This window comes from Myxocyprinus asiaticus, chromosome 3 (genome assembly GCF_019703515.2).
Source record: "Myxocyprinus asiaticus isolate MX2 ecotype Aquarium Trade chromosome 3, UBuf_Myxa_2, whole genome shotgun sequence".
Taxonomy (NCBI): domain Eukaryota; kingdom Metazoa; phylum Chordata; class Actinopteri; order Cypriniformes; family Catostomidae; genus Myxocyprinus; species Myxocyprinus asiaticus.
Genome location: NC_059346.1, coordinates 3964621 through 4108799, shown reverse-complemented (window position 1 = coordinate 4108799; position 144179 = coordinate 3964621). Strand labels below are relative to the sequence as shown.

At 37.5% G+C, this 144179-nt stretch overlaps 3 protein-coding genes across 6 annotated transcripts in view; all 3 read left to right on the top strand.

The window, feature by feature from the left end:
• LOC127423457 (pre-B-cell leukemia transcription factor 3-like) overlaps positions 1-29472 on the top strand; it is a 75837-nt gene extending 46365 nt beyond the window's left edge. Inside the window, exons 4-11 of one of the 2 annotated variants that reach the window (XM_051667773.1) lie at positions 99-289; positions 7618-7753; positions 10761-10790; positions 15190-15355; positions 15851-15928; positions 16029-16141; positions 17772-17861; positions 26523-29472. In XM_051667773.1, coding sequence (XP_051523733.1) covers positions 99-289; positions 7618-7753; positions 10761-10790; positions 15190-15355; positions 15851-15928; positions 16029-16141; positions 17772-17861; positions 26523-26615 — 897 coding nt within the window. In that variant the 3' untranslated portion in view covers positions 26616-29472. The remainder of the gene's footprint in view (positions 1-98; positions 290-7617; positions 7754-10760; positions 10791-15189; positions 15356-15850; positions 15929-16028; positions 16142-17771; positions 17862-26522) is intronic. The other variant, XM_051667781.1, reaches the window with a different exon arrangement.
• A 35557-nt stretch (positions 29473-65029) lies between these two features.
• Positions 65030-101542, top strand: LOC127423548 (multivesicular body subunit 12B-like). Of its 3 annotated transcripts, none has more exons than XM_051667981.1 (10): positions 65030-65241; positions 72594-72716; positions 85691-85798; positions 87566-87662; positions 89763-89892; positions 92283-92447; positions 94443-94534; positions 95087-95142; positions 95934-95993; positions 98502-101542. In XM_051667981.1, exons 2-10 carry the CDS (start codon positions 72603-72605, stop codon positions 98586-98588), a joined length of 909 nt encoding a protein of 302 aa, XP_051523941.1. In that variant the 5' UTR covers positions 65030-65241; positions 72594-72602; the 3' UTR covers positions 98589-101542. The 3 variants fall into 3 exon arrangements, with proteins under 3 accessions (XP_051523941.1, XP_051523933.1, XP_051523948.1); XM_051667973.1 differs by lacking the exon at positions 65030-65241 and adding an exon at positions 65248-65458; XM_051667988.1 differs by lacking the exon at positions 65030-65241 and adding an exon at positions 65466-65603.
• Positions 101543-115400: 13858 nt separating this feature from the next.
• Positions 115401-144179, top strand: part of LOC127423502 (LIM/homeobox protein LMX-1.2-like) — a 62649-nt gene continuing 33870 nt past the window's right edge. The window contains exons 1-2 of the mRNA XM_051667860.1: positions 115401-115937; positions 116920-117106. Coding sequence (XP_051523820.1) covers positions 115871-115937; positions 116920-117106 — 254 coding nt within the window. The 5' untranslated portion in view covers positions 115401-115870. The remainder of the gene's footprint in view (positions 115938-116919; positions 117107-144179) is intronic.

Genomic DNA, 144179 nt, shown 5'->3' with positions numbered 1-144179 from the left:
GGAAGAATATTAGTGAAATACATTAAATATTCAGATCATGAATATTAACACCCGTCACATATGCATAATCAGTTATGAGTCATTTGATTGGTTGACAGGCATGCAACGAGTTTACCACCCATGTGATGAACCTGTTGAGGGAGCAGTCTCGCACACGACCCATCTCACCCAAAGAGATCGAGCGCATGGTGAACATCATCCATCGCAAGTTCAGCTCCATCCAGATGCAGCTCAAGCAGAGCACCTGTGAAGCCGTCATGATCCTCAGGTCTCGCTTCCTTGACGCCAGGTCAGACCATCTGTTTTTGTGTTGATTATTGCAGGAGATGAGGTAGTTTCACAGAACGAGACTTTCGGTTACAGCTTATTTTGGCCAAAAACCACCTACTTAGACAGGAAGAGAACGTCTGATGACAAGTAAGGCTTGTTTTTACTTGCAGTTTAGGGGTGGGTAAATCTGAAATCAGTAATACCACAATATTAGACCAGTGTGGATGTCGATGATTACTCATCATATTGTTTCATAGGACTTGGAATATAGTGCACGTGTCACAGTCTGTCTCTGTCATGTTTCCTTAGGACTCTTATTTTGAAGTTTTCTCTAGGACTACATCTCCCATAGTGCACTGCCCTCATCAGTTCCATTTGTTCCTCATCATCCTCACCTGTCTTCTATTCCCTCATTAGTTTCTTTCGTATATATACCCTCCAGTTTTGTTCATTCCTTGGTCAGTTCTCGTCTGTGTACCACTTGTGTTAGGATGAAGTTTATGTGGTTCTTTGTTTTCCACGTTGTTTGCATTCTTCTTCATCACCTTTATTAAAAAGCCTGCAATTTGATCCATCGCCTCTCGCCTCCATCATCATCATCACCACCACCATACATACCTGACAGAAGAACTGACCCACAAAGATGGATCTAGCGGCTGTAAGAATCCTCCTCCAATAGTGCACTAAAGGAGCTAATGCCTCTGGCGGATCCTCACTGGATGCTGCTCGAGTTCGTGGAGGTGGCTCTACAAGTTAATGGCTCACCTTTCACTGTGGTTGTGGAGGATGAGGACTTTAAATCTCCTCCCACAGTGGACGCCCCCCAGCCTTCCACGGCTCCTCCCTCCAAGCCTGCCACGGCTCCTCCCTCCAAGCCTGCCATGGTTAACGAGCCAGAGCCAGTGCCTGTAGCCTCGACCGTCCCAGAGCCAGTGCCTGTAGCCTCGCTCATCCCAGAGCTAGTGCCAGTAGCCCCATCTGTCCCAGAGCCAGCTCTCCCAGAGCTTATAGCTCTTGAATTGATTCCCATCCTGACTACCCTTCATCCTCCGCTGGTTCCGTCCAGCATCATGGACTCGCTGGTTCCTTCCAGCACCTTAGCCCTTCCTCATCCGCTGGTTTCATCCAGCACCCTAGCCCTTTCTCCTCCACTGGCTCCACCTCATCACCTCGGCCCTATGTCCCTTCTTCTCCACTGTGGTCCGTCAGCCTATCGGCGTCACCGGGGTCCCTCGTCCCTCCAGCTCCGCCTTGGTTCATTGGTCACCTGGCTATGCCTTCGGCTCTACCAGGGACCTCCTTCCCTCCGGCTACGCCTTGGTCCTCAGTCCCACTGGCTCCGCCTCTGTCCTCCGATCCCCCAGCTCTGCCATGGTCCTCCGAGCCTTCGGCGCTACCTTGCTCCACCCTGGCCCTTCCAGCTGTCAGCTACTCTCCAGGCACCAAGTTCCCTGGCTCCGCCCCTCAAGTCTCTCACAGCTCTGCCTTCTACAGCTCTTTGTTCTCCACGTTGTTTGCATTCTTCATCACCTTCATTAAAAAGCCTGCAGTTTGATCCATCGCCTCTCGCCTCCATCATCCTCACCACCATACATACCTGACAGCACGAGACATATCGACAGTTTTTTACTGTGCCTTTGTTTGTTTTGTTTTTTGTTATTGTCATTTTTGGACTTTGACAGCCTTGAGTTTCACTTATTATATTAGTAAAGTCATATTTTTGTTTTTCTACTCTCATTCTGACCCTCCGTCAGAAACGCTCTGTTTTGGTGCTGCTTCTCCTTTAAGACTTGACAGTAAATGCCCACTGTTCTGATTGGCTCTTTGCTCTTGACTGACCTACTCTCTCTACTTGCCATCTTACTGCTCACAACTGCTGGGTGGGGCTACGGAAGTGATTAAAGGTAAAGTAGGCAGTGCTGCCAGATTGGATGGGTTCCCACCCAACTGGGCTACTTTCAATAGATTTGTGTGGGGGGAAATGTGCTTGGGCTGGTGGTCAAAATATGGGCTGCTTTGCAATGATTATAGTGGATTTTTAAAATGATAAAATTAAGAACTGGCTTTGGGGCCTGGGTAGCTCAGCGAGTATTGACGCTGGCTACAACCCCTGGAGTCACGAGTTCGAATCCAGGATGTGCTGAGTGACTCCAGCCAGGTCTCCTAAGCAACCAAATTGGCCCGGTTGCTAGGGAGGGTAGAGTCACATGGGGTAACCTCCTCGTGGTCACTATAATGTGTGGTTCTCGCTCTCAGTGGGGCACGTGGTGAGTTGTGCATGGATGCTGCGGAGAGCAGTGTGAAGCCTCCACCCATGCTACATCTCTGCGGTAATGCACTCAACAAGCCATGTGATAAGATGCACGGATTGACGGTCTCAGACGCGGAGGCAAATGAGATTCGTCCTCCGCTGCCCGGATTGAGGCGAGTCACTATGACACAAAATTCCCCCAAAAACACACACCTTTGGCAAAATTCATGTCGTTGGCATTAACACAGCCAAAATGATTGAAAAAACAAAAATGAAAAAGACAAAAATGTCCCAAAGATCGCACAAGAGTTAAATGTTACCTCTTCTAGTGTTAAGTTGAGTGGGCACAGTACATTTACTAAGTAGTGCTGGTTGGCTTACAAGGGCACAGAGTAAATTAGGCATAAACCTGCTCAGCAGCAAATTATTCAAATTACAAAATGCAAATTAGGTAGACACTGATTGGTTGGCTCAAATTGATGACATCATAAACTGTGAGGTAGTGGCTGCTAGGGTCAGAATTAAATTCAGAAGAGTGATAGGACGCCAGTTATCAGTCAGGGAAATATCATTGTCTGGTTTAGGAATGAGAAGTCAGTCAATCAATCAATCAATCCAATTGTTTCATGGTAAGGATTGATTTCTCTCATTCCTAAACCAGACAAAGATATTTCCCTGATTGATAACTGGCGTCCTATCACTCTTCTGAAATTAGATTACAAGCTGATTGCTACAGTGTATTCCAAGAGATTAAAACAATATTTACATCAAGTCATAAATGAAACACAAACAGGCTTTATGCGTCATATTCGACTTGTTCTAGATCTTATAGACTATATGGAGGAAATTAATTCTGATGCAGTAATTTTCTTGACTTTTATAAAGCCTTCGACATGGTAGAACATCAATTTCTTTTCAGTTCTCTAAAGGCCTTTGGATTTGGAAGTCATTTTACTGATGTTGTACAAATGTTATATAGAGACATCAGTACTTCTATAATATTGAATATGCATACATCTCAAAGGTTTTCCATCCTTCACGAAATTCGTCAAGTCCTTTTTTTTTTTTATTTGTTGTAGATATTGTATCTGTTGACATTATGCACAATGCGAGCTTCACTGGCCTTAGTGTTTTTGATAGAGAGATACGAATTTCGCAATTAGCATACAACTTTGTTTTTAAAAAACAGAGACCAAATCAGACCTGCTTTAAATCAAATGAAAACTTTTTCTACAGCTTCTGGGCTCAATCCAAATTTAGCCAAATGTGAAATTATACGGTGGGCTCGAAATACAAACATTTGATGATATTAATAACACATTTAAAGTGAATTGGTGAAATGGTTATTCCCAATAATATCTTTAAGAAAATTGGTGGCCAAATTTTTGTTATAGATTTATTCGCCAGCAATGGTGATCTGTTATTATATGAGGAATTTATGAAGATATACCAGCTTGCTATTCCCTTTAAAGAATATAATTATGTTATTAAGGCTATTCCGTTGGGTGTAAAGCATCTGATGAAAACAAGTTTAAGTTATGAAGGGGAAAAAAACTCAGCTCCCCCAACTCCATTTAGAAGGAGTTACTTTACTGAATAAAACCTGTAATAATAAATTAATTCGTCAGGTATTACACTCTCGAGTTTTTATTTTCCCAAGAGGAAAATTCTACTAGAACTCTTTCATTAACAACATGCATTGGAGAAAAGTGCATTTTAAAATCTTGCACAAGATTTGTCCTTGTAACCTACTTTTGTCAAAATACTCTGACGTGAATAACTCGTGCACCGTTTGTGAAAACAAAAGTGAAAGTCTTGCTCATATGTTTTTCTTTTGTGATATTATATCAGATTTTTTACATGATTTACAGTGCATCCGGAAAGTATTCACAGCGCTTCACTTTTTCCACATTTTGTTATGTTACAGCCTTATTCCAAAATGGATTAAATTTATTATTTTCCTCAAAATTCTACAAACAATACCCCATAATGACAACATGAAAGAAGTTTGTTTGAAATCTTTGCAAATTTATTAAAAATAAGAAATGAAAAAAAAAAATCACATGTACATAAGTATTCACAGCCTTTGCCATGACACTCAAAATTGAGCTCATATGCATCCTGTTTCCACTGATCATCCTTGAGATGTTTCTACAACTTGATTGGAGTCCACCTGTTGTAAATTCAGTTGATTGGACATGATTTGGAAAGGCACACACCTGTCTATATAAGGTCCCACAGTTAACAGTGCATGTCAGAGCACAAACCAAGCCATGAAGTCCAAGGAATTGTCTGTAGACCTCCGAGACAGGATTGTATTGAGGCTCAGATCTGGGGAAGGGTACAGAAATATTTCTGCAGCATTGAAGGTCCCAATGAGCACAGTGGCCTCCATCATCCATAAATGGAAGAAGTTTTGAACCACCAAGACTCTTCCTAGAGCTGGCCGCCTGGCCAAACTGAGCGATTGGGGGAGATCTTAGTCAGGGAGGTGACCAAGAACCTGATGGTCACTCTGACAGAGCTCCAGCATTTCTCTGTGGAGAGAGGAGAACCTTCCAGAAGAACAACCATCTCTGCAGCACTCCACCAATCAGGCCTGTATGGTAGAGTGGCCAGACGGAAGCCACTCCTCAGTAAAAGGCACATGACAGCCCGTCTGGAGTTTGCCAAAAGGCACCTGAAGGACTCTCAGACCATTAGAAACAAAGATTGAACTATTTGGCCTGAATGGCAAGCGTCATGTCTGGAGGAAACCAGGCACCGCTCATCACCTGGCCAATACCATCCCTACAGTGAAGCATGGTGGTGGCAACATCACCATCCAGCGGCAGGAACTGGGAGACTAGTCAGGATCGAGGGAAAGATGAATGCAGCAATGTACAGAGACATCCTTGATGAAAACCTGCTCCAGAGCGCTCTGGACCTCAGACTGGGGCGAAGGTTCATCTTCCAACAGGACAACGACCCTAAGCACACAACCAAGATAACAAAGGTGTGGCTACGGGACAACTCTGTGAATGTCCTTGAGTGGCCCAGCCAGAGCCCAGACTTGAACCCGATTGAACATCTCTGGAGAGATCTGAAAATGGCTGTGCACCGACGCTCCCCATCCAACCTGATGGAGCTTGAGAGGTCCTGCAAAGAAGAATGGGAGAAACTGCCCAAAAATAGGTGTGCCAAGCTTGTAGCATCATACTCAAAAAGACTTGAGGTTGTAATTGGTGCCAAAGGTGCTTCAACAAAGTATTGAGCAAAGGCTGTGAATACTTATGTACATGTGATTTTTTTTTTTTTTTCGTTTTTTATTTTTAATAAATTTGCAAAGATTTCAAACAAACTCCTTTCACGTTGTCATTATGGGGTATTGTTTGTAGAATTTTGAGGAAAATAATGAATTTAATCCATTTTGAAATAAGGCTGTAACATAACAAAATGTGGAAAAAGTGAAGCGCTGTGAATACTTTCTGGATGCACTGTAAGTCTCCTTTGTTTCTCCAAATTAAAGTTTAATAATGCTTTTTGTATCAAACACATTGTTATTTTGAAAACAAAAGACACTGTCAATTTTCTTATTCTTCTTGCAAAATTTTATATACACAAACAGAAATTCCTTAAAAAAGGACTTAGATTTGCAGAGTTCGTATTAGAATTCAAGTGCTTAATTAATACTATGAGATACATTAGCAATAAAAAATGTACAGCTTTTCTTACTTGTTATGATGAGATCTTCCCTGCCTCCTAAAAAAATTTGAACTTATTTTTTTGTTAATTTTGTATTTACTTTTTTGTTTATCTATTATTTTATTTACCTATTGTACATTGTTAATTTATTCATTTATTTATTTTACTCTTTGTATAAAAGTGATGTATACATGCAATATCTGTTAAGCTTTTTTTTTTTTTTGTCTTAAATAAAACAAATAAAATAGGGTCAGAGTTAATCTGGTCTTCATTTTTTCACACAAGCGCATTAATTGTTGTTTGGATGTACTAGTATTTTTGCCATATCAGGGGCTGTTTAAACTAAAGAATATAATTGAATTTTAGTGCCAATAATTATTTCATAAATTTCATATCGCTCTGCGATTTGGTCAGAAAGTCATATTGTGATTATTTTGACTCTGCGATTTGAACTACGACATGACAAACATCGTATTTTCTGCTTTGGTGCCAATGCTACCTTTACAAACAGGTTCTGTGGTGGTACCATTGTACACTGATGGTATCAGATGGTAATACCATGGTACTTTGATATTCACTATATGGCCAAAAGTTTGTGGACACCATATGTGTTTGATAAACATTTGATTTCAAAACCTTAGGCATCAATTTCCCCCTTTGCTGTAATAACAGCTTCCACTCTTTTGGGAAGGCTTTCCACTATACTGTATGTAGTAACATGGCTGCAGGGATTTGCTCTCATTCAAACACAAGGCTATCAGTGAGGTCAGGAACTGATGTTGGTCGATGGGGCCTGACTTACTGTTGCTGTTCCAGTTCACCCCAAAAGTGATCATTGGGGTTCAGGTCTGGGCTTTGTGCAGGCCAGTCAATTTCTTCCACGCCAGACACAGTAAACCATTTCTTTATGGACCTCACTTTGTTCACAGGGGCATTGTCATGCTGGAACAGAAAAGGGCTATCCCCAAACAGTTGCCACAAATTTGGAAGCACACAAAGCTCAAGCCATTACATAAAGAAACATTATGATTTTTCTTTACTGGATTAAATGGAGTAACCAAATTCTTTAATTAGAAGGGGGTGTTCACAAACTTTTGGCCATGTAGTGTATATAATAGTACTGAATCATTAAAGCATTCAAATACCATGGTATTTACATGACACTTCTAAGAATATCATTGTATTATCATGGTAAATGTTCAAAATAACAACAGAAATTAAATGGACTTTTTGCAAATGATAACAGTGCCTCACATTTACTTTGAATGTCATATGCAATGTCCACACAGAACACTTTAGCAACTAAAAAGCAATACACTAAAAACAAATTAAGTTTATGTTGTGTTTTATCAGTCAATAATGATATTGAAAAGGTCGTGATACTAAAGATTCCTCTTTTTATTCGTCCTCAGGAGGAAACGGCGTAACTTTAGCAAGCAGGCGACGGAGATTTTAAACGAGTACTTCTACTCTCACCTCAGTAACCCGTATCCCAGCGAGGAGGCCAAAGAGGAGCTGGCCAAGAAGTGTGCCATTACCATATCACAGGTGAGTCTGTCTATCTTTCTGCCATAAACAATTTAACACAGTTAAAAAACTGTTTATTCAATATTCAAGCCAGTTCTCAAAGGTTCGTTCAACATAGAGGGTTCAAAACACAGCTGTGAATCAAGGGGGATTTTTTTTATTCTGAATTAGAGCAATGTACACTGGTGGCCAAAAGTTTGGAATAATGTATGGATTTTGGTCTTATGGAAAGAAATTGGTACTTTTATTCACCAAAGTGGCATTCAGCTGATCACAATGTATAATCAGGACATTAATAATGTGAAAAATTACTATTAAAATTTGAAAGAAATGTTCAGAATTTCTTAAACTACTTCAAAGAGTTCTCATGAAAAAATCCTCCACGTGCAGCAATCGACAGCTTTGCAGATCCTTGACATTCTAGCTGTCAGTTTGTCCAGATACTCAGGTGACATTTCACCCCACACTTCCTGTAGCACTTGCCATAGATGTGACTGTCTTGTTGGGCACTTCTCACGCACCTTACAGTCTAGCTGATCCCACAAAAGCTCAATGGGGTTAAGATCCATAACACTCTTTTCCAATTATCTGTTGTCCAATGTCTGTGTTTCTTTGCCCACTCTAACCTTTTCTTTTTGTTTTTCTGTTTCAAAAGTGGCTTTTTCTTTGCAATTCTTCCCATAAGGCCTGCACCCCTGAGTCTTCTCTTTACTGTTGTACATGAAACTGGTGTTGAGCGGGTAGAATTCAATGAAGCTGTCAGCTGAGGACATGTGAGGCGTCTATTTCTCAAACTAGAGACTCTGATGTACTTATCCTCTTGTTTAGTTGTACATCTGGCCTTCCACATCTCTTTCTGTCCTTGTTAGAGCCAGTTGTTCTTTGTCTTTGAAGACTGTGGTGTACACCTTTGTATGAAATCTTCAGTTTTTTGGCAATTTCAAGCATTGTATAGCCTTCATTCCTCAAAACAATGATTGACTGATGAGTTTCTAGAGAAAGCTGTTTCTTTTTTGCCATTTTTGACCTAATATTGACCTTAAGACATGCCAGTCTATTGCATACTGTGGCAACTCAAAAACAAACACAAAGACAATATTAAGCTTCATTTAACAAACCAAACAGCTTTCAACTGTGTTTGATATAATGGCAAGTGATGTTCTAGCACCAAATGGTCAATTTAGCATGATTACTCAAGGATAAGGTGTTGGAGTGATGGCTGCTGTCTAGATTTGATCAAAAATGACTTTTTTTTCAAATAGTGATGGTGTTGTTTTTTACATCAGTAATGTCCTGACTATACTTTGTGATCAGTTGAATGCCACTTTGGTGAATTAAAGTACCAATTTCCTTCCGAAACAGCAAAATCAGTACATTATTCAAAACTTTTGGCTGCCAGTGTAATTAACAAATTTGTTAGCCTATGCGGTCTGTGACACTGTGAAGGTGCAGAGAATTTGGCTAAAAATACTTTAATTGAAATTAATTTAGTTCCATGTTGTCCAGTAATATATATAAATATATATAAAAGTAAAGTGATAAAGCGCAACAATGACTGGCCAAGTCTTCAACCAACCAGCATTATTAAACAATTGTTTAGCAAACGATTATCTGAAAATCAAAAAACAAACAAACAAACAAAAAAACAACAACAAATAAAAAAAGACCAACGGTACACGACTGTGTACTCATGCTGGAATGAATGTTAATAAAAAAATGCTACAACATCTCATATTAGCTAACGTTAGTTAGGTTGCTAGCTAGTCTCAGCCTGCACACTATTGAGATACTTAGTAGCAAATAAACTAGATATCCATGTTCGGTATTGTATATACCAGTTTGTTTACAGAAACAATCTGTCCTTGTTACTTTTGGAAAAACATAGACCTATCAAGTCTATACACATTTCCGCTAATTTCTTTGGTGTTTTCGGTATAGCTCGTCACGGAACGATACCGCTGTGCGATTATTAAATTAAGCAGGTTTAGATAAACCTGACCCAAACATAAAAACAAAACAAACTGCAGGTATTTGAGACTAATAGCTAGCTAACAACATCACAATTATAATGTTACCTAGCTAGCCTTTTGCTAGCCTTTGCTAGCTCACTATAGCCAAATCGCTCAACAAGCTTATGGTAGGTCTGTCTTCAAAGAATTAGCCGTTATCACTAAAAATCTATTTCACTATGGAGATTTTGATTGCCATTTTTGCTTCCAGAAGCAACTGCAGCACTCTATTGACATGGATACAGATTATGATAACATTTAATATAATATTCAGGGGAGAATTCACTAAACAGTTGCGCCACTTTCGAACTTATTCACTAACCACCCGCAATCCAGTTTAAGCAGGCACAATCAGCACTAAAATTGCATTGCATCTTGAGTTTTAAATGAAGTCATTGTTATTCCTTTCCATGCAAACTCGTCACCTGTCTATGTAAATTAGGCTTATAGATTACGCTTCATTCACAAAAAATGTACATTGCCGCCAAATGAAAACAGGCGGTAAAATGAATTTTATTTAAGAGAGGTTTATGTACATTTTCTATCGCTTGTACATGCAGTAATTAATCAAATAATGATCAAATGATGAGGAAGAGCATTATAGCCTGGCGTATATCCAAATGCACGTTGGAGTCAAGTGCAATTCCAGCATGTTAAAGAGATTATTCAGGTGTCTGGATTACAGTAGTGCCGTGATGGTGTACAGTCCCGGCAGACGTCTGATCATGGTGGTCTGCTGCATCATCCACAATATAGCGCTTGAAAATTGCATTCTGCACACATTTTGTGGGTGCGTTTGCACTGTTGGCCGATCTGCATAATTACTTTAGTGAATGGGGCGCTAAACCAGCATAGAGAGCACGTGCTAATAAATAACGCATTTACCGGGTGCAATTCATTCTTAGTGAATCCCCCCTCAGTCTGTTTAATGGAATCGAGGTTGTTTGTGTAATGGGTATGTGTGGGGGTGTACAGGAAGTCGTTACTGTAAAAAAAGCCCCTTCTTTTTGTGCCCTCAGGGGAAGGGAAGCACCATCACTGTGTCACAGGTATGTCACTAAACATTCGTCTGTCCGCTGTGTTGTCTGTCGATGTTGGTTGCAGTGGCAGCCATGTCTCAGTGTCTCAAAACCGATTTATTGACAAGCTAGCTGCATTTACACTGCAAGGCCTAATGCACAGACCAAGTGTTTACATTCTTTTTAGACATAACCGAGTGCCCCTATCAGTGGATCACACAAGTAAATGGTTTCACTGTGCGCTGTTATGTGGGCTCACACGGATATTGGCGTGCAATGCATGGCTAAGTTGAAGGGCACAGTTTCGTCCCTCTTTGGAGCTCATAACTAAATAAACAGGCAGCTACGAGAAAGAGTTGATAGATAATTTTACAAGCAGATGTGAGGGACATCAACATTTCTAGAATTATTAAAAGCTAAATATCACTGGCAAAAAATATTTCTTTTATCTTAATTATATTTGTCTTGTTTTGCAGTGAGAATATCGTAACATCCATATGACATTATAAACCTTGTGTAAAAAGTATTCTTGAAATAAGATTTTTTTAATTTATTTTTATCCCATTGGGAAAGTTTTTTTCTTGTTGTAAGCGTCTTTGTTGTAACAAAGTTTAATGAAACAATTTGCCAATGGAGTAAGAAAAATAAAGTTAATTCATGAAATATTCTCAAATAGCCTTATTTTAATATTGGGACCCATTTTATATTAGGTGTCTTAACTGCTATGTACTTAAGCATTTGATACTAGAGGATGACCGATAGTGGATTTTGCCAATACAATAACTAAGATGGTGGAAAAGGCTGATAACAGATTAATCGGCCGATAGTTTTTTAAAATCAATATATAGAATGATAAAAACAATTCTTAGTCTTTCCTTACTATGAAGGGTACAGATGCTACAAGAGTCCAAAATTAATACAATCCCAAAAGCAGTTTATTGTGCAACCAAAATCTCAATAATAACTAGAAAAATTAAGATTTGGTGCATTACGGGGGACTTTCAACTTTAAACAAGTCCGAAATCTACCAGAGACTCTTATTTTAAAATGACAAAAAGAAGACCTGGCAAATTTACAATGCTCTATATGTAAGTATTCACAAATTACGCTTTTTATAGCCTATATATTCACCAGATGAGAGTTTATATGCATATATTTAACCAGACAAGGTTTATTGATGAGGAATTTAAAAAAAATGAGTAAAAAAAGAATCTATTGGCAGAGATGTTTGCCAATAACCGATAGTTCCTGAAAGCAACTATCAGCACAGATTAATCGGTAAAACCGATATATCGGTTTACCTCTATTTGATACAATGCACTTATGTACATACGTGTTATTGCATATTACTTACATTTAAGTACCTGCATTTAATCACATCTGTAGTTACACTGTTAACCTTAACCCCTAATACTAAACCTAGCCCTACCCTAACTCTAGACCCTAATCTAAACACTAAGCCTAAACCTACCCGTACCTCAACCTCAGCAGCAGAAATTGTTAATCTTGTGAGAATTTTGCAGAACAGCATGTTGTTACACAATAAGTATATTGTATCATATGTATTTTAATGTTAGTACATAGTAGTTAAAAACACAAAATATGAAGTGGGACCTAATTTTGCTTCTCAAGTTAATGTAACTTATTTTAACAAGTTCATATTAACTTGTTAAAATCACACTGATCATATTAATTACTCTCCTTCTAATCTCTCATTTGCCAATGTTGGCACATGTGTAATCCCTCTGTGATTCACACAAAAGAATTTCCATGCATTCAGTAACTTTACCCGAGCCTATTTGTCGTGTAAGGGGGTATTCAGATCGAAAGGTTCTTGCTCAGCGAGATGCATGACACAGCACAACAAATAGAACAGAAAGCAAGTGTCTCGAGACACATTTTTTTAATGTCTTTTTTTATCCCCTTTTCCTCCCAATTTGGAATGACCAATTCCCACTACTTAGCAGGTCCTCACGGTGGCGCGTTTACTGACCTCAATCTGGTTGGCGGAGGACAAGTCTCAGTTGCCTCCGCTTCTGAGACAGTCAGTCCGCGTGTCTTATCACGTGGCTCTTTGTGCATGACACCGTGGAGACTCACAGCATGTGGAGGCTCATGCTACTCTCCACGATCCACGCACAACTTAACACGCGCCCCACTGAGAGAGAGAACCACTAATCACGACCACGAGGAGGTTACCCCATGTGACTCTACCCTCCCTAGCAACTGGGCCAATTTGGTTGCTTAGGAGGCCTGGCTGGAGTCACTCAGCACGCCCTGGATTCGAACTCGCGATTCCAGGGGTAGTAGTCAGCGTCAATACTCGCTGAGATACCCAGGCCACTCGAGACACATTTTTAACTTGACAGGGCATCTAAAAATCACAGCATTCCTACACGAGACTGAAAAAATATCGAGACGTGGCCCAACAGTCAAAGACTGCTGTCTTGTGCATGTTTACATAAACTATTTAAAAAAAGGACATATGAATGCAAAGATAAGTTTGTTGTGAACAGCCCCTAAAAATTTGGAAAATGCCAATTAAGAGGAGAATCAGAAAGTTGATGAAGTTTAGGTGACCAAATATCAGCTACATTTTGGATTTAGACCCACATTTGAAAGATGCCAAAAATTCAATCTCATATGCATTTTTGCTTTTTAAACTCATGCAGCAAGATCTGTGCCAGATGTCTGTGAAGAAATGGAATTGGTTGACACTGTAAATGCAGCCATATAGTCATTTATCAAGTGCATTACATTGGCCTGTAATGGACAGACTAGAATTATTCTGTACAAACTGCAAGGGGACTGGTAGCATTTCTGCAGGAATAAGACAGCGCAATTAATTTCTTAACAACACACACAGACACACACTCCAACCATACACACTTTAACACACCATTGGGGACAGTTACATGCTATTTTGGATTCTTTCTTCTGACTGTCTTTTATTGGATGCTGAGGTTCTGATTATCAGCTGAGCTTTATTGTATCTCTTGAACTATTTAGCCTCCCATTGAAGGGATAGTTTAAAGGGATAGTTCACCCAAAAAGGCTTGGAACAAGATGAGGGTGAGTAAATAATGACAGAATTTTAATTTTTGGGTGAACTTTCCCTTTTTAATTTAAAAAGTGTAACGCGTTAATTTTTCTTAATTGCGAATAACGCATTTACCGTTAATACAGCATAAATACTGGTGAATGAATTAATTCATGAATGAATGTTACATTTATATAGCACTTTTTTGACACTACACTCAAAGTGCTTTACACAGTGAACAGGGGACTCTCCTCAACCACCACCAGTGTGCAGAATCCACCTGGATGATGCAACAGCAGCCATAGTGCACCAGTACACTCACCAGCTATTGGTGGAGAGGAGAGAGTAGAGTGATGTAGCCAATTCATGGATGGGGATTATTAGGAGGTCATGATTGAGAAGGGCCAATGAGGGGAATTTGGCCAGGACACCAAGGTTACACACCTACTCTTTACAAGAAGTACCCTGGGATTTTTAATGACCACAGAGAGTATGGACCTCAGTTTAAGATCTCATCCGAAGGATGGTGCCTTTTTACAGTATAGTGTCCCCGTCACTATACTGGGACATTAGGACCCACACAGACTGCAGGGTGAGCACCCCCTGCTGGCCTCTCTAATACCTCTTCCAGCAGCAACCTTAGTTTTCCCCAGGAGGTCTCTCATCCAGGTACTGATCAGGCTCAAACCTGCTTAGCTTCAGTGGGCAACCAGTCTTGAGCTACAGGGTGATATGGCTGCTTATTGCATGAAGGGCGGAACCTTTGTAATGTGTGCCCGGAATCATTACACTGAGGCACACAACACAGCACCAGAGCCCTTCTACCAAGGAGAGCCTACAAGCTGTGCAACCTATGTGGGGACTAGTTCTTTCAGTTAGTCAAACTTCCACTTAGACTTTGGGAAACGTTTAATGTTACTTGAATTTATGATATTTTAGTGCATTGCCTTTATATTGTGGAAGGCTTTGTTTGGAAAATGTTAATAAAGCATTATATTGCTACATTTTGTTTTGTTTTCTTTCCTAAGATATACATAAATTAATTTCAACAAGAAAAGAAGTATAGTGTCAAAATTCAGCACTTTTAAAATCTGCGATTAATCGCGATTAACTACAGAAAGTTGTGTGATTAATCATGATTAAAAATTGTAATCGACTGACAGCTCTCTCTCTATATATATTTATACAATGTACAGTATATATTATTTTATTTATTAAGTACATTTGTAAGTATACATAATGGTGGTATTTGTCGTATTGATTTTTTTATGTTGATTTTAATTTAAAAAACGTACTATAATGAGAATTCGATTTTTTTTTCATGTGAAATATGACCCAGATTTATCTTCGTGAGATTCACCTGCATATGCTTATCTTTCACTCTCACAGGTGTCTAACTGGTTTGGTAATAAACGTATTCGCTACAAGAAGAACATCGGTAAATTCCAGGAAGAGGCAAATCTGTACGCCGCTAAGACAGCAGTAACGGCAGCTCATGCTGTGGCCGCCGTGGTACAAAACAGCCAGAACAATTCGCCTACCACAGCCAACTCTGGTAAACACACACACACACACAACACAATGCAAACATTTTATGATGTACAGCCTCCAATGCTTACACTATAGCTTATTTATAAATATAATCACAATATTTTTCAGAAAGAATTGTGGGTAAAAATAAAAGATATGCTATGATATATAAATGGCTTTAGTACAATGACAATAAAAGATATGCTATGATATATAAATGGCTTTAGTACAATGACAATATAAAAGCCAATTATTTAATATCACACTTACTATTTTTTATCACATAATATAAATGGGTCTTTATACATGGAAATTCATAACTGCCTTTATATCTTTTTTTAGTCATATTTGGGCTTTCTCTGCATCAACATTTTTTTTATTATTTAATTATGGCTTATTTTACAGCAGGGAAACATAAGCTTTTGAAAAACAATAATCCATGCATGCTCAGAGTAAATTGTGTAAATTAGGTTTTGTCCTGTTCCACAGCTAAAACGTCTACCATTTTTTTCCACTATAGGGTTTCAGATGAAAGACGAACATTTTCAATTAGACGCAACAGAAGACAAAAGCAATCTGTTAAACAACATGTTCACTGGTATAGCAAATTCAACACTCCCTCTGTCCTCCACTGTTCAGTCTATGCTGTCAGACTCACTGTTTCTGCTCATTTCTTCTCATCTCTCTGCCCTCCGTAGGTTCCTCGGGTTCATATAGTTTGTCATGTTCTGGAGATATGTTCATGAGTTTGCCCAGTCTGAATGGAAACTCATACCAGCTGGCCCAGATCCCCAGTACAGGACAGACACCGGTATAAACACAAGAGCTGAGGGCATGAATCAGTGAGCAAAAGTAGCAAGTGCACAATTCATCAGTGTTTTATGGTCTTTCATTAAAAGGGGGTGCTATATTGCAAAGTAGGTTTACACTTAAAAAGTTAAAGTCCCCGGACACGTAAAGGCAAACTGTATGTGGCCATTTGAAAGCTTATAATCTGAACTTTTCATAGAATACCATCACTTTTGCATTTATGGTTCATAAAATAACAAAATAAGGCCTGAAAACATTTGTGTTGCAAATGAGCAGAAGAAATAATATGAATATAAAATTCTTTCACATAGCACTTAATTAGACAAGTCATATATCAAATGAAAGCTCTCATTCTCAGGAATGCAACTGTAGAGTTTATTTTATTTTTTACAGTTTGAAAGATTTTCAAAAGAATCACAAAATGAAATATGATTTCTGAAAGACATCCAATACAAATGTCTCATTTATGTGCCGATCACTGCTGCTGTAAGCCCCAAGTAGCCACAGACTTTATATCTGTTTTTATCTTAGGCAGTTGTATTAAAAAAAATAGCCATTTTTACTTGTCAGTGAGCTTGCTTGGCTGAATGTTAAATCTTAGATGTCCAGAACAATATATGCTTCCCAGCAGGAAAAGCATGCTAAACAAATCATCAGACAAATATGTTAACGACTATTGATGAAATGTTATATATCAGCGCAGCCTTCTCTAATTAAGCTTCTAGTCCACTCAGAGGCCAAGATATTCGATGTAACAATGAGTGTGGTACATCAACTGAAAATTAGACTGAATGTCTATGGACAAGCACATCTGTGAGGGCTGAGATGCATTAGAGCACCACCACTACCTCAGATCGGCATATGGTTATGGAAGGTGATAGAGGAAAAATATTTTTCCTAGTCCTTGCTGCCATTTAGTGGGATGAAATAAGACTTTTTGCAGGGAGATGGAGTGAACAGAAGAGATCAATATTTTGCAATTAGTGCACAGTATGTGAGAAGCTTTTACATTTGAGTGTGAAAAATTGCAGGCATCTCTTTTACCACCGGCTTTCCTTGGGTGCTAATAGTGCAGTGTAAATGTAAATTGCGTAATATTTTTGAATGACGCACAAACTATAATGAGCCTAATTTACATATAAACAATGACAGTGACTTTGTTTAAATACTGAAGACGCAGCGCTATTTCAGCATTGATTGCACCTGCTTAAACTGGATTGCAGGTGTCAAGTAAATAAGACGCATTTTTTTGTGCTGAAATACCATGTGCAAAAGTGGTGCAACTCTTTAGAGAATTTGCCCCTGTAATTTATACCTTTAGGCTTCTTTGAGTTCACCTAAAAATTATGAAAATAAGGAGTAAGAGTAAATTGTTGTCCTAGGAGATCTCGGCTAGTGGAAGAGAGTTGATGATAGGTTAAAACTAATCATGGGTGTGGTTTGGACGTGCTGTTCTTTGTTTATTGTCCTCAACAAACTCATTTTAAAATGACACCACGTGTAGTATAAACACAGGCTTTGTTTGCCTAGGGTGCTTTAGTTCGTTCAGGAGAAAAAGTCTGGCTTCATCCAGTTGTATAAATTAGGCTTTACACTAACTTTGTCTATCTGTCCTCTCTCTCTCTTTGCAGGGCGACTCCATACGGCACACCATTGGCCAGCCGTTGGGTTACAGCGATGGTCTGCGAGGAAACCCACTTTACAGCCCTCATAGCTTGAATGTAAGTTTAAGGGACCAAAAATGTTATGTTATTCGGAAAACCGCATTCACACCGACCAAATGAACTGTCAATTGGAACCAGGTGTGTACCAAAAGCTCTAATGTTAAAGTTAAAGCACCCATGAATTCAAATAATATATGCCACACATTTGCAATATGCACTACGCACACTTTCTCATGTGGTGTTTAAAGGGCATCCTGGACTCATTCAGAAGATGTCGGTATGATCAAACCGTCACTCCACGAGACCGCGCAAAGACGACGCCAGAGATTAAGTCTGGGAGGGTTGATGGCATTTCTGTGAAAAGGCAAAGATGAATGTATGGATTCATATTCATATTCACACGCACACACAGGGCCATTTGCCAGGATGGGAAGCAAATGCGTTCCATTTCCATTTTGCGAAATGCATCTAATAACAAAATGACACGCAACGCTCTTGACAATATAAATCTGTCTTCTTACTGAACCACGCTCTCTCTCTCTCTTTTTCTCGGAGCGAATTTGCAGTCCATTTTCTTATCACGATAATAAAATATGAAAATGGAATTGCCTGCAGCTTTGTACAGATGTGAATCGCGTCTTCCTATATGAGCTTTGATAAAACAAGCTTTTTAATGGAGTCGATCGGGAGTAACGGCTTTAAAGGTTTGTTTATCTGTTGAGGCAGCTAAAGCAGGGGAAAAAAGCCATTCGGACTCTGTAATACTGTTGTCAGGGGAAAATAATCATCCACAGCAATGTCACAAGGAGGCTGTTAAGATGTCATAGTCATTTAATTATCGTTTGGTCATTCATACAGTGGGCCAAAAAAGATTTGGGCTCTATATTTACTGAGTAATCCATAATTTTTTAGAGAGGGCTCAAAATTAAAATTTTTGCTTATGGTTTGGAGCAAAACTACAGGTCAAAAAATAACCCTAGAATGGTGACAGCATCATTATTTGATTTAATTAAATAATACAGACACTTTTAAAGGGGTCATGGCATGAGGAATAACATTTTCCTAGATCTCACAACAACACATGGATGCCTACTTTACCTTTAATCACTTCCGTAGCCCCACCCAGCAGTGAGATGGCAAGAAGAGAGAGTAGGTCATTCAAGAGCAGAGAGCCAATCAGAACAGTGGGCGTGTACTGTCAAGTCTTAAAGGAGAAGTAGCACCAAAACCAAGCGTTTTTGACAGAGGGTCAGAATGAGAGAGGAAAACTATAATTTTTTACAAATATATTACTGTTTTTTGTGCAACAAAAAAAAAAACAAACAAACAAAAAAAAACAACTATACTTGCTGTATATTACAAGTGAACCTCAAGGAACATGTCATGACCCCTTTAAGGCAGAAAAAGAATAATAAGTACAAATAGAGTGAAGTTTCAGCATCTTTGGTGTTTGGACCCCTAATGATGCATTCCAGAGCTTTGCAGATGTACATTTCTGAAATCCAAAAACTACACTTATTCTTAATAATAGTGTATTTTACTACCACACCTGGAGCCACAAGTTCAAATCCAGGGCATGCTGAGTGACTCCAGCCAGGCCTCCTAAGCTACCAAATTGGCCCGGTTGCTAGGGAGGGTTGAGTCACATGGGGTAACCTCCTCGTGGTCGCTATAATGTGGTTCTCGCTCTCGGTGGGGTGCGTGGTGAGTTTTGCGTGGATGCCGCGGAGAATGGCATGAAGCCTCCACACGCACTACGTCTTCGCGGTAACATGCTCAACAAGCCACGTGATAAGATGTGATTGACGGTTTCAGACGCGGAGGCAATTGAGATTCATGCTCTGCCACCCGAATTGAGGCGAGTCACTACGCCACCATGAGGATTTAGAGCGCATTGGAAATTGGGCATTCCAGATTGGGGAGAAAAAGGGAAGAAAATCCAAAAAAATAATACAAATAAATAAATAATAGTGCATTTTTCGAGATTTGACATTATTTTTATGTAGTTAAGTTCAATAGAATTTGTACTTCAGACATTTTTTTGTTGGACAAGAAAAAAAACTAGCTTTATGTAATTTAACAAACATTTGCTTTTTGACCACTAAAAATGGGTCAAATGTACCACTTTTCACATTGATAGCCCCATTTCTCTGGGATTTAATCAAATAGGGCCATAAAAATTTAGATAAATAAGGTTGTCTGAGGTGATACATTTTAAATATTTAAAAATCTAATTTAAAACACGTGTCAAGTTTTTAGACATGTAATCTTTAAGTGCATGTTGTTTCTACACATTTTTGAAAAGCATTTACAGCATTTTCTACAAAAAACTTTTTATTTAATGACAAAAAATGTCATGTTGTGTAACCATCAAGTAAAAAGTATTAAAATAGTTTACTTGAATACATAAGAGTGTACGCAACTTAATTAATTTCAAAAAAGTTTTTAAAAGACTTGTTTCAAGGTAATTTTGTTTTTTACAAATATCATGAAGTTTTAAGTCAATAATATCAAGACATTTTCTCATGGTTACACCAAATGATCTGAACAAATATTGACATTTAATGATAAGTCAAAATAATGATTTGTTTTTAAAACTTCTTGCAGGTCTAAAGAGGTCTTCTCTGTTAGTCGCATGACAACAAAATTGCTACTTACATGTTGGTTGCACCACATGACTTTGAATTGGTGGCACTACTCATGCCAACATTTATTTTTCAAGAATCTCAGAGATTTATTTTTTTTTTCCTCTGGACGGTTGCACCACATGACAGTTTTTTACTTTAAGCCCCAGAAAAAATATCAAAATGACTTTAAACTCAGTAATTGAAAACATGTTCATCATAGAAGAGGTGTATTCAAGAAATTGTTTTGTGTGATTTGCGTTTGTAAACGTATTTTTGTATAATTTATTAGACGTGGACAAAAACAATTAGCATCATGTCATTGACCCTTATACCAAAAGAAAGTTTTTTTCAGAACAAAAATCTAAATAATTAATATTCTTTATAATTTTTTATAAATATATTAATTTTATTTTATCTATACTTCTGAAGTTATAGGCTCTCAAAACACAAAAAAGTGCTTTTTCCCATTTTTGGACATTTGCATATAATGCAACAAGGGGTGCCTAAGTCAACTGATTTTAGTAATAGACCTACTTACTGTATCTCTGTTTAAAAATAACATAATGATGTTGCCACCTTTCTAAGATAATTTTTTGACCTGTAATTTTGCTCCAAAATTAAAGTGGTAAATTGTCATTTTGACAAAATGGCATTTCATTTTTTGGCTTTTATCTTCATTTATGTATTTGATTCACCCATAAAAACTGAGCCGGGTACTTCTGGTTACGGAGGTCTAATTCATTTTCGTTGTAAAACGCATTGATTTTGTAACACTTACACCTCTCATCCACACATTACAGCTTCAATATCTGTCACAGCATAATTTTCAGTAAAGCTGCTTTGAACAGTGTTTTGTGAAAAGCACTATACAAATAACTTGACACTAGAATGGTGTTTTGGAGACTTTCAAAAACACTCTCCATAACCACATACTTTGGAAAAGGATGATGTTAGGAAGCTGAAAATATATTTTTCATATGGATTAGACTGGAGGTGGTCTGAGTTGACTCGGAATGACCTTAAAACAATAGCTGTATTGTTCAATATTGAAACAAAATGTGTTGACACTTTCTTGTTATTAAAATTTTTTATTGATTCCAGTCACAGATTAAATAAACATGACAGAAAATACAGAATCAAATTATATGAATTTAAAATTAAATTGAATTAAAATTAAAATTAAAATAAATTAATAATGACACATAAACAAACAATAAACATTTAACATTGTCTATCTCCCTCTACTGTCTCCCCCCGAGAGCCCTCCAAAAAGTCAAAATAACTGCCCCATTTTTTATTAAATAAATCCATGTTGCCCAGCCTTCTAAATATCATCCCCTCAAATGCCGCCACCCTGCCCAGCTCTGTGCACCACTCCCGAAACGAGGGCGCTCCAGCCAAATTCCATCCCCTAAGGATGACCTGTCTTCCGATCATAACACCAGCCAGGACCCAATTATTTATGTACCCATCCCCTATATTAATAACTGTCCCATTGCCTAAAATACAGAGTCTGGGGCAAAATGAAATTTGAGTGCCCAATACATCACACATAAAACTCTGAACCCTCAACCAAAATTCTTGGATCTTAACACACCACCAAAAAACATGGGTTGTGTCCCCATCTTCTGATTGGCATTGCCAGCAGGTGGGTGTGTCTTTGAGACCAAGCCTATACAATCTAGAGGGGGTCCATTGGAATTGATGTTAAATCTTAAATTGCATCAGATGCACCCTTGCATCTCTAGATGTAGATTTGATGTTTTTTAGAATCCCAGCTCACACTCCCTCTCCAATACCAAGTTTAAATCTTTCTCCCATAATCTCGAGAGAAGCTCCGTCCCCCAGACTCTAAATTAACAGGGAGTAATACACTGATGCCTCATGACCTTTTCCAAAAGCAGTAATCACCACTCCCAGAGTATCTGCCACTTTAGGTGGGTGTATGCCAAAAATAGAACAGAGCAGGTGGCGCTGCTGTAAATACCTAAAGAACTGAGATCTGGGAATCCTAAAATGTTGAACCATACTTTCAAAAGATCTCAACACTCCACTCTCATATAGGTCACAGAGCATATTAACCTCCCTCACAATCCACTCTGACCAGCAGAAAGGGGACTTATTAATACATAATTTTGGGTTCAGCCATATGCTCGAGGCAACATTTAAATAAATGTCCGAATTAAACACTCTGGACACTTTTGTCCATACTGCGTGCAAATGGGAGATAACGGGGTATAACTTAACTTCTCCGGTTAGTTTAATAGAAAGGCTTTGCAATGGCAAAATAGGGGTAAGAAATTCCTGTTCAATACAAAACCAGGGAGGGGCTCTCTCAGATGGAAGTGACCAATGAGCCAAATGTCTGAGACCGAATGCATAATAATAAAACAAAATCGTGGGTAGGCCTAGCCCACCTTTGTCAGTCGGCCTGTGTAACTTATTTCAATGTAACCTGGGATGCTTACCATTCCAAATGAAAGACTTCGCTATGCTATCAAATTGCTTGAAATAAGAGAGGGGGACATCAACAGGGAGAGACTATAGCAGGTAGTTGAATTTTGGAAAACAATTCATTTTAATAACATTAACCTTCTCAATCATAGATAAATGTAATGAAGCCCACCTGCCCACATCACTTGAAAAGCTTTTTATTAAGGGGTCAAAATTAACTCTGAATAAATCACACAAATTTGCTGGGAATAAAATGCCCTAATACTTAATGCCCAGTTTGTGCCACTGGAAGGCGCCCGGCTGTAAAGCTGTTACTGGGCAGTACGCTGTCAGAGCCAAAGCTTCGGATTTAGACCAATTGACTCTGTATCCTGAGAACTTAGAAAAGGAATTAATAATTTTTTGGAGGCAAGGCATAGATCTAGTGGGGTCGGAGACAAATAATAAAATATCATCTGCGTAAAGCGAAAGCTTATGCACCATACCTCCTGCCACCACCCCTGGAAAATCATCTTCCTTTCTTATCATGGCTGCTAATGGTTCCAGAGCAAGACAGAACAATAAGGGGGAAAGAGGGCAACCCTGCCGGGTGCCCCTATCCAGAGTAAAATAATCTGAAATTAATCCATTTGTTTGTACCGCCACTACTGGGTGTCTATAAAGAACTTAATCCATCCAATAAAAGTATTCCCTAACCTGTATATTTCCAAAATCTTAAAATAATCCCATTCTACTATATCAAATGCCTTTTCGGTGTCAAGTGAGATGGCAGCGACTGGAGTCTGATTATTCGCCACTGACCACATGATATTGATGAAATGCCTAATGTTATCAGAAGAGCTGCGGCCCCCAATAAACCCCACCTGATCTATATGTACAAAAGGTCTCATAACTTAATCGGTTAGCCAAAATTTGACAATATTTTTACGTCTAGCTGGATCAGGGAAATTGGATGGTAACTCTTACACTCACTTAGATCTTTGTCCTTTTTAAGAATCATACTGATCTGGGCTTGTGTCATGGTTGGCAGAAGCTTTCCATTCTTTAATGATTCCGTATAAACTTCTAACAAAAGTGGAGCCAGTTCTGTAGCATAAGATCTAAAAAATTCAGCGGCAAAGATGTCTGGCTCCGGAGACTTGCCTATAGGCAAGGCCTTAATTACCTCACAAAGTTCCTCCAAGTTTATCTCAGAATAAGAGAATTTATTTTGCTCAGTTGTCAGTTTAAGGAGTTCTAATGGCTCCACAAAGTTTCTAATATCTTCATCAGTAGACGAAGATGTGGAACTATAAAGATCAATATAGAATTCTTTAAAGGCATTATTAATAGCAATGGCCGAGGTAAATATTTAACCACCAGCAGATTTCACTGAGGGAATGGTAGAAAAAGATTCTCTCAGCTTTATATATTTAGCCAAAAGCTTCCCTGCTTTGTCCCCTGACTCAAAGCATGACTGTCTCGCCCTGAATAGCCAAAACTCCACCTTCCGTGACAAAATAGTATTATATCTATATTTCAATCGGGTCAATTGTCTGAGGCCATCAGACGGCATTCGACGCTTCAGCTCTGCCTCTGCACTTTTAATATTCCCTTCCAACTCCACTAGTTCTCGTGCTTTGGATGTTTTGGTGAATGAGGCATACTGTGTGATCCGACCTCTAAGAACAGCCTTAAGTGCCTCCCAAGCCACGCCCACAGAAGATACTGAGGACCAGTTGGTCTCCATATAAACACTGATTTCAGCCTTTAACATTTGTTGGAATTCAGGATTTTGCAAAAGGGATACATTAAAGTGCCAACTATATGATTTATTTTTCTTTGTATGTGACAACACCTCTAAACTCACCAGGGCGTGACCTGAGACTAAGATGTTTCCAATTGAGCAATCAACAACAGATGAAATGAGGGACTTAGATAAAAAAAAAAAATCTATTCTAGAATAAATGTTATGGACTGATGAAAACATGTCCACCTCATATCTTCCCAAATTTTTCAGCTTCCTGTGGGGAAAGATGCATTTCTTGAAGAAACACTATATCATATTTCTTACGTTTAAGAAGAGAAATAACCTTCCTTCTTTTTATGGGGTGCCCCAACCCATTCACATTCCATTCCATCTGGAGAGAGACAATCCATTTGGCATTTTGACATAGAAAAAATAGATTGTTTGTCAAAAATAAAATTATATAGACCACATTCCAACATTAGTGCAACAATCAAACCCCAAACTTCCCCCCGAACCAAACAAACAGAAAAATGTGTGCATTAACCCCGTGCACGACAGCGGCAACTGCCGTCCATCCCTCTAAACTTAAACAGTCCATGTACGCCTACGAGAGACCCCGCGACAACTTTGCCGTCAGATTGCTCAAGTCTGGTGTTTCTATACAAATATAACAAACTCCAGCTGCTAGGCAGAACCAGCACAAAAAGAAACAAAAATGCGCTCAGTTTCCTCGAACGGTCAAGTGAATGTTCAGTGAGTCGGACCACTTGGCTGCAACGTGAGTACCACAAAATAACTTAGTCCATTGACTTCATGAAGCACATAGCTTGATGGGGACATGTAAATATTTTTTGGCCATCCTTAGCATCTGTTCTCAATTTGGCCGGGAACATCAGTGCAAAAGCGACCTTCCGTTGATGTAAGAGTTTCTTGCATTCCTTGAATTGATCACGTTTTTCTTTTGTCAAATTCGCAAAGTCTGGGAACAAGAAAATGCTGTGGTTCTTCCAAGAAAGCCTTCCTTTACTCCTCGCCTCGTGTAACACGAGATCTTTCTTGGATAATCTCAGAAATGTGGCCAGAATTGATCGGGGCCTGTCTACCTCAGCGGATAACGGAGCCGGAACCCTGTGAGCTTGCTCGATTTCCAGCTTATGACCTGTTATGTCAAGCAGACTCCGAAAGAGCCCATCCAGGAATTTCACCATATCCCAACCTTCTTCGTCCTCAGGAATTCCAACAATTCGGACATTATTCCGCTGGTTACGATTCTCCAAATCCTCCAACTTCTCCCAGACGCGCTCCAAATCCACCTTGGTCGCTAGCGGATTAGCAGCTAAAACCCTCTCCAATGACTCCAGATAATCGATCCATTTCTCAACATACCCCACTCTTGTAACCACCTCAGTGAATTTCGTCTCCATGGCAGTGATCGATCGATCGAATTCTTTGACATATTGTCTTCCTAGAACAGTTAAGGGTCAGAGTGTATCGAATCTCACCGGTTTATGACATAAAAAGTATTATAACTAGCAAAGTGCACAGAGCTTGCCATTCACACGTCTGAACCTCGCATGGCGTCACGTGACTCCTCCTGTTTGGACACTTTCGGAAGTAAATAAAAATAAAAATAAAAATCACATGAATGCCAACACTGAAGTCACCTTGCAAGAAATAAGATGTGTATCCAATTTATTTGCACATATGAGAGTGGCCTTGATTGGAATTGAAAATATCAGATTTACTGTGATTTTTGCTGTTCACACCATCATCCAAAGGGGGAAAAGTCTGATTTGGGCCACATTCAACTGCGGTTTGAACTGTCTTTCAAAATCCATAACAGCTAATGTTACCAATTTGACTTTTTACCTCTCAAATGTGACTTAGACTGTCTCTCTCTCTTTCTAGGGTAACAGTGGCTGGCATGATGCTATTACTCCGTCTTCTGTGACGTCTCCTATAGAAGGAGCAAACAGTGTTCACTCAGATACCTCTAACTGATCAGACCTGCTGTCTGAAGTCACTCAACTTCCAACAAAGACATTCCAAAGGAAAACCAACATCAGCCAATGACATCTGCAGCCAGAATACAGATAGAAGAGCATGATATTGGAATATAGTCTCAAAACTGCTTCCGTTTCACCCACAGTCACGGATTAGTCACAAAAAGGAAGCATGCATGATTCTTCAGTACATCACTGCAAAAATAAACCGATGTAACTGGATTAGTGGTACAAACTTTATAATTAAAACTTCAAGCAGTAACAAAGCTTTATGGGGATACCTCGATAAACATGTTTAATGTGAGGAAATATAGCAGTTTTGGTGATTATCTGTGTGAACATCTTTGAATATGTTTAAAATGTATCAGATCATTTACATTTACTTTGGATAAGTTTCTTTTCAACTTACATGCCACCAACAATGAAAAAGTGTGGAGAAACTGATTTTTCTTTTTTTTTTCTTTTTTTTTTTACTTTTAATGATTTAACCTGAGCATTAATGTTATACTGTACATCATAAATTACATTGACATCTTGGTTTTTACCAAGACTAGCAAATTAAGACATAAACACAATTTAGCAATATACTGCTGCAGAATTCAGTCATATTAGAATTTTGAAAACAGTCATCAGTACAGCTCAAGAGGGTTCCGAAGTAAAAATACCATACAAAATCTCCAAAGAGTAGCCTTAAAGGCGCTGTAAGTGATTTTAACCATTCTAGAATTTCCACAAGATGAGCAGTTGGATTAGCCACACCCCCTTTTTCCACAACCCTACACTCCAAAGATACCAAATGAGCTTTGAGAATAGCACCCTCAACTGACAACTGTTTTGAACAACATGGCATAAAATCGTATCGTCGGATGGGGGGGGGGGATTGCGAGTGGGGTGGCCAATGGGGTGGCCAGGCTTCGGTACATGGTGGCCACGGGCCACCCCCTAGCTCCGCCCCTACAGGTGAGATATCTCAGGATACTTATTTCATTAATATCTTTCAGGGAGTAGTAAAAACATTTTTTGCATACCTTTTCATGAAAAAAAAAAAAATCACTTACAGCACCTTGCAGCACCAAGTCAGTGTGATCACTACACTACCCACAATTGTGAAGCAAGATCCACCGATCAGTGAATCCGCTGCTAAGCTGCCTTCTCTCCAAAGTCGGATGTAGAATATTCCTTTGTAATCTTACACTGCTGTTTATAAAGCCATTTGATTGCCCAGTTCTTGGGAGATGGCGTATAAAGAAATAAAATGGCAATGCAGGTTTTCGACTGTCAACAAAGTTGTCTCCTGGTGTAACCAGTCCTGCTCGACCCGCTCCGAGCGGGATTTGAACTGGGGTGTCCGACATGGGAGTGGGATGCACTAATGAGGAGGCTAAAGGCTACAGCCCCTAATGTAAATCGGTAGTGCACCTTTTGAGGCTAGGGGAGTGAGGTTTATACACTGCACAGCTACCTACCAGCTGGCTACCATTACACTGGCAACCAAACTGCGGAGGACAGCAGGTGTACGATTATCAACAGAGAAGATAATTTATGATATTTACACATCTGTCTCTGCAAACATTTGCTAAACTAGTTTTGTTATCATTTAATGTAGGAACTTTGACTTATTGATGCATTTTATTTGCTTAAAAGTTCATGTTTATAATTAACTGTGCTCATTTCCTTGGATGCCACCACACGCACACAGACAAGTGACATTCTGTTACACTCTTCCAAATAGAACGTTTGAAATTCAGACTCTCCGAGTTGAATGGAACGCAGCAAGAGTCTTGCACCTTATTGCGGTCTAATTTTCAGATTTTCAAATGTTTTAATGTTGTGATTCATATTGTAGCTGGTTGGTTTGGTTCATGGATTAAAACTCTTGCAACTCTTAAAGGAATATTCCGGGCTCAATACAAGTTAAGCTCAATCGACAGTATTTGAAGCATAATGTTGAGTACCACAAAAATGTATTTAGATTTTCCCTCCTTTAAAAAAAAAAAAAAAAAAAAAAAAAAAAAAAAAAAGCAAAAATCTGGGTTCCAGTGAGGCACTTACAATGGAAGTGAATGGGGCCAATCCGTAAACGTTAAAATACTCACTGTTTCAAAAGTATAGCCACAAGAATTATTCAATATGCATATTAACATAATTTTAGTGTAATAAAATCACTTACTAACCTTTTATGAATTAAGTTATTTCCAATTTTACAACTTCATTGCCATGACGACACAACACTGCAAAGCCTGTAATCCCGGTAATTTGGTAGTCCACCGCAAAAATTACGATTTAAACAACTTTACAGCTCAAATAATACACAAGTTTTAACAGAAGAATTAATGTAATTACTTTTATCAAATTATAAGCTTCACATTTCTACCTTTAAACCCTCCAAAAAATTGGCCCCATTGACTTCCATTGTAATTATTATTATTTTATTTTTTTAAAGGAATTTTTTGGGTTTTTTTGGTAATCAACAATTGTTGTCGATTAAGCCTAACTTCTACTGAACCCAGAACTTTCCTTGAATTTTTTTTTTTTTTTTTTCACTTTTAAGCTCTATTGTGCATTTTTCTCTTAATCATTTATCAGATAATTTTATAAAACTATCTCCTACTTAACATTGAAACAGACAGAATGCAAACAAAAACAATCATTTAGGGGTAATCTGATAATGCCATTCAAGTGACTGGACATAATTACTACTAGTATAATTACTAGTATAATTACTAATATAACTACTAGTACATACTGTATTTGTACATAGTGAAAACATTTTTGTTATTCTTTTCTTACTATATATTAGCTATTTAAAAAATGTAGAATTTAAATTCGTAAATTCATAATTCATGCTCTGAATAACAGGGTATACTGATTCTTTAAGCATTGTTTGACTTTTTGATTTTGATTTTGTATTCTTCAGTTCATTTGGGTTGTTTATATTTTACAATTTGATGTAATATAAACAATTCTAATGTATGTTTAGAATTGTTTTATTTTTAACATTGTCAATCTACATTGTTTAATCAGTGTAGAATAATTTGTGTCATATTAGTTTTTGATAAAATAAATACATTGTGTTTCTGACAAAAAGTGTTTCAATAAACATTTTGAATGGAGATTTTCACCCCGTAGTTTTATAAATCTTTAAAGTGAATCATTTAAGACAGCTCAATTTTAAAAAGGCCAAATATACGGTACTGTGCAAAAGTTTTAGGCACTTGTGAAAAATGTTGCATAGTGAGGATATTTTCAAAAATAATGACATAAATAGTTTTCATTATCACTTAATGTCATACAAAGTCCAGTAAACATAAAAAAGCTAAATCAATATTCAGTGTGACCACCTTTGTCTTTAAAACAGCACCAGTTCTTCTAGGTACACCTGGACACAGTTTTTCTTGGTTGTTGGCAGATAGGATGTTCAAAGCTTCTTGGAGAATTCACCACAGTTCTTCTATCTATTTCGGCTGTCTCAATTGCTTCTGTCTCTTTATGTTAATCTCAGACTGACACGATGTTCAGTGAGGGGCAATGTGGGGGCCATGACATCTGTTGCAGGGCTCCCTGTTCTTCTATTCTAATCTTTTCTATTTGCTAAATTAATGTTTGAGAGTCTAAAATGTATATTTCCTACTGACACACTAAAGCTGAAGATATAAATAACCATCTTAAGACAAATGTTTTTGTGAAGCATCTTATGTGCCTAAGACTTTTGCACAGTACTGTATATCGGTCTGGCCAAAATTTCACAAAAACTTCGCAACCGCATAGCAATGCCCTGGAAGTGGTGGCGAGTTTTGCTTAGAGCGCCACTCACAGTTTCATCGGAAAATATACAAATATATTACTGTAGTAGCTGTACGTCGAAACGGATGCACACAGTTTTGAGAAGGCAACAACTTGAGATAAATTCATGTCATACGCAAACAAATCTTTCACAAAAAAAAAAAAAAAAAAAAAAAAATAGGCTTCCAATTAAGCTGCAAAAAGAATCACATCTTCAGACATTTTATCAGTAAACAATTTAACCCTCCTCTGTTGTGTTGATCTTGATAAGCTCCAAACTGTTGGGAATATTTAATCAAATCTTCTCATTGATGCAACAGATGCGTGCTCGCATTTATGCCTGACCTCTCACCTCCCGCCCTCAGCCTTTTAACTGACAGCCAAGGCTAAATAAATAATTAAAGGGCATTTTGCGGCTGTCAGTGAGATTGCATATTACACCGTTGACATTTTGAAAACAAATCTCCGATTCATGAGCCATCACTGTGAGAAATTGGCAAAGGCTATTAGTTCGGCTGACAGAAATGCACGTGAGATGGTGAAGTATCACCCTGTAATCTCACTGATTTATGAGCATCATCGAGAAACGCCACAGATTTATTGTCACTCAGGTGGAATTATTAATAAAGCTTTGGCTGTCAAAGCTGTGCGAGGTTAAAGAGATGCTAACTAATCAAATAACTCAACACAACTTCAACTGCTTTAATCTTTCCTTCAGGTTCATTTATTTTTGCACATTATTTATGGATGTCACACGCTGTCTCACTTTTAAAGTCGGCATGAAACGGAAGTTGCGACCGACTCTACTTCCGCATTGTGACATATTTCCGAGTGAAACAGCTTATTGAGCAAGAAAATATGTAGGGCGGGGATTTGAGTTTATCCATTGGTTGTTAATTGGATTGTGAAAATATGGGTGTGGCATAGCGGATCAGAGGCAGATCTGAATGCGAGTTTGCAGCGGACACACACACCCCTTCAACTGTGCTGCTTGAGTCAGAGCCGGTTATCGGTGAAACTGAGCAGTGATCAACATATTTATGATCAAACTGACAACATAAACGCACGAGCACATCGCGATCTTTGCTTACGTAGAGGCTGTAGCCGTTGAAAAATGAGTGAGTAAAAGATAACCATATTTTAACTTTTTGAATCACAATACACTAAATATAAAGGAAAAAAATAAACACTTACTCGTGCTATGCATCCCAAGATAACTGCATTCAAAAATAAACTCCAGAGGCATTCGAAGCTTTGTATTCATTAGTGATCACCTCTGCAATTCAGGCATGAAATGTCTCGAACACAACCGTGAATTCGTCGTTATTCCTCCTCATTTGAGGAAATGTAAATTCAAGCCAGATGACCCGTAACCAAGGAAGTTTGGGTTAAGGAACGATAGTTTTGAAGGAAAACAGACAAAATACACCTTGCCATCTTCACCAACATGCAATTGACGCTTCATTCAACTCTACGCAAGGTTGTGGTATTTATAAGAAAGGGGAGGGGTTTAAGCGGACTAAATGATTGGAGAAGTCCTGCATACGTCACCAGTGAGAAGTCTGTCGTTTCACCGGAAGATCAAGTTATTACATTTTGATTAAAGATTACGAGGTCAAAATTTTATATACATATTTTTTAAAATAAAACATATGCATGGATGAATTGTTCACAATAAGATCAATAACATGCATTTAGAAAATAGTGTGAATTTTCATTTCATGCCGACGCCAAACACGCGAAATGTAATTATCAAAGTTGTCAAAGTAACATCGATATAATCTTATAAAGTGTTGACAGTTTCAAGTATTGTAGGATTTCCATCATGAGCTCAGCCATAGTTTCCACCAAAAGGCATCGTAATGGATATGCAAATCACACTGCCCGTCTGCCTCATTAATATTAAACATTGGTTATTACACAGAGCAAAAGCCTGACCCCTGGAGCGGCTCACCACACCTCCTGAATAATTAATGCAGTCTGATTATGTTAATCAGGAGTGTTTCAGGAGAGAAGTGGGGATTTGCTCGGGGTGTCGGATGAGTCGCCGAGGGTTTTTCTTTTTAGCTCCTGTCAACTCATCTGTGTTACATCCGAGACATGTTCCACTTTTTTATTTAATCTTATTTTCTGCATTTTAGGTGAATGGTTTTAAAAGCCCTTATGTTGTTCCAAATTAATACACTACAAACAAAAAAAAAACAAAAAAAAACTCACTCAGTATTGTTGTCATTGTCCAGTAAACTATAGAAAGACCCTTAAAATAAGATAGATTTGCTTGACAATTTAAATTAATATTCCAGGTTCAATGCAAGTTAAGCGCAGTTGAGAGCATTTGTGGCAAAATGTTGATGACAACAAAATGTATTTCTCGACTCATCCCTCCTTTTTTTTAAAAAAAAGAGCAAAAATCTGGGTTACAGTGAGGCACTTACAATGGAAGTGAATGAGGCCAATATGTAAACTTTAAAATACTCACTGTCCCGGAGCACCTTAATACGGCCCTGCTTCTCAAGTACATGTATCTTTTTTTTTTAATGGCACTTAGATATTTTTTACTGGGGAATGACAAAAGTACTGAGGAAGAATGTATTTTATTTTGTTGCAGTGTATGACTTTCTTCTGCTGTGGAACAATGTAACAAGGTTCATTGTTGGGTGGAAAGGAGGAAGCTGAGACTTGGGTTGAACAATACACGTAGACATTTATTGCTTCACACTGACGCACAGACACACACACACACACACACTGCTACGTGCATCTCTCTCTCCCCATCTGCCACTGTCTCCTCTCCTTAAATACTCCCGCCGCTCCTCACTGGAAGGCGAGACCGGTGTGGTGCACAGGTGGAACTCGTTCACCACTTATATTTCCAGCCTCGCCGCTCGCCCACGCCCCGCTCCCCACAAACACAAAAGGAGATGTCAATAAGTATGTGAGTCTCAGTCACCATTCACTTTCGTTACCTTAAAATATACAGTAAAAAAATGATTATAAATTTAACAAGACAATACATGTAATTTTACACTAAAATGTTGTAAAAATTGTTTAGATGTAAAAAGTATAATTTTACTGTAAAATGAACAGTAAAAAAAAAAAAAACAATTATATTATGTTTAGCAAGAGAGTACATGTACTTTTTACGGTAAATTATTGATACAATTATGGTAAAAACAATAACGGGGCCAGAATTCCCTGCGTGACCCATCACATTTCATTATATTTTATGGGAATATTCATGTTCTTTTTAAAATATCAGTTATGTACATTGGGTGTTCCGTGTTATATTTTATGTAGTTTAGTTAATGTTTAATTTCACATGTGTTACCCTGATGGTGTTTAGTGTTTGTGTCATTTCTCCTGGAAGAGACACTATTGATGAACTTTATGCCATCATGTGCCTTTATGCAATTACTACATTGACTAACACACGTTATAAAGTGAAAAGTCGATTGTTATAATTCCAGAATGTTAGTGTATCAAGTTTATATCATTTAATAATATAAACGGTAATGAATCGTAAAAAATACAGGCATGAAAATTACATCCCGTAAAGCCTGAAACGTGGTCACCGTATTTTTTACGGTAAATGTTTGGCAACCAAAGCTGCTGGTAATTTACCGTAAATTTTACAGATTGTTTTTTTTACAATGTACAATAATATACACTATGCTCAAACATCCACCATGCGAAAACTAGCACAACTTTTGCTCAAATTATGAGCAATAATAACAACGATGCTCGCTTTAACAATTACCACCATTACAGTGTCTGTAAATAAAGTGGTAATGTGTTAAAACAAAACATGTACTGCCTTGGAGCAGCCTGTCAACCATTTCACTGAACATCTTTGCCACATCTACACACAAACGCAAAGGACATTTTGATTAGTGTTTTAAACTGACCCACACTTGACCTCTCATTTATATTTGATCTTCAATCCCCGCTAGTTTCCTCTGGGGATAAAGACCCAGCAGTGAATGACCAATGGATGCTGTGGAAGAAGATCCCATCAGTCACTGTTGAACAGAACCGCCCTTTAGGACTCGGAGATAAAGAGCGAACCCCACTGCCCATCTTTTCCAAAAACTGCCCCAGAAATTATACGATCAGCATCTGCCAGTTTCTCAAGGCCATTTTTAACTTCAATATCCTGAAGTAGAAGATGAAGATCATTGCCAAAATAATGACTTTTTGAGGCTGGGGACTAGATTAATATGATATGAAAAAAAAAAAAAATGGAATTTGGTTTCAATTCCAAGAATACCTTGAAAAATGTTGTAGGAAAAAGCCCCATGATTACTGATAGCAACCCCGCAGAAAAGACCAGCTGAGATCAGTATGAATTTCCAGCTGGTTTGCATTTGTTTGATGCTGGTTTTTGGTAAACCAATGTAGCTATGACAGCAAAACCAAATAGTCATGCACAAAGGCACCATTTACGGGTGGGACAGGTGGAACACGTCCCTTCCACTTTTAGCGTTTGCCAATTTTGTTCCCACTGCTTTCTGAAATAGCTTTCGTCAGGTAAGAAACATTTCCAGTTCGTGAGCAGCAGTTTCCATTTGGTTCGTGTGTTATAATAAGTGGCAATCTTGTGCTTAAGTATGTTTTGTTTTTTGGGAGTTTGCCACTTCTTGATGTTACAATCCCTTCCCCCCGAAACTGTCCCCATGACTTTTTTAAAGATAGTGACACCCATGGTCAAGCATGGGCACACTGGTGAAACTGGTTGACCTAGTAAGTCATGCTTAAATAATTCACCTATAATTAAAATGTTACATTCTTTCTTGTGTGGAACACAAAAGAATTCAATTTTGCATCCTGTACATTAAATACAATGAAAATGGACATTTACTCCAAATCCAAAAAGGGTGGCAAAAACAATTGCATTACCAAATGACTCGTGCATGCCATCAATATTGTCCCTAAGTATATTCCTAAGTCTTCTGAAGACATATGATAGATGTGTGAGAATCACACCAAAGTTGATGTCATTATTTATGGAAAATCTCCCCATAGACTCACTCGCATATCAATCATAGCTTTCAGATCTCATTTGCTGTACCGTTCAATTCAAAACATTTAAACATGCCACTTCACAGTCAGAGAGAGTCACATCTGAACCAAATATGCTTGACGTCAACGACGCCATTCCTGCCATTTTGAGTTACAAAGGAAGGGAAGATTTAGCAGCACTCTATGCGTACTCTATTTTCATGAGTACGCAAAGCGCAGCGCAACGCGCTACGACCATGCACAACATCTTATCCCATTTTTGTCAGAGCAGTAATTTTAAGCGCAATTTTCGTGCCAGCGCAAACCGTGGTTGGGAGTGTTTGCGCTATCTGTGGATGTATTGTAAGTAAATGAAGTGGCACAAAGCACAATTTGCTATTTTCCTGAGGAAAAAGGCCATTGCGCTAAGATGTTTCAAAAGCACGTCTGTCTGCAGCACAGTTTTGCAGCGCAAAACAATTTAACGGAGTGTACATCCAAATCCTGATGAGAACCACATTTTCCATGTGTATAAAAGGAGCATGTCCCTTGAAATATGCAAGTAACAGGGACGCAGTTAATGCACAAAAAAAACGCAAGTCCGTATTCCTATTCTTCTAATTCATTGCATACAGTCCATTTACACTACCAACTTGTCTTTGTTTATATCGCTGGTGCTTGAGGGAAAGGACTAAATAATAGGATGCAGATGGTGCAATAACCAGAGAAGAACCTCAGAACCCAGCCAGTTAGCGCTTTGCGCATGAAATTTTGCCTAACCCACTTGCGCCTAGACTTAGCGCATACCAAAACTTCATGGCCATGACCGCTGACTTTGCATTTATGACTTAGGGCATAGCGCTGTGCTTAGCGTTAGCGCTCTTGGAATATGACCCATTGTATTTGTTGATTATTCATTGCGAATACAGCAAATCAATATAGTTAAAAGGTAAAATTTATTTATTTGTCTTGCTCTCAGCATCTTATTGCCTAAACATTTTCACAAACGTGCAAAGTCATTTTAGTCTAAGTGGTAGCTAATTAGTGCAGTATTAGCATTCACGTGTGTTCAGCGATATTAAAAAGCCTACTGAGGACACTCATAAACAGCAATTAATTTTACCCTTCTTTCAGCGGGGAAGATTTTTGCTGTTATGTTACAATTTATTTTTTTCATTGATGTTATTACTGGCAGACAGCAGCACCTGCGAGTGTGCTGCTAATGTTCCATCTTCAGATGCTACTTCTCCAATCACTGTTGCTGGCGTAAACGCTTCATAAAATTTTACAGCTCGCCATCTGCTCAACCCAGACAGTGGTTTATCAAGTCTCATCAGCAGCTGAAACAAGCATTGGATAATCACCAGACAGGTGGTTTGTTTCCATTGAAATAAAGGCTAATTTATACGTTTTGGGGAAACAGGCTTCTTTGAATACGCTGACATTTTTGTTCTGCTACGGTATTCATTTGGTGATTGTGACGAGGAAGAGGGCATGGCTGGGCCATAACGATGGACACCCGGCACTGAATCAGCCCAATCAGCCGGGAGAGGGATAAAGAGGAGCCGGGGATGCCGGCTCGAGAGAGAGAGAGAGAGAGAGAGAGAGAGAGAGACTCACGCAGCAGTCTTGTGTGTGTGTGTGTGTGTGTGTGTGTGTTTTGTGTTATGCTGGAAAGCAGATTTATGTTGTGTTTGGTTCATTTTTTTATTAAAAGTTTACATTGACTGCTCAGCTGGTTCCCGCCACCTCCTTGCCTATCGTGTGAATCCGTTACATTGGTGCCGAAACCCAGGAAGGAGGAGGGATGCACTTTCGGAGAGCCCTCGCCACTGATGGAGGGTTGCGACATCGAGGACGTATGGTCTGGTGGTACTGGAGCGGTTCACCAGAAGGTGGAGGAGCCCGCTGCCATCCACCAGAAAGTGGAGCCTGCTGCTGTCTGCCAGGAGGCGAGGTCTAGTGCCATCGCCCGACGTCGGGGAGGACTGCTGCACAGCTGGCTGAGGACCAGTCGACAGCGTGTTTGGGGACCGGCGAGCCAGTTTTTTTTTCTTCTTTCTCTCTCCTACTCAGATTTCCAGGAGGCAGGGAAGACCGGCCGGTGGAAGGATGGCCAAAAGGGCAACAGCTCCCCTCCAGGAAGAGAGGAGGGGAGTAAGTCAGGCCGGAGGTTTCCCCGGCCTTAATCGGGCGTTGGGGGTATGTGACAAGGAGGAGGGCGTGGCCGGGCCGTAGCGATGGATCCCGGTGCTGAATCAGCCCAATCAGCCGGGAAAGGGGTATAGAGGAGCCGGGGACGCTAGTTCGAGAGAGAGAGAGAGAGAGAGACACACGCAGCATTCTTGTGTGTGTGTGTGTGTTTTGTGTTATGCTGGAAAGCAGTTTTATGTTGTGTTTTGTTCATTTGTTTATTAAAAGTTTATGTTGACTGCTCAGCCGGTTCCTGCCTCCTCCTTGCCCATCGTGTGAATCCATTACAGTGATATTTCTCCTGTCTGCTCACATCCCTGAAATTCTTGACGCAGCTGAACTCAGCTAGTCGAAGAACATTGAACTTACTGTGGGTGTGGTTTGGATGTGATATTAATTTATTTTACTCAGCAAATACATTTTAAAACGATGCCATGCGCAGTATAATTGCACGCTTCGTTCGCCTAGGGTGCTTTAGTTCATTCAGGAGAAAAAACGTTTCTCATCTGTATTCACACGTATTCAAACATGAAGCGTACACAAACGCTTACTGAGCACTTTTAGGAACACCTGTACACCTACTTATTCATGCGATTATCTAATCAGCCAATCATGTGGCAGCAATGCAATGCATACAATCATGCAGATACGGGTCAGGAGCTTCAGTTAATGTTCACATTAACCATCAAACCATCAAAAATAAGATCTCAGTGATTAACCGTGGCATGATTTTTGGTGCCAGACGGGCTGGTTTGAGTATTTCTGTAACTGCTGATCTCCTGGGACTTTCACTTGTCAGCACCCAAGGAGATTTATACAGTAATTACACTGCAATTCAAATAAAATGCATCAATATGTACAAGTTCCTATGTTTCATGATAATAAAACTTTAATAGAAAGGTGTGTAAAATATGGTACATTATAGAAAGTGTTGGGTGTAATCTGATTAAAAAGTAAATAGTCACTGTAATCTAATTACTCTTTAATAAAAATAGTGTAATGCATTACAAAATTGTTATCAGATTACATTTACAAACTTTAAATCAAGTTAATTACATTTAAGTACATTATATGGGTTACACATTTCTAAAGTAATATTATTTATGTAAAAAATATTTAAAACAAATTGTTCGTATATACAGTACGTCTGTTTGTGTTTCAAGCGACAACAATACATATTCAAAATATTGTCTATATTTTCTGCTTTCTGAAAGTAACTTAAGTGACTTGTAATGTGATTACTTTTCCCATGAAGTAATCAGCAAAGTAATGTGATGTAATTGAGAGGTCATTAGTAACTTGTAGTGGATTACTATTTTTGAGTAACTTACCCAACACTGATTATAAGCTACTCTCATTTAATAATCATACACCTGTAGAAGTAACAATGTTCAAAATCATTTATTCTCCGCAATTTGGTGGCTACAGGAAACTTCGCGCTGACAATCGAACATTGGCTAAACTAATGGCAGTGCAGCAGTTGTGCTTCCTTATACATCATCTTCCGAGCTTTGGGCCATGTAATGCTTTTATTGTCAGAGAGATATCAAGATGAAATATCCCACATCCGAATGGAACGCAGATAGCGTCTGGTGGTTAGTTAATAAGATGCATTTATTTTTTTGCTAAAAAAAGAACTATGTAACTGAGCATTTGCCCTAGAACATGTTAAAATGCTAGATAAACAAACAAGGTGCCACCTTCTTTCTGTTGGCACTTACATCTACAGCAATAATACAATAAGAGGCAGATCCCATATTGCTCTCTTTTAATTATTCTTTGTATTTTTTCTGTACCCCTCTATCTCTACTCTGCAACACCCTCTAGCTGAGTTCTCCACCCTTGTGGTACAATGAGATTGCTGTTATGAGATAGATGTGCTTGTAATAGTCAGGCAGGGTGTGTAAAAATTATGATTATTATCATTATGATGAATGGGGAATGTAGAGAGCGAAAACTGAGTTAGAGATGATTGTCTCATTCTGTTGTTTAACAGTGGGACTATTTATAACAGCAGTCATTTGTACAGAATACATTATGTACAATGGGTTTTTGGATCTCACAATTTTGTACCTTTGAATGTCGTGTTATAAGAAATGTTTATTTACAGATGCGAAAAGGGACTATGGCTATGAATGGAATACTAGCTAAGTGCATACTGTGCAGGACATACTGCACACCGCCTACTGGTTGCACTTTGCAACAATAAACAATTCAAACAATTGTTGTCACATCACCTCATTATGTGCATGTCACAACGAGTCACGTGACACAACAACATGACGTATATTTCCATGAAGCAATTCTACAGGCGCAGAGCCAACAAAAGTGCCTCTGGTAAGAAACCTTTTACAATTTTTTGGGTGTTAAGAGTAGCATCTCTAGTTTCGTTTGATATGCCGCTTTAAAAAATGCATTTGTTTTTCACACATCAGCACACCAATAAACATGATGTCCACATACATGGATTTTGGGACATTATTACCTCAAAAAGTTGAGAAAACATGTTAGTTATTTTGAATAACTCTCAACAGGAAAACGATTTGCTCTAGAAAAAAAAAAAAAAAAAAAGAGTCTAAGTGATGTTAAGTCTAATCCATAGAGTTCCATTTTGATAATGGTGCTGCCTTTAAAAGGAGTCTATGTTGTTGCATTGCCACTATATGTAGTTATTACCACCTTACAAATTTAGAATGAAATGTAAAAAGCACAGACAGATGGGCACTTTATTATATAATTTCCATCATCCTAACACAATTATCAGCTCAAAAGCCTGAGAGCCTTAAGGTGAAAGAATACTTGCCACACAAGGTGGTGGTGCACCTGGGCCAAATTGTAGTGTCTTTGAACAAACAGGTGTTTCATTTGCATAACACCGCAACTTGCATGTAAAAATAAACTTTACATGGCCTGCGTGTTCTCTGGTTAGATCCATCAGAATATCTTGAGCTCAATTGGTGATGTGTTGCTGCTCTCTTTCTATTAGCAGGGAGGTGGTGAACAGGCCATCTCTGGAGCTTTCTAATGACCTTCATGAAGAGTAATAAGGTTTCTGAATCAGGGAAAACATTTTTGGGGCTTTGTTGCAGGAATGTATAACAAACATTTCTAAGTGAATCATTGTCTTACCCCATGGCTGGACACTTTTTGTGCATTTGCATTTGTGAACAAAAGAAGCATGTTTTAACCTGTAGCTAGGCAATGCTAGCATGTTGCTAGCAGGTTTTATCATGAAGTCAGACAATGCTAACATGTTTTAGCATGAAGCCAGGCAATGCTAACAAGTTTAAACATGTAGCTAGGCAATGCTAGCATGTTGCCAGAATGTTTTAACATGTTGTTAAGTATTGCTAATTTGATTAAGCATGTAGCTAAGCAATGCTAGCATGTTGCTAACATGTTTCAACATGAAGCTAAGCAATGCTATGTGTTTTAACATTTAGCTAGGCAATGCTAACATGTTGCTAGCATGTTTTAGCATGAAGCTAGGCATTGCTAGCATATTTTATCATGGAGCTAGACGTTGCTAGCATGTTTTAACATGTTGCTAGGTATTGCTAGCATGTTTATTTAACAAGTTTTAATACGTTTTTTTTTTAAACATGCAATTTATAATGTAACATTTAAAACATTTTTGTACATAAAATAATTTATAGCATACACTAATTTGTTTTCTTTTAAATAAATAGTCTTAAAATACAGGCCTTTATTAATAGTAATATATAAATAAATAAAAAAAAATCAATACTTAAAATAATTGTTCATCGTAGCCCTAGTCTATAGCCTACTCATTGCCACTAAATTCTTTAGGCGGTTTCCATGTAGACAGTCACAGCTGAACACTGCTGTGCTATTATTTTAGTCCCCCCCACCACCCCCCATCGCTTTATTATAAAAACAAAACAAACTGTGATTGGTCGCTTTACATGTCTGATAGACATTTTTATGTGTGTGCTTCTTAGCCAGAAGAAACTACAAAATGGACCAGACTTTATGCTAAAAAAAACTGGCGATGACAATGCCAAGGGAGAAGGTCTGAGCGAGACATTTAACCTGATGAGAAAGAAAAATCAATGTAAGACTACGTGAGATAAAACAATAAACAAGTGACCAACAAAACACAATAAATAGGAATTGTTCATATTTTAACATCTGCATATTGTCTACAAGAATGGTAGACAAACACAATATTTAATCTCTTTAAGACACTAAACGACAGCTCCCTAGACACAGTGTATTTCAGCCAATTGCTGCATTAATAACCTCATTAATTGAACGATGTAATTGCCTATCAAGAGACTGACTGCTGTGTGGGTTAGAGGCAAAGGGTTAATTTTCTCAGGGAAGCAGTCATGCACTATTTACATAATATGATGAATAATACATCGTAGCAGGGCGGAAAATATGATTTTAATATTCATGGCTTGCATGAGGAAAAAAGCAAGCCATATTTTCAGGGAACAAGAAAGACTACTTTTCACCTAATCTCCTAGAGCTATAAATACAAGGTACACAAGAACAAACTTAATTTATTCTGCTAAACAAATTACTGACCTGGCAGCACTTGTGATAGAAACAAAAGAAACATTACTGAGATAAATGACACCCATGATAATGTGCTGCAGAGGTGTGAGCGTGCCTATTAAACATGTATATTATAATGGCAAAATTTCTCAGGAATACAGGGTTATGAGGATTAAAATAAGGAGAGGGATTTATTATGTGCTCAGATGAGGAAATTATCATGTAAAATGTTGCCACCCCATACCACAGGAACACAAGCATTATTATACCCCTGCAGTATGGGTTGTACTGTATTTTTTTTTCTTGAATACAAGAGTATGCAGAAAACCTGTTAAAGTATTAGTTCACCCAAAATTGAGCATACTGTCAGCATTTACCAGCCTGATCTCATAAAAATAACATTACTGAGGCAACATGTTTGCTAAAGTATATTACTTGGTTCATTACGGTATCACGGCAGTTTCAAGGTAAAATGTCCACTGTGTGGCGCTATAAGCGAGTTAAATTGTCTCCGAAACAGATGTTTTTTGGTTGTTTTTTTTTATCCCCAGTTTGGCATGCCTAATTCCCACTACTTAGTAGGTCCTCATGGTGGCGCAGTTACTCACCTCAATCCGGGTGGCGGAGAACAAGTCTCAGTTGCCTCCGCTTCTGAGACTGTCAATCTGCGCATCTTATCACGTGGCTCATTGTGCATGACAATGCAGAGACTCCGCATGTGGAGGCTCATACTACTCTCCGCGATCCACGCACAACTCACCACGTGCCCCATTGTGAGCGAGAACCCCTAATCGCAACCACGTGGAGGTTACCCCAAATGACTCTACCCTCCCTAGCAACCGGGCCAATTTGGTTGCTTAGGAGACCTGGCTGGAGTCACTCAGCACGCCCTGGATTCTAACTCACGACTTCAGGGGTGATAATCAGCATCAATACTCGCCAAGCTACCCAGGCCTCCTACAGATGAGGTTTTTAAGATTTATGATCTGAGTTTTAAATCAACAAAACTGACCTCCCTAATCTAAACCTCGACCCTCCTATTCTGTTCAGGTCCTTTTTGACCCGAGACAGGTAGATAATTTTTAAGTACCACATAGTTTTTAGTACGGGAACCAACCTTTGTGACTTTGTCAAGACTACCAAAATACACAATGTTTTTTGTTTTTTTTTCAGATTGTTTTAATAAAATTGTCTTAGAGATAACCATTTAAAAAAGACAAAAAAAACATTTTGCGTTCGCGGGTCAATTTTGACCCGGGCATCAATTGTGGCTTTACACATTATGTAGAATTTTTTGTACATCTATGAATTAGATTTTTGTAAAAATCTTAAATACTTCACTTACATTTAGCCTCTTTTCCATACTCTCTCGCACACTTTGTCTCTCACTGGGACTGAATATTTTTTTACATGCGCGCGGGCACACACCTGTACAAAACAGACATGACAGATGTAACAAACTAAATCAAAGGTTCTACTGTCAATAGGGTGTGTAGTTAATAAAAGTTCATGCACACATTAGTCTAAATAGGGCTTGAAAGAGGAAATTGTCCACATTTTACTCTGCAGCCATCTGATGCCAAACCAGCTAACAGCAAACTCACGTCAACATTCAGCAGTTCATGCAAGAAAATAAAATATATTTTGCTTAAATATAATTAAATATAATTATAGGAAATTAATTGAAATTACTAGTAATTTATATAATATCAATTGTATATTGTTATATTTAGATAAAGTCTCACAGAAATGTTAAGAAAAAAAAAGTTTTCACATGTATCACACTAGCTTTGCTGTAGTTAATGTATATTTTGAAGTGTCAATTTCTACATTTGATTATTTCTAATAAAAACGCATATTAAAAATTCAGTTAACATGCCAAAAATATAAATCTTTACATGTCTGAACAGTTAGGATCCTATTAATGACTAACATCGGGCTGTGAATGATTTATAAGCTTGAATTCCACCGGGTCAGAACTGACCTACGAATGCAAAAGGTGTATGAAAACAATAGGAGGGTTAAACCAAACCTAACCTACAGTGTCATAAAACAAATGTGACATGAAACGCAACCATGTCATTTCATGGTTCTTTGATGACACTTTCGGCTCACGTGCTCTTTAGGATTGTACCCCGGTCCTTTGCATCACAAGTGCAACACTCTCAGTTGAGCTAATGTGCTATCAAAGTGTTCTTGAACAAGCTTGTAAATGTAGTTGTATATGTAATGCAAAAACTCAAATTTGTCACCCTACAAGTAATGCATAACAGTAAAAGTGTTTAGATGTCATTAGATAGCACTGTGTGAGAAACAGGGCGAAAAGCGTTTATGAACAGATAATCTGCCATTTTACTCGGTGTGAAAGTGAATAAGTCATTGTTTTTGTAGCACCTCTAGTGTACATTTCACCAGGAAACAGCTGCCTGATCTCATGAATATTACGTGACTGTGGCAGCATTTTTGAAAAACGAAATTGTGGGCTTCATTACACATTTTGCTGCAGTTTCTCAGTGAAATATCCAGTGGGGGGCACCAAAAGCAAGTGAAATGTTGTAATCAGACAAAGCTATTAAGGTGAATATTAGATGGAGATATTAAATAGTAAAACGTATTACCTAAACCTAACCTAAATGTAAGATTAGATTAGCTTCATCAGCTTTGACCAATAGGGGGTGCCGGTTGGGGACTAGCTCAACATAGACATCCGATTAGTGACAATAAGAATGCAGCATGACCTTTTAACCCTTTATTATCACCACCATAAAATCCAGAGTGCATGTGTGTCTATGTGGTTTCTGAAATAAAAGTATATAAATTAATAAACAATATACATGATAAACAGCATCACATAGACAGTGTATAAATGATCACATCTATAAACAATGTTCATCATGTGCATATAAATGCTAGCATAAATCCACACAACATACAAGGCATATCATCATCAACAAAGTCAATTTAGCTGGCACCAATATGTGTCCGAGAGATGAAATAAGCCAGCAAAACATACAGTAAATCCCACAATAACCAATATATCATACTTATATATATATATATATATTACACATATTGAACTTACACAGATACACAAACGGTTAGACTGTGAATAGAAGCAGGCAAGAAATGGGCACACTGGTCTTTTCCCATTTACAAAGACAATAAACACAAGCAACAGTGAACAAACAACCATTTCAAGACAAGCTTATCGGTGTATAAATTGCACTTACTTGTAGTATATATGCACAACACCCACAAGTGAGACGAAAGAAAAACTACTAACTATCCATTTGGATTTAACTGGCACCATAAGAAGCCGCACGCTCTGCCTATGCTAATCAAACACACCTGTTGAATTAGGCAGAGCATCTTTAAGCTGTGGCACTGGCAGCGCTCTCAACCATTGGTTGGCACTTCCAGCAAATCATATGAGCTAAATCAGTCGGTGATTTGCCTTTTTAACGCTTAACCTAACCAGTAGTGTTCATGCAAATCGGAGGTGAACAAAACAACCATCCTTACCCTAAACCAACACTTAAACCTAACCGATAGTGTGTAAAAGGCAAATGCACTTTTGTCTCACATGACAGTTTAAATGTTTGGCTCGATTCGAACCGCGGTTTACCAAGTCCAATGTGCAACCCTCTATCAGGTGAGCTAACATGCAAACTAAACACATTGGAATACATGTGTAAATGTAGGTGGGTCTGTAATACAAGCGTTAATATGTATCGGTTTTTAAATGATACATTATAGTAAGTTTTTCAATATCATAACATAGCAGTGTGTGAGTAAACGTGTGAAAAAATCATTGTTTATAAAGTCATAGTCAATCATCCGCCATTGTAGCCGTGACTTGTGTGAAAGTGAAAAAAAAAGAAAGAAAAGCGCAGTTGTTGTAGTGCCTCTAGTGTTAATTACTGCGGCTAAACGTGAAACATGGCATGTAAAAGTCAGTTTGCAAAAATGTAGTTATATTAACGTTCATTCTATGAGACTAGGTTGCATGAAACTGCCATGGTACATACAATGAGCCACATAAAAGTGGCCTGGGTAGCTCAGTGGTAAAATACACTGGCTACCACCCCTGGAGTTCGCTAGTTCGAATCCCAGGGCATGCTGAGTGACTCCAGCCAGGTCTCCTAGGGTTGCTAGGGAGGGTAGAGTCACATAGGGTAACCTCCTCATGGTCATTATAATGTGGTTCGTTCTCAGTGGGGCACGTGGTGAGTTGAGTGTGGCTGCCTCAGTGGATGGCATGAAGCCTCCACACACGCTATGTCTCCATGGCAACGCGCTCAACAAGCCATGTGATAAGATGCGCGGGTTGATGGTCTCAGACGCAGAGGCAACTGGGATTTGTCCTCCACCACCCAGACTGAGGCGAATCACTACACAACCACAAGGACTTAAAAAAAAAAAAAAAAAAAAAAGCACATTGAGAATTGGGCATTCCAAATTGGGAGAAAAAGGGTAAAAAAACAAAAAACAAATGAGCCACATAAAAATGATTTTGCATATATGTAGGTGTAGTAATGTGGTTCTATGACATTTAGTCATTTAGCAGGTGCTTTTATCCAAAGCAATTTACAAATGAGGAACACAACAAGCAATTTGTCACACAAAAGTCAACAATATCTTCAGTATCGCACTGACAAGTTCTCACAGTAGAGTAGTAAAGATGCTAGCACAGAAGAAAGAGACAGACAGGGAATTTGTTTTTTTATTGTTAATTAGCAAGTGCAAGACCATTGCACTTTTCTTTGACTATTTTAGAGCAATCCTGCTGGAGTTTCAGGTTCATCAAAACCTGTAAAAATAGCTTTATTTAATGGAACACAAAGATATTAGATATCAGGCAGAATGTTCAAACTACTTTTACATACAAAAAAGCATAGTGAGACCAGGGGCCGCCAAGCTCCAAAAGTGACAAAAAAGCATAATAGATATGACGTGGGTGCTATATTTCAAGACTGAAACTGTAAATGTAGCTCTTAAGTCTCATTCACACTTCCACATATTCAAACTGATACACCGCGGACATGGGACAGTCAATTATGTCTGGTGTCATTGATGTCAAACGTGGTGTAATGGTAGCCAGCTGATTGGTAGCTGTGCAATGTGTAAACCTCACTCCCTGGCCTCAAGAGGCACACTAGCGACTGATGCTAGACGCTGTAGCCTTTAGCCTCCTAGTTAGCGTGTCCGCCTCCCATGCCAGAGACACCGGTTCGAATCCCGCTCGGAGTGGGTCGAGCAGGACCGATTACAGTGGCATGATGCATCTTTGCATGTGTTGGGCCTCATGTATTCAGATAGATAGAAGACAAAGGCAGGCCTAACACAGTCGTAAAAACATAACTCAAGCCCCCACCTTCTAAGTCGTAAATTTTACTGATAAAAATCGTGCCAAAATCAAACAAAGGGAGTCCAAAACAGACTACAGATCCATGAAGCCTTGCTCACTAAAGGATCGAGCTCTCAACTCCTATTGGATGAGGCACACAACAGAATGTCCCTCAAACATGACATCATCAGGAGTTGAAATAATTCTGAAATGCGTCCAGAATTTGCTTCCAGCGACTTTGCTTGCAGTGTGTGGATGCAGTTCAATGCTGCTCTCACGTGCAACCTCGTGGCACAAGGAAGTAATGTCCGACTTGAAACTGTGGCCATACAATCTCCATCTCGCTGGACGAGTTGAGATTACTCTGTGTTCAACCGAACACTCTAACGGATCCGAAGGAGACCACCGAGCAATTCGCATCTTCATCCGTTTTGCCTACAGAAGTGAAGAGATTAAAGATTTCTCTTCCATCTTCAATCAAGTCGACATTTCTGAGTTCTCTGCCAGCCCGTCGAGAATCAACAGCCGTACCGCCCGCCAAGAATCAACAGCCGTACCGCCCGCCAACAGAGCGAGGAAACGGCCCCCGTTATCACCCGAGCCTCAAGGAACCGGGTCAAAGTTAAAGGACGGAGGAAAACACATTCTACCTGTGTCCTCATGCGATACAATTAAGAGGTTTACGTCTGGGCAGAGATAGAATATTATAGTGTGTTATTCTTGTGTTTCAAGGTTTTTGCTTGTACAGTTTACGGATCGCCATGTCCGCTCATTATTAATACTCAGGGTATTAATTATCACAAATTTGTTTTGCTGTATTGTGGTCCAACCAAATTGGATTGTGCAATTTCGCCATCGTGGGTGAGACAGAAACTGAGTTCATCCATTAGAGTCAAATAACGCAGGACTTTTACGAGCCCCGCTCGTAAAACCGCGTCTCTGAGTGATGAACACAGCTGCTTTCTCTCCCGCTATCGCGAAATCAGCTTTAGGGCTGTCACTTAATCATCTCTCTCTCTCTCTATCTCTCTCTCTCACTAACCACACTGACACACACACACACACTGTCACACACACACCTTATGTGTTATAGGATTATTTTAGTTTCCATATCTAATCATATCACTGTTTAGTTTGTAGTTGTAAGTCGGAAGTTTATTGACTGCATTGTATTAATTATTAATTGATATTACTGCATAAATAAACTTTGTTTATATTACAAAGAGAAGTGTTTTGGTTTGTTTTGCATACACCTGTGTCGTGCTGATGGGATGTCAGTGCTCGGATTCAAACCTTCATTCATTGTTTTTTTCCCCGAAAATCGATATTCTTCGGATGTCGATTTTCCTAAGAAAACAATCTAATATTGAGACTGTTTTAATATTTGGTTACTAGTCCCTGATTCCAGGGTGGTGCCCCGTCAATGTTAATCCTTATTAATATTCTATTGATTTTTGATAATTGATAATTATCTTTGATGATTGTTGAATTTGAATGATCAATAAGCCAGTGTTAATTTTAATTAATGTTTCATCGATGTTAACAATTAACGATTATCTTTGATAATTGTTGATTTTAAAGGATTAAAAAAGTTAACATTGATTCTCATCAATGTTCTATTGATTTTAATAATTAGTAATTATCTTTGATAATTATTAATTATTGCTAATAACCAAACTTGCTCCTAAACGTAGCACACTACATTTACTGGAGCCCCATATGAGGTTTTAATGAGTTAGATCCAATTAATTAATTTAAATATTGATTAATAACTACAGAAATAATTATTAATTATTTCTGATAGTAACACTGATCTAAACAACCGGTAAAGCCCTACACATGTCATAATAAACGTATATGATATTTGAGAGCGTTGGTGACGAGGAAGATATTTTAGTGAATATATACACACAAAGCCACCGTAAAAGTCGTATAGACTACTTTTATTGTGCTTTTATGTCATTTTTGCATCCGTGCATGTAAATTCTGCCTAACATATCCTTTTGTGTTCCACAGAAGAAAGAAAGTCATGTAGATTTGGAACAATTGACCATTCCTTTCAGCATTTATTCTCTTTTGATTTTTAGAAACATTATCCTGATGATTTCACCAAGACACTGGCCCTTTAAATGAACTCAAAACACCAAATGGGGAATTTTTAGTTTGTTGTGCGTATATTTAGTCTCCACTTGGTGGGAAGTCCTCCTCTGCATTAATTAGCAAATATGACACGCAGTTTGACAGGCATGTAGAGCTCATTATATGAGCTCACTGGGAACTTTGCAATTTACAAGTGAGCAAGACAAACCAGACCATATTAATCTTTGCTCTCTCTCCTTCTAGTGCAAAAAAAAAAAAAACTTTTCTCATATTCCCGTTAATAAGCTTTTGCTCGTCACCTCATTATGTCACACACTAACCAAGGATCCATTTTCCAAACATTAACAAAAAGTGCATGAATTTAAAAGGAACATGTTTACATAAGCCTCTAGTTCAGTTTATGAGGGTGTTTTCAACAAGGTCCTTTAATAATTGCCTGTGCGTTTGCTCCATTGTTGCAGGAGGATCATTAGGAGGAGCTGATATTCAAATTAAGCAGAGGAAGAAAGAAGAAAAATATGAAAATGATATAAAAACTGTTTTGATTTGATTGATTTGAGAGCTTATTTCATATTCAAGAACTTAATTTTGCATATTCTTATCATGTGTAAATTAGATCTGTAAATTACTGGATGGTAGCATACTGGCCCACCTCCAAGTCTCTATTAAATTCTGGATTCTAGATATACTCGGGTCCCTCCTTAAATGCAAGTCTATGGGATTTATTGCTGTTTTTCTCACACCAGATTGCTTGGAAAAGTAATAGCACACTTCTCTGCAACAAGCCACATGATTTGAGGTATCATTCTTGTCTGTAGCACAAGCGGTGTAGGATGAGAAAGGTGAGACCGAAGCTAGTTGTCACATGGGGGAAGTTGTCACAAGGGCTATATCTTAGTAACGATGCGATTTGGAGACAAAAAGTCCAACTGCTCAAATGGTTTTCTATAGTATATTTTCTGTATGTTGGTTTCAAACAACTAGTTAAAACCCCTATTAAATTAAAATAGTATTTGTGAATTCTACCCTCCAAATTAAAAAATGTCTGTAATACTTTTGTTATAGCTGTTAAATAAGCAAACATAATCAAACAACACTAGCATACATTAAGGCAAGGGCTAACTATCTATTTTAAGAAGGCAGATTTTTGCTGAAAGGTTTAAATGTGTTCATAGAACAAAGGTTTCTGTCAAGAAAGTCAGGTTGGGGCATGTTGTCACTTTTATAATGTGGGTGTCACATGTAAATTACATAAAATTACAAAATGTATAAGTTTATATATATATAAAAAGGTTTTTTTTTATTTTATTTTTATTTTATTTATTTTTTTGCACCACTATTGGGGGAAATTGTCACAGATGTTCAACATGTGTCCAACAAACGTGAATTTTATTTTGTTTTTTTTTTTGTTTTTTTACCCCACTGCTGGGGCAAGCTGCCGCAAAGGGTCAACTTGTGGTCAACAAACTTAATCTTTATAATTTTTTTGTTTTGTTTTGTTTTGTTTTTATCATAAAATTACACACTGGGGCAAGTTGTCACAAATGGTCCACAAACTTAAATTGAATCATAAAATTATACAATTTTTTTTTTTTTTTTTTTTTTTTTGCCCCACTACTGGGGAGCATTTAACAAACTTGATTTGTTTTTTTGTCCCACTACTTATTTTTTGCCCCACTACTAGGATAATTTGTCATAAAGTGTCAACGTGTTCAACAAAATGTATCAGTTTTTTGTTGTTGTTGTGTTTATCATAAAATTACACAATTTCTCCATTATTGGGGCAAGTTGTCAAAGAGGGTCAACATGTGCTCAACAAACTTGATTTGTTTTAGTTTGTTTGAGGGGTTTTTGCCCCAATATTGAGGCAAGTTCCTGAGCAATAATAGTAAAAATGTTTACAGGCTTTTTGTAGCCAAGACTTCAATGTATGTTGCTATGCAAAATATTTACTTTAAAAAATAAACCTATATTCACTGTAGAGCAAAATGTGACAACTAGCCCAGGTCTCCCCTACTACACTTAGGGTTAGATGTTTGTTTATATCACTAAACCTAATTTTGAGCAGTAGCAATAGAGATGTTAAGAACCACTATGTTATGATACAGTATGATATGTTTGTACTGGCTATCCAGTAAAATGTCCCACCTTGGTTGTGTTTTGACTTTACAATCAGATTACAAGAAAGGTGGTGCAGTCATAAATGTATCCAAAGTATGGACAAAAATAAGGTAAATGTACAAAAGAGAGATACACATGAGAATGATTTTTAAGGAAATATAAATAAACCCAAGAAGCAGGTTGTTGGAACCAACACCTTAACACTAATGTACGTGTGAAAATAGCGTGTCAGATAAACAAAACAAAAAAATAAAAAACAACAACAAGCGCACCTACACACCAGCTGGACAGCAAAAATGAAAAAAGAAGCACATACAGAATATCATTATGACTATAGAAATATGCAGTAATCTTCAAGTCTGCTTCAGTGTGAAGCAATCATTTGGATTTCTCTATAACACACAGTATACTAGTTCAAAATCTGTCAAATGTGTGTTAGCAATTCCACTCTAAACCATCTGACCTACATTAGCTGCTGGTTTAGGATTCTCTTGCATTCTGACAGCATGCCAATGCAGTGTGGACGACATGCACGCTCTAAAACGAGAGGATTATGTTTCACAAAAGTCCTTTTGCTATGCAGATTAACACATCTTCTTTACATTGGAGATTTTAAAAACTTCCTAGAAAATTGAGAGTTTGGGTACCCTTTTTAGTCCATATCATCATAAATGCAAATTATTTCATATTTTACTGTTGATATGATTGAATATAAAAGTGCTATTTTAAATCTGCAACCTGACTTATATAGTTGAAATATACTGTATATATAGACGATACATCTAAGATAGCGCCGCGGATGGCCGCCTCGGTATGGAGCTCTCCAGTTCTTTTTCTGTTTTTGTTTGTTTGTCCCGTGTTTAGTAATATATTTCCTACCAGTTTTACCAGAGACAAGCTGCTGAATATTCGGATGTTCTGTTGGACACTTTAGTCGGAGGAGCTGCAGTGCGGTTCGGCTTTCGAACCGCACTGCCAAGCATCCATCTAGCGAATCTCTGCTCTCTGCTCTCTTCCTAACAAAACGGACGAATTACATCTCCTCACCCGCAAAAATAAGGACTTTGCAAATTCTGCTGCATTGTGATTCACGGAAGCCTGGCTGAGTGAAGCCATTCCAGAAAGCACATTACATCTACCAGGCTTCCAGATGTTCAGAGCGGATCACACCGCAGAGTTAACTGGGAAAACGAGAGGCGGTGGAACTTGTTCTTACGTCAATGAATGTTGGTGTATAGATGTAACAACGCTGAAGATCTGCTGTGCTAAATTAGAGGTGCTCTTCATAAACTGTAAGCCTTTCTACTCGCCGCGGAATTTTTCCTCATTTATTTTTGTGTTTATATTCATCCTTACGCGTGTGTGAGCGCAGCACTTCAACAGCTGGCTGATCAGATCACAGACATGAAGCAACGATCCCCGGACTCACTTATTATTATTCTTGGAGATTTTAACAGGGCAAATCTCACATGTGAACTGCCCAAGTACAGACAGCACATTACATGCATCAACATAGACATAAATACACTGGGTCTTTGCTACACAACCATAAAGGATGCATATCGCTCTGTCCCACGTGCAAATTTAGGACTCTCTGATTACTGTCTGGTTCATCTTCTTCTGGCCTACAGGCAGAAACTTAAATCAGCTAAGCCTATAGTAAAGACTGTAAAGAGATGGATCAATGAAGCAGAGCTGGAACTACAAGCCTGCTTTGACTCCACTGATTGGAGTGTTTTTGAAGCTGCAGCCACAGACCTGGACGAGCACACAGATACTGTGACATCATATATCAGTTTCTGTGAGGACATGTGCATTCTTGCTAGGACTTATTTAACATACAACAACAACAAACCATGGTTTACAGCAAAACTCGTCAAGCCAAAGAGGATGCTTACAGAAGTGGGGCTAAAATCTTGTACAATCAGGCCAAATACAGACTGATAAAGGAGATTATATTGGCTAAAAGAAGCTATTCTGAAAAGCGGAAAAAACAGTTTTCAGCTAATGACCCTGCATCAGTGTGGAGAGGCCTGAAAGATTTTACCAACTACAAGACACCATCTCCCAGCACTGTAGGGAATCAACAACTGGCTAATGACCTGAATGTGTTTTACTGTAGTTTTCAAAAGCCCAGTCACACACCCCACACCTCCTCCGTCCTTCACAGCGCACAAACATTTACACCTCCTGACACCACCCTCCTCCCCTCTCCTGCTACTCAACATGCACTTGAGATCTGTGAAGATGATGTGTGCCAGGTCTTCCAGAAACAGATGACAAGAAAATCACAGGGCCAAGACTGTGTTTCACCCACTTGTCTAAAATCCCGTGCTGACCAACTGGCCCCCATTTTCACACAGATCTTCAACAGATCACTGGAACAGTGTGAAGTTCCCTGCTGCATCAAATGCTCCACAATCATCCCTGTCCCAAAGAAACCCAAGATCAAAGGACTTAATGACAACAGACACGTTGCTCTGATGTCTTTGGTCATGAAGTCATTTGAGAGACTGGTGTTGGCCCACCTGAAGGACGTCACTGAACCCTTTCTGGATCTCCTTCAATTTGCTTATAGAGCAAACAGGTCTGTGGATGATGCAGTCAATATGGGACTGCATTACATACTTCAACATCTAGACAGACCAGGGACTTATGCAAGGATACTATTTGTTGACATCAGTTCGGCTTTTAACACCATCAACCCCACTCTCCTAGGGACTAAATTAATCCAGCTCTCTGTTCCTGCCTCTGTCTGTCAGTGGATCACCAGCTTTCTGACAGACAGACAGAAATTCACCTCCAGAACATGTACAATCAGCACAGGTGCCTCCCAGGGATGTGTGCTCTCCCCACTACTCTTCTACCTCTACACAGTTGACCACACTGCCAAGGACCCCTCTTTCAAGCTCCTGAAGTTTGCAGATTACACTACAGTCATCGGCCTCATCCAAGATGACAATGAGTCTGCATACAGAAGGGAGGTTGAACAGCTGGCCAGCTGGTGCAGTCAAAACAACCTGGAGCTGAACACGCTTAAAACAGTGGAGATGGTAGTTGACTTTAGGAACACCCCAACACTGACCCCGCTCACAATTCTGAACAGCACTGAGGCAGCAGTGGAGTCATTCAGGTTCCTGGGCTCTACCATCTCACAGGACCTGAAGTGGGAAACCAATATTGACTCCATTTTGAAAAAAGCCCAGCAGAGGTTGTACTTCCTTTGCCAGTTGAGGAAGTTCTACCTGCCACAGACGCTGCTGATACAGTTCTACTCGGCAGTCATTGAGTCTGTCCTTTGCACTTCTATAACTGTCTGGTTTGATTTAGCAACCAAGTCAGACATCAGAAGACTTCAAAGAATAGTTTGGACTGCTGAGAAGATTATTGGAGCTCCTCTACCCCGCTATAACTGTTCACATCCAGAGTGACGAAAAGGGCTGGTAAAATCATTCTTTAGCCCATTCACCCAGCATGCTTCCTCTTCAAACTATTGCCCTCTGGCCAGAGCTACAGAGCACTGAGCACCAGAACAGCCAGGCACAGGAACAGTTTTTTTCCCTCAGGGCATCCACCTCATGAACAGTTAAAACTGCCGCCAAATTCCTTTGGTCAATACAACCATGTGTAATATTCAATCCATCCATTTGCTGCTACTCTGGTTGAGGTACAGGTAGAGTTAGGGGTTAGGTTTAGGGTTAAGGTTAACAGTGTAACTACAGATTTAATTAAATACAGGTACTTTACATGTAAGTAAAATGCAACAACACATACAGTGGCGATAAAAAGTATGTGAACCCTTTGGAATTACCTGCATTTATGTATAAATTTGTCTTAAAATCTGGTTTGATCCTCATCTAAGTTTCAATAATGAATAAACACAATCTGTTGTAACTAATAACACACATATTATTATATTGTTATTTTACATATTCAATACATCATTCAAACATTCACAGTGTTGGTTGGAAAAAGTATGTGAACCCCTAGGCTAATGATGTCAACAAAAGCTAATTAAAGTCATGAGTTGGAAAACCTGGCATCCAATTAATAAAATGAGATTGAAGGTGTGGGTTAGACCTACTTTGACTTATAAAAAGCACTCAAACATTTTGAGTTTGCTGTTCACAAAAAGCATCTGCTGACGTGGACCTTGCCTTGCAAAAAAGGAGATCTCAGAAGACCTACGATCAAGAATTGTTGCTTTGCATAAAGCTGGAAAGGGTTACAAAGATATCTCAAAGAGATGGAGATGATTTAGTACTATGGCTACTCTCCCTAGAAGTGGCCGTCCAGCCAAGATGACTTAGAGGGCACACTGCAGAATGCTCAATGAGGTAAAAAAGAACTCAAGTGACAGCTACAGATTTGACGGAATCATTGGAACTGGTTAACATCTCTGTTCATGAGTGTATTATACGGAAAACATTAAACAGGCATGGTGCCCAATACGAAGGAAGTTCGCCAAAGACCACCTTGACATGCCACAACACTACTGGGAAAATGTTTTGTGGACTGATGAAATTATGGTTGAATTGTTAGGGTACACAGCACTACACATGGTGTAAAAAGGGCACCGCACACCAACATGATAACATCATCCCAACGGTGAAGTACAGTGGAGGTAGCATCGTGATTTGGGTCTGCCATCTTCAAAGGGCAAAAAATGAATTCCCAAGTTTATCAAGACATCCTATAGGATATTGTCAGGGTTGTTGTGAAACAGCTGAAGCTCCGTAGATGTTGGGTGATGCAGCAGGACAATGACCCTAAACATCAAAGTAAATCCACTACAGAATGGCTTCAAAAAAAGAAAATCCATCTTTTGGAGTGTCCCAGTCAGAGTCCAGAGTGTTACCCAATAGAGATGCTGTGGAATTACCTCAAGAGAGCCGTTCACACAACACATCCTAAGAATATGGCTGAGCTGAAGCAGTTCTGTAAGGAAGAATGGTTCCAAAATTCCTTCTGAACTTTGTGCAGGTCTAATCTGCAGCTACCGGAAACACTTGGTTGAGGTTATTGCTGCCAAAGGAGTATTGACCAATTGTTATATCCAAGGGTTCACTAACTTTTCCCACAGCACTGTGAATGTTTAGTGGGATGTGTTCAATAAAGAAATTAAAGATTATAATTGTTTGTGTGTTGTTATCTTAAGCACATTGTGTTTGTCTATACTTGAGACTTTGATAAAGATTAGATCACACTTGGTGACCAATTAATGCAGAAAATCAGCAAATTCTAAAGGGTTCACATACTTTTTCTTGCCACTGTATGAACATAATAAGAACATTGTATCAAATGCGTCAGTACATAGTAGTTAAAGACACCTAATATAAAGTGGGTCCGGAAAATTCTGTCAGTGAACAAAAGATTGATTATTGCCATAGTCCATGACAAACAAAATGTGAACACATTCAACAGTATACTCTGTATGTCAGTTAAAATATCATGCCTGCAAAACATTTCCCTCTAGGCTTATACATCACGATAGACACACGCACGCATGCACACTCTTTCTCTCTCTCTCTCTCTCTCTCTCTCTCTCTCTCTCTACAGTATATACATATATAACTAAGCAAGGATGTGCAGTATCTCTGAGGCTGATCTGTTTTTCACCAAAGGAAGAGAGACTATAGTACAGCTTCATTCTCTCACATCTGACTTTTCACGCAAGCATTTATGGAAAGGTCAGCAAATTATTTCTGACAAGTAATGCTAGAACTTCTCTATCCTTATATACACCACTATACATAGAGTTCTCTTTCCTTGTAGTGTCTATATGCTCCTTTAAGCATAAAGAGTGACAGACAGAGAGAATTACCATTAGGAGGAATTTGAATCACATCTCAGATGTTGTGCTGTCAGTGATAGTATGAACCAGTGAACTCATCACTCCATAAGAACATAATGTGAATGCACAAAGACACTTTTTTATTCTTACATGCTAATATGTTGTGATATGTAAACAGTATTTGTATGCAAAGGATGTTTTATACAGAAATATTAACATTTGTCATTCCATTACGCATCACCTCTGAATGTACAAGCACCATTTAAATGTGACTATTAGTCACGGTGGGATAAAATCTGACATCACACATTCAATTCTGAGTGCTATTTCAACAACCTGCACCTGAGACTGAACGAGATGAGCCATCAACCAGACAAAATGACAGTCCGAACTGAAAATAAATCATAATCTGCGAGGAACAGGAGGGTTGTGTTAAGCCTGTCTAACCCAATACTGGATCTTACTTCACAGGCACTACAGCAATGTTCTGAATAGAATACTAGTTTACTATTTACTGTATTACATGCAGTATACACTGTTTACTGGTTACTATTCTTTTAAAAGCAGTCAATTAAACGGTAGGTGTTATACTACAATACAAGTTTCAAACGTGTATGCTACATTGTTGTCACAATTCTGTTGTATACAGCAAATTTAGAAGGGCTGAGTTTGCAATGGCATACTGCCATACTATGCTTATTATGTCTGCAGTACACAGCAATACCAAAAATAGTAAGAATATGCTGTTCTGAACTCAGCCAATGTCATCCAGTTATTCTATGCATACTGCAAGAACGCATACTGTGCACAGTATACATACTATATACTCAGGTTTGGGGAGTAACGGAATACATGTGACAGGATTACGTATTTAAAATACTAAATATTAGTAACTGTATTCCACTACAGTTACAATTTATATAATTGGTAATTAGAATACAGTTACATTCAAAACGTATTTTGATTACTGAAGAGATTACTTTGCATTTTATTGTCATTTGTTTCATTTAATATAAATGATGTTATCCGAGGAGTGTTTGAACAGCGGTGAAACACTTTCTTATGATGCGTTACTTACATTCATACAGCAGAAAGAGGGCGCTTTCACACGGTTATGAATGAAAAGGTGGATATGATGTTATATGACCAGTAGATGATGTGGTTGTGTACACTCTGTGGGGTTTTGAAGTTTAGAGCAGCAGAAACAGTTAATCTTGTGTAAATTGACATGTGAACACTTAGCTTTATGTTAAGTTAAAACGCTATTTGTAGCCCGTTTACACGCACCTGTTATCAGGCACGATTATATTTTTCTATCAAGACAATCCACATTAGATGATAAATTGTTTTTCTCTAGTAAGGTATTTAAAATTAGGGCAAATATGTACTGCAAAAATTTCATTTAAATCCTTAAAACAAGGTACATTTACTTTACCTTATTTTTTAAGCAACACTGCATAAGATGTTTAAGTTTGTTTTTCCAGATAATTTATTTTTAATATAAGTGTATTTTGTCTTACTGTCCTTTTCACTTGTTGTTAACTTGTCAAATCTGCAAGTGCTGAAAATGTAATCCAGAGTATTTAGATAAAGTTACTGACTTTGAGTAATCTAACGGAATATGTTACAAATTACATTTTACTGCATCTGTTGTGGAATACGTAAAAGTAGCCCTCCTAACCCTGTATATCCTGCTGTAATAGTAAGAATAGTATAGTAGTATAATATCTGAAAATATGCAACAATTTACTGAATCTTTAGAGTCATCACACAGGATGTTGCCGGGTGAATTGCATGAAACATGTCAAGAACATGTCCAGGTCATTTTTTAAATAGGGCTGGATATCACCTGGCACCTCACGATACGATACGTACTGAAATACTGTACACATGCCATGATTTCATATATTGCAATACATCACGATATCATAATTTGATTCGATTAAGAATCAATTCCAATTCATTTGGGTATATTTCAGTTATATACTGATGTCTGATGAAGAGCATGTAGCTCGAAACATTACGTTTTTGTCTATTTGTGAGCTCAATAAATTAATTTGGATGTAACAATGTGCCAACTTTGTGTGTTTACATGATATGAATACACAAATAGTTGAATATAAATATCGATACATGGATATAAAGTATTGATACAATATAATGAGAAGAAGTATCACGATATATCGATATTTGATTGTATCGACACAGACTTAATTTTAAACACAAATTAAAAAGATATAAATGATATATTTTGCATAACTGAACAGAAACTGAGGCTTATTTTAAGACAAATTTTAGGAAGATTTTTTGCATTAAAACATCATATATGATAATTAAGGACGTCGCCACAATTTCTAAAGTATTGATACATCATAGTACTATTTGTTGTACTTGCCTGTGATCATTTGAATAAAACAAATCATTATATTACAGCAATTAGGTAACACATTACAAAAATACTAAATTACAGTTATGAGAATCACCATTGAGAATTATGCAAACTCAGAAAAAAACAGTAAATAAAATTAATGAGGGAAATTTCTTATTTCTTATATTATTTAAAAAAAATAAAATAAATAAATAAATAAATAAAATGTCACGCAAAAAAAAAAAAAAAAAAAAAAAAAAAATTAAAAAATTACAAAAAAAACAATTTGATTTTAAGGGTTACTGTAGCCTGGACATGTTTTTAAATGAATTAATACAAAATAAAAAATAAATAATTATTCTAATATTTTTATATATATATATATATATATATATATATATATATATATATATATATATATATATATATATATATATATATATATATATATATATATATATATATATATATATACTGTATATACACGCACACAAAGTCCCAGTTAGTTGAGTGTTTAGCATATGCATTGTGAATCGGTTTGACCGAATCCCTACAAAGAATAAGTTACATTTGTTTGTGAATCATATATCTGGCAAACACACTTACAAAAACCCAAAAACATCTCTCTGGAATCATCCACCCCTGTGTCTCTGTGGGCTGCAGACAGAATCTTTTTTGCTGAGGGTCAAATAATTTGGTGTATGAGCATGTGGTGTATGAAACAGAGTGGGCTGTCTGTCAACATGCATATAAATGTTTTGGAGTATCTGACCTTATCTTATCTTCACAATTCTCTGTCCTTTCTAGCCCTGCTCACGCCCCGAGCACAAATTCATATGCATTAGATCTAGTGTGGGCCAATGCATCTCAAAATGTCCCGGGCCTGTCAGGTTACAGTATAAAATATCATGTGCACCATTTCTGTGGACATGAAACGTAAGAACTCGACATGCTGGAAAGAGTTTCTAGCCCCATATGCTAGAGTTTTTTAGGAAACATCTTTCAAAGTACCTTTCAGTAAGTTAGTCGATTAAGCATTTTGTAGCATTATGAGTATACATCATAAATTAATTAGTGGTGTTTGCTGAGGCAAGCATTATTGTTCATACTTAGAGATAGAGATAAGTATGGAGGACCAAGTCTGACGTAATGATGTATGGTAATGAGGGGGTATGTTTTCTATGCCTGAAGTAGAAAACACACCCCCTCATTACCATACAGACAAAGAAATGTAGAAATAAATAAATGTGGAAATATGTTTAAAAAAATAAAAATAAAAATGAGGCAATATATGCATGTAGCTCAGCGGTTAAGGCTCTGGGTTACTGATCAGAAGGTCAGGAGTTCAAGCCCCAGCACTACCAAGATGCCACTGTTGGGCCCTTGAGCAAGGCCCTTGACCCTATCTGCTCCAGGGGCGCTGTATCGTGGCTGACCCTGCGCTCTGACCCCAGCTTGGCTGGGATATGTGAAAAGCAGGGGCAGTGGTGGCTCAGTGGTTAAGGCTTTGGGTTACTGATCAAAAGGTTGGGGGTTCAAGCCCCAGCACCACCAAGATGCCACTGTTGGGCCCTTGAGCAAGGCCCTTGACCCTATCTGCTCCAGGGGTGCTGTATCATGGCTGACCCTGCACTCTGACCCCAGCTTAGCTGGGATATGTGAAAAAGAAGAATTTCACTGTATATGTGCAAATGTGTGATAAATAAAAGAAAATTATTAAATTATATTAAATGTGGAAATAAATAAATACACAAATAAGGAAATAGAAGTATAAATACTCATCTATGTCACATTTAAAAATAAATTGATTTGTGTCTGTGTACTCTTTTTCTTCATTTATTTTACATTTATTTGCACATACAGTATATTTATTAATTTATTGATTTTGGCAGACTTGGTCCTCCACTCATAGCCACTCAAGAAACCACAAACAATGCCCCAGCAACCTCATAGCAACGCCCTAGCATTGTGGTGGCAAATCTGGCATGGGCAAGTACCGCATTGTCTTTATATAATGTACAAATCTAGTTTTATTTAGGCTACTGCAGGATTCATATTTAAATGTTGTTATTTAGTGCAAAAGTGGTTGGACTGAAAGTGAATCAGTCCTAAACAGGGGAAGTACACTGGATAAGCCATGAATAGCAAGTGTTCTACTCACTAGAGAAAGTCAGCTAAAATCAATGCCACCCTCTTGTGGCCATATACCATTAGGACAAAAGGCAAAGGTAAAAAAGTGCCGGTCAAAATACAGTTTTAAAGAGGTTTTTAGTGATAGGCTTAATAAAGATAATATTTAGGGTCTTGTTTAATATAAAACGTCTTAATTGAAATCCTTTCATATCCCTAAAAGTGGCTAAAAACTAAAACTAAACTAGAAACTGAGCTCAACCAAAGTGTTTAAAGGAATGCTTGCTCCTCAAACCACAACAAATGTTCAACTATGTGCTTCTCTGAGCAACCTCAATGAGACTACAACCTCCCAGCCAAAATAAGTAGGCATTTGCAAGCATAATCAATTTATTACAATGTCCCTGACCATTTTAATTTATAATTTTGATTTCTGGAAATCATATATTATTTATCTATCAGCAGCCGCTGACATGCACATCTGCTTTGTGACTTAAAACAACCATCTATAATTTGGGAGAGCCATCGACTCCCTCAACAACTGATGATACTGCAAATGCAATTAAAGAAAGATGTGCCTGGCACTCCAGATAGCGCCGTTCAAAAATGGTTGTAGATTAGAGGGCAAATCTGGAAGTATTTATACCATTCAACTAACAATAGTAGTAGCATAGAATCTATACTACTTCTATTCTACTAGTTAACTAGATAGGTAAAGTTGGCTTTGATGTTGGCTTGACAAGTTTTAAAAGTTGATGGTTATAAGGACATTAAAGTAAGACAAACAGCTAGCTAGATAAATAGTCAGATAAACCGTCAGATAGACAGACAGACAGACAGACAGACAGATAGACAGATAGACAGATAGATAGATAGATAGATTTTAATCACTTTTCAACATGTATGAAGAATGATGACACAAATGAACGGGTGTCTCAATTTATATGAGGTCATGGAAACTGCAGGTATAATATAATAATACAATAGTTATAGAACAATAAGTTTCTATTTGATAAAGGGATAGTTCAACCGAAAATTAAAATTCAGTCATTGTTTACTCACCCCTGTGTTGTTATAACCCTATATGTCTTTCTTTCTTTTTCTCAACACAAAGCGAGAAATTGTGAAAAAAATGTTGTACTCAGTGACGTCATACAATGGCAGTTTATGGTGACCACCTCTTCAAGCTTCAAAAGGACACAAAAGTATAATTCAGAAGTCTAATAAATTATTCCATGAGACTCATGATTGTTATGAAAACAAACAATACGGTTTGGTGAGAAACAAACTGAAATCTAATGTATTATTTAGTGAAAATGTTCACTGACCGTTGATCTCCTGTGTGCATTCACCATATGACACGAGAGCAACAGTTCACGCAGCCTCTAAAATCAGGTCCTCCACAGCGATAGTGACAACACAACACAACACAGCTGCACACAAAACAGAGAACAGAACTTACTAAACATCTCTGAAGAGTTTGTAGTCGAAGAATTGATGCATTTCTATGCCCAGCCTTATTTTTTGAAAGTTTTTGGACCTGTGCCAGTTCACAGCAGACAGAGTTACCAGCGCAATGCCAAAAAGAGACAACAAGTGATCGATAGAAAATACCATCGCTTATCACTGCTGGTTAGTACAAAAACTATGATTACCAAAAAAAAATATATTTTATCATGTGTCATTTGCCATCAGTTTAGGACACTGTGTGGCTGTGGCTGCCTGTAGCCTCCTCTATGTTTCTGTTTGATTTCTGAATACTCAGTTTCAAAAAATAAGGCTGGGCATAGAAATGCATCAACTCTTCGACTACAAACTCTTCAGACATGTTTAATAAGTTCTGTTCTCTGTTTTGTGTGCAGCTGTGTTGTGTTCTGTTGTCGCTATCGCTGTGGAGGACCTGTTTTTAGATAAACAAAACGAGTTTTTGATGGAATGCCCTTGAGGCACTTACAATAGAAGTGAATGGGGTCAATCCCTATATGTTAAAATATTCAGTGTTTCAAAAGTATAGCCAGAAGACATAAACAATATGTGTGTAAACATGATTTTGATAACATTTTCGATAAAATTGCTAACTAAACTTTTCTGTGTAAAGTTACAGCCAATTTTTCAACTTCATTCCCATAATGATGTAATGTCAACAAACCATGAAACCCTAAAATGAATGTAAAAATGACGATTTGAACAACTTTACAGATCAAATAATACACAAGTTTTAACAGAAGAATTAATGTAAGTGATTTTATAAAATTATAAGCTTCACATTTCTGCCTTTAAACCCTCCAGAAATTTACCCCATTCGCTTCCATTGTAAGTGCCTCACTGTAACTTCGATGTTTGCTTTTTTTTTTTTTTTTTTTTTTTTTTTTTGAAAAAGAGGACCAGTCAAAATTAATTTTTGTGGTAATCAACATTATTCCACAAATGCTGTCGATTGAGTTTAACTTGTATTGAACCTGGAATATTCCTAATAAGTAAGTATTGTTCATTGTTTGTTCATATTAACTAATTTAACTGACTAATATTAACAAATACAACCGTATTGTAAAGTGTTAACAATTGCAGTACACAATATAAGAAAATGCTATTTAAAATAGTTTTAGACAAATAAAGTGTCAGGACACTGCTTGGCCATGCTTGAAATTTCATGTCAGCTATTCACATAGCTATGCATAATTGTTTATTTAATGCAACAAAATCAATGAAAACAAAAAGTTGGCCAGAATATGTACAAAAGGGAATAAAAATTAAAAAAAAAAAAAAATTATTTAAAAAATTTAATTTAAAATTTAATGTCAAATTTACATATTTTAAACAGGGCCTATAAACACAACAGCTTGTAAAAAAATATATACCAAAATAAACAAATATAAATATATGGAAAGTATTAACACACATCTAAGAGAGCAGATATTTGCAGATAGGATAGTTTGGTTATTTTGCAGATTAATTGCTTATATTTTATTTTTACTCCGTGAGCTTTACTGTTTGCTGATTTTATATACAATGCACGCGCACACACACACACACACACGTCTTTTTACACTTCCAGCGACTAGGGTTTGTAATGGCAGCTTCTCGGGACCCCTAAACCACTCTAACAAATAAGGGAGAAATGCGTCGATTAAAATGGACTAAATCGTTAAAAGGAATATTAACACTTCAGCTGTGAACCGAATTACAGACAGAAGAGGAACGGGCGGGATATATTTCTTCACAGCGCCAGTCTGTGTGTGTAAAGCGTATTTGTTGACCGCACTGGGGTAAGACAGACGTCCATTACCATATTTGCTTCTGTTGCTCAGCTTGTCCGCGCCGCTGCCGAGCAGTCGCTCCCCCTCCCGCCGCATTCCCTCTCGCTTCGCCCTCTCTGCTTTCACGCACAGCCGAGGCTCCTGCGGCCTGCTGTTACCGCTGTGCGCTGCGGGCATGAAAAGCTGCTTTTGTCCGAAACGGAAGGACGCATTGCCGCATTTTACAGTTAAGTCGACGCACACTTTAATGTTTGACTTGTTTGTTGCTGAAAAATGTGGAATTTTGGAAACTGCTTTAGCTTGTTAGCATGCTAGGCTAAACACTGAACCTATATGGAGTCTCCTAGCAACCAGGGAGTCAATGCTAATGGGTAAATATTCAGGTTTTTAAATTGTACTATGCAACAAAAACATTTCCTTGGATAAAAACAAGTGGTTCTATGTTTTAAAGTAGTTGTGTATTGTGTAGTATGGCAATATTTGGGGTACCAGTTAATGCTGGGTTGTTAATATTATTGTAAATGCATTTTTAAATATTATTTTTGTGCTTTATTTTCTCAGATAACTATTTGGTAATTTATTAACCCTTGTGCGACCTTTGGGACATTTTTGTCTTTGTCTTTTTCATTTTAATTTTTTCGATCATTTTAGTTGTTAATGCCAACGGCATACATTTTGCCAAAGGTGTGTATTTTGGGGGGAATTTTGATATTTCAACCTCAGTTCCTATAATAAATCTATAATACACTGTGTACACAAAATAGTTACACTCAGGACCTTCAGGACAAAAATGTCCCCATTGAAACCCATTAAAACTGCAATATTTGATCCCAGTGCCATTAAAGCATAAAATCATGAATTCTATGATATTATGCTTTCATTCTGGAGCCCTGGCTTCAAAATTAATTTTTTTTAAATATTTTCCAGCCTATGGAGCAAATACATGCTTTTCCCCTATTTTCTATTTGCTGTATTATATAGCACTGCAGGCCAATTTAATAAATGATGCAGCTAAATGTGTGTGGGTGTGTTGGTATGGATGTCAGAGTGTGTTTTGTATGTGTGTATTGAGAAATGTGTGTGTGTGGAAAAACAACAGTGGCATTATATAAACAAACTGGCATTTAAAGGGTTAAAATCCTGAAAATGAATGAATATTTGGTAGTTATGATCAGGACTGATGTTGGTTAAAAACTCATTAAAAGTGGAAAATATTATTAATATATCATATTATTATGGCACTTGTTTGACGCGGACATTTTTGTCCTCTAAGGACCTCTGAGTAGCTTTTATAAATTGACGCACAAGGGTTCAATATTAAAAATGGTCCTAGATCATGGAAGAATTTAAATATTAATAGTTGTCTTATCTATTTACTGTAGAGAGCAGTGCTTGTCTATTTTGGGGAATATTACATAGGCTTGGCAAGATCAAAATTATGGCATGTAATATCAGTTTTATGTTTTATCATGATTCAGATTTTTGATATACATGAACTATTGTAATGTACCATGGTAGTACGATGGTGTTCTTTAGAGTATCTTGTAAATATAATTATAACCATGAATAAATATGTTGGTTATTATTCAGTCATTGTACATTTTGTGAAGGGAATCTCCAGTCTAGTAAACACATTTACATTCCCTTATTTGCCTATTTCACTGTTGCATTAACATAGCGACTGGGTTCATTCATATAAAGAGAGTGGATTGTAATAATAAAAGGTTATGCAATAAGAATCAGGTGCTGTCTTATGATTTGGCTATTTGAGTATGATCAAATTGAATTTTCAGATTTGATATGCACTGAAATGCCTAATGAATTTGAAAAGACAGGCGTGTGTCTGTTTGTTGTAAAAAAATAAAAAATAAAAAATGTAATGGTTTAGAATAATCACATTTTAAATAAATGCAGCAATGTTCCATTTGGGCAGGCATCCTAATTGGTGAGGACTGAATTGACTTTCTTTGTTGGACCAGACTTTTCTGTTGGCAGTTGCGCCAGCATCTGTGCCATCTGAGGCTGTTCTGCCCTGTTGGGACATGAGTGATGTGCAATGAGATCTGACCCTGATGTCTGAGGGGCAGCTCAGAGTCTGTCCTGCTCATGTTTCAGAAAGGGTGATGCATCTGCGGTTTAAAATGAATGCTTTGATGTGCATGCATTTATGACGATTCATCTTAAAGATATTTTTATCCGTTATGACACAAGGCTGTGCATTAACAGTGATTTTACTGCATGTCGAGGTGTTGGTAGACCCCTAAACCCCCTTTAACGATGGTTAAAATGTAAAACAGTGGCAAGAAAAAGTATGTGAATTTCGTTTTCTGCATTAATTGGTCATAAAATGTGATCTCATCCTTATCAAAGTCACAAGTATAGACAAACACAATGTGCTTAAGCTAACAACACACAAACAATTATAATCTTTCATTTCTTTATTGAACACATCCCATTAAACATTCACAGTGCTGTGGAAAAAGTAAGTGAACCCTTGGATTGAATAACTGGTTGATCCTCCTTTGCCAGCAATAATCTCAACCAAGTGTTTCCAGTAGCTGCGGATTAGACCTGCACAATGTTCAGAAGAAATTTTGGACCATTCTTCCTTACAGAACGTGCTTCAGCTCAGCCATATTCTTATGATGTCTGGTGTGATCAGCTCTCTTGAGGTCATTCCACAGCATCTCTATTGGGTTAAGGTCTGGGCTCTGACTGGGACACTCCAAAAGGTGGATTTTCTTTTTTTGAAGCCATTCTGTAGTGGATTTACTTCGATGTTTAGGGTCATTGTTCTGCTGCATCACCCAACTTCTACTGAGCTTCAGCTGGCACTCAACAACCCTGACATTATCCTGTAGGATATCTTAATAAACTTGGAAATTCATTATTCCCTCAATGATGGCAAGCGTGCCAGGCCCTGAAGCAGCGATGCAGCCCCAAATCATGATGCTCCCTCCACCGAACTTCACTGTTGGGATGATGTTTTCGTGTTGGTATGCGGTGCCCTTTTGACGCCATACATAGTACTGCGTGTTCTTCCCAAACAATTCAACCTTAGTTTCATCAGTCCACAAAACATTTTCCCAGTAGTGTTGTGGAGTGTCAAGGTGGTCTTTGGCAAACTTCAGGCGCACAGCAATGTTTTTGTTGGAAAGCAGAGGTGGTTTAAAATGCATGTGATCACTTTGGGCTCGTAGTGTAAATGCTCAACCCTTCGAATGAGTTTGAAGCATCGCCTACTGACCTGTCAATCAAATGCTGTGCAATTAGGACCAGATGTAAACTGTGATGTGTTTCACCTGTCCACTTGTGATTGGATCTTTCAAAGCACATCTTAATACCAGATGTAAACAGCCTACTGTATGTGATTTCCCTTTCAGTAAGAGCAGCATTCCTTCCCTGTTAAAAAATGCAGTCTATTCCTGTTTGCTTTTCACACTGTTGACTCCAGGGATTATCATGTCACACCATTTTTTAACACTCTCTCTGGGCTCTGAAGTTCTCGCATGCTCTCAGTTTGATCTCGCCCTCCCTGTCTTAGCCACTGTCTGCTGTTTGACTTGCTGCAAGCTGCTTCCATGAGCTCCAGTGATTTGACACAGCTTCATTGTGGCTTGTTTTGGATCGCGCTGAGGAGCGGCCTGGTTTCCAAGGCTTTTAACTCCATGCAAAGACTGCGTTTAATTTGTATGCGACTACATTACTTTTTTTTTTTTTTGTATATTTTCTTGCTACTTGTAAAGCGACCTTGAGTTTGTAGAAAGGCGCTATATAAAATAAATGTGTCATTATTATTATTACTCTTTAGAAGCTCAGGAAGGATGAACCTTGGTTCCAAATCAGTGCAGTGTTGAAACAGCTCAGTTGATTTGTGGGGAATTGATTGTGATAAAGACAAACTCGGCACGATGGAGACGATATCAAGAAACCTCGATAAACCCAGCGTCAGTGTCTTTTGTGGTTATCACAACCGTGCCAAGCAGTTTCTTGCCTGAACTCTTTGTTTAATCTGGTAATCTGTGGTAGACGTGCAAGTTTCCTTTTTTTACCACTCAAGGCTGTTTTGGTTTTAGAGGAACATGCACGCTCTTGTTCATCATTGCCTCTTGGATGATTTGGAAGATTGTTTACAGACATCAAACAAAAAGATTTTGTTATCATAATCCTGCTAAATGTAGAGTCTTGTCATTAAGATTTCCTTCTCTTGATATTGTCAATCCGTTATATTAAAGGGATAGTTTGACCAATAATTAAAATTTTGTTTTTGTAACCCTTGTTGTTCAAAGCTCATATGGCTTTCTTCTGTAGAACAAAGAAGTTTTGAAGAATGTTAATGCTGCTCTTTTCCATTCAATGAAAGTAGCCAATACAGTGACCACAGGCTGTTAAGCTCCAAAAATTACAACACCCCCCCCCCCCCCCCAAAAAAAAACACCAGAAAAGTGTCATATTAGTCAATATTAGTGGTCGACCGATATATCGCTGAGTCCGATAAATCGGCCGATATTCTGATTTCTTTAATTATAGGCATCGACCAATACATTTTCCCGTTTGGCCGATTTCTTTCTTAGGGCCGTAAGGGCGCTGAGAATCGCCTGCTTGCATGTTAAGCATCTGAGGCATGTAATTGAGCAATCGCAGTTGTTTTTTTGTTTTGTTTTTGTTTTTCACGTGCCATCATGTTACTACAATAATAGTAACTTTGAGCTCAGGTGCGTCTATGGCTTAAATGAGACTGCAACACAGTCTCATTTAAATTGCCCGCATATCATAGGTGCCATAGACACGCCTGAGCTCAAAGTTAAAGTGCTCGTGTGTTTCACTCTCCCTCTCAACAGTTCCCTGTAACTTTTAACTGTCTTGTCTAATGATAAAAAGGCAAATATCAATGAAACTAATATCATATACTATCTGCAAATATGCAGATATCTCGTTTAAACAGATGTAATAAACAAACCTCACAAAACTTAGGAAATCCAGCGTCCTGTGAAGCACTCATACAGTATTTCTCCCTTTAAAGCAAATTTTCTGTCACCCTCTCCTCAGCATTTCCCTGTAACTTTTAACTTTCTTGTCTAATGATAAAAAGGACAATATCGCCTTTGGACCATAACGTTTTTTTTTTTTTTTTCCCTTTTTCTCCCAATTTGGAATGCCCAATTCCCAGTGTGCTTTTTAAGTCCTCGTGGTCGCATAATGGACATTGTAACAGAAATGGAAGAATCGAATTGAGAGCTTGTGAATCGGAATTGAATCGGAGAAACTGTATCAATACCCAGCCCTATATGTTGTAGCCAGAATGGCATTCACAACCCATTTACTTCCATTAACATGAGAATGTGTTGCTTGGAACCGTTGCTTGTCTGGTTCATTGTGTCGTACCCTCTAAACTCTTGTTCTATTCTACAGAACAATGAAATCTGTTCAAACATGTCTCTTGCACTGTGACTTTGTAAAATTGTCTTCATATTTTGGCAGTGTTGTCATGTTTTATTCTGCTCAGAGATGTTTGGATATTGGCTTGCATAAATGTGGGTATTGTAGCAAGTGTTGTGACATTCCAGATGTTTTTAAATGGCTAATGAACTATGGAGGCCATTTTGGCAGCACTTTTATACTAGGTCTGAGATATTAAGATGTCAGTAATGTTGTGAAACCTTATGAAACCATTGTTCATCCTCCAATGTTTAAATATCCAATATCCTTTGCTAACCAACTGCAAATTTTAAGTAAATATTACAGGCATAATATAGGTTAATATATTAAAGGTTCAGAATGGATTAGAATAATGTTTAGCTATTTTTTAACAGTAATAACACTATGTAACACAATTTTTGTTCCTGGTTAGTAAGTGTTATTTCCTAATTGCTTATGCCTCAAAAGTATAGAAAATGGCCATTATGCCCCACAAACTTTGCTTTTGTGACCAGGACAGTAATATTTTGAAATATACCTATTTCCAATGAGAAAACAGGTGAATTTGTGTCTTTTCGTTCACAAAAAGTCTGAAAAACAACAACATATGAATCCAAATTAACATGTATTTATACTAAAGTAATACAAAAATGACTACAAAAGATTTAGAAGTGAGCAGTTTTTCGAGATTTACGATTATACTGTAAATCACTTTCACGAATCAGCCCCTAAATGTAGTCTCCCTTCATTTTCTCATTATACTGTCCTTGGTAGCGGCGTTCAAAGTCCAGTGTATCCTGATGGAAGTGTTCGCCTTGCTCCTCCGAGTACGCTCCCATGTTCTCCTTGAATTTATCAAGATGAGCATCAAGGATATGGACTTTGAGGGTCATCCTACAGCCCATTGTGCTGTAGTTCTTCACCAGAGTCTCAACCAGCTCCACATAGTTTTCGGCCTTGTGATTGCCCTGGAAGCCCCGAACCACTGCGACAAAGCTGTTCCAAGCCGCTTTCTCCTTACTAGTGAGCTTCTTGGGGAATTCATTGCACTCCAGGATCTTCTTTATCTGTGGTCCGACGAAGACACCGGCTTTGACCTTTGCCTCAGACAGCTTAGGGAAGAAGTCTTGAAGGTACTTGAAGGCTGCCGACTCCTTATCTAGAGCTCTGACAAATTGTTTCATAAGGCCCAATTTGATGTGCAGTGGTGACATCATCACCTTCTGGGGGTCCACCAGTGGCTCCCACTTGACGTTGTTCCTCCCCACAGAGAACTCGGTCTGCTGTGGCCAGTCCCGCCTGTGGTAGTGCGCCTTGGTGTCCCTGCTGTCCCAAAGGCAAAGATAGCAGGGAAACTTGGTAAAATCGCCTTGGAGACCCATCAGGAATGCCACCATTTTTAAGTCTCCTATGACCTCCCAGCCATACTCATCATTCTTCAAGGCGTCCAGCAAGGTCTTGGTGCTGTTGTAATCCTCTTTGAGGTGCACCGAGTGAGCCAAGGGAAGAGACTGGTACTTGTTACCATTATGGACCAGCACGGCTTTGAATATTACTTTAGTATAAATACATGTTAATTTGGATTCATATGTTGTTGTTTTTTCTGACTTTATGTGAGCGAAAAGACACAAATTCACCCATTGTCTCATTGGAAATAGGTACATTTCAAAATATCACTGTCCTGGTCACAAAAGCAAAGTTTGTGGGGAATAATAGCCATTTTCTATACTTTTGAGGCATACGCAATTAGGAAATAACACTTACTACCCAGGAACCAAAAAAATAATAATTTGTTACACGGTGTAATTTAATGCTTTTGAAAAATTCAAACTAAACAAACACTATTCATGCAAATCTTCCAGCCTGCAGGTTTGGTTGCATGTCCTGTCAAGTGTGTTTAGTCTAAACTTACATTTAAATTTGTAACACTCTTGTTTCCTCAGAACTTCTCAATGATGCCTGAGGTACGGGACCTTTCTGATGCCCTGCCAGAGATGCCAATGGACCCAATCACTGGCGTAGGAGTTGTGGCCTCAAGAAACAGAGCTCCCACCGGCTATGACGTGGTGAGTGTCCTTTACTGTCAAGTTTTTAAGACGCCATGTAAAGATAAATAAGTGTCATTTTAAAAATACGTCTCGAGACACCTGCATTCTGTTCCATTCCAAGATTTATTTAAGTAATAAAGAGTTATGTCGGTATTAGGGATGCACCGATATAGCATTTTTCTGACCGATACCAATTGAAACAAAAAACCTATAGACTGATACCGATATTTTGCCACTTACCTTATTTTAAGGAATTATGTTTAAAAATATATAAATAGGTACAAAATCTTTTTTTACTGTTCTAACAATAAATAATTTCCATTGAACATGGATTGGATCTGTTGAACACCATGACAATATTTGAAAGAGAGCCACACGCATTTCTACACCAGTGCGGTGTTCACGTTCAAACCATCTAACGCTGGTATTACCGCTGGTTGGACGCTTAAGTGGTACTATGGGGTAATTTTCATTAAGCAGAAGCCTACACAATAATGCAAGGCAGCTTGATTTCAAACTTTGAACTTTATTTTTTTATTTATTTTAACAAAAAATTCAAATGAAACTGAAAATAATAGTGCAATGAAAATGTGTGTTGTTCAACTTTTTGAAAGATGGCTTTTCAACAGTTGTGAAGGGCAACATCTCTTTGGCAACGAACCTACTTCATCCATGCATTCTTTCCGTCATGGGTTACCGGTCGGATATTTTGTTGTCGGGGCAAATACATCACTTAATGTGGGTTGTTGTGGGTTTAATGTTGGTGTTTTATTACCTTTCATTCCAGGACCCCGTTTAGCTGCTTTGGAAGGGTAATGACTTTAAATGTGTGTGAATACATTTCTTTTATTCCCTCCTAGGGCTGGGCGATGTGCAAGAAATATATATATCAGAATATCCAATTTCATCGTAAACCCCCAGCTGAGGGATCGGTGAATATTCTTGCTTTAGTGATTTTGCATTGAAAATTTAATTCATTTATTTAAAAAACGAAAAACTTAAACCAAAAACATTTCTAAATTCAAATTGCACTTTAAACAAAACGAGAAAGCAATTCAAATAACGAAGAAAATGCTCTTGAAAATCGTATATAACCACCTCTCCAAGTATCCATTTACATTTATGCATTTGGCAGACGCTTTTATCCAAAGCGACTTACAGTGCCTTTATTACAGGGACAATCCCCCTGGAGCAACCTGGAGTTAAGTGCCTTGCTCAAGGACACAATGGTGGTGGCTGTGGGGATCGAACCAACAACCTTCTGCTTACCAGTCCAGTGCTTTAGTCCACTACACCACCACCATAATAATCACTGAAATATAAATCATGGTTCGAGGTGAACGTGTTTTTGTATTATTTTATGATTTAATCACAGATGTATAGTCTATATATAGAGTGACCCTGCAGAGTTGCGTTCACAATGAACTGCTCTGTGGAAATAAAGCGAACTGAACTCAAAGCACCTCCTGAGCTGAGATGTCTGAGGTCATTTACAGCATTCTCATAGATGATACTGTTCTTGCAAAACATTTTCAGAAGACTGAAACAATAAAGAGTGAGAACCCTTTACATACGTGTGTTCCACGAGACTGCACGCCTCCGAACAAACAGCACATCAGACATATGCATAGACAGCTTTTCTGTCATCTGTTCTTAAAAATATAATGAGGTGTTTCTTCAAGCGCATGTCTGTGTGTCTAACAACATTTCTTGCATCATTCTGAATCCGAGATGTCTTACAGTTACCCACCATGCACATTATATTCGCTACCTGCAATTAAACGTCTTCTGTCATTGCTCGTACTTTGCTGCCTGTATAATTTGATACGTTGGTAAAGAACATCTGGCTTTCAATTGCATTATTTAGGTTCATTTATCATGGGTCGCAAACTCTTCATTAGGCAACTATTCTTTATTTAAGGCTATTCTATTCGTTAGGCTATTGTATTGATATTGGAAGTTCCATTCATGCTTCCCCCTATTACCTGGTATAAAAATTTCACATAATAATTGTTTCTATGTTTTCTTGTTACATTTCAGCCTTAAGAGGCACTTTGTGCACAGTGCTAGGTAAAACAAGTCTGTTTGAGTGTTGAAACATGATGGGTCTTGTGTAGTTGTTGATATATTAAAAAAAAAAAGAAAAAGAACAATGCATGATGTACTCAGCAGGGGGTTTAGAGTTGGTCTCAATAAACACCACTGCATATTTGCACACAAACTGATCATCTCAGTTGCAGTGGTGGCCGCAGTTCAAAGGCGCTCACAATTCAGGCTGAGCGAAATATGATCTGTGTGTGGTGGGGCTGTTTTCCCAGCACCTGACTTTTAAATGCACTCTCAGCTATGCAGGCAAGATCTACGTAATCAAACCAGTAGGGAAATTCTAAATAATGCCACATAGCTTATTATCATGAAGACTGATGATTACACGATGCACCTCATTAATTGCCTGACATTAACATCTTTTTAGGCCCTAGAAAGTAGATTTCTGCTGTTCACTTTGTTGGTGTTGAGCATTAACCTTCAGAAAAAAGTTCAGGCATTGGTTGTTCCAATTATCTTTACGCACAAATTATATTTGTAATATTGATGAATTATATAGATTTTATCATTTGTATTAAAAAGATTTATAATAAATTAGAAGAATGCTGAAGAGAAGCATGTTCTCGGTTTAAGAGCCCACACATGATCTGGATCTACTTTGGCAACAGAACATGCAGTGGGATTGTTGTGTTTCATTTGGCTGTTCCACTTGTTGTCGTCACCCCAGCGCAAAGTTTAACAATGCTTCCTGTGTGGATTGCGAGAGTTTGTGAAAGCTGGGTCTGTTGATAGCACGCATTCCCACCCCTCATCTCCAACTCATTTCCATCTCAAAAGGCAGAACCACTGTACTCTGTACATAAAAAATCAATGCTAGAGGGAGAGATCTGTTGTTTCCAGTTCTAACAGTGAGCTATTTGTGTCTCTATCTGTTCAACATCAAATTACAGAGGACCGAGGACTGACCCTTGGGGAACCCCTGAAGTTAAAGCCTTATACCGTTTTTAGAACTGTATGGAATTGTCTCTTGTTTTGTGTCAAACCTGCTTCTAAGGCAAGTGAATGAGGTCATTATTATTTATTTATTGTTTAAAGTGAAATAAGTTAACAAAAGCCGAAGAAGTAGGGGTTTGATGTAGTTCAAAGTTGTACAGCGTGATAAAATAAGTAGCACTCAACCAAAACATGCTGAAACATTTTAGGGGTTGTTCTGCATATGTTAACACGTGTAAATGGTACAAATTATGCATGTACAGTTGAAGTCAGAAGTTTACATACACTTAGGTTGAAGTCATTAAAACTCATTTTTGAACCACTCCACAGATTTAATATTAGTAAATTATAGTTTTGGCAAGTCGTTTAGGACATCTGCTTTGTGCATGACACAAGTAATTTTTCCAACAATTGTTTACAGACAGATTGTTTCATTTTTAATTGAGTATATCACAATTTCAGTGTGTCAGAAATCTACATACACTAAGTTAACTGTGCCTTTAAGCAGCTTGGAAAATTCCAGACAAGGATGTCAAGCCTTTAGACAATTAGATTCTGATAGGCTAATTGGACTCAATTGGAGGTGTACCTGTGGATGTATTTTAAGGCCTACCTTCAAACTCAGTGTGTCTTTGCTTGACATCATGGGAAAATCAAAAGAAATCAGCCAAGACCTCAGAAAAAAAAAGAAGTCTGGATCATCATTGGGAGCAATTTCCAAATGCCTGAAGGTACCACGTTCATCTGTACAAACAATAGTATGAAAGTATGGGACCATGCAGCCATCATATCACTCAGGAAGGAGACACATTCTGTCTCCTAGAGCAGGGCTCAAAATTAACTTTTTTACTTGGTAGCACTGGTGCTCCCAACTTCAAAACGTTAGGAGCACCAGCAAACATTTAGGAGCACCCACCGAAAATTAAGGAGCACAACGACTACAATTTATATAATAATAAATAGGCTATGTATTAAAAAAAAACATCCTCACCATCAGCATTGGCATGTTCCACCTCAACATGTCCGACAAGGATGTTTGTGGGCTGTCCATCAAGCAGGATGCGGACATACACTATCACACACTCCTTGACAGAAAGGTTGGTGTCTCCATCAGTGATGAATGAGATGTACTGAGCTGACGATACTTTAACTGCGGTGTACTCGCGGATGGTATCTGCCATCACGCTGATGATGTTGGCACATGACTTGTCATTTGCGTACGTCATGTTGATCTCAACGCCGTTCATTTTCATGAGCTGCAACAGGGGTTCAAATTTAGTGAAGGCGAGCTTTTCTTTGGCGATGGTGTAGGCGGTTTTAAATTTCACGTTCAGCTCTACCAATTGAGCGGAACGTCCGGCAGCATCCTGACGATTAAAAGCTTCAACAATCGAACCTGATCCTGAATTCTTTGCCACACACTTGTTCCGGCATTTCTTGTGCTTGGCGCTCTCCCCGTGTTTAATCAAGCTCTCGCGCTTAAAATGTATGGATTCGGTGGCGAACGCAGTGTTACCTGCAACCTCTGTCCCACAGGCTTTACAGTGAACGCAGTGCATTGAGCCATTTTCATAGTCTTTCAAAGTGTTTCAGCCACTCTCTTCGAAAACTGTAAGCCGCCTTTTCCGCTGGTGGATCCACATTCACCACATGATCGCCATCACCAACTCCAGGAGTTATATTATCTGTAGCTTACAAAAGAAATCTCTGTGTTCTTTTCATCTTCTCTCTTCAGCTCTTTACATTTCGCGTGCTAGTTAGCTCCCTGACACGTGACAACGGAGCGTGGTGAAAGGGAGAGATATTATTAACCGGCTAATATTAACCAATCTAAAATCTGCATTAAAGGAATGTAAAGATGAAGTTTAATTGGTTATGTAACGTTGAATAGAACGGTGGACCAGTCACTGTATCAGCTCACAGCAGGCACATAGTGCAGTAATTAGCGAACGTTTTGTAGAGAAATGAAAACAGGTCATCCCACAACAATTATTTGCACTCGCACAAATGCTCCCAAATATATTTTGAGGTTGCACAGATTAAATTTCGGGAGCATATGCAACCAAAATGGTCGCAATTTCGAGCCTTGTAGAGATGAACATAGTTTGGTGCAAAAAGTACAAATCAATCCCAGAACAACAGCAAAGGACCTTGTGAAGATGCTGAAACAGGTAGACAAGTATCTATATCCACAGTAAAACCTATATCGACATAACCTGAAAGGCTGCTCAGCAAGGAAGAAGCCACTGCTCCAAAACCACCATAAAAAAGCCAGACTACAGTTTGCAAGTGCATATGGGGACAAAGATCTTACTCCTCTGGTCTGATGCAAAAATTAAACTTTTTGGCAATAATGACCATCGTAATTTTTGGAGGAAAAAGGGTGAGGCTTGCATGCTGAATAACACCATCCCAACAGTGAAGCATGAGGGTGGCAGCATCATGTTGTGGGGGTGCTTTGCTGCAGGAGGGACTGGTGCACTTCACAAAATAGATGGCATCATGAGGAAGGAAAATTATGTGGATATATTGAAGCAACATCTCAAGACATCAGCTTGGAAGTTTAAGCTCGGTCGCAAATGGGTCTTCCAAATGGAAAATGACACAAAGCATACCTCCAAAGTTGTGGCAAAATGACTTAAGGACAACAAAGTCAAGGTATTGGAGTGGCCATCACAAAGCCCTGACCTCAATCCGATAGAAAATCTGTGTGCAGAACTAAAAAAGCGTGTGCGAGCAAGGAGGCCTACAAACCTGACTCAGTTACACCAGTTCTGTCTGGAGGAAGGGGCCAAAATTCCAGCAACTTATTGTGAGAAGCTTGTGGAAGGCTACCCAAAACATTTGACCCAAGTTAAACAATTTAAAGGCAATGCTACCAAATACTAACAAAGTGTATGTTAACTTCTGACCCACTGGGAATGTGATGAAAGGAAGTAGTGATCCTAACTGACCAATGACAGGGAATGTTTTCTACGATTAAATGTCAGGAATTGTGAAAAACTGAGTTTAAATGTATTTGGCTAAGGTGTGTGTAAACTACTGACTTCAACTGTATAAAATAAATATATAAATATTTATATATATATATATATATATATATATACACTATATTGCCAAAAGTATTCGCTCATCTGCCTTTAGACGCATATGAACTTAAGTGACATCCCATTCTTAATCCATAGGGTTTAATATGACGTCAGCCCACCCTTTGCAGCTATAACAGCTTCAACTCTTCTGGGAAGGCTTTCCACAAGGTTTAGGAGTGTGTTTATGGGAATTTTTGACCATTCTTCCAGAAGCGCATTTGTGAGGTCAGACACTGATGTTGGACGAGAAGGCCTGGCTCGCAGTCTTCGCTCTAATTCATCCCAAAGGTGCTCTATCAGGTTGAGGTCAGGACTCTGTGCAGGCCAGTCAAGTTCTTCCACACCAAACTTGCTCATTCATGTCTTTATGGATCTTGCTTTGTGCACTGGTGCGCAGTCATGTTGGAACAGGAAGGGGCCATCCCCAAACTGTTCCCACAAAGTTGGGAGCATGGAGTTGTCCAAAATCTCTTGGTATGCTGAAGCATTCAGAGTTCCTTTCACTGGAACTAAGGGGCCAAGCCCAGCTCCTGAAAAACAACCCCACACCATAATCCCCCCTCCACCAAACTTCACAGTTGGCACAATGCAGTCAGACAAGTACCGTTCTCCTGGCAACCGCCAAACCCAGACTCGTCCATCAGATCGCCAGATGGAGAAGCGTGATTCGTCACTCCAGAGAACGTGTCTCCACTCCACAGTGGCAGCGTGCTTTACACCACTGCATCTGACGCTTTGCATTGCACTTGGTGATGTATGGCTTGGATGCAGCTGCTCGGCCATGGAAACCCATTCCGTGAAGCTCTCTACGCACTGTTCTTGAGCTAATCTGAAGGCCACATGAACTTTGGAGGTCTGTAGCGATTGACTCTGCAGAAAGTTGGTGACCTCTGCGCACTATGCGCCTCAGCATCCGCTGACCCCGTTCTGTCATTTTACGTGGCCTACCACTTTGTGGCTGAGTTGCTGTCATTCCCAATCGCTTCCACTTTGTTATAGTACCACTGACAGTTGACTGTGGAATATTTAGTAGCAAGGAAATTTCATGACTGGACTTGTTGCACAGGTGGCATCCTATCACAGTACCACGCTGGAATTCACTGAGCTCCTGAGTGTGGCCCATTCTTTCACAAATGTTTGTAGAAGCAGTCTGCATGCCTAGGTGCTTCATTTTATACACCTGTGGCCATGGAAGTGATTGGAACACCTGAATTCAATTATTTAGATGGGTGAGTGAATACTTTTGGCAATATAGTGTGTGTGTGTATATATATATATATATATATATATATATATATACACCGATCAGCCACAACATTAAAACTACCTGCCTAATATTGTGTAGGTCCCCCTCGTGCCGCCAAAACAGCGCCAACCCGCATCTTAGAATAGCGATTATATTATATTATATGAGATTATATTCTTCTCATCACAGTTGTACAGAGCAGTTTGGCCATTCTCTGTTGACCTCTCTTATCAACAAGGCGTTTTCATCCACAGAACTGCCACTCGCTGGATGTTTTTTGTTTTTGGCACCATTCCGAGTAAATTCTAGAGACTGTTATGTGTGAAAATCCCAGGAGCTCAGCAGTTACAGAAATACTCAAACCAGCCCATCTGGCACTAACAATCATCCATGTGATTATCTAAGCCAATCGTGTGGCAGCAGTGCAGTGCATAAATCACGCAGATATGGGTCAGGAGCTTCAGTTAATGTTCACATCAACCATCAGAATGGGAAAAAACTTGACGAGCATTCAAGGGGCAATGACATGTACATAACTGTATATATAATAACATGTCTCACAAACGTCTTTGGCTGTTGAATTGCATCTTGTTGTTCCAGTGTATCGTCCATTCATTTTTATAGGCTGTTATAAAATAATCTGTTAACAAATGTACAAACGATTGCATAATCAAAATATAATGCATCATATTTGTCATTATGTGAAGGTTAGCTGCCTAAACCAAAGAATGGGCACAACGTGCGTCAGTCTGTTCTTCCTTCAGGTTATCGTAGTAATCTTAGTAAGCGCACACCAGTTTGTTTAGTGACAGTCTGAACCGTCTATTTTCAAATCGCTTTCAGTTTTGAAGGCGCTGCATTCTGTTCCATTTAGCTGAGCTCTCTCTAGCTGTTTGAAACACTCGCCTGCTGTATAAGCGTTGAGTCCACTGCCACACGTGCTTGGTGTGTGTGTGTCCAAGTGTTCGCTCCTGTGGGAAAGCTGCAATGCTCCGTATTGTTGCTGTGATAATTCATGAAGCGTTCCATTCAACTCGAAGAGTCTGAATTTCCACCTTTCAACTGGGGAAAGTGCAACGGAATGACACTTTATGTCGGACTTTTAATTTGGAAACTGATGCGGAAATCTTCAACTCCCATTTAGTCGAGATGCAGTTACGTCACTTAGGGCAGGGAGGTTTTCAGTCAGTAACAAACATTCACGTTTATTGAATAATATCCATTAACGAGTCAAATTTCTTACATGAAATGATAATAAAGCGTGTTTAGCAAACGTTTTGCCGAGACAAGTGTTCAAAACACGGTTAACTACACTCTTTTGATTATAGTAACGATAGCAGTGCAGCGTCGTATATCAGTTTGGTTGCTATGAGACGTCTCTGACAATCAGTGTACCTCTCAAAATCACAACGTAATCAATCTCAAAATTAAAAATAAGTTTCCTCTTTGACACGTTTGTGTTTAGTTGTCAGGTAATTGTCACTGAATTTTGAATTAAATGAAAAGTCACATCATGCGTGATCACCATCGATCATCGTTTTCATGATTGTTCATTGCTGCCATGTACGAGTACTTGAGCACTCATGCCCATCCCTAATAAATATATATATATATATATATATATATGTAATTTTTGCTCTTACATGAGGCAAAAACTTTGCCACATAAAGACATCAATTACTGAGTGTACCTGTAAGTAAATGGGTATTAAATGTTTTGTTTTGTCTTGTCACACATTGTTTGTGCGATAGTCTTGAATGATTCTCAAATCTATTTATTTTAATTTATGAAGCAAACAAACACGATTTATGCCAAACTTGTGACATAATAATGAATCTTTTCTTTTTTCTTCTTTTCTTTTACTTATTCAGTTATGTGAAATTTCATGCTGAAGTTCTGAATGGATACCTTTGTCCTATCAGCAAATTCTGCATTTTAAGGCTTGCAACTTCTGGTTAAACTAACAAAGTCAACTGACACTAAGAAAATCAACAATTAAGTTTCTGGTACTATTTTATTACATCAGGGAACAGGAAATGAAGATAGACAGTTTTAGCAAGCCTTGACTTCAATCTTCCTCTAACCCACTGGCCTTGCATTTATGTTTCCTCTTTCTTCATGAGTTTTTTCTTGATGCCGTGTGCTCTGACCTGATTAAAGGGGCCAAAAGTTGTACCATGAAGCAGAGTGTGAAGCAGCCATGGGCAGGGAATAAGAAGACAACACTTTAGCCTGTTTTTCGAGATAAATGAAGTAGTTGACATGAAACTGTGGCAGACTTCTGCCTTTCTTATGAAGGAGGAAGCGGGAGCCGGGTAAACATCCAAACATAAGACATTTATTAACACACACTTTTCAGTGTCACCCATAACAGTGTGCTTTTCAGCACCCCCTTAACATAGACACACATAGCTTTGTGCGTCTCTCTCTCTCAAACTGAGGCTCTGGCTCCGCTTTATCTCTCTCCCAGCTGATTGTGAGAATTCTCCCCTAGCCATCCATCCTTACCGCTCGGCCACACCCTGCTCGCCACAGAAACCATTTTAAACAGCATTTTCTTTTCTTTTAAAATAGTTCTTTTATAATGATTGTGCATGCAACTTTTAGGGTCTCATTTTATTTAAAAGAATGAATATAATATTTTTACAATTAAATTATCACAGCAGAGGACCATTTTAAATGAACTAGTGAATTAGAGCTGGGAATTGATACAGATTAGATTCTGATTTTGGTTCTGTTTTTTCAGATTCAGTTTTATTCTGGTGTATTTCACTTATAATGACCATTTTGCATACATATGAAGCATTCCATACCACAACAAAATACTAACCAATTTGAGCAAACAACTGTCAAGTTATCAAGTAAGTATTTAAGATAAGTAAACAGTTAGTAATAAAAAACAAAGAAACAAATTAACAATTTAACAACAAAGTAAGCAATAGAATAGTTTTTAAGTTTTTAACAGCAGTATCAAGTATTCAAAGTAAAATTCAGAAATGGAAAAAAAGTAATGAGAAATTACTGGTGTTCACTGTATATACTATGGTCTGTTCGAATACTCGATTCTGATTGGCTGGAATGCGTGCAGTTCAAACCGTTGACTGCACAGGTAGTTCCGGTCAGTTTTAATCACCACTCAATATTAATGCGCTGTTTGTAACCCTAAAAACATAACATTACAGAGCAAGCAGAGTGAGCTATAGCAACTGAAAACATTTCCTAACCACTTTCATCAGCATAGCTAATATAATGGAATTCATCTTGTTTTGCACGGAGAGTGAGAGAAGGAAATCAGGACCTATTAATTGAGTCTTTTGTTGTCCGGCAAGGCGATGCAAGACGATTTAAACTGTAATGTGTTGTGTATGTTATGTGCTGAAGTGCCGCCTATAGCCTCTAGATTCCCACACGTGCTCACACACCTCTGACCCAAATGCTGAAGTAGAAGCACTGTTTGTTTACAGAATGCACGCAGCATTTTGCGAAGCGCTACCGTTCATGGACAAATTGCAATTTCATTCTTAATTCAGTCAATCGTGCAGCCTAGATAGATATCATACCGATGTCTCAGAGGTCAAAATCTGCAGGTTCCAGAGTGTTTTGAATGGTTTTCCCCTTATCATACAGTAAGTGCTACTTTTACTGTCACTGCCACGTTTGTAATGTCGGTTTTTCCACATTAATGTGAAAATGACAATGAATAAAAATTAAATAATACGTATTATCTGGAGTGCCAACCCCTCTACATTCTGTGGATATTATTATGCCTGGATTATGCATTTATATTCACAGTTTTGACCAAGTGTGTGGTTGCACTACTTTTTCTCTGTGTCTGAATAGGCAGAGCTGTAGATCTAATGACCCTTAAATAAAATTAACCATAATTTTTTTTGTTCTTCCAGTCAAAATTTGCACAGAAAAAAATGTATGACAGCTGTAACTAATCAATTCTGGCAAGTGACCGTGGTATAAGCGGGATAATCCACAGCTAGGTGTGCGTTAAACGATTTTAAATGCATGCTTCGCGTCGTATGGTTCTTTGCCTCCACGTCATGCATTTAAAATTGTTTAACGCACACCTAGCCATGGATTATCCCTTACTTAAAGAAAGTTGACCAGTCATGCCACCTAAAATTTACATTTTTTTTCTTATATTCCCTTATATTTTCATAAAAAGTTGATGGATACATTATGCATTAACTACCCATATATATTGTTCTTCTGTCCTCCCATCTTTTCATTGGGTCAAAATGAATAACTTTTTCAACATGGTGGTAAAATCTCTAGTCTGTATGCACACTTGAGCTGCCACTTCCTCTGAACTTTGACCTTGGAAGTTCTTTTCCACAACGTTTTGTATTTTCAAAATACAAGTTTTTAACATTGATAACACCAGTGACATGAAATTAAAGGTGAAAAAATCCTTTTAAATTATTTAAATGATGAATTACTTTTATTTTTTATTTGATTTTTTTGTTTGTTGCTTTTTTGCACACTTGTTAGGCATGGTACTAATACTTGACCTGAGAAAACAAAGTGATGAAAAAAATTTAATGTAAATGTCAGATGTGGTGCATCAGATGAAGAGGGACAGTGATTTTTTTCAGGCAAAATTCTAATATTTGTTTTTATCTAAGAAATGTGTTGTTTTTTTTTTTGGTTTTTTTTTTTAAATGACTGACCCCAACAAGATATAATGTGATATTTGACGTATTAACACCACTATTGTATGTCCAAATGCTTTGTCTTTTCAGACAGGAATCTGTCCCTTACGCTCATGTGGAAGTTAGCAGCTCAGTGTTTAGCCGTGTTCGCCAAACGTTTCGTGGGAAGCCAGTTACCATTGCGCAGCTGATGGATGGCTCTTTGTGTGGGCAGCTCAGGCTGTTAATGGAGCAATCATGCATGTTGACTGCGCTTGAGCTAGACATCAGGATGAGAGCTGCACTGTACAGACTGCAGTGAGCTAACACACAAATATCCGCTGGTGTGGTTCAGTCAGCATTGTCTAAATCTACAGGGCTAATAATGAGGGAAGGAATTTTCCACAGGCCCCTTGAGAAGCTAATTAGAGTCCAGAAAGGACAAAAAAAAAAAAAAAAAATAATCAGCATAAAAGTAGTCCATTTGACCTTTTTCCAGGCCATTTCCCAAGTCTTCTGAAGCCTTATGACAGCTTTTTGTGAGGAACAGACAGAAATTTGTTATTTACTAAAAAATCTTTGCCTCTGCTGTTGCTTTATAATCTCATCTGCAAAAACTTGGCATGCTGTGATTGGCATCGTTGACATCAAGTCTCGATTGAAGCATCTTGACTCGTCATATTTCGTGACAAGAATGAGATTTGAGAGCTACGATGGAGGGAAAGATTTTCAGTGAATAACTATTAAAAAGCTAGTTATTGTATGGATTCATAACATTTGTAATGTAGTCCATATAGTCTAATAGTATGGTGCTTTTTTGACAGCAGAATTATAATATTTGGAGAAACTATTCCTACAATCAATTCAGATCAACACAAAGCCGAAAACAAGTGACCCTCTCTAAATGCAAAAATGATCAAATAATCAGTCGCATAAACAATCAATTCAGTTTTCTTTGTTTCTCTGTTCTTTTAGGTCGCACAAACCACAGATGGTATTGATGCAGACTTGTGGAAAGACGGCCTGTTTAAATCCAAGGTGACCCGCTATCTGTGCTTCACCAGAGCTTTCTCCAAGGAAAACGTGAGTCGTTTCTTTATTAATGACATCTATTAGGAGGAGACTTTTGGTTCTGTGTTTGTTCTTGAGTGCCTTTTCAATCTGAGGACAGAAGGGGAAATATTATTTTTGTTTACAAATAAAGCCACTTCCTCACTAGGGCTGGGCGATATGCAAGAAATATTTTCAAGATATTTTTATTAAAAATAAAAAAAAAACTCTATCCGATTACATCCTCAATCCCACTGCCAAGGGATCGGTAATTCTTTTGGCTTATTTGAATTTGCTTTAAAAATTAAATTCATTTATTGAAACATGAAAAACTTTTATTCAAATTGCACTTCAAACAAAAAAGCTATTAAAATAACAAAGTGGACAAAAAATCCTGTACAACCACCTCCCCAAATCCAAACATTTACCGTCTCCAGCTTCGTCATCCCCCATTTGCTGTCAAGCAAGTATTCATCTACAACAACAGGTGGAAAATTACTAATACAAATTAAGATATAAATTCAGTTATAAATGTAAAAATAATAATAATAAAAATTGAAATATAAATAAATCATTACCTCCTAAAAAGTTCAAAACAACCCACATCATTTCTACTTTCATAAAACGGCTACAACAGTTTGTTAGTTCACTTAGTCTGTGCTTAAACAAATAGAAAACAACAGTTTTCCTATTAGGTGTAAACCTAATAAAATCCCTGGTGTTCCCCAATTAATGCTGCCTAATAATTTCCACAAATTTATCAAATTTATGCTGCCAAAAGAAAATGAAATAGAACTCAATTTGAGGTTCAAGGTGAACGTGTTTATGTATTATTTTTCTTTCATCTTTGTTTCTTAAACACAGATTGTTTTTTTTGTCCTCCCCTTTTCTCCCCAATTTGGTATGCCCACTTCCTAATGCGCTCTAAGGAGACATAGTGCGTGTGGAGGCTTCACGCTATTCTCCGCGGCATCCATGCACAACTCACCACATGCCCCACCGAGAGCGAGAACCACATTATAGCGACGAGGAGGTTACCCCATGTGACTCTATCCTCCCTAGCAACCGGGCCAATTTGGTTGCTTATGAGACCTGGCTGGAGTCACTCAGCACGCCCTGGATTCAAACTCGCGACTCCAGGGGGGTAGTCAGCGTCAATACTCGCTGAGCTACGCAGGCCCAAACACAGATTTTTAACGCAAAATGCCATTGAACCTCTGAACAAACAGACACGTGCAACGACAGCTTTTGTTTCGTAATAAAGAGTGTTTCTTCAAGCGCGTGTTTTTGTGTCTAACAGCATTTCTTGTCGTGTCACTCCAAGACGTCTTACAGGTCGCCCATCATCTACTCGTTTAAGTAGATGAGCAAAAATACCTGCCACTGCGCATGAAATACCCACATTTGGTGTGTGCTAATTTCATACTCTGCTACTATTTAATAAATTAGGCGACTTCCCAGCTCCATGGTTTTGTCATTTTCCGATTTTGTCGATCAATGTCTGTCAACTTGACGGGTGTAAAAGCTCAAGGGAAGTAAACTTTAAAACAATGTTTATAATTTGTTATCATATAGTGCTTGCTCCATATGGTTTCCTACATTTCAGCACAAGACATACAGCAGAGCGTTTTAACCACACAAAAAAAAGCATACAACAACAACTTTCGATAAAACCCCACAGGACATCCTGAACTACATTCTGTTACAGAGCAAAACTGCAATTCAGTTTCTTCAGAATCTGTCCATCAAGCAAACATGTTAACAGTCTCTAATCAGTGATTCTCACATATCTCTCCACAGAGTCATTTAGGAAACGTGCTTGTAGACATGAAGCTCATTGATATCAAGGACACGCTGCCTGTGGGATTCATTCCCATACAGGAAACAGTGGACACTCGTAAGCACTCGTCTCATTCACTGTCTTTCACTTTACAACTACATTTTCCTGCCAGATCAGATCTGATAGATTTAGTTATGTTTCAACAACATTGTCTTAAAAATGAACATTTTGTCATCATTTACTCACTCATGTTGTTCCAAACCCCTTTTATCTTTTTTTTTTTTTACTCCGTGGAACACAAAACAAGAAGTTAGGCAGAATGTCATCATCAGTCCATACAATGAAAGTGAATGGTGACTGAGGCTGTCATTCTGCCTAACATATCATTTTGTGTTCCACAGAAGTCATACAGGTTCGGAACAACATGAGGGTGAGTGGGTGATTCTACTGAAACTTGCCAAGAAAATGTCGTGGTCATATTAAACCCCGAATCAATATGAAAAAATATCAAATTTATTTTGTATAAAGAAAATGAAGCCTACCTTTAGGACCATTAAGGACTTTTTTACATAAATCTGGATGTTTTACTTTTACTAATCCCATTGTTTTCATTCATGTAACACATTCATGTTTTTACTGTATTATAATGAAAAAGATGCTGTTATACAATGATTTTTCTTTTTTTTTCTTTTCTCCCAAATTGGAATGCCCAATTCCCACTACTTAGTAGGTCCTCGTGGTGGTGCGGTTACTCACCTCAATCCGGGTGGCGGAGGACAAGTCTCAGTTGCCTCCGCTTCTGAGACAGTCAATCCACGCATCTTATCACGTGGCTCGCTGTGCATGACACTGTGGAGACTCACAGCATGTGGAGAGTCATGCTACTCTCCACGATCCACACACAATTTACCACGCGCCCCATTGAGAGTGAGAACCACTAATCACGACCACAAGGAGGTTACCCCATGTGACCTGGCTGGAGTCACTCAGCACGCCCTGGATTTGAACTCGCTACTCCAGGGGTGGTAGTCAGCATCAATACTCGCTGAGCTACCCAGGCCCACTACAATGATTTTCTTAATTAAAGTTAGCGAAAATGCATCACCAAGGGAGAACAACTATGATGCATAAACACTTTGCAATTTAAATAACATATCATTTTTTCAAGTTGTGGTAATGGGAATTGGGGGCTAAAATGTGCATAACTGTCATGATAATGCAAAAAAGAAAAAAGGAATAGTTCACCCAAAAATGAAAATTATCTCATAATTTACTTACCCTCATTCCATCCCAGATATGTATGACTTACTTTCTTCTGCAGAACATAAGCAAAGATATTTAGAAGAATATCTCAACACTGGAGGTCCATACAATGCAAGTGAATGGTGACCAAAACTTTTGAAGCTCCAAAAAGCACATAAAGGCAGCGTAAAAGTAATCAAAATGAGCAGTTAAATACATGTCTTCTGAAGCAATCTAACTCTAAATGTAACTCTATCTGCAATCTCCTTGGTGATCATGATTTCAAGCTTGATTACACTTTCTAGCGCTCTGCATGCGTCAAGCTCTAGGAAGTGTAATCAAGCATGAAATCATGATTGTGCCTAGAAACTTCAATGACAAGATGTACAGTGAAAAAGGAGTTACATTTTGGTCTGTTCCCAGCCAAACCGATTGGATTGCTTCTGAAGACATGGATTAAACCACTGGAATCTTATGGATTACTTTATGCGCTTTTTTGGAGCTTCAAAGTTTTGGTCACCGTTCACTTGAGAACTTTTTTCAAATCTTCGTTTGTGTTCTGCAGAAGACGGAAAAAAAGTCGTACACATCTGGGATGGCATGGGGGCCCTAAAATAGGCTTAATTTTCAATATGCACAATAAAAACAGTTTAATAAGTTTGTTCTCCCTGAAACCACCGTATGTGTGGCGAGTCTCCACAGACACTCAGTACATGAAATGACTATCAGAGCTTAAATAAACTAGTGAAACTTCCAGACCACACCTAGGAAGTTTGTTTTCCACTGATGTACCGAAGCTTCTTATTTATTTATTTTTTTGCATTAATGAAATTCCTTTGGATTGAGTTCCTTTCTCGTCTTAAATAATTAATCGATTGTGTGAAATGATCCGCTTTCAGTTTGAGCAGTGACCTCGTTCTGCTCGTTTTCTCTTTCCATTTTCTTTAATGTGTTTCTCTCTGTCTCTCTTTGCAGAGGAGCCGGCGTTCAGGAAGAGGAGGTTATGTATTAAGTTCATCCCGCGAGACTCCACTGAAGCTGCCATCTGTGATATCCGTATCTTAGGACGCTCCAAACAGGCACCACCGCAGTATACATTCATAGGGTCAGTTGTCTTAAACAAATGCAACAGAACGTGTGTACTAGACTGTCTTTCTCATATTTAATGGACAGTTACTTGGTATTCAGTGGGAAAAAGAATAGTTCATCCAAAATTGAAAAGTCATAATTTAATCACCTCCATATCGTTCCAAACCAGTATGAGCTATGAGGGTTCCTGTAGCTTAATTGGTAAAGTATGGCGTTAGCAATGCTAAGATCATGGGTTCGATTTCCAGGGAACACACAAAAAACTGATAAATTGTATACCTTGAATGCACTGTAGGTTGCTTTGGATAAAAGTGTCTGCCAAATGCATAAATGTAAATGACTTGCTTTCTAATGCGGAACAAGTCATTATTTCTCTTGTGCTTTTTGTTGTGCCTTAATCTCTTTAAGTAAAGGAGATTTCTGTATGTCTTTTTAATACAATGACAATGGATAGTGACTCAGTTTAAAGTTATGTTTACATTTACATTTATTCATTTGGCAGATGCTTTTATCCAAAGCAACTGACAAAAGAGGAATAATACATCATAAGCGATTCATCTTAAGGAGACAGAAGTACAAAAAGTGCTGCATTGCAAAGTTTAAATTAAAGAGCAAAGACAGATTAAAGTGCAACTTTTTTTTTATTAAAGTTTTATTAAAGTTTGAAAAAGGACCCAGAATTATCATAATTTATTATTCATGAGATAAGCTCACTCACAGTGGCTCACATGTTCACGCGATAACTTGCGTCGTTTAGGGCTAAAAACAAGACAAATTCTTGTGTGAACAAGCATGATAGATTTTCACAAAAAAATTAATGACATTTTGCATCGTTTCTTACCAAAACATATCGTATGCCTTCAGAAGACTTGAAATATGACATAAGAGTCACAAGGACTACTTTTATGATACTTTGTGTCCTTTTTTAAGCTGTCAAGTGAGGCACTATCTATCCTGTCCACATTGTATTAAAGTTACACTGTGTAACTTTTGGCCCTCTGGCGGTTGAAGCATAAAACTGCAGGTTACTTGCGGAGGAACATTGTTTTGGTAATTATGTGAGTTGGGCTTTGACTCTGCTCTTCTGCGTAGATGAATCTGTTGGTTTGAGGAGTAACCATGGATACAGGTTATCATCTTATCAGAGCGAATGTCACTAACGACAACAAAACTCACCCCTCCCCTCAAAAAAATGTATAAATAAATAAAGAAAGGAAGAAAAAGAAGGATACCTGAAAAATATTTCTTATGAGCAGGTAAGTAGCATATCTGCCGCTGTTGTTTTGACTTGTTGAAAAGTTGTTTTAAAATGAATAACTTTACAAAAGTTAGGCAACAGTGACATTAGACTTAACGATTGCTAGTCATATCAGATCAAATCTAATGGTGGAAACTATTATAACTTAGCTAGCAGGCAAATAGACCAAGGTAGTAACTGGTTTAGAGATTGGCATTGTTACCAGCATAAAAGTAAACATTTTCCGTTGTCCTTCCTTCCTCGATAATGAAATTGAAAGCACTGCAGTATCACAATCCATAATAAAATGCCCCATTAGTGTAGCTAATGCTATCTAACAAACTACTGCACTACCAGGCTCACTATTGGTCCAATAAAATGTCTCACCTGTCCAGCAAGAAAAACTCCATCTCTGGGTCGGTTTTAAACCTTTAAGATCTTGGAGTTGTGGGGTCCTGGGTAGCTCAGCAAGTAAAGACGCTGACTACCACCCCTGGAGTCGCAAGTTCGAATCCAGGGCGTGCTGAGTGACTCCAGCCAGGTCTCCTAAGCAACCGAATTGCCCCGGTTGCTAGGGAGGGTGGAGTCACATGGGGTAACCTCCTCGTGGTCGCTATAATGTGGTTCTCGCTCTCGGTTGGGCGCGTGGTGAGTTGTGCGTGGATGCCGCGGAGAATAGCGTGAAGCCTCCACACGCACTATATCTCCATGGTAACGCTCTCAACAAGCCACGTGATAAGATGCACGGATTGACTGTCTCAGACGCAGAGGCAACTGAGATTCGTCCTCCACCACCCGGATTGAGGCGAGTCACTACACCACCAAAAGGACCTAGAGTGCATTGGGAATTGGGCATTCCAAATTGGGGAGAAAATGTAGCTTTAAAAAGGCGGGCTGACATATTAATTAAAACATCTCCAATTGTGTTTCTTGTAAAAGAGAAAAAAAAAACGGGTTTGGAGTGACATGAGGGTGAGTAAATGATTAAATATTTGGGTGAACTATTCCTTTAATAGAATTCTGTAAAAATATATACATACAATATATGTTATTGTGCTATTTTTGGCTTAAATTCATCATAAATCTTAAAGCTAGACTTGCGATAACTGTTTTTTAATGGAGTCATAGTATGGCTCGGCTTTCATGGACCAACTTTAATGTCTTCACAGAGAGCTGAATAACATGGGCATCTGGTACCGTATGGGAAAAGTGCCACGGACCCAAGACTCTTCACCTGTACAGAACAACTCCATCACCACCACCACCACCAACACCAACAACATCCAGACTGTCACCAACAACTCCAACTCCACTCCAGCACCAGTCCTGCCCAAGTATGTGTTTGTGTCTGAGGTCTGAAAATCTGTGTTTCTCCAGAGGGGAAGTGTGAACTGTGTTTGTGTCACAGCTCCGGAATAGAAAGTTAGAACCAGACAAACAGAGAAGAGAGAGAAAAACACTTTATTAATCAGCAAATCAAATTAATAGCATTTTTGAGAATGAGTTGTGACCTTCTAGGATTTCTTGTTAAATTGTTCACTGCAGAGCTTTTCAGAAAAGACCACACTTACCGGTATACCTTCAGGAGTTGCCTTGCTAGAGCCTAATTTTCTGAAGTCAACATCAAAACTGACTATTAGTGCCTTCTTAATACATACTCCTAGTTTTATTGACCCCCTTTCCACCAAGAATTAAGATGCATTTTGGGTGATCTTATCACATGTGGTCAGCACTAAATACAGGTCTAAACAGGGTCTAAAACATTTTGTGATCAGATCACAACGAACGCCTGAAGCTCCTTTAATACAGGTAATCCACTATAATAACTGCTAATTCTGCTTGACGCATTACGTTTGTGCTTAGATTAAATTGCAACCGCATGTGGAAGAAACAACATGCCATTTTTTGTGCTTTAATTATCATGCAGTGACAAACTGGCATTGTGATTGATGTATGTCATCATGAAACAGAGACCCTCCCCTCTAAATCCGAACACAAGTAGTCACAGGAGATGCATTTAAGTGGCCAGGTGTAAGCAGCGATGTGACTCACCTGACCACATGTGATCGGATCACCCATGATGCATCTTAATACCAGGTGGAAACGGGGTCATTGTGAATGATTCATTGGTGCACGTTATTCCAAAGAAGACATGTTTTGTTTCTTTCATTTAAATGTAATGCCTTGCTCTGCCTCTCAAACGCCTTTTCTTTTTGGCTGACGTTACCAAGTTCTCTTATTTTTTAGCTCCTCCCCCTCCAACCATCTGTCATGTACAGTAAAGAACACTTTTCATTTTTTTTTTTATCCATTTATGTTGGTCAAAGTGTCTTGCACCAACACCATATTTTAGTTCTTCATGGCCATTTCCCATCCTCTCGCTGACCCTTAGAATTAATCTGGCTTTTTTTGTTACCATGACTTTAAGATCAGTCTGTGGTTTCCCCTTTTTGCATATGAAGTGTTTTCACATGCTTTTCTTCTGTAAAATGTGGGTTTCGGTGGCAACAGGTTTTTGGTGTTGGTCGAGTTTACTGGCTTGCAGGTGTGGGTCTTTCTCAGACAAAAATGGGAAGTTTATAGTTTTCCAGCTGTTTCCTTTTTATGGTTTCCTCTCTCTCTCTCTCTCTCTCTCTGTCTCAATACAGTCCACCCTTGTGATGCAATCTCTTTATATGTAACAGGAGAATACCAGAATACATAACAGAAAATACTATAGACCAAATCTTTGCCGTTAAAAGAGACAAATCATAGAGGAAAAAAAAAAAGGATTTTTCTTGCTCTTTTAAAGAAGATTTTGAGTGCTGTAAAGATTACTGTCACTTGCATAACTCAAAGCGTCCTTCCTGGCCCTCCCACACCAATATTTGAAACTAAAAGTAAAAACGACTTGTTCATATTAACATATATCGGCCCACATTTAAATATCAGCCCCTTTCTAGTATTAGCAACTTGGCGAGGGCATTGTGGTTAATTTCATGTCAAATAATAACAATGAAATTAGGCAATCACAGCAGAGGTCATTTACATATAGATATAAAAAACTGCCTTTTTAATTTGAACTCATGTCGTAACCTGGTGCGACTGAAAAAGTTTCCAGCTACTGGTAATTTATTTGTTTACACTGACAGCAACGCAACACAATTGCAGCTAAACAAAACTTTTTTTTATTATTTAATATTCAGTTATGTTGGGGTTCCATCCATCCATCCATCCATCCCCGCTTTTCAGAGTTTACAGCAGAAACACAGCACTGAAGATATTTAAATATATTCAGTCTGCTAAGACTGAAGTGGTAATAATTGAAAAGTGTTTGTGTTTCTTCACAGGCACATATCCATGACCCTGCCGGCCTGTTTCAGGAAAAGCACCACCAGACCAGACTTTGAACACCAGAACTCCAACCTCTACGCCATCTCTGGTACCTGCACCATTTGCATCACACAGAACACACCTGACCAAAACTGTTAACTGTAAAACATTCTATGAATGTTAATCAAAATAATTTTGAAAAATTTTAATGTCAGCAAATACAGATATGATCAGTGATGCATTGTGCATGACTAGATGACGTAGAATTGGCAAACATTTGCTGAGAGCACCTCATGCAATGAAGTAGGACAGTGAGGAATCACTTGGTTAGATTTGCATGTTATAATCGTCTCTCTGAAATCCCATCAGCACACCCCCCCCCCCCCAGTGATCTCGAGTCATTAGGGATGTTATAATAAACCTACTTCAGAGTGGAATGTGTTTAATTGTTCCAGATGGTGCTGCATGATGACTCAATATCTCTCCTTCTGTTCAGATTTCATGACTTGCAGCAGGATTTACATTGGTCATACACTCACAATAATTTAATGTAACAATCAGCAACAGTTTTATTTAATTTTTGGTTATTTGTTGACTTTTAGTAGCAAAAAAAAAAAGTCAACAAAGTTCTCGTTAACTCTAGTTAACTTTGCCTTTGCAGCCATGGACGGAGTGCCTTTCATGATCTCGGAGAAGTTTGCATGTGCCTCCAGTGACGTGAGTACATCAGTCATGCTTCTTATGAGCTTTTTAACAGTTTATAGATTCATAAAGAACCGACTGTGTTATTAGATATAGATGTGACCAATTAAAATACTTGAAATCTAATTTTGCAGTAATGAGTAGTGCATTTTAGCTAGTTCTATTTGCCCGTGGTGCCCATTTAGGGACATTTCTAGCACCAGAACTGTACTGGACAATTGTACTAGTAATTTAAGCATTTTATAATGTAGAAATTAGAGGTCGACCGATTGTGGATTTTGCCGATACAGATAACTAAGGTGGTGGAAAGGCCGAAAACCGATTAATTGGCTGATAGTCTTTAAAATTGATTTATAGAATGTTAAAACATTTTGTTAGTCTTTTCTTTCTATGACGGACACAAACACAGAGGTTGCAAAATTAATAAAATCGAAAATCGAACAATAAAATTGTTCAACCAAAATCCTAATAAAAATGAACATTTGGAGCATAACACGGGACTATGAACAAGCCCAAAATTCACCAGGGACTCTTATTTTGAAATGACAGAGACTTGGTTCTCTTACAATGCTCTATGCTTAATTATTAGCCAAATAAAGTTTTTTATAGCCCATTGAACTAAAAAACTATCAGCAACTATCAGCATGGATTTTTACTGATAATCAATAGCTCTAAAAAGCAATTATCGGCACCGATTAATCGGTAAAACCGATATATCGATCTACTTCTTGTATAAATTACATAGTCTGTTGAATTACAGTGTCGTGTTGTAAGTGGTGTAACAGTTATGTTGTTCTATATTGCAGTTACAGCAGGTAGATCTAATGGGCATCAGAATCAAATCACTTGCTGAGATTGAAAAAGAGGTGAGGATCTACTCCATGAACCATGACAGTGTTGAATTATTTTTGTGTTCTGTGATTGTTGCCAAGTATGTATTTTTAGCCCACTTAAATGCTAAAATTTGTCAATTGTGTGTTTTAAATACTTTAATTTTATTAAACGCATAGTTTCAGCTATGAAATCTTTTTGGCTAAGACATGTTCTAAGTCGTTTAACAGACAGCAGCTTCAAAATAGCTAGATTTCTTGAAATATAATTCAGCTACATTGAATTCTGTATGGTAATGCACCAAGTCTCACCATATCTACAAAATAGCCACCAAATTAACTATATTGGTGGAAGAATTGTCTGTTGTGAAAATTATCATAAAAAAATTTAATTATCGGGTGTCTTATATTATTGTCAAAATCAATAAGATACACAAGGCTTTGCATTATAGTCATTTTTAAGGGGGTTAAACACATTTAAGGGGGTTTTAGATGTATTGCACCCATAAACAGTCAAATTTAAATGATTGCACACTTCAGAAGCAAAATGTGTCTTTTTATGGAGTATTTTCTTAATTTTGGATTGAGCCACTAGATGTCAGTGTTTTCTAAGGAATACACAAGTGTTTGTTTCTGTCATGGTGGGGACTTTTTGCACTGAAAATAATTAGGATTGGGTTTTACTTAAAAAGTAAATAAAAACCTTGGGAAAACAATGTCATGCAGAAATTGCTATTACATTTAACAGACATTATTTTCAAGTGAAGGCTTTAAATAGAAACTGTCATGTAAAGTTTACTTTGCAGTACCCTCAAGTAAATTTACTCACTCTTTATTTGGATATTTTACTCAAGCAATGTAGCTCTGAATGAAGCCCTGCTTTTAAAAGTGTCCTAGCATTTCAATGCTTTTTTTAACATACTTAGTCATCAACCACATGTCACACAGAAGCCTTCCACAGGGAAGTTTAATGCATGCTATATAGTCTATTAGACAACATCATGTTGCATTACTGGTAATAGAAACAAGATCCAGAGCTGCGCACATTTAAATAAGCAAATAAATATGACATGGTTTTCTACTTTAGGATTGATACATAATGACAAACAATCATGAGTAATATTTACTCATAAGCTAGAGCGTTAATTTTGATGTGTTTGAGTTCAGTACAAAAGTAGAATTTACATAGTATTACGCTGAAAATAACCATTTCACTATAGAAAGGACTTCATCTTTTTGCTATATTTACTTCACCACAAAAGCAGTGTGTTTGTTTGTTTTTTTATTTTAATCAAGCTAATGATATATGATAATGATTTAATAAAATATATATCTAACCCTCACAGAAACTGTGTAGCATTTTTAGTAGGACTGTCAATCGATAAAAATTTTTTATTGAATTAATTACATGGTATGCCGATTAATTCGTCAAATGAATTGCAATTAATCGCATATATTAATGTTTGCTTAAAAAAAGCCACTAAAATGCCAATAATTCAATATATATTGATTAAAAAAATTTTTATTATTTAAATAATATATATATATATATATATATATATATATATATATATATATATATATATATATATATATATATATAATTTAGATAATTAAAATGCATTACATTATTGTGGCACACGAGTAAAGCATTAAAGAAAGTAACACTTTACAATAAGGTAATTTTAACATGTACTAATACATTTTTAAAATCAAAAGTTGTATTAGTTAACATTAGTTAATGCACTATGAACTAACAATGAACAACTGCATTTTATTAACTAACATTAACAAAGATATTAAATGCGGCAAATAGTATATTAATTGTTTATTCATGATACCTAATGCATTAACTAATGTTAACTAATGAAACCAAAAAGACAATACAAAAAGTGGCTTTAGAAGTCAATATATTGTTTATTTGCATATTATTGAACATGAGCCAATCATTGGCCTAAAGTTCATAGCAATCCATTTTGCAATTGAATTCGTCAATCAGTCCGAAATAGATTTATTTTAAGGGCTTGTCTAAGGACGCATCAATGTACACCTGCATCAGACGGACGCTTTTGGAGCGTTTCGGTTCTGTTGCATCATAAACATACCATTTTTATCTCGCTGTGTCAAGTTAAACATATTTTGAAACTTAGAAAAACATGTCTGCTTTCGGAATTGCCCTCCATCAAGCTGTGTTTAAATGCAAGAACGCGTCCTTATGTTGTGCTTTCTGCTACTGGGTAGGTGTGGTTTGTTCTCTGTATAAGCTGCGCGCTTCATATACAGCTGGAGTTTCACTTACTGCCCCCTGGAGAAAACAGATGGTGCTCCAAGCTTGAATTAAGGTCCGGGGACATGATTCATTGCGTTAATTTTTTTAAATCGGTAGCACTAATTTTGAGATTTTCATTAAGACATTATTTAGTATTTTTACTCAGCCATTTTCTTTAACGGTACCCACAATGTAGGTTATTCAGTTTCTCACACACACACACACACACAAGCAGCATGTTTAACTCTCTCTGTCTCTGTTTGTCTCTATGTTAGTATGAATATAGCTTTCGGACGGAGCACAGCGCTGCCGCCCGACTGCCGCCCAGTCCCACCAGAACTTCACTGGGTTCAGAAGCCTAAACGCTCATGAGGTGGAGGAAACAGAGAGAGAGTCTGACTTCTCAAGACCTGACCTGAGCAGAGACAAAGGGGACTGCTGCTTTTCTTCTCATTCTTTGAATTTAAAACAGAGATCCACAAAACAGAAAATATGGAAAATTATTCACTTTTTGTCCAAAAATAACAGAAGTTTCATTTCCTGTGGTCAAGTTTAGTTCTTCTCCAGTTAATGCTGCTTTTTCACAAAGATCATTTGAGGCTGAGCAGATCTTCATTGTTACAGCGATCAAATCAAAACCACTACAGTGTCGTAAAGGGATGTCCGGGGCTAAATGGAGTGGCCTGTGGAAACTTGTGTTCTTTAATTGTGTTGAGTTCTGACTTATTCTGGTATGCTGTTACTATGGTGACTTCACGAAGGGTTGAACTTTGATGCACCCTCAATAATTCACACCCGAGCCCTTTTTGGAGTCCCATTGCTTTGCTTGAGGTTTTGTTTAGATCAGAGCGACTGCATTACTTGTTTCTGGGATTTGATTCGTCTTGTAATGAAGCCCAGTACTGTTACAGAACTTTGGAAACATTTCAATATTTTTGTGTGTTTGTCTGGAAAACAAAAGAGATTCGAACAAAAACACTCCAACTGCGAACAAAACCTTGTATATAGACAGGCGATGAATCAGGAATGTGTTGTTTTAGAGTTGTGTGTTACTTGTTTTCCCTTTTTGTCTTTGTTACATCCTTTCTGAACTGAGAAATTACTCTGATCACAGGTGAAATGTTACACATTTTCTTCCTCCTGTCATGTTTGATGGTGCTCCAGCTCTTTGGATATCGTTTTTGCCGGTCCAGTTGTGGCTTCTGCAGTATCCCTATATTTCCTGGTCCATATTTCACCTCAAAATCAAAAGGAAAAAAGAGAAATTATATTTTGTTTAAAAACAAGCAGCAGCCTATTTGAAGGACCATTAAGATTTGTTTGCATCATAACATTATTTAAATGACGAGTAAATAAATATTCCGGGTTCAATATAGGTTAAGCTCTATCGACAGCATTTGTGGCATAATGTTGAATACAACAAAAATGAATTTCGACTCATCCCTCCTTCTAAAAAGAAATTGGGTTACAGTGAGGCACTTAAAATGGAAGTGAATGAACGTTAAAATACTCACTTTTTCAAAAGTATAGCCAAAAGACGTTAACAATATGTGTGTTAACATGATTTCAGTGCGATAAAATAGTTTACTAAGCTTTTCCGTGTAAAGTTATAGCCAATTTTACAACTTGACGTGACGATGTAATGTCAACACGGTGATTTAAAGAACTTTACAGCTCAAATAATACGCGAGTTTTAACAAAATAATTATTTTAAGTGCTTTTATAAAATTATAAGCACATTGGCCACACATTGGCCCCATTCACTTCCATTGTAAGTGCCTCACTGTAACCTCCATTTTTGCTTTTTTAAAGATAAGGACGGACGAGTCGAAATTAATTTTTGTAGTAATCAACATTATGCCGCAAATGCCGATTGAGCTGAACTTATATTGAACCCGAACAATTCCTTGGAGCACATTTCCTCAGAAATTACTGTAATTTAAAAAAATTCTCATCATTACCGTAATGCAGAAAGAAAAGAAAAAAACCTCTTTGCCACAATACAGAAAATCATATTCTGAACACAATTTTGAATTAAAATTAACAAAGGCAGTTTGACAAATACTTCCATTATGAATAAAATAACTTTGAATCGATCAATTTAGCATTACAATAATGAGGATTATGGGGGAAATGTGCTTAATTGTTATGAAAAAAATGTCAGAATGCCAAAATATTCGTTTCTCATTTATTATTTTTGACTTTTTGGTGAACTACAACACGGACATTTCTTGCCAGTTTTTGTGAGATTCACTCGAATATCCCATAAATATTTTTAAGGTAACTTTCCTGTTAATTCTTGTGATTTAGTAAACCATGCGCAGCCCACAGAGTGAAGTTTTGAGTCGCCTTTGCTCGTTATTTGTGCTTTGTAACCGTGTCATTGCTCTTTATGTAGTGATGATTATTATGATGGAAGTACAGTGTGATTTTTCGGGCGTTTCTTTACAATGCCCCACGGAAATGACCGTCTCAGGTGAAAGCATTCGGCTTGGAAACACCAAGTGACTAAAGAGTCAAGTCCTTTGAGATGGTTAGACACCTTCACTGTGAGACTTTAATCAAACCCTCAAATGGATTAAAACTTTCTTAAGTTGCTATTGGTTCTGATTTTCAAACAGTTACATTATTATGCATTCTAAAACTAACACGTATAAGATAGATAGCATGCACTCCAACTGCGAAACAAAACTAACCTCAAATTGAACTCTTCATGTGTTTTTACTGTCTGGCAGTGAATACATTCAGACCTTCGAAATCCAATTTCTCAGACATTAGTCGAAACTGTTCTTGGATTACAATTCACAAGCAGTTATTTCTACTATTAAATATCAATAGGTTCAAATGAAAGGTTTAATGCATTTGGGGGAAACCCCATCCCAGGTTTATAGCTCTAAATAAAACAGGAAACCACTAATTCAACCACTTATATCTGTTGAATTTGATGTCCAAATGACGTAATCCACTTTGCAGTCAAACTTGCGAAAGCAAACAAGTAACTTTCTAGATCACAGTTGGTTTTTGTTTGTTACAGTAATCTTTCTTTGTTCATAGACATTTATAGTCAAAAACTCAGTATTTCAAATGCCCAGTAAGAATGCATGCTATCTGATTTGTTTTTTTCTATATTAATGTGAGGTTTTAATTTGTTATTTCATAGTACTATTTCTTTTTATTATTTAATGATTTTATATGAAGACTAATTTAAATGTTTAGGAATGTAGTTAGTTTGTTGCCCCCAGATTTTTTAATGTTATGTTTGATATGCTTTTATGGTCACACAAACAAACACAATAAAAGATGTTTAGTTACTGCACTGCGTAAGTGAATAAACTCCTTCACAATTTTATAAACGGTTCAATGTGTTTCAACCAGTTTTGCCGCTAGATGGTCCTGCTGTGTGTTTGTCATTGTCGCTTTGCAATTTTTCATCTGAATTTCTTTCTCATATAAATATCATGCCACTGTTGAGATTTGTGCTCTATTATTCTATATTGTCACTATAAACACGTTATGCATTTTCACTCAGAAGAGAAACAAGGGAAGTTTGCTGTACATTGGCAGATGTTAATATCTGCTGCGACTGATGAAAGGTGCTCCAAAACAGTTTGACTTTGCTGTGGCAAATAGGGTTGAGTGGGATAAAAAGTGCCAATTTTTGCTTAATTGATCATATAGGCAAGGAAAATCAAGATAGATTTAAAATGGCAAATTCTATTTTAGAATGTCTCTCATCACCTACAATTAAAGGGAAGCATTTATAAAGCAGGGCCATAGAAATATGGCTTTTTTTTTTTTTTTTTTTCTTTTTTTTTTTCAAATGTATACAGTGGCAAGAAAAAGTATGTGAACACTTTGGAATTACCTGCATTTATGTATGCATTTTTCTTAAAATTTGGTTTGATCTTCACCTAAGTTACAATAACGAACAAACAATCTGTTTTAACTAATAACACACAAATTACTGTATTGTTCTTGTACATATTAAATACATCATTCAAACATTCAAAGCTAATGACGTCAACAAATGCTAATTAGAGTCAGGAGTTGAAACATGATTGGAGGTGTGGGTTAGAGCTACTTCGACTTATAAAAAGCACTCAAACATTTTGAGTTTGCGATTCACAAGAAGCATCTGCTGACGTGGACCATGCCTTGCAAAAAAGATATTTCAGAAGACCTATGATCAAGAATTGTTGCTTTCTATAAAGCTGTTATATCGAAGAGCTTAGATATTCATCTGTCCACAGATAGACAAATTGTATATAAATGGAGACGATTTAGTACTATGGCTACTCTCCCTAGAAGTGGCCATCCAGCCAAGATGACTCAAAACGCACACGGCAGAATGCTCAGTGAAGTTAAAAAAAAAAGAACCCGAGTGACAGCAAAAGACTTGAAGGAATCAATAGCCACTTTTCCACTATCAAACCAGTGCAAGCCAGGGCTGTCAATTGGCCAGCCTGGGCCAATAGCCTCGGACCTCCAGCCGTGAAACCAAAATCGGTCTGTGTTCCCACTATCCAGCCAATAGCCCCGCAGCGTTGCCCTAAAACCCGCCCTTAACACACCCACTGGTGCTAACGTCACACACCCCGCCCATTTCACAAGCAAGAGGGCCACCCCTGGAGTTCGCTAGTTCGAATCCCAGGGCGTGCTTAGTGACTCCAGCCAGGTCTCCTAAGCAACCAAATTGGCCCGGTTGCTAGGGAGGGTAGAGTCACATGGGGTAACCTCCTCGTGGTCCCTATAATGTGGTTCGTTCTCGGTGGGGCATGTGGTGAGTTGAGTGTGGATGCCGCGGTGGATGGCGTGAAGCCTCCACACGCACTATGTCTCCGTGGCAACGCGCTCAACAAGCCACATGATAAGATGCTTCTTGCAAGATGCAAGAAGGTTGACTGTCTCAGACGCAGAGGTAACTGGGATTCGTCCTCCGCCACCCGGATTGAGGCGAATCACTGCGCGACCACGAGGACTTAAAAGCGCATTGGGAATTGGGCATTCCAAATTGGGAGGAAAAAAATCCACAAGCAAGAGGGAAGCTCAAGCTGAATTATGTATTTATGTATGTATATATTATTTATGTTTGTAAACATTATTTTATCTAGAAAGATAAGTTAGCATTGAAAACTCACAGACTGTAACTGCTATGGTGAGACATGTATGATGTTATTCACTGATAATTTTCCCCTTTGCTGCAGCTCTCGAATGTTTTTCTCCATTCTGTATATTTGAACTGCTGCATCATGTTTGGTTTACGACACATGTGAGACAGTGTTATTCTCGTTAACGAAAATGAAATGAAATTTTTTTCGTTGACTGAAATAAAACTAGAAACTAACATGGTTAGAAAAAAACTTAAACTAAACAAATACTTTTTATAACTCCAAAACAAACTAAAAATTAAAAAATGACCTCAAATTAATTAATGTTTTAGATTTTGATGCACAGTATATTATAAAATTGTAAACATTTACAATCTGCCTTCATTACATAAAAGTGCTGCTAGATAGCGCTAACACAATATTGCATATTTAAATTATATCAGCAACATTTAGCCTTGGCAGCCATAAAGTAGTAAAATTTAAACTAAAAAAATAAAAACTAACTAAACTGAAACTAGAAAAATCTGAAAAATGTCAAACTAACACTTAGAGTGCAAACTAATGAAAACTGGAATGACTGATTGAAAATAAAATGGAAGTAAAAACTAAATTAAAAATTAAAAACTATAATAACTGATGTGAGAACAAATGGCATTTGACAATGGCATTAATCCTGGCACGCTGTTTTAAAAATCTGATGAAATCCCATTAAATTAAATGGGACAATTTATGCAAGAATGGTTTTACCAACAATTTGCACACACATTTGTTCTGCTCGTGTTTCATTAATAAGGCCATTGGTGGTATTGTATTTTTTAAGTGTATGACTGTTTAAACATAGTGCTGACTTTTGTTTTTAAATCAATGGGTAGAAACACTTTAAAAAGTTGCAATAGAGTTGTAAAATGTACTAGTACAAATGTGTACAAACCCTGCTAATATGTTGGTCTGTTACTCACACAAAGTTATTGTATGGCTATAGAAGATAGGGAACACAGCGCACAATTTAAATGGACTACATAAGATACTTTTACAGTGCCTTTTGTCATTTTGGAGCTCTGTAAGTTGAGTCCCCACTCATCTTTATTGTATGTAAAAGAGCAGCGTGAACATTCTGAATGTGATTCTCCTTTTGTGTTCAAGTGAAGTCAGTCAGTTATATGGGTTTGGAACAATATGAGGGTGAGTAAATTATGACAGAATTTTCATTTTCAGGTTATAAGATATCTGTTTTACTTGTATGAAGGCTTCGGCTTTGATCCCAGATATGGGTGACCCACTATTAAAGGAGATTGTCAGCTAAATGTTGATTTACTGTCCAATAGTAGCTTGAGTTTTAGAGAAAGGAAAGCAGACCATTGTCCTATGGTGTGACAAATGTCAATATACAGTATAAGCACTGTAGGTTACAATGTCTTAGACTCAAATAACTACTGCTTAGCCTTCAATTTCTTCTGATGTCTAATTTTATCGTCATGGAAAGAAAGTTGGGCTTCCTACCAGACGTTTACAGTGCACCCCATAGACCTCCCAGTCAAAATCACTCTCTGAAGCTTGTGTCATTTATGCTTAGAGTCTTTTGAAGCCTGTGTTTTTCCATTAGCTTCAGAGGAACCTTTACCACAGTACAATAAAAACAAGAAAGGATGTAAATAATAAAGAAACACGAAATATTTAAAAAACAATCTACAACAAATCCTCTCAGGCAGAAGATGCTATAAACATGTAAAATATTGCAGTTGTCTCATCTGAAGTTATTCTGTGATATGTTTAAGAATGATAATAGGGAAATTTAGAAAGGCTACATTTAAAATATATATATATATATATATATATATATATATATATATATATATATATATATATATTTTTTTTTTTTTTTTTTTTTTGGCACAATGAATTGTATGTGCACTATAAGAATTATTAGAGATATGGAGGTAAAACAGTATCAAAATCCCACAAATGCACAAAGCAATCCACAAATCTCCATACGCTTGTATCTTAAAGGGACAGTTCACCCAAAGATGAATATTCAGTCATTGTTTACTCACCCCTGTGTTGCTATAACCCTATATTACTTTCTTACTTTTTCTCAACACAAAGGGAGAAATTGTGTCAGTGATGTCATACAATGTCAGTTTATGATGACCATCTCTTCAAGCTTCAAAAGAATACAAAAGTATAATTCAGAAGTCTCCTGTGCACGTTCACGTTAGGGCATGAGAGCAACAGTTCACGCAGCCCCCTTGCGACATTGGGGCATTCAAGCAAAAACTCGTTTTGTTTATATATAGCGACAACAGAACACAACACAGCTGCACACAAAACAGAGAACAGAACTTACCAAACATATCTGAAGAGTTTGTAATCAAAAAGATTATGCATTTCTATGCCCAGCCTTATTTTTTTGAAAGTTTTTGGACAGTTGCCAGTTCACAGTGGACAGATACAAAAATAGACAACAAGCGATCGATAGAATGTACCGTCGCTCGTCACGGCTGGTTAGTACAAAAACTCTGATTACCATAGAAAATATACCTATTATCACGTGTCGTTTGCCTTCAGTTTTGGTCACGGTGTGACCGTGGCTGCCTGTAGCCTCCTCTATGTTTCTGTTTGATTTCCGAGTACTCTGTTAAAAAAAAAAATAAGGCTGGGCATAGAAATGCATCAATTCTTCGACTACAAACTCTTCAGACATGTTTAGTAAGTTCTGTTCTCTGTTTTGTCTGCAGCTGTGTTGTGTTCTGTTGTCACTATCACTGTGGAGGACCTGTTTTTATATAAACAAAATGACTTTTCACTTGAACGCCCCAATGTCGCGAGGGGGCTGCATGAACTGTTGCTCTCGTGCCCTATCATGAACGCGCACACAGGAGATCAACGGTCAGTGAACATTTTCACTAAATATTACATTAGATTTCGGTTTGTTTTGCACCAAACCTTATCGTATGCTTTCAAAACAATCATGAGTCTCATGGAATAATTTATTAGACTTCTGAATTATACTTTATGAAACTTTATGCGTTATGCAACAATGAACATTTCCTACAATACCATGCTACAGCGTTATCAAGTGACCTCATCAAGTTGCACGTATAATTCTTCAAGTGCTGTTCAGTTATCATTTTGGAAATAAAAACGGTTTTTATTCTGTACTTTATTTTGACAAACATCCAACACAAATTTGTCGTCGCTCAAAGTGTTGAGGGTTTACAGTAGAAACCAGTCTAATGTGAATTGAATGCAGATCCTGTTGCCGTACGTAAAGCACTCTCAGAGCCTATTAAATATAACCACAATAAACAGTTTAAGAGCCTGGTTTGTTTTTCCCCACTTGTAAAATGTATTTAGATGCAATATTTTCCATTTGGAGGAAAACGTGTGTCACATAAATGGAGATTACATTAATTAGCTTTAATATTGTAAAAGTCATTTGATCAGTGCTTTGATGACACACAGTTCTCATTCAGGGGGATTTTAATGGTGCTCATTGTGGGAGGTTTTCCTGTATTAACATTCATACCAAACATCCACAAATTAATATTGTATGTCCACCGGTTTCCTCTCATAACAGATCAGATAGAGTAGTTAAAGTCAGAAAACGTGTTAGACATAAAACTGATGATAGCTGTAAGAACTCCACAAATGTGCTCTGATCCACATTCTTGCTGTTGATTGAAAAGGTCCTCCCTATATTGAGAATTATGATGTGGTACTTTTTAACGCATGTTTGTTATATATGATTTCCATGTCTACATTCTTGCGTCGAAGGATTTTAATATAGTTCCAGAGACTGTCTTGGAAAAACAATTGAAATGTTAGAGATCTCGATTGTGATTTTTCTTTCTTGTGGGAATTAAGGTGTAAGTGTATATGGGAAGTGTGAATAATTTTAACCTCTTGGGATCCGAGCGTGACTGCTGTGTGCATTTCCCATTCCCCTTTTTGATTTGTAACTAGTAGCACCTAAGAAACATGCAAATAGACCAAATAGTTTTCCTAAAAATGTATGTCCACATATGTGGACAGTGAGACTAACTTGTGAAATGTTAAATAATACCAAGCTATAGAAAGTCAGATTTTTTTCATCAATTTTTTTATTTATTTATTTATTTTCATCAAATTGTTTATTATGTTTCCAGGAGTGTTGGTTATTCATGTTTTTGAAACATTACAGACATTACATCAGAAATTAGCATAAATAATTCTGATTCAAAATAATGGCCATAAATCATCCAATCACTGCCAACCATGTCTGAATCTATGTCCTGATTATCATTGTCCCATGTCTGTCAAACATGTTGAGTGGTCCAAACATCATCTGCAGCCTGAAACTGAACTTTGACTGTTAGGAGTGAATGCACTTAGCTGCATAGAGAACTATTGGATGCTCCCTTGTTCCCTTGCTCCCTAATTAGGGAATGACTTAACCTCCAGTGTGATCTCAGAACAGTTTGAAATGCCTCTTATTTTCATCCTAAATTTGTATAAATCAAGCAACATTTTTCAGCTTTTGGAGAAACCCACTGATTCTCAATTACAGTGAATATAAGATATTTTAAGGAAAATGAGCCTGTAGTCCACATAAGTGGTCACTGTGTTTAACAGCGTGCCGTTTCGCGATACATCGATACAATTTTTACTATGGCATATCGGATGAAACTAGAGACTTTACTCTTTTGACTCAAACAGGTTTTAATGTAAAAACTTAATGAGGTTTCTTACCAGATGTAGTTTTGTTGCCGTTTCTCCCAAAGCCAAACTCAGCTGAGATCGGCCCCATGTTGTATTAAAGTTTAACCCTTTAATAACAGCGTAGAGTGTCCTGAACTGAGATCAGTCCGTTTAAATGAAATTAATTTATGCATAGCCTATAGCGAAGACAAAATTGTAATATCCATGCATGTGTACGTGGGGTCTCAGGAGGATAAAGAAAGTTTACTCAAGCACAGGGATGGGGATAAAGGGATAGCTAGGTTCTGAACTTCCGGTTCAGCATTGGTCAATGGGTGCTCGTAAATCAGTCCAGTCTCACGCCATAATGAAGCTCTTCTAAAGAAAACTTAAAGAAAGATCTCCAGCTATTGAGGCAGTTTTTTTTTTCTAATAGCCTAATATATTGACCTATTCTGTGGTAACTATTATTACGAGATTTTCACTATACCTATTTTTGGTATAGTAATCATAGACCAATTCATGGAAGTTTTTTTTTGCTGCACACTTTTCCACCTTTTTCCTGAACGCAGAAGTGTTCCACGATTCATAGCGGAAGCCTGCTATCATTTTCCGGTCTCTAGAACTTTCAGTCGCAGCAGCGTGTGTTTTTAGTGGATAATTTGAAGTTTAGCATATTAAATTGCCAAATAAAAAACGTGGCTCCATGGTGCCGATACTTTACAGTCGCGGTGACCAGTGGGTAGATGACATAAAGTGATGTCCCGAGGTTAGTTACGTTGATATAATTAACTACTTTGGGTAGTTATGACCCCCAACAACTGCAGAAGTTGCAGTCAGTTGGAGTAAGCATTTTTACTTCAAATGACACTTAAAACGGTTGTTGTTCTTCATCTGAATCACTCGTTTCGGTAGTTTTTACATTATTTCAAATGGAGACCAGAACTTGAAAACAGTCCAGCGGCCATCAGAATCATCATGGTGCCATAAGGAAAACTGTGGTTAGTTGCATGTATTTGGCAATTAATGAATAAACTGACATCTAAACAAAAGCATAAGTTAGTGACAGAACAAGTTCTTGACAACACCAAGATAATATGCCAGTGTTACAGCATGGTAAAACTGGTAAAACCACAGATCTACCACAAATGAGAAAGAAGCTGTATGTGTTTATACTTTATAGGAGCACTTTATTGAAAATATCAGACTAAACAACACTGTAAATACTAATAGTTATCTGAAATCGTAAAAAACAAACAAAATAATTTACTCAAGCTTAAGCTTTCACTATTCTTACTAGTTTTAATTCAGTTACCATTACTGTCTAAATCCTACAGTTGTCATTAAAAAAAACATTTAAGTGGTCCTAATTAAACAGTACTTGAAATGTCACATTTTGGAATCATAACTCAAATATATACAGTGTGTTCTTTAAACTTTGGCTTCGAGTACTACTAACTTAAAATTATCAAGAACAAAATTGCGGCTGTGTGGAATACCCATAAGCCCTTGCGCTTGTACAAATGATGCATGTTTGGTCAAAACTAGGGAATTTACTGTATGTAGAAAAATAATAATTGTTATTTAAAAATGGATATAGTTTTAATTCGTATGACTGTTGTTGTTGTTGTTTTATTGTGATTTGTGTGAAGTCACCATGAGGGTGATTAGTGTTTACTCTAGTGAACTTGGAGCCTGTTAAATTTAAGCCATTATTCGTTACTCAATTGTATTAAACGTATAGGTTTATGTGCATTAAGAAGTACTAAGGATAATCCAAGGTGCCAAATGACTGACTGAGATTATAGTCATAATTTCTCTTAAACTGTACAGGATGTGCTATAACTCAATTTAAATCATGAAATAAAAACAATGATACTTTATTAACAGATGAGTAAAGTTTACTTGTAACTAGTTGACAGTACTTAAAAAAAATTAAGTTCAGTTTACTGAATAAGTATGTTTACTTATGAAAAACATGCAAACCGATTGCCTTGAAAATTCTAAGTAAGGTCAACTAATTAGATTTTATAGTGAAGCATTCAAAGTTGTTAACATATGAATCTTATTCAATCTACCTAAAATGCTGCAAACCTTTTTATTTTTGGGTCGAAGGAAATTTAATGGTTTTCTACTCAATGCAATGTTGACTATCTTATGTTGTTTTCAGGACAACACACACATATATATACACACACAGTTGTGCTCAAAAGTTTACATACCCTGGCAGAAATTGTGAAATTTTGGAATTGATTTTGAAAATATGACTGATCATGCAAAAAAACTGTATTTTATTTAAGGATAGTGATCATACGAAGCTATTTATTATCACAAAGTTTTTTGGCTCCTTTTTAAATCATAATGATAACAGAAATCACCCAAATGGCCCTGATCAAAAGTTTACATACCCTTGAATGTTTGGCCTTGTTACAGACACACAAGGTGACACACACAGGTTTAAATGGCAATTAAAGGTTAATTTCCCACACCTGTGGCTTTTTAAATTACAATTAGTGTCTGTGTATAAATAGTCAATGAGTTTGTTAGCTCTCACGTGGATGCACTGAGCAGGCTAGATACTGAGCCATGGGGAGCAGAAAAGAACTGTCAAAAGACCTGCGTAACAAGGTAATGGAACTTTATAAAGATGGAAAAGGATATAAAAAGATATCCAAAGCCTTGAAAATGCCAGTCAGTCCTGTTCAATCACTTATTAAGAAGTGGAAAATTCAGGGATCTCTTGATACCAAGCCAAGGTCAGGTAGACCAAGAAAGATTTCAGCCACAACTGCCAGAAGAATTGTTCGGGATACAAAGAAAAACCCACAGGTAACCTCAGGAGAAATACAGACTGCTCTGGAAAAAGACGGTGTGGTTGTTTAAAGGAGCACAATATGACGATACTTGAACAAAAATGAGCTGCATGGTCCAGTTGCCAGAAAGAAGCCTTTACTGCGCCAATGCCACAAAAAAGCCCAGATACAATATGCCCGACAACACCTTGACACGCCTCACAGCTTCTGGCACACTGTAATTTGGAGTGACGAGACCAAAATAGAGCTTTATGGTCACAACCATAAGCGCTATGTTTGGAGAGGGGTCAACAAGGCCTATAGTGAAAAGAATACCATCCTCACTGTGAAGCATGGTGGTGGTTCACTGATGTTTTGGGGGGTGTGAGCTCTAAAGGCACAGGGAATCTTGTGAAAATTGATGGCAAGATGAATGCATCATGTTATCAGAAAATACTGGAAGACAATTTGCATTCTTCTGCACGAAAGCAGCACATGGGATGCTCTTGGACTTTCCAGCACGACAATGACCCTAAGCACAAGGCCAAGTTGACCCTCCAGTGGTTACAGCAGAAAAAGGTGAAGGTTCTGGAGTGGCCATCACAGTCTCCTGACCTTAATATCATCGAGCCACTCTGGGGAGATCTCAAACGTGTGGTTCATGCAAGACGACCAAAGACTCTGCATGACCTGGAGGCATTTTTCCAAGACGAATGGGCAGCTATACCACCTGCAAGAATTTGGGGCCTCATAGACAACTATTACAAAAGACTGCACGCTGTCATTGATGCTAAAGGGGGCAATACACAGTATTAAGAACTAAGGGTATGCAGACTTTTGAACTTTTATACGGTGAGTTGTAGTTAAGACATAACCATTTAAGCACTATATATTTTATAGACACTCAAAAAAGTCTTGTTAAGTTTAATAGCAGGAAACTGGAAGCTAGAGGGCGCAATAATCCAACATGACAGAGATCAACACATCTGCCTGTGTGCTCTCAAATCTGCTCTGACCTGCAAATCTTTCAAAACAGCCATTGCTTGATTATTATTCAGATATTACTGATAATAAAACGATTAGATAATTATGCATTATTATTTTCATGCTTTTGTCTTTTTGATGTTCAATTCTGAGTATTTAGAAGTATTTATGTGGTTTATATATCTATTTATGTGCCTGGAGGAACGTTTAGTTGCACAAAAGCTTCTTTCTTCAGTACCTAATGTCAGTGTAGAACAAATGGACGACTTGTGGGTTTAATTTCCTCCAGTTAATTATATAACTAAATATTAAAAGACATTTAAATTTGTTTTTAAATATACGTCCGGGGTTGTTGTTGTTTCTGGGGGTTTTTATGCACATTATTTTGTGCACTTTTTAAAATGTAAATTCACCTTTTAAACCTCACTGGGACCAAGATAAAATGTTCAGTGTCAAAACAGTCTAGTTTATCATCCCATAATATCATAATTTCTCGTTGAACATAAGGCTTAGAATGAATGTAGACTTTTTATAGGTTTATTAATAATGTTAAAATTCAAGTAAAGTAAACGCGAATATTATAACGTCTATTATGTAGTTTGTGGTGTTGAAAATGAAAATGAATGTTATGCGTCTGTAAAATTATTAACTAGTATATTTCTAGAATATATTCACCTTGCGATTATGCTGCCGGATCTTGTTTGATCTGTCATTTTTTTTTTTTTTTTTCTAATGGAATTTTATATTATGCTAATCTTTAATATAAAGGTCATTCAACAGTCTATTTATCAGTGTTTCACATGCGAGGAAATCCGCTTCGTTTCATGATTTAAAAAATCATTAAAATAATAAAAAAAATAAAAATAAATCTCCTATATATAGAATACGGTCCCATATATATATATCTAAAAAAAAGAAATGTATATATATATATATATATATATATATATATATATATATATATATATATATATATATATATATATATCATATATTTAATCAACTATTATTAAATTAAATTATTTTCATTATAACGCTGAAAGGTCATCAGAAATCCAAATGTTTAGGAGAAATGGTTATTTTACATACAGGAGAGTAAATCAGTCTGCCATAATTAAAACAGAAAAGAATACTAATGAGGAAAGTAATAAAGATACAAACTCCCCCCTTTTTCCTTTCTTTCTTTCCTTCCCCGCTCGTTATTATTGCCCCGAGATATCTATCTGTGAAATGAATTTGCGCAGATTTGAAACACAAAAGAAAGAATCGTCTCCTTATGAATTTTACATGCACACTGAATATTAGGCGCAGGGGGAGATTAGACGCCTCATTTGAAGGCCGGTCCTAAATCTGGTTTTATCTCAGTCTTTATTAATCATGCAGATAATGTCATTTCATAAAGATAAAAGCAGCACACAGTTATTATCGCAGGTGCGCACGAGAAATGAAATGATTCTTCGGTGAATGTCTGACTCCAGATTATATAAACCTTCTTCAAAAGTGAAGAAGGATGATTTTGAGGGGTTGAGATACAATGTGGTCTCGTCAAAAACAGTACGTTAAAAAGTAAAGAAAAAAATAATAATAATATATATATATATATATATATATATATATATATATATATATATATATATATATATATATATATATATATAATTATAATAATAATTATTATTATTATTATTATATACAGGTCGGGTACATATTGCTCTATTTTCCCAACATCCCAACCATATTTGGGATATCCAGAGTTTGGTATGCTCCTTTCAAAAGCGATATCAAATACAACAATGCATAATAAATTATTATAAACAATTACAAATATAATAAACAATTAATACTGATAAATAAACATAAACATGTTGACTTTCCAGTTTTATAATAATAATAATAATAATAATAATAATATTGTATTATTATTGGGGAACATTTTTTTTTTGTAGTATAGACGTGTCAGTGATTATAAAATTATTTTAAATGTATTATATAGATTTATAAATAATATTATAATAAATAATAAATAATACATTGATGTTAGATAAAATAAAATATTATAAATGTTAATATTTTATAAGATGAAAAATATGTCAATGAAAAAAATAACTTTTGTTTGTTTACTAATTGTAGAATCATTTTTAAATTATTCCAAATTCCAAAGTAATAAATAAACGTTTTTTTTTTTTTTTCAAAGACATTGTTCGTCTTATTTTATACTTACATTATATGTTTCTATCTTTTAAAGGAATATTCCGGGTTCAATAAGTTAACCTCAATCAGTAGCATATGTGGCATAATGTTGATTACTACACATATTTATTTCCACTCGTTCCTGCTTTTCTTAAAAAAAAAATAAATAAATAAAAAAAAAAAAAAACAGAAAAAAAAATCGAGGTTACAGTGAGACACTTACAATGGAAGTGAATGGGGCCAATTTTTAAATGGGTTCAATGCAGAAATGTGAAGCTTATAATTTTATAATAGCACTTACATTAATTCTTCTGTTTAAACTTGTGTGCTATTTGAGCTGTAAAGTTGCTTAAATCGTCATTTTTACAGTCCTTATAGGATTTACTGCATTACATCTTCATGGCAATGACGTGGTAAAATTACTTACCAGAAAAGCCAAGTCATTTTATGACACTAAAATCATGTTATATTGTTTATGTCTTGTGCCTATCCTTTTGAAACAGCGAGTATTTTAATGTTTACGGATTGGCTCCCATTCACTTCTATTGTAAATGCCTCACTGGAACCTTGATTTTTTTTTTTTTCTTTTTTTTTTCTTTTTTTTTTTCTTCGTGATCAACATTATGCCACAAATGTTGTCGATTGAGCTTAACTTGTATTGAACCCGGAATATTTCTTTAAGTTCCAAACCTATAAAAATTTGCAAATGTTATAAACATGTTATAAACAGCATGTAACATATCTAGTCTATTTGTACAATAATTGATAAATGATATAACTATAAATAGTTAATAACAATGAAACTTAATATTTTTATTTCATATGTATTAAGAGTAGGATAGGCTATTTTTATATATTTTATAATCACTGACACCTCTATACTACAAAACAAAAATGCCCCCCAATAATAATACAATATTATTATTATTATTATTATTATTATTATTATTATTATTATATCACTGAAAAGTCAACATGTTTGTTTTATTTATTCTTATTAATTGTTTATTATATTTGTTATTGTTTATAATAATGTACTATGTATTGTCGTATTTGATATCGCTTTTGAAAGGAGCATACCAAACTCTGGATATCCCAAATACATTACCAGACCTGACTCTTAAATTAGCCTACTTCTGCTGCTGTAACCTATTGTCGCGAGATTTAATATTTTGCCTTGAATAAAACCAGTTGTTTGAGATGTTACCACAGTGGATGGCGTACTTATATATATATACAAAGAATTGTTAACTAAATATATTTATATTTTAACTCGTGTCCATTTGTCGCCAAAATCGGGTGCACTGCAGGTCTGATGTTGTAGGCGGTTCTTCTCCTCTGATCCAGCACCAATAGCATCAGATGAAGTCCCGGAGAGTGACGCGATCAGTGGGGGAAGTTCAGAGCCCATCACGGACTCCTCAAGAGGGGCACTGGACTCATGACACACTCACAGAGGAGTTCACAGCTGACTTGCACCTTCCGTTTCTCTTGGATGTACTCGAATTGTTTTCTGAGGACATTTAGTCATATTGTGCGTTGGGTTTAAAAGGGAAAGACAGGAACCCCTTGCAGGACGCTTACTTATTCTTTCTTTCCAAAGATTCGGTTCGAAGATTCAGAATCAAGTTTCTGCGTAATCTGGAACGCATCGCATCATATATGCTCATTTTTACGATTTAAAAATACAGTGTTTTCGTCGCAAAGCCTCGTAGAATAGGCGAAGCAAAAATCAAGAACGTTTACTTTTTGTTTCTATCTCGACACGGTCAATGTGACGCATTATTTTGGTTTGTAGAAGACTGAATCTGGACGCTTTCTGTGGCTGTAAATTATTCTGTACATTGCAACAGGTCAGTCGAGAGTCACTGTCCAGAATCCACCTGAATCAAGATGCTGGACGGAATCAAAATTGAAGATCAGTTAAGAACAGGGCCAGCCTCTCTGGGGGTGATGTTTGGTAAGTTTTATAACTTTACAAAAATATAGAATGGTTGACACTTTACAAAATGCAGCTGTAAAAATGTGGATATATAACTTATATAACATAAAAATAAATTTCATAAATAAACTGGTTTTTATTTAAAAACCAAGCCAAAAATATTATTTATTACAGCATGACTGAATGAATCTGACAACATTAAGTTTACAACAACAACAAAAAAAATTTTTTAATGGCCATTTCAGGTCAAACAGATTATTTTTAGGGGGGTAAGAATTTCTATTAGAATAGTATAAGATATATAGTATAAAAACCTAGTCAGAAATATTATTTAAAACGACTGAATCAACAAGACAAGGCACAATAATAATAATAATAATAATAATAATAATAATAACAACAACAACAATAATGGTCTGTTGAGGTAGAAATATATTGTTATAAGGTAAGAATTCTTAAATAAAGTATAAGACATATAGAATAAGGTTCCTATGCTTTTTACAGTGTAGTATAGGCTACTACATGTCACTACAATTATAGTAATAACAATAAAAATGTGCAAAAAAAACAATGACATATTACGCGATGTTAATTATAACTATTCGTGTTTACTCATTTAGGCTATTTGCATGAACACTGTAATGTGAAGTGTGACACAATTACGTAACATGCACACACACACACACACACACACACACAATATTTAATATTCAGTGGAAAAAATGGATTATTAACTGGGTGTGGTGCAAATATAGCATGGTTAAAATTATGAAACTATGAGTACCCTTGTTAATTTTTTTAATGAATGTAATAAGGTTCAACCTGCATTTGCAAACCTAATTACAAGTCTAATTTGGAGTTCATAATATCAATAATACTTGAAAATATTTGATCAAATCTATGCTAAATAAACTGCAGCCATTTAGTTTTTGTGATTTGACCTTTGGTTTCGAATGTTTAGATAAGAAATAAATGACAATGTGCTGATTATGTTTCTCAGGTTCAGATTGTGCTCATCAGAATGTGTGTGAAGGATGCCAGAGACCCATTTCTGATCGATTCCTCATGAGGGTGAACGAGTCTTCATGGCACGAGGAGTGTTTGCAGTGTGCGGTGTGTCAGCAGCCTCTCACCATGAGCTGTTACTCCAGAGATCGGAAACTTTACTGTAAACACGACTACCAACAGTAAGACACGATTTCTTCCTCTTAGATGTGTGTCTGAATCACTTCGACTCTTCTTTCACGAGTAATTCCAGCAGCTGGGTCAGTTTCACCTGTGAAAGACAAGCGCAAAGTTAATTCACTTTTTGATACAGTGTTCAGGTGTGTGTGTGTGTGTGTGTGTGTGTGTGTGTGTGTGTGTGTGTGTGTGTGTGTGTGTGTGTGTGTAAAGGCAATATTTTAAACGGAATATTTATGGTTGTTGTTTTACAAAACATGCCCTATAAACTTTTCACCAAATAGGCCTATTTGTCGCTGGTTGAAATTGGCGACAACATTATTATTATTATTATTATTATTATTATTATTATTATTATTATTATATTACTATTATTATTATTATTTATTTTATTATTTTATTATTATAATATTTATTATTATTTTTATTTTATTATTATTATTATTATTATTATTATATTTATTATTATTATTATTATATTTTTACTATTATTATTATGTATTTTATTATTATTATTATTATTATTATTATTATTATATTTATTATTATTATCATTATATTATTACTATTATTTTTATTTTTATTTTATTATTATTATTATTATATTTATTATTATTATCATTATATTATTACTATTATTTTTATTTTTATTATTATTATTATTATTATTATTATTATGATGATGATTATTATTATATTTATTATTATTATTATTATTATTATTATTAGCCTATATATGTTTGGGAATAGTATGAAAGCAAATAAAATGCATAAAGCATATAATTTAATTTAATACGACTTTTACGTAGCTTGCTTTAAAGCACAATGAGAATCGAAATCATATTAAATTAACACCATAATACGATCATTATGACTAAATGAATTAACTTAAGTAACAAATCAATTATTGATCATTACATTTAAGATCAATAAAGCAATACAAAAAACTGACAACGATCAAACCATTAAAGAACAATAAAAAGAACAATAAAAGTAGTGCTATGATAAAATATTGATGATGATAATAATACAAATAATAATAAAAATAATAATAAGTATTGCTGTTTTTTTTTAATCTTTTATAAAACTTACACGAAGTAGCTTATATGAAAATGAGCTCGCATATGCAAATTGTTAGATGATGAAAAGTGTGTGTTTGTGTTGTAGACTAATGCACAGACAGTGTTTCCAGTCCACTGTGTTTCTAGTTCTTCTGCTCTTTACGCTTGTAAAATGTTTAGACTCTCTTTGTCCAGATCCTTTAAAAATCGCTTCTTCAATCATTGCGACATTATCGCTCCTGCATGAAGTCTGACATTGAGCAATGTGCAACATCACCGTGTCTCATCCGACATTATAGCGAGCGAATGTTCCACTGAATTGCATGGGCATGCGTGCATAACCGAACTATTGCAACTGATTAAACTGGCGCACAATTAAATGAGTTTATTTTAATGGTGTGGTTTGACAGTCTGTCATAGCTTTGCTGTGTGCTGCTGTATTGGTTTTATCCAGAAGCCTTACTTATTGATAATGCCACTGTTTTCAAAAATATAGAATAGCTACCTGTCAATAAAACCCAAACACGTGCAGCTATAGCCTATTAAACAAAACAAAACAAAAACAATGTCCAACGTGTTATAGCAGTTTTTAAAGTTTTGTCTAAAGGTAAATTATACAATTAAAATGTAACAATTAAAATATTTGCTAGATAGCCACACACACAGTAGCATATATCCTAGAGATAAATATTGCACGATTATAGAATGGGCTATATAGGCCTCTATTTGTTTATCCTATTCACACATTAAATTGCACACCCTGTCCATTACTTTACACTGCGCCACACATCCATTCAACTGTAAAAAAGGCTTTAACGGCTTGTTATTTGTAAATCCCTTTTAAAGTAGTATTTATTTGCAATGATGAGGCACTTAACTCTTAATTCACACCCGACCTGCTTTTTATGGCTCTCATTTTAGTGAGATTAACAAGCCCCCTCAGACAGCCGCAGGACGCGCGCGGTGCCCTGTAATTATCCGCGTTTAAATCACGCGAGTCATCTGTTCTTAAATCGCTCTCATTGACAGACTCGTTTGTAATGACTCGAACAGTACAATTAACACAGCCATATTTTATAAAAGAAAAAAAAAAAAAGAAGAAGCAGTATTTATATTAGGCCTGCATCTTAGCCTAATTACATAAGTAGCCTACTAAGTAATACAACAATTATTTAGTAAATAATATATATATATATATATATATATATATATATATATATATATATATATATATATATATATATATATATATATTGGAGAAGATTAGAATGATTGTTTGTCTTATTGTTTACTGTTGTTAATTAATTGTATTTATTTGTATACAAATAACTTATTTTTGGTCATTGCTGTCAATAACAAAATATTAAAGTAACTGGCATTTTAAAGAAAGATATCAAAAGCACACTTTTTGAGCAAAGCATTTAAGTTTGTTAGGTTTAAAATATGATCATCAAAATGTAAACACATCATATTTGCTCACTTTATGGTTGTTACATGTTAGTGGAACATGTCCTCCACAGTTAATGTGACAAATTAGTTATTAATAACTAGTTATATGTGCTTTTGCTGTCCATTGTCTGATATGTTTTGCGTGTGTTTTACTGTCTACATCACAGCAGGCTCATTTTTGAGCTGTCTTGAGGGAACAGACAGTGATGTAATGAGTTTCAAAACAAAATAACACAAACATCCTCCAGTCCTCTGAATATGGCTGTAGTAACCACAACACCGTGCTGCTTAGAATGTTGAGAAAGTACAATTTGACATTTATGTTTGAGCTGAATTGTGTTGTTTGGCGAAAAAGGTTACGTAAACAACTACAATCAGGGATTTGTATCATTCGTGGTTGATTCTCTTTGCTTGACTGAATGCCAGAGATCTTCTCAATTATATTGGATAAGCGTGCACAATTTCGTGTTGATTCCACTTTCAGTTCATGACATGACAAGACACGTTTAAACTTAATATAGTTTAAATATTGTTCTACAGTAACCGAGATCATCACTGTATGTTGTCATTACTGGAAATGTAATTTAAAAAAATATCTATGCTTCTTGAACGTATTTATCTTAAAAATCCATAGACTTAAGATTTTAAGTGTTAATAACTCAAACGATTGAGTACAAAATTTAGGCTTTGGAGAATAATCCCATGCGCTTTAATTATTTAATGATATTTCCTTGGTCAAAAGGAACTTATGTAGGCATTTAAATAGTTGTTATTAAGAATTCATAGCAGGTTTTAACTCTTTTATAGTATTATTACAGTATGTTTATTTTTTGTAGTTGTTGGAAATTAGTTGTACCGTGTGATGTCACCATTCAAGTGATCTCAGTTCTCCTTGTGCATGTGCAACTGAAGTACAGGTGTTTATGCCTTTCTGTGGAGAATTAAGTTTAATTTATGATTAATCAGTTATAATCTTCTTTATTTGAGCTGTGTTATTGTATGATCTAAATTTGAGTCAGTTCAACTGAAATTATTAAGTAGAAACAACAGTATTTAAATAGCAAATCTGAGTCTACTTGCATCATGTTATCTTAACTTAAATAGTTAAGTTACTTCTATATGAACACCAACTTAAGTTCTGGAGACGCCATTGCTCAATTCAATTGAGGGAACGAGTTTACTTAAATCAGTTGAGTAAAGTCAACTTATTTGGGTTTTCAGTGATTTTGGACTTAAGGTTGTACTGCATGTTGTCGGAAAAGGGATCTAGTCAGTGCTGCTAATTCTGTTGATATCTCCATGTACAGTATACAATTGCAATTTTGTAAAATATTTTATTGTATTTTCAGCACAGTATAGCATCCAAATTCAGTATAGCCGGAGCACACATATAATATACCAATTAGGGTGACAGTATGGAAAGTGTTATAGTCATTTATTATAATCTAAATAAACTTGATTTCTCCATGGTGGCTATATTGATATATCTCAAGATGGCGCCTTCGGTGTGTGGAGCTCTCTTGTGTTTTTGTTACTTTTGTTTGTTTGTCATGTTTTTTGTCACTCTATCCCGATCAGTTTCACCAGGGATGAACTGCTGAATATTCGGCAGAGCATACCTGATCATTTTTTTGCCAGTGTTTGATTATTCAGATGTTTTGTTAGACATCTTAGTTGGAGACAGAGCGATGTTCTACAAGTGCTCCAAGAGACGCAAGCGAGGGAAGCGAGCCGGTGCACTTGTGAAGCTTCGTCAACATGGCTGAGTATTCATCTGGCGAATGTCCGCTCCCTCGCCAACAAAACAGATGAACTGCTTCTGCTCACTCAAAAAAATAAGGACTTTTCTAACTCCGCTGCTCTGTGTTTCACGGAAACCAAGGAGTTATTGGAGAAAACGAGAGGTGGTGTAACGTGTTTTTACGTCAACGAAAGTTGGTGTACAGATGTAACAGCATTGAAGAAGATGTACTGTCCTAATTTAGAGGCACTCTTCATCAACTATAAGCCTTTCTACTCACCACAGGAGTTTTCTTCGTTCATTCTGGTGAGTGTTTATATCCCACCACAAGCGTGCGTGTATGCAGCATTGCAACAGCTGGCTGATCACATCACAGACATGGAGCAACAACACTCAGACTCTCTTATCATTATTCTGGGAGATTTTCATAAAGCTAACCTTACCCGTGAACTGGCAAAATACACATCACATGCCCTACCAGAGACAGAAATACACTGGATCACTGCTACACCACTGTAAAGGATACATATCGCTCTGTCCCACGTGCAGCTTTAGGACTCTCTGATCACTGTCTGGTTCATCTTCTCCTGACCTACAAGCAGAAACTAAAATCAGCTAAGCCCGTAGTAAGGTCTGTAAAGAGATGGATCAATGAAGCAGAGCTGGAACTACAAGCCTGCTTTGACTGCACTGATTGGAGTGTTGCCTGGATGAGCTCACAGATACTGTGACATCATATATCAGTTTCTGTGAAGATATGTGCATCCTTATTAGGACATTTTTATCATTCAATAACAATAAACCATGGTTTACAGGAAAACTCAGACAGCTTTGTCATGCCAAAGAGGATGCTTACAGAAGTGGGGATAAAACATTGAACAACCAGGCCAGGAAGTTCAAGACAACTCCCCCTCACTCTGTAGAGAGTCAACTAATGGCTGATGAACTCAATGTGTTTTACTGCAGGTTTGAAAAGCCCAGTCTCACACCCTTCCCCCGCTCTGATCTTCACTTCACACACACACCAACACCTCCTGGAACCCCCTCATCCCCCCTCCTGCTACTCAATCTGCACTTATGATCTGTGAAGAGGATGTGTGTCAGGTCTTTCGGAAACAAAATACTAGGAAAGCTTCAGGCCCAGGCAGTGTTTTACCTGTCTGAGTGTCTGCGCTGACCAACTGGCCCCCGTCTTCACACAGATCTTCAATAGATGACTGGAGCAGTGTGAAGTTCCCTGCTGCTTCAAACGCTCCATCATCATTCCGGTCCCCAAAAATACTAAAATTATAGGACTTAATGACTACAGACCTTTCGCTTTCAAATCTGTGGTCATGAAGTTGTTTGAGAGACTGGTTTTGGCCTACCTGAAGGACATCACTGGACCCCTGCTGGGCCCCCTTCAGTTTGCTTACCGAGCAAGCAGATCTGTCGATGATGCTGTCAATAAGGGACTGCATTATATCCTGCAACACCTCGACAGACCTGGGACTTATGCAAGGATCCTATTTGTGGACTTCAGTTCAGCCTTCAATACCATCATGCCTGATCTTCTCTCAACCAAACTGACCCAGGTCTCCGTGCCCACCCCAATCTGTCGATGGATCACCAGTTTTCTGACAGATAGGCAACAGTTAGTGAGACTGGGGAAACTCACATCCGGGAGCCTCACTATTAGCACTGGTGCTCCTCAGGGATGCTTTCTCTCTCCAATGTACATGAATGACTGCACTGCAAAAGACCCCACTGTCAAGCTCCTGAAGTTTGCAGATGACACCACGGTCATCGGCCTCATCCGCGACAGTGATGAGTCTGCATACAAATGGGAGGTTGATCAGCTGCCTGTCTGGTGCAGTCACAACAACCTTGAGCTGAACACACTTGAAACAGTGGAGGTGATAGTGGACTTCAGGAGAAATAACTGTCCTGTGTACATCTATAACTGTCTGGTTTGGTTCAGTCATCAAATCAGACAGAAGGAAACTACAACGGACAGTCAGGACAGCTGAGAGGAATATTGGTGCCCCCCCTGCCCACCCTCCAAGACCTGTACGTCTCCAGAGTGAGGAAACATGCAGGTAGAATCACTCTGGACCCCACACACCCTGCCCACTCCCTCTTTGAACTGTTGCCCTCTGGCCAGCGCTACAGAGCACTGAGTGCCAGGACATCCAGGCACAAGAACAGTTTTTACCCTCAGGTCATTTTCCTCATGAACAATTAAACTGCCTCAGGACTTCCCCATAGTGAAATAATGTAAATACATATCTCATGTACATATGTAAATTCACATATTATTCAATAACTGTACATACCCCTACCTTGCACATGCATTACCACTTGCACATGTACATGTTATATGTCCTACTATTTGTATGTCTGTTTATACTCTTACCTTGTTTAATATTCTGTCTCACTGTAATGTTCTGTGTGCACTTGTTTCTACTAGCACCAAAAAAAAAAAAAAAATTTTCTTGTGTACATGAGAACACTTGGCAATAAAGCTCATTCTGATTCTGATTGCTTTAAAAGTAAAAAAATAAAAATTGATGCTGGGAAATATTCAGCATGCACAATTTGGTGCCCACAAGAACTGCTCTTAAGAACAATTTTTCCATAAATTCTGATATGGCAGGAAACCAATCCCAGAGGGATGCTAAACAGTGCTATAGCCCTCTATATGTAAGAGAAAATTTTTGCCACTTTACAAACATTGGTGGACCCTTAGGAAACATATCCACAACGCTTTTTTTTCTTCTTGACTTTGAGTTCAATGCATTAAACTATTTTGGCACTTTCAATGTAAAATGAAGAGGTTTCGATTTTGTAATATTGCACTGCTTGCATGCACTGGCTGGATGTTTTGGTAAATTCTAGCTGCCGCGTTCAGTTATGAGTTATTGAGAAAAGTATTTCTCTACCCCGCTGCTATAAGAGTCTGAACCCTGATCTTCAGGATAGAGTTCTCTCTTCTTTTTCTCTTCAGATTCTGATTCAGTTCAGTTTACAGAAACAACAAACACGTTTATTAGCCCTTCAGAAACGATGTGGGAATCAGATTTTTTTATCTTCTATGGCCCATTCCTGGATTTTTTTTATTTATTTTTTTAAATATCAAGCCAAGTTGCTTCTGCAGACAAATATTGATAGATGTTTCTATATTGTTAAATGTCTAAATATAATATAAAGGCCACTGTAATGGCTAAAGCATAAACACTGTAATACAAATGTTAAATAAGTGTTTATGTAATTGATAGCCTCTGTTACAGCAGATTTTTATTTTTTAAGTTATATCATATCACACATTTTTGTCGTAACTACACTTACTTTGTGATTATGCACATTTTGCCGTCATGCATCACGTTCGACCAGGCAAGTATGAAACCTGTTTGGCTCTCTCTTTTTTTTTTTCTTCTTTGAGGTCTTGTGAAGTAAACACTAGTAAATTCTGACCGCATGTAAAGTCAGTATAGATGCTTTAATGACTTGTTATTTCACTCGCTGTGCTGCCCTCCAGCTCTCGATGTGAATCAGTGTTAGTACGTTATTGTAGTTTTGGGACGTTTCAAAATTCAGGTTTAAACTTGCACTCCACTGAACTCAGTTAACTGAAGTATCAATAACAAAAGAAATGTATTCGAAACACCTCAAGTAAAAAGGATCTTGAATGAACAAGTATTTAAAGAAACATAACAGTGCATGATGATACTTAGCATTCATTGCTACGTTCATTGAACAGGAACTGCTCTACTTATTAGAGCAAAGCACTCATATTATCTCATTTTCATCTATAGTATCAGATTAACAAAGCAGATGAGTGGTATTTTAGGAATGTATGGATACTACACCATAATTGTAATCCTTGGCAGTATTATTTACAATATGTGGCCATTGAGTGTGCAGGTGAGTCTTACAGCCTGTGAATGGAATAATAGATTTATGAGAGAACAGACAGGAGCTGAGTGTATGTGTGTTTGTGCGTGTGTTTGTGTGTGTGTGTGTGTGTGTTTGGGTGTGTGTGTTTGTGTGTATGTGTGGGTGTTTGTGTGTGTGGGTGTGGGCAGATTTAAGTGGTTTATGAGGACTTTTTTTTTTAGGTTACAAACTGGTAATTACAAGGGTATTATTCTATAAATGTGGTTTATGAGGACATTTCTAGTGTCCCCATAATTCAAATCACTTCAAAAACATACTAAACGATGTTTTATTGAAAATGTAAAAATGCAGAACGTTTTTTATGAGGGTTAGGTTTAGGGGTAGGGTTAGGGTTAGGGGATAGAATCTATAGTTCATACAGTATAAAAATCATTATGTCTATGGAGAGTCCTCATAATGATAGCTGCACCAACATGTGTGTGTGTGTGTGTGTGTGTGTGTGTTTTTGTGTGTGTGTCTTTGTGTGTGTGTGTGTGTGTGTGTTTGTGTGTGTGTCTTTGTGTGTGTGTGTTTGTGTGTGTGTGTGTGTTTGTGTATGTGCGTGTGTTTGTGTATGTGCATGTGTTTGTGTATGTGTGTGTGTGTGTGTGTGTGTGTGTGTGTGTGTGTGTGTGTGTGTTTGTGTGTGTGTGTGTGTGTGTGTTTGTGTAGGCAGGTTTAAGTGGTTTATGAGGACATTTCTAGTGTCCCCATAATTTAAATGTGTGTGTGTGTGTGTGTGTGTGTGTGATCGTTCTCTGCATGCTGTGGCCTCATTTAAGAGAAAGTGTGAAATACAAACTCAAAAACCTCTCAGTATCTTTCTGTCTTTCTTTCTTTCTTAGATTATTTTTCTTTCTTTCTTTCTTATGTTCTTTTTTCTTTTTTCATTCATTCTTTCATTCTTCATTTTTTCTTCTTTCTTACATAATTTTTCTTTTTTCTTTTTTCTTTTTTCATTCTTTCGTTCTTTCTTTCTCTCTTTCTTTCTTACATAATTTTTTCTTTTTTCTTTTTTCTTTTTTCTTTTTTCATTCTTTCGTTCTTTCTTTCTCTCTTTCTTTCTTACATAATTTTTTATTTCGTTCTTTCTTGCGTTCTTTTTTCTTTTTAATTCTTTCTTCATTCTTTTTTCTTCTTTCTTTCTTTCTTTCTTGATTTTAAAATTAACCTCATTGTTAACAATTAAAATGTATATTATGTTTAACAATACAATACATGTACTTTTATGATAAACTATTGTTAAAATTATGTTAAAAAAACGTTCATTTGGTGTTGAAGTCACAGTGCGACCCATCACATTTCCCGTCACTATATTTTACTGAACTATATTTTACTGAAATATTTATGATTCTTCTTTTTAAAATCAATTTTGTACATTGAGGTGTGTTACATTTTATGTTGTTTAGTTTTGCATAATTTTAGTGCCACGTGTGTTGCCCTGAGCTGTGAATTTGAAGGAATATTCCTGGTTCAATACAAGTTAAGCTCAATTGACAGCATTTGTTGCATAATTTTTGTTAATATATATATATATATATATATATATATATTGACTTGTCTCTCCTTTTCTTTAAAAAAAAAAAAAGTGAGTTACAGTGAGGCACTAACAATGGAAGTGGAAGGCCAATCTGATTTTAGCGTGATAAAATTGCTTACTAACCTTTTCTGTGTAAAGTTAAACTAATTTTACAACTTTGTTGCCATGATGACACATTGTTGAAAAACCCTAAAACGACCGTAAAAAACAACTTTACAGCTCAAATTAAACCCACGTTTTATTTGAAGAATTAATATAAGTGCTTTTATAAAATTATAAGCTTCACATTTCTGCCTTTAAACCCTCCAAATATTGGCCTCATTTACTTCCATTGTAAGTGCCTCACTGTAACCTCAATTTTTGCTTCCTTTTTTAAAGAAAAGTAGGGACGAGTCAAAATACATTTTTGTGGTTATCAACATTATGCCAAAAATGCTGTCGATTGAGCTTAACTAGTATTGAACCTGGAATATGTTTTAACATAATTTTTTTTACAGTGTATCTACTTAAAATTTAGATTTGTGGTGTTTTTCGATGGAAGTTTTGCTGGATGTCTTCATAGCAGTTTAGGCTTTCTACATCTCTCTCTCTCTCTCTCTCTGTTTCTGGGCTGGAATGTTTTATCAAACATCACCTCTCGCTGCTGCTGTCACCCAGCTGTGAAGAGAGGTTGGCATGACTCTGTCAAGTGCTTCCACCCAGGTGCTGTGTACCTGCAGACCTGCTCTCACACCCTCGTCACACATTCTAGCCCTGCATGGGAAGTAGGGCGCAGCCTAGCGTGCGGTAAATTTCACTTTGCTTCATACAGATCATTTGAGGAGAGAAAGATTGTCGTGAATATGTGAGAGTCTACAAACATGCAAACACACACGGCATCTCACCAGCAGGTCAATCTAGCACATTTCCTATGATGACACAAAAACCCTAGCAATCTCACATGTGTCTCCCCAAGAGTTTCAGAAGAGATCTCAATAATGACTCAAACTGTGCTCAGATTTGCCAAGATACTACAGTCTGCCATCAGACAAACATTTCTCACTCAACTCTCCAAAGTGTAAATGATCTGAGGGAGTATACATTGTATCAGTGTGTGGTTTACCTGGGAATCGAACCTATGATCTTGGCATTGCTAGTGCCATGCTCTTCCAGATGAGCTGGTAAATAACTTAAACCCTCCTGTTATGTTCGGGTCATTTTTTGACTTGTTAAAAGCAGTGGAAAAACGTCTTAATCTTGTATTTGGCAAAAATGCCTTTGCATTCTCCACAACAATGAATAAACGAATAAATAAAAGAAATAAATTACATTTATTTGTATTATACTTGTTTATATTTATGCAGTGTCAGGGTGTTTTGGGTGGTTACAAGGATGTTGCTTACAGGTGGTGTCTGGGGCATTACTGGATGGTTGCTTACAGGCAGGACCGTGGGGTGAAAGGTGGTAATGATTCTAGGGGCCCAAATGTCCAGGGGGGTGCACAACAAATTTGAAACTGTATTATTTTAATAGGTAAGGGGTCCAGAGCAATATATAGTAAGGGGGCCCAGAATTTCTTGCAACAGCCCTGCTTACAGGCCAAAAAACCTTTTCAATGGAAGTCTATTGGATATTCACCCATTTATATTCTGATTTAAAAATCTTTTAGAATATAAACCATGATTCTGTATTTATTTCAAACAGATACAATGTGTAAATATTCCAATTATCAGCTTTTTCACTCAAAATGAAGAGCAGTACCACCACTGACATATAGGTGGTGCTCTTAACAGATGAAATGCTACTCTAAAAGCTTGTGTTAAGTGTGAAAAACAAATGTCATATATGCATGAAAAAAATGTTATTTGTTCATGCATATAATCCAAAATGGAGGTGTGCTGTATATCTACTGTACTCCTCTGGGTCTTTTTTGACCAGAACAGAGCGGTTGTAAAAGTAACATCTGCCACTAAGTTGACGCTTCAATGAAATATAACTGAGAGCTCCATAAAATCTCTGAAAGAGCAACTTCTGAGCAATAAAATTCTCCTTTTAGGCCCGCCGAACTGCTTGAGTTCCCCTCCTTTTCTCTGCACCACCCAGATGCTCTCGGTTTTTCTTGTGGTCTGTTGTGTCTATAATGGGATTAGCGGTATGACCCCCGTGTTTCCGCCCCGGCTGTAGAGTTGAGCCCCACACTTTTATCACTCACTGTGACACGGAGCTCCCCTGTCGCTTTGTACCCACCGGAAGCCGTTCCTCTAATCCACTTATTCGTGTGGAGAATGAGCACTAAGAAAGAGACGACGGAACAATATGGAACTGAAGGTGAGGGACTCTGTAAAAGCCTCCCAGCAGTTCTGTTCCTTAACAAATAAGAGAACATGAGATTGATATTATGATGCTTAAGAAAAATTATTCTGTTGTGTATTTAATTTGTCATGCCTTTTGACTTCCTCCGTTTGGTGATGGTAGTGGCACAGAAAATGTACACTTCCCCTTTAAAGGTTAAAACATTGTAGATTTCATAATACAGTTATCTTCTGATGTGTTTAATGAACTTGTAATTTGGTTGTATTTTGATGAGAAAATTATTTTCATTTAAGTATTAGATTAACATTATTGTTAATCGTCGTGGTATGGGTAGCTCAGTGAGTATTGAAGCTGACTACCACCCCTGGAGTCGCAAGTTCAAATCCAGGGCGTGCTGAGTGACAGCCTGATCTCCTAAGCAACGGTTGCTAGGGAGGGTAGAGTCACATGGGGTAACCTCCTCGTGGTCACGATTAAGTGGTTCTCGCTCTCAATGGGGCGCGTGGTAAGTTGTGCGTGGATCACGGAGAGTAGCATGAGCCTCCACATGCTGTGAGTCTCCACGGTGTCATACGCAGCGAGCCACTTGATAAGATGCGCAGATTGACAGTCTCAGAAGCGGAGGCAACTGAGACTTGTCCTCCGCCACCCAGATTGGGGTGTAACCATGCCACCACGAGGACTTAGTAAGTAGTGGGAATTGGGCATTCCAAAATTGGGGAGAAAAGTGGGTAAAAAAAACATTACTGTCAATCTTCCTGTTACTTTTTACATCTTTCGTCACAATAGCGTCATGCATGTTAGCTTGCTTACTGCTAACAAGCGTGTTGCATTATGTATGTTAGCGTGCTAAATTTGCGCTTAAATGAGTAAACAGCAATCAAGCAAACTAATGTAATTCATACAGTACAATCATTAAACATATCTGACCATAGATGTTCTACTTACTCCCATTTTCTCTGTCCTTGTTAACAACACATGCTAACATACCGAAGGCATTACAGAATCAACCAAAAAGTGGTGTGCATAATCTGCCAATGTTTTACTGTGAGGTTTGTTAAGATGTATTTTTATTCAGTTGTATAGTGTAATCAAACAGAACTTTTATACCTGTTTTGTTTATCCATTGTTGGCCGTCAGTTGCATCCAGTGGTGGGATTTTTGCATTTTTAATGTCCTTATGTCTTGCACAGAAATTCTCAGCTCACAGTCTGCCTTACCTTTTATGACTTTCATTAAGTTACCATTATTTATGTTAGCTTGCTTTCTACTAACGTGCGTGTTGCATTACAGTATGTTAGCATGCTAACTGTGGTTGTAAATTTGAGTAAACAGCAATCAAACAAACTATCGTAATTCATACAGTACAATCATTAAAAATATCTGACTGTATAGTTGTTCTAGCTACTTCCATAGCTGCTTCTGTGTTTTTGCTAACAACACATGCTAACATCCAAAGGCTTTATAAAATCATTATAGAAAAGAAATAGTTTAGTTAGATCACATCCATACTAATACATTTTCGATTGAAAGTGCATTAATTTTGCGATGTTTACAACTCTCATTCACACTGCAACAGCATTTTGCTTCTCCAAAAATGTAGACTTTTGAAAACGCTGTCCATAACTGCATACTGAAAATGATAATGTTAGGAAACTGAAAACAGAGTTTCCAACAAAGAAATATTAGTGTGGACATGGCCTTAGTGTTCATATATTGCAGACCTATTTTGTTATTCATTGTTGGTCTTTAGATAAATTCAGCAGTGAGATCTTTGCGTTTTTTTCTGTCCTTCTGGCGTATAAATCGATATTGGAGCAGGTGGATTCCAGCATCCAGGGGCCTTCATATACTCAGCCAAGTGCAGTTTTGGAAGTGTGTTAAACAGATGGACTGAGACGAAGCTCATTATCTTGAGTTTAGGTGCATAACAGACTCGCCTGGTATTGACGTCCAATGGGTCAGAGCTAATGTGTGGAGAGCAGGTGGTCTGCAGGAGAACCCCCTCCTCCCATCTCTTCCACATTCCATTAGATCTGTGATCTAACCGCATGATTTAAGGTTTCATTCATGTCTGTAGCACAAACGGGAGGAGTTACACATTGGGTTTAATTCTTAGGGTTAGGGGTTTGTCAAATCTCTAATCCTAACCATGAGCAATAGCAATAGTGATGGTTACCTTATGAAGGACAACAAATTACACCTCAATTTGCTTAGTTTTTTCCAACATAACATTTGTATTTCTCACCCTGTCAGGAAGTAGTTTAATCGCTATACATGTGTTGCTTCTGACTCGTTACTTTACTTTTTACTCCAAATTACTCATCTAGCTATAAACAAACTCAACAGTTTTCCAAACATTACATTTTGGATGCAGGAACATGAAAATGGCCAGTTTCTTAACGTGAGTAAAACATTATTGAGGTTTGCATAACATTCCTGAAAATGTTCTTCGGGGGCCTGGGTAGCTCAGTGGTAAAATACACTGGCTACCACCCCTGGAGTTCGCTAGCTCGCTAGTTTGAATCCCAGGGCATGCTGAGTGACTCCAGCCAGGTCTCCTGAGCAACCAAATTGACCCGGTTGCTAGGGAGGGTAGAGTCACATGGGGTAACCTCCTCGTGGTCGCTACAATGTGGTTTGTTCTCGGTGGGGCACGTGGTGAGTTGGGCGTGGTTGCCGTGGTGGATGGCGTGAAGCCTCCACACACGCTATGTCTCCGTGGCAACACGCTCAACAAGCCACGTGATAAGATGCGTGGGTTGGCGGTCTCAGACGCGGAGGCAACTGGGATTCATCCTCCGCCACCCGGATTGAGTTGAATCACTACGCGACCACGAGGACTTAAAAGCACATTGGGAATTGGGCATTCCAAATTGGGAGAAAAAGGGGAAAAATCCCCCCCTAAAAAATAATTTTTTCTTCAAACCTTCTGAGAACTTTTATTGAATACTAATAACATTATAAGGATGTTCCAATAATGTTTTAAACAGTTTTGTTGATAACCTTTACATAACATTACTCAAAGTTGTTGGAACGTTCCACATTAGGTGGAACAACAATTATTTCATCCCATCTTTTAGACATTTCTATATTTGTCCCCTCACTTCTTGGGTGATAATCAGTACCTTTGTGTATATCCGTGTCATGTGTCCGTAACTCTTCCAATCATTCTTACGCACCCTTAAACTTGAGATATGGATAGCTAGAGATGCTCTGCTTTACTCTGATCTTAGCAATCTGATGTCATGAAAAGTTCATTTAAAGAGGTCAGCCTCAGATCAGTTTGAAAATCTCAAGCCTTTTAAATAGTAGTCGTTTTTGCCTGCTCTTCAAACCCCCCATTACTCTTCTGCAAATGAGAAGGCAAGCAGGGGTGCCACATTGTAAAAAGCAAGCACTCAGTTTTATTAGAAACCACAAGATCTACTGTGCTCGCTGTCTGTCAAAGGGATCAGCCCGTCCAGGGGCGTGTATCCGGGTGTAAATCCAGGATCCCCGCCACAGCAGGCTGCCAGGACCTCTAAACACGCTTCAGCTCCTTCAGTTTGTGGACAAGGGGGTTGGAGGCGCAAGCGAATTCTGGAGAAACCGTGTGGCAGTGAATGACGAATGCAGCTTTCCCCAGAGGAACCTTTTATTGGTCAGAGGTTACTCTTTCATTGTTCCAAAGTTCTCAGTTATGTTTCATTTAAACATCAACTTAGTCTCAGAAATTTCTCGTCCAATCTGGAGAAAGAAAAATGGACACAAATGAGACAATTGTTGAAACACAGTAAGACTATAGAGCTATAAAGTTATTGTAGAAACAAGTTTAGCTTAATTGACAGCATTAGTGGCAGAATGTTGAACATCGAAAAAAATTATTTAGACTCTTCCCTCAATAATTAAAAAAGTGAGGCACTTTAAATGGAAGTGAATGGGGCCAGTCTAAAAACATAAAAATACACACGGTTTCAAAAGTATAGCCATAAGACATAAACATTATGTGTGTTAACATGATTTTAGTGTAAAATAATCATTAACAAACCATATTTGTGTAGGTTATTTCCAATACTGTGACTCTGTTGCCATGACGACATAACACCGGCGAACACTATAAGCGATTATATCACATTAATATCATGTTAACAGGTTTTAATGTTTATGGACTGGCCCCATTCACTTCCACTGTAAGTGCCTAACTGTAAATGCGATTTTTGCTTAAATGAGGGACCAGTTGTAATTATTTTCTGTGGTAATCAACATTATGCTACAAATGCTTTCGATTGAGCTTAACTTGTATTGAACCCAGAAAATTCCTTTAGCAAAACTCTCCTTTTAATCCCATTGCTGCCAACTGAGACATATACAGTCATTTGTGATTTTTCTTTCCTATGTGTCTCTATGATCGTCCACCCCTCTCCCTCCGCCGGTAAAAAAAAAAAGAACAACTCTCTGTGAAAACTGTTTTGTGGATCGAGTTTCAGCCTCTCGTGCCCAGACCCACGCAATGTTCTCCTCTCCTCCCTTGCTCCTTCACTCCTTTAGCTTAAGATGATTTGTCAACTGGGTTCTCTGACCCTTAAGGAGCTTCAAACAGAAGAAGGTGGGAGGGTTTCGGATGGTTTTCTCCAGAGTTGGAGGCGTGCATGTGAGCGCTGTTTGGATTACAGAGCTGGAGGTGATGACAGTCGGGAGTACGCCGTTAAGAGCATGCGGCATGCCGACAGATTTCAGGCCCCGAAGAGAACCTCCGCTCCACACTTCTCCATCAAACCTCAGGCATTCACTTCACTTTAAAATGCACAAAATGAGATCTCTTCATGATATTATAGGGGTGTCCTGATACCATTTTTTTGGAGACCAAGTATGAGTACCGATACTTTTCGGTTCTCACCGATACTGACACCTGTTTTTTTGTTTTATTTATTTTTTGTAATGTTGTAGTTTTCAAATACAATCCTGTGAGACTGATGATTTGAGGGCAGTGTTTTTGAATCCAATCCATATGAAACATTGGAGTTACTTTTGTCAAATAAAGTGCTGCACAATAGAGCATCACAGATGTGAGATATTGCTTAAATATATTATTATTATAACAGTGAATATTACATAACTATACAGTAGTGATATATGTATGTGGAGTTTTTGGCGGAAAACCGAGTGAAGTCCTTTCAGTTTGTATGTTTTTGACGACAGCTGGACTGTTATTGTATGAACATGCACTTCACGGATGGCTTTAAATGTTGCACACAGTCTCTGTTGTTTTATATCAGCGTCTCCCGCTGAACGCGTTTACATGCTAAAACATCAACAAAACCGACCTCCCTACCCTAAACCTTAAACCTAAACCTAACCGATAGTGTCACAGAAAGCAAATACAACATGAAAAACGTGATTGCTGAAGCAACCATGGCAATTTGTGGTGCTTTTATGAAACTTTCGGCTCACATGTCAACCCTTCAGGAATCATATCGCGGTCCTTTGCATCGCAAGTGCAAATGCTATCAGTTGAGCTACCGTGCAATTTGATCACACTCAAAAAAGCTTATGAATTTAGTTGGTTATGTAATGCAAACATTAAAATGTATCGCCTTACAATGCGCTAGATTTAAAGTGATTTGATATCATAAATAGCATTGTGAGAGGAGCAGGGCGAAAAGTAAGTGTTTCTTAATTGATAATCTGCTGTTTTATTTCCACAATCAGCATGCGATGACACTAGCAACCCATTTTACTTTCATAATGTGGCATATGTTCGTGTGAATACATTCATTGAGAATAAATGTTGGATAGGACTTGATTTTATACATCGGGAATTGATTGAATTGTGAAAACAAGTTCCCCTTTAATTAACTTATGCCAGCTTGTGCCAAGGCCCCTTAGTCTTTTACAGATCTGTTGGTTTTGCTTGCACTTTCTATGGTCTGTGATTAATCGTCATACTCCACGATTCCTGTTGCACAAGATGGGGAGTTACACTTGCGGGCTAAATCTTGTTGATTTAGGGGCATTTGGCACACACATCTCCCCATTCTCCATGACCTTAACACACCTCAGAGTGTTTGGTGTGTGTGTGTGTGTGTGTGTGTGTGTGAGGGGATTGCCTGGTACCAGTCACCAGTTCAAAGTAGGCCATGTCTTCCTCCTCACTGGGCCAGAAATAGCCTGTAACTTCCCTCTGCTAAATTTGAAGGTTGTGCGTCAAAACTGATACAAGCAATCGAAAGTGAGTGGACGTCATTTTCTCTTTTCTGACACTAGCCCGCATCTGAGTAAACCTCTTTACCCATTGCTACAGAACAGTTTGAACACATACATGATAACATGACTCACCGAGGCACTGCTTTCAATTCATCACGAATACTAGCGTGCTAACTGCTAGCATGTGGATAAGCTATCGAGTTTGTTAGCAACAAAATGCTAACTATGTTGACTAAGTATTATGCTGGAACACATCAACAAACAAAAACTCCATGTTCTGTGAGGAACTTTACATACTGTTGTAACTGAATTAATTTTAGTAAATTTATTTGTTCGTATGGTTCATTTAAACAAACCGATTCAAAAAATGAGTCACTGACTGCCCCAAATAGTTTCAATGTAGCTAGCTAAATTTGATCAGTAGCTTGTTGTGTAGCTAACTACTTTTTCAAAAGATTAGCGAGCTTGACTTTAGTTGAACTACTTTAAATTATTAAAGGAATATTCCTGATTCAATACAAGTTAAGCTCGACAGCATTTGTGGCGTAATATTGAATACCACAAAAAATTATTTTGTTTTTAAAAAATGGGGTTTTAATGGGGTTTTGGACACTTTTCTGCTGGTAAGGCTGGGAGATCTGCTATCCAACCAGCTAGACCAGCTGAAGTCTAACTTGGCCAGCAGGCTGGTTTAGCTAAGATCAGCATGCAAACCAGTATTAGCTGGTTTCAGCTTTTTTTCAGCAGGGGTGAAGTTTAGCAAGTTTACTGTCAAAGTAGCTTCCCCAACATTGTTCCTGTTGTTTGATTAACAAAGAAGCTAGAAAAGAAATACTATATCAACAACAACAAACAAACCAATTAAATTCTCAGCTTCAGACAACAAGCCCACGGATCGCCCACAGTCTGTGTTCTAACTGTCTGATGCTTTTAGCAAAAAAAAATGGAAAATGCTTTCTCGATCAACTGGTTCAATGGAACTTCCACAATTGACACACTTTTTGAGGACAAAATAATCCTAGAATTTGCATATGTTTGCCAGGTTAGTGGCATCAAATATTTTAAAGATATTCAGAGTTTTGTTTGAGGCACGTAGCAGAAAGTAAAGTGGACATCCACGAGCAGAGCTGCATTCTCTGCTTTGTTTACTTAGTTATGTCTGTGAAATTCTCTATAATGATGTATTTTGTGTTGTGCTTAGACTCTACACATTTTCAGCTATTCTCCCGTGTGTTTTCAGTGCAATCCCTCGCGGAAACTTGCGAGCCATTATAGAAATGATCATGTATGATACGTTTCTTATAACCCTGCCCTTATAACACCCACGTAATGACAAAACCGACTGTGACTGGTCACTTTACATGTCAGTTAGATGGCTTTTCCTGTTTAAATGGGTAGTGTTTGGTCAAATGAAGCGGCTATAGACCCCAGAACTATGCCGCAGTCATAGGCCGGACTACGTGAGACTAACACCGACCCATATAGCTTCCCTAAGTAGTTAGTTGGGCTACTTTTTATTAGTAGCTTGTTTTTCAAAATTGTAGTAGCTTGACTGTTGTTGAACAACTATAAATTATGAGTAAGGTTCCTGCTGAAAAAATAAATATATATATTTTTTAAACCAGACTAAGCTGGATTGCTGGTCAGGCTGGTCTGGTTTGTTGGTTTTAGAGGGGTTTTGACACTTTTCCACTGATCAGGCTTTGAGACCTGCTCGCTGACCAGCTAAAGCAGATAAAGACCAGTTTGGTCATGCTGGGAGACTAGACCAGTTTAAACCAGCTAAGACCAGCAAACCAGCACTGGCTGGTTTAAGTTATTGTTTTTGATTAGCTAAGAAGCTAGAAGAGAAGTGATTGAACAACAACATCATAAACAAAGCTTAGCTTTTTAAACTTTAAACTCTTGGTCTTTGCCTCACAGCTCATAAAATCATCATTCACTAAGGCTGAAGTCGAGCTTGGCCAGCAGGCTGCTTCAACTAAGACCAGCAAACCAGCTTTGGCTTTTTTCAGCAGGGTTCTAGCTCGACAAGTTATAGTTTCAAAGTAGCTTCCCCAACACTGTACCTGTTGTTTGATTAGCTAAGAAGCTAAAAAGAAAAGACCGAAGAACATCAACAACAGAACGTAGCTTTTAGCTTAGCTTTGCCTCTTGTTCTTTGCCCCACAGATTATAAAACCTCCATTCCCTTAGGCTGTAGGCACTTTGCTCCTCAAAGAAAGCTGTTGGAGACCAGTCATAGCTCCATCCTTCTCCAACTGTGGTGCTAGCTGCTTGTCACCACACCCTGCTGGCAGAGGTCACCCAGGCTCTCCAGCCGCCACGGGCCCTGGTTGGGTTTGTCTCGACTCTGCAGTGGGTCCATGCTGGAGGTCTAACAGAAGAAAGCAACACAGGCTCTAGTCTGTAACCTGAGCCCTGCTCTAACCTTCTTCTCCCAGCGGGGGCTTCAGCATCGAGCTTTGACAGAGGAGGATAGAGGCACTTTGGGGGAGATGTGCGGAGACCTGCCACTGTGCGTGGCGCCTGTATGATGCTCGAGGGCTGATCTGGGGTCTGTGCGCCAGAGACATCGTGCGAGGGGCAAGCGTGCACATGGTTTGGGTCAGTTGCTTCCCACTAACCATACCAGCAGCTTCCACATCAAAGCATCGGCATTAGCTATGTCATCCCACACGGATGAATCTCACGAAAACTGTCAAGAACATATCCGAGTCATAAGTCTCTTTTCCACCATCGAGCCGAACGGTTCTGAGCACAGTGAGGAATGGATACAGTAGCTTTTCCACCTGGGCACGATTCGGCACCATTAGAAACCGTTTTCGGCCCAAATTCTCAACACGGTTAGACAACAGTGCTCAACTGTGCTGGTGGAATGCCTGTAGTGATGTCGCGACTCACGATTGGTCACTTGTCAGTTGCCAAGGTTACTCGTTTTTTCTCTGTAGCTGGCCAAGCGCACTATTTGGGCAAAGTAAACACACTTCTCACACAGTCCTTAAACTCTTGCATTACCAACGTAACGACTGACGTATTTCTCGTTTACATTCGAAGTCTGTTTTCAGCACCACAGTGGAAAAAAAATCCGTAACCATGCTGGCTGGCCCGGATCAGCACTGAATAGAACGGTTTCTCAACGAGAACAGTTCCGCACGATGGTGGAAAAGAGGCTATATGTCACCCAAAAATAGAAAGAAAGTAATACTGTAAGAAATTATATTCTATATCATATTTATCAGTTATATTATGGAGATTTTTTGATATTGTAAAAATAATATAATTGGTCCTAAAAAGGCTTTTTTTTCTTTATTCACATATATATATAGAGAGAGAGAGAGAGAGAGAATTCTAATTTAACTAATCAGATCTAATTGGTTCTTATCGCAGACTTCATTAATTGTATCAGTGATAATTTTATGCAGTTGATTCACTAGAACAAATAACCTTTTTTTTGACTGAATAAACATTTACATAACATTTTTTACATAAACAGCACCGTTTTGACAGTGCGGTTCAACTTTGCTCCCAAAGACGGATAATTCAATTTCCTTTTGTTATTGTTTTTATGCTGATACAGTATCCAGTTACTTCCTTGTCTTGTGTCTCCCAAAAATATTTTCTTTTGACCTCGCCGTAGTTTGTAGCCTCTGCCCCTCGCGGTGGCCTCTTTGGTCTTCTTCATTCCCAGATTTATGCTGTTGTTCTTAAGTGCTTTCTTATAATTAAAGACCATAGTAAATTTGATACTGTTCCATTCTTAAGCACTGTATCACAAGCTCAGTATTAAAGTGTGGTACTTTCATTTTAGGTTTGGAAGGTCTTTTTATAATTTTTTATTTTATTTATTTTTTTATAGAGTATTGTTTTAGCTGAGTGTCAGTGGTTAGTTTGATTCAGCATACTTGTTCATAGTAAAGTACAAACTTATCCCACCCTCATATTTCAGAATTGAGTCTCATTAAACCTGTCAAGAACATCTGACATTCTGGTCATTTTCACCCCAAAATCAATACACATAAAAATAATAAATGAATAAAGAAAAAAATAATTTTGCATAAAGAAAATGAATTAACATTCTTAAAGTTGTTTCTAATAAGATTCTCATTAATGATTCTTAGTTAAAATGCATATGACCAGCAAGTCAGCATAATTAACAAATACTACCATAATGTATAAATAATTTATATATTATAGTATGTTATATTATTATTAGTATAAGTATTAATATTGATACTCCTATTAATGCTTTTTGCATTACAGTAATGAGAATTTAAAGGAAAAAATTGATTTATTGCATGAAAATAATGGCATAACGCAAAAAATCTTAATGATCCTAAAAAAGGCTTTTTCTTTTTCTTTTTGCAAAATATGATTTCTTATGTCTTTCTTTTGATTTTGGGGTGAAATATGTCCCTTGAAAGATTTAGTGACATCCACCCAAGTACTGTGTGTGTGTGTGTGTGTGTGTGTGTGTGTGTGTGTGTGTGTGTGTGTGTAAGCTGGCAGCACTAGGGTGAGAACAATGTTTGTGCCTCAATAAGTCGGGTTATATAGTAGGAGTGTGACCACATGATATTTTCTTGCCACGCCACATACCAACCACAATATGTGAGACGCTGAGTGTGTGTGCGACTGTGTGTTTGCTGACTCACAATTTCAGTCAAACTCTCTCACACTAAGTCAAACACACAGAAGTAAGTGAGAGTAGAGTCCCTGGAAACCAGGGTGTAGGAATGTTGTGTGTATTTTTGGGGTGTGCATTTAGGCATGGGGTTTAAGAAAGTGTGTCATGTCTAGCAATTTTATATAAACTTAAATATGACCATTATTATACAACTCGAACCTGCTTGTGACAGTAACACGCAGTTGTCCTGGGGAAGTTTATAGTAACCATTTTTTCACCCATTTTTTTTTTCATAGAGTTTATGAAGTCTGCTCAACTTTAAGAGTGTTTGTTCACTAAGACTTCTGCTGGGTCAAAAAGGCCAAATATAATTTCTTTTTACGTATTTGGAAATTTCTAAAGACATGTCTCGCCCTCTTATAATGATATCTACACCCTTGTCTGGCGGAGATGACCATATGACCAGTTGTCCCGGTTTATCAAGGAGAGTCCCGGTTTCACAAGGTGTGTCCTGGTGTCCCAACAGTTCTCTAAAAGTGTAGACTGACACTGACTTTTTTCTTTTCCATTGGTCACCTTATTGAAGTGTTTAGGACTCTTTACATCTGATAATTTCAGCATGAGTGAAATGCAACATCCTCTTTCACGGGACGTTCCCCGGCAGAGAGCTAAACCTTCAAACTTTCCTCCTCTTCCCCCCTGATGGGACTTCTGGCCTGCTGTCTAGTGCAGGACAGAGTGGCACTTAAAGTGTCGGGGAAAAACAACCTTTTATGTGTTGGATTCATAATGGCTTTAAGGTTCAAAGTCTCATCGTAGAGAGTGTGAAAGAGACACAAACGGCAGTCCATCTGACATTACAGCACAGATTTACGGGGCATCTTGGGGTGGGAAAGCATGTCGTGGAGAAAAAACGTTTGTTAAATTAATTATTTTTATCACCAAGCAAGCAAACGAGAAACAGACATCAGGCAACTGGAAACTGGGACAGTACAGAGAAAGAGAAATGTCAAGCCAAGAGATTACCATGTTTTTTGTTTGTTTGTTTTTTTGGATATGGTACAATGGTAATACAATTTTTCAGATAAAGTACCATTGTTATGCCATTTTTTTGACATGGTACTGGGGTAAAACCATGTTTTTGGACATGTACCATGGCAATACCATTTTTTTGGACATCTAACATAGCAATAAACATTTTTGGACATGTACTGTGGTTATACCATGTTTTTTTTTTTTTTTTGGTCATGTACCATAGTAATATTGACTATTGGACAAGTATCATGGCAATAATATTTTTGGACTATGTACTATGGTTATACCATGTTTTTTGTTTGTTTGTTTGTTTGTTTGTTTGTTTTTTTGGACATGTACCATGGTAATACCAATTTTTGGATAATTACCATGGCAATTACATGTTTGGACATATACCATTGATAATACCATGTTTATTGGACATGTACAATTGGTAATACCATGTTTGTTTTTTTGTTTTGTTTTTTTGGACATGCACCATTGGTAATACCATGTTTTTTGGACATGTACTATGGTAATATCATTTTTTTTGGACATGTACCATGGTAATACCAATTTTTGGATAATTACCATGACGTTACCATTTTTTGGACATTGTACCATAGTAATATTATGTCTTTTGGTCATGTACCATGGTAATATCATGCTTTTGCGGAAATCATGAACGCAGCTTCACAATTGCTGTAACAAAGCAGATAGCCACAGTCTTCCAGCAAATTAATATTGTGGAGGATGAGAGTTTAAGGGATTTAATGCCCATTGCAATGAATATGCAACCTATGTGGGGAAACTAGTTATCTCAATTATTCAAACTCCCACTTAGACGTTGGGAAACGTTTCATGAATTGGTGATATTTTAGTTCATTGTCTTTATCTTGTGGAAGGCTTTGTTTGGAAAATGTTAATAGAGCATTATATTGCTACATGTGTTTTGTTTTCTTTCCTAAGATGGAAATAAATTAATTTTGACAAGAAAAGAAGTATATATAGTGTCAAATTTCAGCACTTTCAAAATCTGCGATTAATCGTGATTAACTTCAAAAAAAATTATGCAATTAATCACGATTACAAATTTTAATCGACTGACAGCACAAATTTTTTTACATAGATTTTTAGATAGATATAGAGAATCTGTGAACTCTAAGACAAATGCCAGACTAGTACAGTATATCTTTACATGACCAAACAGTAACTCAAACAGTGATGGTGTTAAATCTGAATTTAACCGAATGTGTGTTTGGGTTAGTGTGTGTTATTGTGTGCCCTGCTCTGAGATAGAATAATGCTTTGCTTCAGAGTGCCGTGATTTGACAAGGAAAATTTGTCACCTAGGGCACAAGGGAGACAAGACGCTTTATTTCCAAAAGCTAATATTGTGGTAACATTGTAAGTGTGTGTGTGTCTGTGTGTGTATGTGTGTGTGTAGACTATAACACCGCAGATGTGGGTAATATCAGCTGGTGGGGTTGAAGTCGGCTCCTGGGGGGGACATCATATATCTGTCAGTTACATCTTCAGGGAGGGTTACACACACACACACACACACACACACACACACACACACACACACACACACACACACACACACACACACATATACACATACACACAAAGGCATATAAATGCAGACAATAGACATGGACTGCTTACTGAGACAAACATATAAGCACTGTTTCAAATGCTTGTACAAGCTATCTAATTCCTACATAGGCAGCTGCAATGCAATGACACCTTATAAGGGACTGATTGGGAATACTCTGCATAGTCAGTAACGTTGTCATGCTATCCATGGATAGGGCTGCCAAATGTCCCCTTTTAGCCAGGAAGTCCCATATTTTGGCCAATTTTTGGAGTGTGAGCCCCCTTCCACCCCAGTCGGACAGCGAAAGTTGGCAACACTATCGACATGATATTCTAAAAAGCATAAACATAGCACACCCAAATATTGGGTTAAATAGAATAGAAATAGTGATATAATTTTTGAATGAAACAAGTATATTTATAATCAATATTTCCAGCCTGATCTCAGGAAAATGATGTGACCGTGGCAACATTTTTGCAAAACAAAATTACGTGCTTGAGAACACATTTTGCTGCTGTTTCCCAGTGAAATTTCCAGTAGGGGGTGCCAAAAGCGAGTGAAATGATGTCGTAATCAGAGGAGGTTTTAATGAGTAAAACTTACCTCCCTAACCTAAAACTGTAACCTAAACCTAACCAATTATGTTCTAAAACCAAATGGGAGGTAAACAAACAGGAGGAGGACACCTTTACCCTTACCCTAAACCAACACCTAAACCTAGCCTATGGTGTCCTAAAAGCAAATGCAACATAAAAAGATAATTTTCTGAAGCAACCACAACATTTTGTGTCACTTCTATGACACTTTCGTCTCACGTGTCAGTTTGCATGCTTGACAGGGCTCAAACCACAACCTTCCATATCTATAGTCCAACACTCTATCAGGTGAGCTACTGCACAAGTGAATCATACTGGGCCAATTGTGTAATACAAGTGTTAAAATGTATCATTTTTCAAATAATGCATTATAGTGAAATTGTTTCGATACCATAACAAAGAAGTGTGTGATTAATCGAGTGAAAAAAGTGTTTATAAAGACATAATCAGCCATTGTTGTTGTGATTTGTATGAAAGAGGATAAAAAGCAGAGTTGTTGCCTCTAGTGTTAATTTCACCAGGAAACTGCAGTGAAACGTCGAACGTGGCACATAAAAGTCAGTTTGCAAAATGTTCACTCTCTGAGACTAGGTTGAATATATATCTCGACTCACCCACCATCTTGGATGATTTGTTTCTTCTGACTTTGTTGCAGTTTTGTCCCTCTGTGAAGGATACTTGTGATGCTGCCTTAAAATGTGTCTAAAAGAAGGTGTCTTAGAAGGTTGCATAATGTTGCTGCCTACCTTTTGGATCAGCCCTTGCATCAGAAGTGCTCATTTGATGCCTAAAAATGCTGTCTAGGTAGGCAGCTCACTAGATTTTGGGACATATTTCTTTCTTTCTTTCTTTCTTTCTTTCTTTGTAAATCCTCTGTGCTCTTCAATTATTTTATCTGTGCTTTGAGCCTGTGGTAGGAGCCCAAGCAGCTATTTAGCACTTTTCAGATGCCTGTGGCCCTGAGGGAAGAACTTCCTCCCAGACACTCTCTTTATTAACTGTCTCCATCTCTCCATGTGTGTGTGTTTGAGACAGTGATTTGGAGAAAGACACT

Coding starts and splice junctions, on each gene's coding strand:
- LOC127423548 (XM_051667973.1), top strand. CDS start 65,408: ATGAAAAGCTGCTTTTGTCCGAAACGGAAGGACGCATTGCCGCATTTT. Junction 85,799..87,565: donor GAGCTTTCTCCAAGGAAAAC/GTGAGTCGTTTC, acceptor ATCTCTCCACAG/AGTCATTTAGGAAACGTGCT. Junction 94,535..95,086: donor CAACCTCTACGCCATCTCTG/GTACCTGCACCA, acceptor TTGCCTTTGCAG/CCATGGACGGAGTGCCTTTC.